This window comes from Hyperolius riggenbachi, chromosome 2 (genome assembly GCF_040937935.1).
Source record: "Hyperolius riggenbachi isolate aHypRig1 chromosome 2, aHypRig1.pri, whole genome shotgun sequence".
Taxonomy (NCBI): domain Eukaryota; kingdom Metazoa; phylum Chordata; class Amphibia; order Anura; family Hyperoliidae; genus Hyperolius; species Hyperolius riggenbachi.
The window spans coordinates 309526576-309670754 of NC_090647.1; the positions used below are offsets into that span (position 1 = coordinate 309526576).

At 44.2% G+C, this 144179-nt stretch overlaps 1 protein-coding gene across 4 annotated transcripts; it reads right to left on the reverse strand.

Moving 5' to 3' along the window:
- Window positions 1-5612: 5612 nt before the first annotated feature.
- On the reverse strand, window positions 5613-92803 carry THRAP3 (thyroid hormone receptor associated protein 3). 4 transcript variants are annotated; one of them, XM_068269064.1, is made up of 12 exons: window positions 92664-92803; window positions 74601-74659; window positions 47815-47973; window positions 31130-31993; window positions 25467-26063; window positions 22721-22893; window positions 21284-21395; window positions 20395-20479; window positions 14915-15093; window positions 11486-11687; window positions 9754-9900; window positions 5613-6689 (listed from the first exon to the last, which is right to left on the reverse strand). In XM_068269064.1, the coding sequence occupies exons 3-12, from the start codon at window positions 47940-47942 to the stop codon at window positions 6477-6479; spliced, it is 2700 nt and encodes an 899-aa protein (XP_068125165.1). In that variant the 5' UTR covers window positions 47943-47973; window positions 74601-74659; window positions 92664-92803; the 3' UTR covers window positions 5613-6476. The 4 variants fall into 4 exon arrangements, with proteins under 4 accessions (XP_068125165.1, XP_068125166.1, XP_068125167.1 ...); XM_068269067.1 differs by having other exon boundaries at window positions 6596-6794; XM_068269065.1 differs by lacking the exons at window positions 74601-74659; window positions 92664-92803 and adding an exon at window positions 64047-64088.
- Between the last annotated feature and the right edge of the window lie 51376 nt (window positions 92804-144179).

Below are 144179 nucleotides of genomic sequence, written 5' to 3' on the forward strand. Positions count from 1 at the left end.
TTGCAAAATGGTGCTGTAGTGGAAGTATTCACGCTTTGTAACATCTGATGTCCTTTTGGAATACATGTGCTACATAAAACTTTAACACATATAGTGTAAATGCAAACCTGTATCACAATTGTGCTTAATAACCTCCTGGTCATTTCTTTTCACCTGGATTTCTCTGTTAAAGGCAGTACATTGTTTTTCTTTGCATCTGTCAATTTTGTTGGAAAAAGTCACACACAATTCTAATAACAACTGCTCCATAGGCTGAATCTGTCTTATAACAATTCCTGCATATGCGGTTGTGTCACAATAACTTGGGCAAAAGTATTGTATATAATCAATTGCAATAATCTTCAATGCAGGTTACTGAATGCCATGCTGCAGTAAGGCTCTTGAAATGGCACAAATGTAATACAGTTTTTGAAACTATAATTTTACTATCAATTCACTGGTAATCAGAAGACAGGATGCCCCTACCTAAATTGGTTCTTCAGGATGAGGTGCCTTGCAGTTTATATTTATTTAAAAAATTTGAAAATGATCTAAGCACACACCCAAAACTTTTCTGCATCTTTGTATGTGCTACAGTCCTGATATGCCAAAAACAAAAATCAGCAGCAGCGCTAAAAAAAGAAAAAATCAGCTCTTTAATGAAGATACAGGCAATGAAAATTACATGTGAGAGGTGGGCTTGTGGTCAGCTACAGCCCGCTGTTTCAAAGTGTCAAACTTCATTCTCAAGCTGCAAGCTCTCTCTTGACACTTCGAAACAGTGAGCTGTAGCTGACCAAAAGCCCACCTCTCGTAATTTTCATTGCCTGTATCTTCATTAAAGAGCTATTATTTTTTCAGCGGTGCTGCTGACATTTGTTTTTGGCTGCTTTTTGGTTTTGAAGGACAACAGAGCCCTTTCCAACTGTAGCACGCTGAGTCTCCATTGGAGTGCTGGGTCCACCTTGTTTATTGACGGATATGCTGCACAATATTTTTGCCTTTAAGAGTTAAGGTGGCCATATATATCACAACGCTGCTGTGGGAACACCCTCATAAGGTTACAGTAGCAAAGCACTTTTCAGAGCAATGGCGATTGGAAAAGCACCCCGAAGCGCTCTTGGTGTGCACCAGCCGATAGATTGCCACTCAATGTGGCAAACAGATCGGAGAGGGGTAGAATCCTTCCACACACTGCACATAGATTTTCAATAGATTTCAGCATTAACTATATTTTGAACCACAGCATTGCACTGCTTTATTCAGTGCAACCCTATGGGCCGTCAATCTACCACCGCTTTCGATCAATCAAGATTTTCTGTCTGGTCCAATTAATTTACATTAACCACTTGAGGACCACAGTCTTTTCGCCCCTTAAGGACCAGAGCCTTTTTTTTCCATTCAGACCACTGCAGCTTTCACGGTTTATTGCTCGGTCATACAACCTACCACCTAAATGAATTTTACCTCCTTTTCTTATCACTAATACAGCTTTCTTTTGGTGCTATTTGATTGCTGCTGCGAGTTTTAGTTTTTATTCTATTCATCAAAAAAAACATGAATTTTGTCAAAAAAATGACTAACTTTCTGTGCTGACATTTTTCAAATAAAGTAAAATTTCCTATACATTTGAGCGCGAAAGCTATTCTGCTACAGGTGTTTGATAAAAAAAAAAAAAATCAGTGTATATTTATTGGATTGGGTAAAAGTTATAGCGTTTACAAACTATGGTGCCAGAAGTGAATTTTCTGATTTTGAAGCATCTCTGCCTTTTCTAACCTCCTGTCATGTTTCATGAGGTGCTAAAATTCCAGGATAGTATAAATACCCCCCAAATGACCCCATTTTGGAAAAAAAGACATCCTAAAGTATTAACTGAGAGGCATGGTGAGTTCATAGAAGATTTTATTTTTTGCCACAAGTTAGCGGAAAATGACACTTAGTGAAAAAAAAAAAAGAAAAAAAAAAAAGTTTCCATTTCTTCTAACTTGCGACAAAAAAAAAAAAAAAAAAAAGAAATCTGCCACGGACTCACTATGCTCCTCTCTGAATACCTTGAAGTATCTACTTTCCAAAATGGGGTCATTTGTGGGGTGTGTTCACTGTCCTGGCATTTTAGAGGGTGCCTAATTGTAAGCACCCCTGTAAAGCCTAAAGGTGCTCATTGGACTTTGGGCCCCTTAGCGCAGTTAGGCTGCAAAAAAGTGCCACACGTGGTATTGCCGTACTCAGGAGAAGTAGTATAATGTGTTTTGGGGTGTATTTTTACACATACCCACGCTGGGTGGGAGAAATATCTCCGTAAATGACAATTTTTTTTTTTTACACACAATTGTCTATTTACAGAGATATTTCTCCCACTCAGCATGGGTATATGTAAAAATACACCCCAAAACACATACTACTTCTCCTGAGTACGGCGATACCACATGTGTGGCACTTTTTTGCACCCTAACTGCGCTAAGGGGCCCAAAGTCCAATGAGTACCTTTAGGATTTCACAGGTCATTTTGCGACATTTAAATGCCAGGGCAGTATAGGAACCCCACAAATGACCCCATTAAAGAGACACCCCAAGGTATTCCGTTAGGAGTATGGTGAGTTCATAGAAGATTTTTTTTTGTTGTCACAAGTTAGCGGAAATTGATGTTTTTTTATGGGTTTTTTTCACAAAGTGTCATTTTCCACTAACTTGTGACAAAATAAAATCTTCTATGAACTCACCATACTCCTAACGGAATACCTTTGGGTGTCTTCTTTCTAAAATGGGGTCATCTGTGGGGTTCCTATACTGCCCTGGCATTTTAGGGGCCCTAAACCGTGGAGTAGTCTTGAAACCAAATGTCGCAAAATGACCAATTGTCCATTTACAGAGTTATTTCTCCCACCCAGCATGGGTATGTGTAAAAATACACCCCAAAACACATTATACTACTTCTCCTGAGTACGGCGATACCACATGTGTGACACTTTTTTGCAACCTAGGTGTGCTAAGGGGCCCAACGTCCTATTCACAGGTCATTTTGAGGCATTTGTTTTCTAGACTACTCCTCACGGTTTAGGGCCCCTAAAATGCCAGGGTAGTATAGGAACCCTACAAGTGACCCCATTTTAGAAAGAAGACACCCCATGGTATTCTGTTAGGAGTATGGTGAGTTCATAGAAGATTTTTTTTGTCACAAGTTAGTGGAAAATGACACTTTGTGAAAAAAACAATACAAATCAATTTCCGCTAACTTGTGACAAAAAATAAAATCTTCTATGAACTCATCATACATCTAACAGAATACCTTGGGGTGTCTTCTTTCTAAAATGGGGTCACTTGTGGGGTTTCTATACTGCCCTGGCATTTTAGGGGCCCTAAACCGTGAGTAGTCTGGAAACCAAATGCCGCAAATGACCCTTGAAATCCTAAAGGTACTCATTGGACTTTGGGCCCCTTAGTGCAGTTAGGGTACAAAAAAGTGTCACACATGCGGTATCGCCGTACTCAGGAGAAGTAGTATAATGTGTTTTGTGGTGTATTTTTACATATAACCATGCTGGGTGGGAGAAATATCTCTGTAAATGACACATTTTTGATTTTTTTTTAAACACAATTGTCCATTTACAGAGAGATTTCTCCCACCCAGCATGGGTATGTGTGAAAATACACCACAAAACACATTATACTACTTCTCCTGAGTACGGCGATACCACGTGTGACACTTTTTTGCAGCCTAGGTGCGCTAAGGGGCCCAACGTCCTATTCACAGGTCATTTTGAGGCATTTGTTTTCTAGACTACTCCTCACGGTTTAGGGCCCCTAAAATGCCAGGGTGGTATAGGAACCCCACAAGTGACCCCATTTTAGAAAGAAGACACCCCAAGGTATTCCGTTAGGTGTATGGTGAGTTCATAGAAGATTTTATTTTTGTCACAAGTTAGTGAAAAATGACACTTTGTGAAAAAAACAATAAAAAAAATCAATTTCCGCTAACTGTTGAAGTTCAGGGGTATAAGCATCTGCAAATTTTGATGACAGGTGGTCTATGAGGGGGCACATTTTGTGGAACCGGTCATAAGCAGGGTGGCCTCTTAGATGACAGGTTGTATTGGGCCTGATCTGATGGATAGGAGTGCTAGGGGGGTGGTTAGAGGGGAAAATAGATGCAATCAATGCACTGGGGAGGTGATCGGAAGGGGGTCTGAGGGTTTGGCCGAGTGATCAAGAGCCCACACGGGGCAAATTAGGGCCTGATCTGATGGGTAGGTGTGCTAGGGGGTGACAGGTGGTGACAGGAGGTGATTGATGGGTGTCTCAAGGTGTGATTAGTGGGGGGAATAGATGCAAGCAATGCACTGGCGAGGGCTGGGGTCTGGGGGCATTCTGAGGGTGTGTGCGGGTGATTGGGTGCCCTAGGGGCAGATAGGGTCTAATCTGATGGGTATCAGTGACAGGGGCTGATTGATGGGTGATCAGTGGGTGATTAGATGGCAGAACAGATGTAAACTATGCACTTTGGAGGTGATCTGAGGGTAGGTATGGGGCAATCTGATGGTGTGGGTGATCAGATTGCCCGCAAGGGGCAGGTTAGGGGCTGATTGATGGGTGGCAGTGACAGGGGGTGATTGATGGGTGATTGACAGGTGATCAGTGGGTTATTACAGGGAAGAACAGATGTAAATAATGCACTGGCGAATTGATAAGGGGGGGGTCTGAGGGCAATCTGAGCGTGGGGGCGGGTGATTGGGTGCCCGCAAGGGGCAGATTAGGGTCTAATCTGATGGGTAACAGTGACAGGTGGTGATAGATGGATGATTGATGGGTAATTAGTGGGTGTTTAGGGTAGAGAACAGATGTAAACACTGCACTTGGGGGGTGATCTGACGTCGGATCTGCGGGCGATCTATTGGTGTGGGTGGGTGATCAGATTGCCCGCAAGGGGCAGGTTAGGGGCTGATTGATGGGTGGCAGTGACAGGGGGTGATTGATGGGTGATCAGTGGGTTATTACAGGGGGGAATAGAGGCATACAGTACACAGGGGGGGTCTGGGGAGTGATCAGGGGGCAGTTTAGGGTTAAAAAAAAAAATAGCGTTGACAGAAAGTGCCAGGGAGTGATTGACGGGTGATTAGGGGGGTGACTGGGTGCTAACAGTGGTCTGGGTGGTGGGCGGGGGGGTCTGAGGGGTGCTGTGGGCGATCAGGGGGCAGGGGGGGGGGGGAGAATCAGTGTGCTTGGGTGCAGACTAGGGTGGCTGCAGCCTGCCCTGGTGGTCCCTCGGACACTGGGACCACCAGGGCAGGAGGCAGCCAGTATAATAGGCTTTGTATACATTACAAAGCCTATTATACTTTTTACATGCGGCGATCCGGGTGCTAGTAACCCGCCGGCGCTTCCGAACGGCCGGCGGGTTACAGCACGAGGGGGGGGGGGGCGGGGTTTATGCGGCATGTTGTACTATAGATTCCTGGCAGATTCGATCAGTGATCAAGTCTGCCAAGAATTACCAGGAAAACCAATGTGTGTATGGCCTGCTTTACCCCTTCAAAAATGTACACAACATGGCTTTTATTATGCAAACCAAAATGAAAAGATAAAGTTCAAATTAATTAAAAATAAAATTTCTTACAATCTGCAATTTGTACCCATTTAACGTTTATTTCAATGAGTGATCATCCACATAAGGAAAAGACTCAAAATATTTTTCTACAAAGGATACCACCTCTGTGGTAACTATTACTAAGCAGGCTTAAAACAGGTACAAGTGATAAAAAAAAAAAAATCTTTACAGGATTTCAATGATAAAAAGATACATAATGAATTATGGATGGTGTATGTTCACATTAAAGAACACTCATGGTATGCCTAAAAAGCCCTCAAAACTGTAAGGCAGCATTTCTGACAACCCTACATAAACTGTGATCCAAACGCTAGAAGCAATCTACCTAGAAGATCTACTAACCGGACTACTGGACAACACCCCATGTAACCATGCCCAGCTAGTACACTGGTGCACTGACATGGTTAGAGGCATGCCAAGACAATCACTACTCAGATTTCAAAGGATCCTCAGGACCTGATGTAGTGCACTAGAAAATAATTTCAGCAATCAGATTGTGCAGTTATGCAAGGCCACATATGAAGACCAAATCATGCAAACGGCTATAAATTACTGCATATGTTGCGGCCTTACAGTTACAAATTTCTTAAGCACACAACAAGCGTACTTAAAACACACAAGTTAAATGTACTTTTATGTATACATATTTTTGGTGGGTGACAGCATCGTGTGAATGTCCAAGTCCACAGTATCCCCTTTAGTCTATGCTATTCGCCAAATGCTAACATATGAATTAAAAGAGAAATTACAAATCAATGAATAGTGGAAAATATAAAATCAAGCATTTGTCAACAGAGAACATTTTGTTGAAGTGGAAAAAATTCAGCAGTCCATGATATCCTTGGCCAAAGGATAGGAGGAAAGAGTCCAAATACCAGGAGTTTAGATTAGGCTAATCTGTTGGCAAGTTGCCTTTGTCATCCTTTTCTGGTCCGCTCTCGTCCTCCTCTATTTCTCCCTCCTCCCCGCTGAACTTGTCGTGGGCCCACTTCGGGCTGGTGCCTGGCTTTCGAAACAAGAACCTGCCCCTTCCACGAGGGAAAGTGGCACGGCCTCTCCCACGGTTCACCCATTTGTCTTCGTTCTCCCCTTCCCGGTCGTCGTGCTGCAGAAAGATGAGAATGGATCAGGACGGTGTCGGGACACTGACAGTCACTGAAATCAAAGGACTCCTCCACACTATGCCCTGGGCTTTTGTTTACCACCGCACCTGAAAATGAACATGCCGATATAAAACGCACATTGGGAACATACATTTCCATGCCTACCTGCTTAAATGGGCATTGCTCTAATAAAAACAATTCCCACAGTCAAATTAGGTAGTGGAACGACATTAAAAGGCAACAACATTCAAACATTTTTAAAGGCCAACTAAATCCGAGCGGTAAGGTTCTCTTCCCCCACAACTATTAATATCAAGCACAGCTCTCCTCCTAGATTATGAATTAAACTGGAAATAAACAAAATAAAGCTTTACTAGTGTGGGCTAAGCTCTACACAGCACAGGAGTCTGCTCCAGTGATGGTGGCTTCCAGCTGACTGCAGAGTAATGCAGCTCCCATAAACGTATACAGGGGTTTCACATGCAACCTGCTACAAGTGAATGGGAGCAGGACCATGAACTAACAAGGCGGAAGCCACCATCTACTACAGGAGGCTGCTCTTCTGTGAGGACACTGCCACCTGGTGCTCACAGTAAAATAAAATCATAAATTAGCAGATGTGGCCTGTTTTAGTGTTCTTAGCTTATGGGGAGAGATCCTGGCAGTAATCTTGCTGGTAGGGTAGATAAGTTTTAAAGCAGTTTGAGAATATCGAACAGGTCCTGTAATTACCAACAACTTTATAGATATGACAATTCATCTGCTCCCCCTAATGGCTGCAAGGAGCAGAATATGTTCATATAAAGAGAACTATTCCCAGAAAAAGGGTTTTTTTGCTACTGTTCTTCTGGGTGTAAGCTACATTCAAAGTCATTACTAAGAGACTTCTCTAATCAATAGTTATCGGAAGACTGTGCAGTTAACAAGGTTAGCGTAGGGCATTAGATCCATGTTTGTGTAGCATTTTCAGTTATAGCTAGGTAAAGGAAACTAGGTGTAAGGTTTAGGTTTTCCTTGTAAACTTTCCTGTTAACGGGCCCTATAGGATCTCTCTTGTAATCAAATGGCGAGCTTCAGAATTCTGATTGCAAAGGTTGATCTGTGTATAAATGTAACTCTACCGTAGTAATAATGTAATTGGGAGTAGACTTTTTATACAAAGGAAAAGACAAGAAACAAAGTCCTTTTTGATGTGATCTATTTCACCTCAACAAACTTTATATTGATAGAAAGGACCATAATGTGAAAATGCACAAAAATACAAAATCTTGCAAGATCTTATGGTACAAGAGTATGAACAACTTTATTGGCATAGATACAAAAAGATTCATTAAAAAAAAGGTCTCTGTAGAAAGCTCCTCATTTATATGAACAATCATCCAAAACAGGGATATCAAGATTGGTAGTAGAGTAGGCCTAATATATTAGCAAAAAAACATTTGGCAACGACACACTCGTTTTGGGTGCATAAAGCCCTTCTTCAGGCCACCGTATAAAGCACTTTCTACAGAGACTTTTTTTTAAGGATTTTTTTTTATATCTGAGCCAATAAAGTTTTGGATACTTTTGTACCATAAGACCTTGCAAGATTTTGTATTTTTGTACTTTTCACATTGTGGTCCTTTCTATCAATATAAAAAGTAAATGTAACTCTAGCCAGGACTCACCGATTTGACAGAATGGGAATGTCAGAATAGATGTTGAGCAGAAGATTCGATCAAATCTATAACTTAGGAATGCCTGATAGAATATTCCAACAGACTTAACAGGAAGTTAGAGGACACCCCCCCCCCCCCCCATTGTAAGAGAACTTAACAAGCACACACACACACCCCTGTCAATTTGTATACTTAGGCCCGGTTCACATTAGCGTTCCCTGTCCGGATTTTCCTGATCTGATCCGGACCGTATACTGTACAAACGGAACGTACGTTCCGCATAGCAATGCAAAGTCTATGCGGACGTTCACACGTGTCCGTTCCGTACAGTACGGAGCCGGACCGGATCCAGGCACTTTTCCAACATGCGCTATTTTTTGGGTCCGGATCTCCGGCCCACGCACCCGGACCTGAGCCTGACAGCACCATCCGGAACACAGAAACCAATGGGAAACGGAAGGCACAGAACACACTGCCTACAAAAACCTGACGTTCTACCACACTTCCTATGCGTATCCAAGCGGCCATTTCGGATGGGGACACATGGGCCAAGCATGTCTGGAGTGGAGCAGCAGTGACAGACATGCTGGAGCTGTTTGGCAGAATGCCGGAGGTGGAGGTGAGGCCTACAGCGGAGGAACCCGATTCTACAGGTGCACTAGGTGCACCTTCTGCTGACCCCAACATTTTTTTATTTAAATTTCTCTATTTTTTGCCCACGGATCCGGATGGCAGCCTGATGCATGCCTGATACAAACGGACCGGATCCGGATCAGAACCGTACGGTTCTGATCAGGATCCGGTCCGTTTACTTGCCAAAATGCAAGTGTGAACGGGGCCTAAGAATCTGTAACAAAGATTATGACTCTGCACACACTAACAAATGCCAGACGTATCACTAAACAAAACATAAAAATTTTTCCCCATAGTTTTGCAAGAGAAGGTGATTGATAAACCACCTCCTCAGCTTCTAAGTCAACTACTTGACATTACTACTTCCATATACAGTGCAGAATAGAATGCAACAAACATTACAGTGGCCTTCTATAGGCCATACTGCCAAGATTACAATGATTACATAAATCAGTTTAAAGTGTTTCTTGGTGCTATCCTAAAGTCATGGCTGCTACTATACAAAGTGCAAACCCCATGTACAGAACTCCTGGGAAGAAAAGGTTTTAAAAAGAAATGAAGGTGTTTAAAAGACAATCTTGCAAGTGCTACTTCCTGAGAGATGTGCGTTTTCATCAGAAAGCAGAACTTTAATATATAAATAGAGAGAAGACACAGCATAAAGCATGCTGCAAGCTGTCATTACATTCCATCATAATTAATAATTGAATTTGTGGTGTGTAGCAAAAAAGTAACAGCAATAAAAGAACAGAGAACAGCTAGAACAGAAACATACCAGGTAATACTTTTTACTCTTGGGTGTGTATTCTGGATCCCATTCTTCATCTCTAGGGGGCCGTTTCTGGAAATCATTGTTGTTGTTATTGTTATTTCCAGGAAATGCACCCCTGCCCCATGGTCTTGTTCCTCTTGCCCTGTATTGCTGTGGAGACAGAAGGGTTATATATTATATACAGAATATAAAGGCTACATTTTATCGAATAGTAGAAGAAACAATCATAATACGGTAAAAAGATACAGCGTACCTGTAAAACTATTAAACTAGATTTTATGAATGACAAAAGACAACTTGCAATAACCATTTGTCTTCCTAGACCCCCAAAAAAATATGTATGCAAGGACTATGACTTTATATGGCCTCTAACCAGAAACATTTTGGAAGAATGTATCAAAAATATACAGTAATGCTTGCATATTAAATGGGATTTCCTTTAAAGAATACCAGAGCCAAAATCAATGAGAAATGAGAAATATGGTGAGCTGTCCTGATGCTAGCCGCCCCCCCACCATTCTGCCCCACCCCTGCCTCTAAATGCCCTCCTCCCGCCACCCTCTTCTGGTCGCCTGGGTCCAGCTTCACTGCGCTGGCCCAGCTGCACACGTCCTACAGCATGCAACCGTGGCCGGTAGCACTATGTGCATGACGCCATGCGAAGAGCACTTCCGGATGCTGTTACGTACTTTAAGACACTGGGCCAACGCAGTGATGCTGGACCCAGGCGACCGGAAGAGGTTGCTGGGAGGGCATTTAGAGGGGCAGAGCAGAGAACAGGGGAGCGTTTAGCATCAGGACAATTCACCATAAATGCCTTCTTCCCCCCTTTCCCATATTGATTTTGGATCTGGTATGCTTCAATGATGTACCTGCCATAGGCTTCCTTTAGATTTGAGTTACTACCGTATATACTCGCATATAAGCCGACCCGCATATAAGCAGAGGTACCCGCTTTTCCCAGTATGCCCCCCCCCTCCACAGTAGCCAGATGTGCCTCCAGTACAAGTCAGCCGTCTTACCCTTAACTAGATATGCCCCAAGGATGATACAGCTGTGTTTCAAGACGCCACTAGATGGCATAACAGATATGATACAGCGATTGCCACACAGGAAGAATTGCCGTTCGCGTTGCCTGCACGCTCAGCTCCAAAGCCAGGGTACGCAGGTAGTCTTGAGCAGCACACTCTGCACACCATTTGCAGGGGACGAGGGGCACAAACACAGCAGGGAGCCAGGTGGCAAGAGAAGGATCACTAGTGCACAATCCTTATGCTCCTCTGCCAGTAACAAAACCTGCTCCACCATCTGTTCTTCTCCACTGACTCACATATAAGTTGAGGGGTTAACTTTTCAGCACATTTTTTGTACTGAAAAGTTAGGCTTATACATGAGTATAAAAGGTATCAGTATACAGTAGAATCCATGTAGTAAACTCCAAGGGACCTGGCCAAGTAGTTTACTATGCTAGAAATTTACTACGCCAGAAGTGTACTATATCAAAATCTGTCACATATTGTATATTCATACAGGCACATAGGTTAGGACCTGAGGACTGAGTTTACTATAGCCAGAGGTTTACTACAGTACATCAGAGATTACTATAACAAGATTCTACTATAATGCAATACTGAAAAAGCAAGGGCTAACTTTCTGATGTGTAGCCAGTACTTCATATGAACAAAACAGTTAAAATTTACAAGCCCTACAACCGAAGAGGTAGGGAGGAGCTTACAAAGGTTCCTCGTGCTCGACCTCTGTCACCACCTCCTTGGAATTCCTTATTTCCTAAACGTTGCTTGTCAAAACTTGCCGAACCCTCTTCCTTTTCCTCACTTTCAGCATGGAATTCTTCTGCTGGTGGTGCCCGCATGGAATGGGAGGAATGTGACGAGGAAGAAGAAGAGCGAGAACGCTCCCGCACTTTTCTGTGCTTCCTGGGGTAAACAAAACAGAAAAAAGAAACCGATCAACATGTTTACCAGATGTTAGAAGTCTTTAGAGAATATTATAATTTCTGCTTTAGTCCCCCAAGTGACCAATGCTTGCTAAAAGTAGTACACAATATAATTACCAGCTAGTTCACATAGTATTATTAAATGCCTGTGCAAAAAGACTAGTATGTGGCTGTTCATCGAAAATACACTTGTCATTAGCAAAATAATAGAGTATAAAATATTTCGGATTTAGGAATTACCAGACCTCCAAAGGCAATCTCTACAGATGCTGAAGTGGTTCACATAAATTTAACCTAAGCTGTCGTACACGTGACGTCTGAATTCAATCACTCCACTAAGATATAGGTATCAACAGTTATGCTCTGTGGATGTAATGTGTATAGCTATAAGTAGGTTCAGCATATAAAAGGTATCAGCAGCACAATGTTAACACAGTACTTCAGAGAATGTTGTCAAAGTCCATCAATTTACCTACTTGCTGCATGTAGTGAAGTATATTTACGCCCCTCAGGACTTCATCTGAAGTCCCAGGGACATACATATTAGTCTACAGCCGCCGCACCCTCTTGCTTGCCCCTACATGTGTTTTTTGCCACCCGATCGTTAGAGAGGAGATAAAATGCAGTTCCACTCAATTTAAGTTCCTGTGTCAATGTTCGCCGGCATCAATGAGATACCTGCGGCCATTGTAATTACGGAAGTAACACATCCACGTATTACTTTCTGTAAAAGACTACACATACATTTGAAATTAACCCCTTACCTCTCACACTCTCCCATAGTTACCCAAATTAAACTCAAATTGTTACCATAGGGAATTAACTTTTTAATATGTACAGTATGTCAAGAAGGTATATTAATGTTTTTTTTACATTATGGGCTTGTAATTGTGATGGACACAAAACTGAAAAAATGCACCTCTATTTCCAAATATTGGTGTCATACATTGTACTAGAGAAATATTCTTAACAATGCAATAACCGGGACAAATGGGCAAATAAAACGTGTGGGTTTTATCCACAGTAGAACGTTTTATTTTAATACTTTAAATGGCCAAAAAACCTCAGAAATAATGATATTTTTTTCCATATTTTTCTTAGTCCCATTAAAGTGCATTTAGAATAAAATAATTTGTAGCATAACCACCCAAAGAAAGCCTAATTGGTGTGGAAAAAAAAACAAAATATAGATCATTTTGTTGTGATTAGTAGTATTTTTGGTGAATGAAGGGGAGAAGCGCTGAAAGGTGAAAATTGATCTGGTCCAGAAGGGGAAAACCCCTCCAGTGGTCAAAGGGAAAAAAGTTCATAAGTTTACCATTTAAAGGAAGTATTACAATTAGTTAATTTACATGTGAGATGTACGTGGGGACGGCTCTGGATGTGAGCTCTGTACTCACATTCATGAACTACATCTCCTGGAATGCAACATGACACACGTGTGACCCTGCTGGAAATTACAAATGTTGGCAGAAGCCGACGGTCAGGTGAAGAAGGTTGGTTGTAGGGGAAGAGTCCAGAGCAGCAGCACCCCAGTAAGTACCTTTGCCCCCCCCCCCCCCATAGCACACACACCATTACATTTTTTTAAAGAAAAAAAAAATCAGCTCAGTTAGCTTTAACCTTCCTGGCGGTAAGCCCGAGCTGAGCTCGGGCCATGCCGCCGGAAGGCACCGCTCAGGCCCCGCTGGGCCGATTTGCATTAATTTTTTTTTTGCTGCACGCAGCTAGCACTTTGCTAGCTGCGTGCAGTGCCCGATCGCCGCCGCTACCCGCCGCGCCGCAGCCGCCCCCCCCCCCCCCCCCCCCAGACCCCGTGCGCTGCCTGGCCAAACAGTGCCAGGCAGCTCTATGGGGTGGATCGGAATCCCCTTTGACGTCACGACGTCGGTGACGTCATCCCGCCCCCGTCGCCATGGCGACGGGGGAAGCCCTCCAGGAGATCCCGTTCTTTGAACGGAATCTCCTGATCGCCGAAGGCGATCGGAGGTGGGCTGGGGGGATGCGCTGAGCAGCGGCTATCATTGTAGCGAGACTGTCTCGCTACATGAAAAAAAAAAATTAAAAAAAAAAAAAGATTTGCTGCCCCCTGGCGATTTTTAGCAAACCGGCCAGGAGGGTTAAAAAAAGGAAACCCTGGATGGGAGATACGGAGGCTGCCACATGTTTACCTTTTAACAATCCAAGTTGCCTGCTGTCCTGCTCATCTTTCTGGTCAGTAGTGCCTGACTCCTGAAACAAGCATGCAGCTAATCAAGGTACAAACTTGAGTCAGAGACATCGACCTGCATGCTTGTTCAGGGTCTATGGCTAAATGTATTACAGGCACTGGATCAGCAGGACAGCTAGTTGTGGATTGTCTAGAAGGAAATAAATATGTTAACCTCCATATGTGTCTCTCACCTCTGGTTCCCTTTAACAAGAGATACCCAAAATGACTTTAATCAGTAAACTAGCAATTAGAATACAGTTCAGAGGTAGGGAAAGTTGCCTATACCCAAGAGCACAAATAACACAGGGCAGAAAAACATAAGTACAATACATTTCACCTAACATCGCTGGCACCACCACCAAAGTCTATAAGTGCTATTTCTATGTAGAAAAGTTCTTCTCAAAGAGAGGCCACTAGCAAAATGTATTGTAAATAAAGTCTTCTACTTATCACTGTCTTAGTCTGTCATGTTTGCTGACTGCAATGCTCCTTCCTCAAAATGTATGCTCTAAATACTAGGATACTGACTACTATTATTTTGGGTTGCTTCTTGTTAAGTTCAAAACATCATACATGGCACAGCTGAAAACAATCTGCATGGGAAGGAATTCTTATAAAAGAAAAGCTTACTTTAGGTTGCTTTTGTTGAAGAAGACAATAAAAGGTCATTTTTTTTCTATAAGGAACATGTGGAATATATTTCTGTACTTTGAGGATAAAATGGCTAGAGAACTGGCTATTCTAAATGAGTTGTAAAAAGCTGAAGTAAATAACCATGCAATTGGGAAAGTTTACCTACCATGATTTCAGTTACAAACTAAATTTGTTTCCCTGTCACTTCTGCAAATCTAATCACCAGAACTAATTCTTAGGTGTTGATACTTTTGGCAGCCTAGTGAAGAGCAGTTGTGAAGGGTTTAGTGGACAAATATAATTTATGACCTTGCTTGCATTGCTTAGGAGGGCTGAAAAAAGGCTACTGCAGTCTCACGTACTTATGCTTTTTGGAGGACTTCCTTGTCTTCTCTGGTTTCTCAGGTGACCTCTCTCTGGAGCGGCTGGAATCTCTGGAGTCTCCAGAGTCACGGGAATGGTCACGCTTGTCCTTATGTTTTTTGCGGCGTTCAATATCCTGCCGCAGATCAGAAGGCTCCTCTCTGTATTTCCCTTCTCCCTGAGATGGCAGAAAATTTGTATTAGGGTACAGCCAAATAGGCCAACTCAGAATACATACTGCAGCAATTAACACTTCCAGTCTGGTGATGAAAGCAGCCTTATGAAAATACATACATATGTAGTGTTTATCACAATCAATGTCAATTATAGAGAAGAAAGAACATTTTTAATACATATATACACAATTTATATACACATTTATGTTTACATAATAGGAACAAGATGTTCTTAGAAATTAAAAAAACAGCATTTAATAAAAATGTGATTTCAGTACTTCCACCAATCCTGTCACTATGCAAAGACCTTTCTCTCACTCAAGCGATTTGCTAAACAAAAAAGCTATAATATAAAACACAAACATAATGTGATATATATTTAAAAAGTAATTGTTAGCCCCAAAACTGAAAATGAAATCTCTCTTGCAATCTTTTATTTGTGAGATGCACGTGCATCTCTCACATGTGACTCGGCTGCGGCTGCTCTGCGGTGGCTGCGCTGGAAGTGGGGGGGGGGTCGGGGGGGGGGGGTCGGGCAGAGCTAGGCATGCTATGCATGCTCAGCAGTATCTGCTATGCGGCTTTGCGTCCGGAGCTGGGGTAAAAGGATACATAGTAAAAAATATATTATATTATATTGTATTATATTATATTGATTTTTAACTTCTACAATGCCTTTTTGGCTCATTTAAATAGTAAATAAAAGATTGCAAGACAGATTTCATTTTCAGTTTTGGGGCTAACAGTTACTCTTTAAAGGAATTATCACTACCTGTAGTGTGCACAACTACCATTGCCAATTTTTGCCTAATGCTGGGAATACACAATGAGATTCTTCAGCATTTTTTCAGATTTTTCAGCAGATTTTCTTATCAATTTCCTTTCACTTCTATAAGAAATCGATCAGAAAAACGATAAATAAGATCTGACATTGCGGAAATTATCTATCGAACCATCTATCTGCCAAAATATCTCATGGTGTACTCCCAGCATAAGAATGACAGTTTCATAGCTGTAATGCTGACCCAGTGGCTTTACTTTGAGTCACTTGTTTTTTTCATCCAATATTGACTTTTCCCTGAACTTCCTGACCTGCATATTTGTTCCAAGTGAAATCAGCAGTGCGGACAAGCAACAAGCTTTTTGGGGCAGAAGTCAGGGAGAACATTTCACTTGATTCTCACAAGACAAATGTTCTTTAACCTTCCTGGTGGTAAGCCGTGCAGGAGGTTTTCTCAGGCCCTGCTGGGACGATTTGCACAATATTTTTTTTTTTGCTGCACGCAGCTAGCACTTCGGTGTGCTCACGCAACTAGCAATCGTCGCCGCCGCCTCGCGCCGATGCGGCTGCGCTGCCTCCAGCCAATTATCTTACTTTTGGACTTTTTATTAGCTTGGAAACCTATTACATCTACAATCTGCGCCCTCATTGGGAAGACCTTTTCTTCAGGTCTTGTCCAGACAGGAAGTGTGAAAAGTCTCAACAAGGACACTTGGAGTATGCCCTGAAAAAAAGCTAGAGCACGTCAGGTTCTATTTTTTCCTGAGCTAGACAATTAGATAAGCTCTTCAACCAACAAATGTCAAAAAGAGAGTTTTAAGACAACTAATACACCAAAATAGAGAAATTAGAAAGTAGAGCGCTGTCCTGCTTTGAGCAAGCTATAGAATCATATAAAACAATTGGGACAAAAGTGCTGCATACTAACTTCATAGACAACAAGTCAGCATCAAAATAAGAGAGCCACATCAGATCGATAGGCTGTGAGGTTGCCAATACCTCAGATGCTGTGACTGGCCCATATAGTCCGCTGCATCCGGTGAGTGGGGACCTGAAGGGGGGTTTGATCCCTAGCAGCCATGGCATCTGGATGAACTGTGCCTACTGATGAACTTCTATTATTTCCTGAAACACTTGGGTTTCATATTATTAGCTAAAAAGAACCCTTCCTGTCGCTGGAACAGAGAGTGAAGGAAGTTCTCCCAGATGTAAAATCTTCACAAAGTTTACAACCCTTAGGCCTCTTGCACACTACATGTGATTTCAATTTTTTATACGATCTCATTTTTGACTCCAATTAAAAAAACATAGCATGCAGTTTTTTTTTTTTTTAATCTGAATCAAAAATTGGAGAGAATATAATATCTATCTATCTATCTATCTATCTATCTATCTATCTATCTATCTATATATATAGATAGAATCGCATGTAGTGTGCATGAGGCCTTGGCCACATTAAAGAGGATCTGTAAATATATTTACGGAGGGGGAAGCCTCTGGATCCTAACGATGCTTCCCCCATCCTCCGTTCACCTGCCCGGGTCCCCCGAAGTGCGGCGAGGTAAATATTTACCTACCGCAATCCTGCACAGGCGCACTAGCGGCTCTTCCTTCGGGTTAAGGTGGAAATAACCGAACCTGATCGATCCACTCTACTGCACAGGCACGAGTCCTTTTGTGCCTGAGCAGTAAAGCTGATATGATTGAGTTCGGCTATTTCCGCCAAGCCCGAACGAAGAGCCGCTAGTGCGCCGGATCCCGGAGAGATAAATACTCTCTTGTCAGGGGAGGATTGTGGGTGGATTCGGGGGAGCCAGCGCTGGATTCCCTGCAGCTGCAGGGGACGGGAATCCTCATTGGCTCAAGTAGCCCTAGATTTTCTCTCTAAAGAAAAAAACAAAAGTATGGGCTGGAACTGGGCTTTAATGTGCATTTGCACTGATGATAAACTTGCTAGATGGAATAAACTTAGGCATCAAAAACTGCTTACAGTCAACTTCATTGGTTATCTAAAGTACCTCTGAACCTAAACACCTACCTTCCTCCTCCAACCACACAGCTGAATATTACAAGGAGAAATATGCTGAGAGTGCCATGTTTAGAGATGGTCAGTAATTACAGATAGCATGCAAATTTTAACCAAATTCTATGCAGCTTTGATTTGAGCAAATCACGTGCATTTCCTATCAATTTTGATTGGCCCAATTCTAAGCTACAGACAATTTACATTGAATATTGATGCAAGCCAGAATTAATAGCATCACGCTCTCTGTAGCCATGTTGGCACTCCAATTGCAGAGACAGCAGTAATCTTTTCAGGTTTACTATTTGTTCCAGATTTGGTTTAAGGACATTTTCAGGCAGAAGTATAAACATACTAGTTTAAGTTCTAACCATTAATTTTGATAACTATTGATGCACACCTTAAGGAGAACCCAAGGCACATATATGAAATCTTAATAGGACACAGAGGCATGTTCTGTGCACAAGGACATGCCTCTGTTCTATTGCCACCACCAGCCCCCCGGGCTTTGCTGTCCCCCCTGATAAATATCGCCAGGCTAGCGACAATCTGCTTGACGCTACCCTGAGGTTTACCTGGCAGCCTGTCAATTTTTTCCAGCATCGTCTCCCCCACCGCCTCCATAGCGTAGCATAGTAACAATATTTGCAAGGAAATTGATGGCTTAATGCACTAGACTGTACTGGAGTGTGCTACTAAACAGGGTGCAAGGCTGCCTACTACCTCAACGGCAATGCCTGCTCATACTAAGGTACTCTGCTCAGCATTTCTCACCTCTGCCCCTGAACATGCCACCTCGTGGAAAGGTAGACTTAGTAAGGTTTTTAGCAACCCACCACAGGATTGCTTTAAACACAAATTTAGTGTTTGATATGAAACTACTAGTAATACTGTATGATGCTTTATCACAGAAACACTGGAAGCCATAGAAGTGCAGCCCATACCCCTTCTAACTTAGCAAAGGTTAACAGGGTTCTGCCCATCTAGCCCATGACAACTTAATTTTTAGAAATCTAGCAAAAAGGTTGGATTTCATGGATGGTTGCACTAACTCACTGGCTCCAGCCTGCTGATCACCTGACACCTAACTTATAAACAGTAACTAGCACAACTGTCATCTTTGTGTTTACTATTTACCTGCATCCGTGTTTTACTTCAGCTAACATCTGGAAATATGCCTGAAGAAGGGGACTATATCCCAGAAAGCCTGCATAATTTATCAGTTAGCCATTAAAAGGTATTTTTTACAAAACGTTTTTTTCTACCTATAGAAATCTAGCTTAACTGCTGGAAAAAAGGTCAATAGAAATCAAGCAAAAACTAGTTTGGCTTTAAAATTTTAAGTGCTTAGTAACTATGCTGTATTTAAAAACCATATCAATAAACAGTAAAAGTAATAGCCAGAAATTTTGCATTAAACTGCTCCACTTTATACAATGTTTATTTATGAAACAGTCATTTTGCAATCCTTGCTACATTGAAAAACCCAGTCTAGTACAAACTGTCATAGCACAATACAAGAGCATAAATGGTTCTCTGGGCCATTCAGGATGTAACATAAGGTGTGTTTTTACTTTAAGAAATATAAACTGGTGTTTTTTTTTTTTTTTGGTATTAACGGGATACAGAATAAAATACAGCACATAAAAGTCATGCAACTAGGTTACAAACAGCTTTCAGGTTGACTGTACTGCTGTGTTAAAATTCCACTCTTTAATCACACATTTGGATGCAGTAAAAAAGAAAAAAAAAATCTTTCACATGTAAGCCAAATGGGATTTTTAACGTACAGAATATAGGAATTCAACTCATCTTGCTTGTAAAATGTTCTCTTGAAATTTTAATCAACTTGGATATTTTTGTCCAGGCAATATATATTTACTGACTCCTTTGGAGAGAAATATTTAGTTGCTCTGGGTAACACCAAACAAGGTTCAACAAATGAATAAAATGTTCTGACCAATAAAAGTTGTCTGCACCTTTGAAGGTTAAAAGCATTTTCCAGGAGAAATGAACTGCTGTAAGCACCTCTTTCCATATTTGTGTTCATCCCAGTAGTAGTTTGTCAAAATATAACAGCCATACACTGAAGATGGAATCGCCACCTTCGGAGACATGCAATTGTTTTTTTATGAACAGTCTTGTATACAATAGAGTAAGATACTTACAAGCAGCACCCACAAATATATTAGGGTCATTTGCTCATCACTGGAGATTTTTGGATCCAAAATTCCTCTTTTTCAAGTTCAATCACAATAGACCTTGGAGTGATTTCATTTTTACCATATCCTAAACCACTTCACAAAGGTTGTTGATATATAGATTTTTGTTTTATTAAAAATTTAACATTTTGCAGTTCATTTTTTAGAAATATTTCACATCCTTAAAAGAAAAACACAAACTTAAGTAGAGAGCAGGGAAGAAGCAGGTCTCAATGACAGATAACACCTACTTAGAGCTCTTATTCTACATTGTAGTCTGCTAAGAGCACTTGCTTACCTTGTGGCTGCCTTCTTTTGTGTGTTTTGCTTCCTCTTGCAAAAATCCATGTTTTCTAAATGCACTGGGAGAAATGTCTATTCTCCTGTGGAAGACATAAGACGTTGTGCCAAAAATGCAAACAAAGTAAAGTCAGAAGTGTGATTTTATATACATAGAACACGTAAAATACTGCTAGAGCCATTCCTGTTGCAGTCATTGTTCCAGCAAGGGCCGATGTACAAGTGTAGCTTGATCAAATGCTAACAGTTCTCCCAAAAAGTATATCCTTTGCCCGTTGCTAATAAGTGAAATTACACTTTTGCTGAGAAAAATTATAGTAATGGCAAAAACTATTTCAGTTTGACAACATCATGTTTTGTGACGACATAACACAATAGTTCCACAATGGTTCTAAGAAACCATCGGATGGGAGCGTCAAAGCTGCCAATCACAATATGTCCAGACGTAGAAAATGAGTTAGACTGTTCCTTGCAGCTACTAAGTCATGCAGGAAGAAAGACATTTGTGGGCAATCCATGTTTACAACGAACGTACATGACTTGTCTTGACAAAAGTGGAATTTCACTTTAAGCAATCAGTTGCCATCTTGATTGGTTTAATGATTCACATCAGAGGCTGGATTTATTCTTTGACTCATTCACATCGATAGTCTATTTTAGGTAAATTAATCAAAGGGCTTCAGTTTTCAGAAGAACAGGCATGTTTCTATTATTCGGCATATTGCGCTTTGTGAAATAATGGCGGCAAGTGTCACAGAGCCTTCACCTCCTTCAGTAAGCAGTCACCTTGCACTCCTCATTTTGTCCATGCACAGCACGCCAGAAATAGAGTAAGCAATCACCATAAACAGGTAGGAATGCTCACAAAAGCATTATTTAGGATGTACCTGTGAATTTCTGGGCTCTTCCGAGATTTTGAAGTCTCCGGCTCTTTTGTTCTCTTTAGATAGCTAGAGAAACGTTCACTCAGTGTCATAGTTGTTGGACCAAAATGATGTTCTAAAAAATAAAAGCACTGCGTTTCATTTAAAAGAAAGGTGCAGAATCTCACATACACAATGTACATATCAAATCCCCCCCCAAAAGAAAACCCCCAAAAAACAAATGTACTTTTCTGTCCTATAGTGAGAGAAGATGGGAAGAAAGTGTCCTGCTTTAGATCAAAGTGGGAGGCACAGTAGCAGTCAGCCAAACCTAATCTATAGCTCAGTGGATATCTTGAAGGGAGGCTATTCAAGGTTTGGAGACCCCTTTCCTTATACTAGATTTCCCCAAAAAAGATCACCATTGAAAATCTAGAAAGCACATAGCTTTGGAATCACTTAGAAGACATGCTAAACATCCTTGCATGAATATAAGATTGTACAAGCAACTACAGGATGTGCTGGAGTAGTCACTTACACCAGGCCTCACACTCCTGCTTTACTTTACAAACTGTGTCGCATGTACTCATAGGGGACCCCATTACGTGCTGAGGTCTGTTAGTAAGACAGCTGCTGGCAGAATTTTCTCCCTCCGTTGACGGAAGAAAGCTGTCACCTCAACAAGTGTGTCTCTGCATTTTTGAAGACTGGTACTACAGATAACAAAAAGGAGCCTCAATGGATTGAGTTTCCAGAGGAGGCTGCAGTGAGGAGACAGACGTGTGTTTTGAAGCCAGGCTCATAGCAGCAATGAGTAAAAATAACAGACATCTGTCTCCTCACTGCAGCCTCCTGTGGAAATGCAAGGCTGCCTGCTACACAACATATACATGCCCCAGCCTAGATCCTTCCACCTTCAGCAACATAGGTTTATTTCTGCGATCATACTTGTTGCTGCTGTCATGTGGCTTTCTGCCAGCAGTGGAGGGGGAATAGAATCTGCTACACAGGCATCTGCACATAAAGGCGCCCTGTTGTCCAGCACTGACTTGAGTTTAATGGGATGCAGTATAAAGCAGGGGAACACTGATAAAAAATGATTTAGTACAATTACCATCTATTACTAAGTGGAACCTCTTTATAAAAAGTGTTCAGGAAAAAAAAAAAAAAAAAAAAACCATTGATAGCGTTCCTTTAATGGTACATTCTCCAGAACAATCGACTGTATAATCGATCAGATCACATTAATGGTGCCGGAAAATAAATCATTCTATGGATCAAAATGATTCTTTTAGTCTGTTCAAATTGCTTATTCTCCCCTCCGTTGGTGGGCATGACCAATTGCAACATTGTGGTTCCTGATTGATTGCAACAATTGGATCATTAATGGGCACTTTAACATAATCATGGGATTGCTGCGTCTCATTTATTACAACAGAAAACCACAATGAAATAATTTACCTCTAACATGATGAACAATGGTCACAATGTGTTGTGCAAAAAGCTCAGATGGGCTGCGCTGAGGCTGCGCAGACTGGATATGTTGAAAAATCGACTTAAACTCCTGATCCTTCTTATTGCTGTGGACAAGATCTCGAGATAACTTCCGTTCATGAGCCATAATTCCACTTGGGCTGTGAAAGATGAAACATATTTATATATAGATTTCCAGGGAAACATGTAAACACACGCATTATGAGCTATCCTCTCTAGACTTAAAAAATGAATTGGAGGATTTAGAAAAAGTCTATATCCCAGCACTGCAGTAAAAGTAAACCAGAGCGTAACAAAAAGCAAAAAAACATACTTACCCACGCCGCCGTCCTGTGGTCTGCCATTCAGTCACGATAATAGCCTCAGTTGCGTCAGTCCGGGTCTACTGCACATAACCGGACACGACTGAGCCTATTACCAGGGCTGATCGCGGCTGAACAGCAGACCGTGGGACGACAGCTTGGGACTCACATGCTTATGCTGCTGGAGGAAGCCGCGGGTAAGTATCAATATTTGCACTTTGTTCAGCTTTGGTACACTTTAAAAACATAACTGCTGAACCAATCAACTTTATTTCATCTCCTTTTCACTTGCATGTTGTCTTGCGATGCTCCGGAAATTCAGCAGCCAAATTGAAGTGCAGCAGAGCATTTCCCTATGACAAATCAGCTTATTTACATTCATGTATAAAAATGCTGATGGTATAAAGTACTTCTGCGCAAAGCTGGAGTGGGGATGCACCAACTTCTCTCTGCACTGTATTCCATGCAATGGAACTCATTTATCAAGACTACTGAACAGAAAATTGGAGCAAAAGTGGAACAGCTGCCATTGACAATTAATCAGGATCATTGTCTTCAGAAGCTGAAACCTGACTAGACCAGCTGCTGCACTTTTTTGTGCAGCGGTCTTGATAAATCACCTCCACTGTTACAACATTATAGATGTCAGATCAAATACCCTGAATTCCTGAAACCCAATTCTGTCATTGATAGGCAAGCTATTGCACCAAACACACATTCTTTAGAGAATAAATACTGTATATTAATGAAAATAGTTCTTTGTCACATGGCAGTTTGTGGGCACACCTTCCATGCTTTTTTTTATTTAAAAAAAAAGCTATAGCAGAGCAAATAACACTAAAGAGAGGGACGGAACAGTGCAAGTGTGAACCATGCTCTCGGCTGGGGATCAGCTGAAGTGATCCACAAGGAATTTGATTGACAATGGAATCCTCTGTACATAAGAAGTGGGCGTTATCAGTTGCATCGGCCAAGTTTTATCTAGAGTGTGTATACAGCTTAAAGTTTTGTAGATTATGGGCCCTTATACACGCCACTCGCGACCCGCAACCAGCGAGTGATCTACCCGCTGTATCAACTCGCCACGGTGATAGTGATAGCCGATTGCACCGTCTGTGCCACTCCCCCACCTACCTGGTGACCAGAGAAAACTCCAAAGTGAATATTGGTGTTTTTAACATGTGATTGTAATGTGATGTGTTTTTTTCATATGGATTGCAGACATATCATACATGTCAGTTTCTATATTATATATAGTTTCTGGGTACTTATAGACACTTTCACTATTATGTGGGTATATTTTGAGCTGTGATACTTCCTGCAATAACCAATGGGATCCCTTGGGGGTACATCCCCTTCCTTTTTGCAACAACCAATAGGGTCGATAGGGGAGTGGTTTGCTTTCTGAGCCCAACCCTTCCCTCTTGTTCATTAGTTTATAAATTTGGCGCCAGCCGCCTGCACGCTTGATCCCCTGATGCCGCAAGACTGCGAAATCGGTCGGGAAAGAGACAGGCGGCTCCTTTTATGCTTTCTTACTAGCTGTGGACCAGCATACAAGCACAATACTGTTTCGGGGTTCCCATTGTTTGGGCCGCGTATGTAAGTTTTATTGAATTTTATTCTTCCCTTTTTATGGCTATGTGCTATGCTTTTTAATAAACTGGTTACATGTTACCGTTTATTTGCATGTTTCATTGGCGTTTATCTTCCAGATGGTGTACCCGAACTAACAAAGATTTTTGGAAGTCCTGGATCCTGGGTGGTTCCAGGTCCTCTTCTTACCACTGAATGCGAGACATACAACCTTATAACGTGGGTTGTCAGCAGTTGGTAAGCTCCCTCTAATCCTTTGGGTGACGGTCTACCACTTGGATATGAGAACTCAATGATCACTTTGGTGAAAGACGATTGATTGTGAAACCGTGAATTCACTTACGATCTGCGCTGACTTTTTAATAGCTTTTATATGTGTGGACTTTTGGACTCTGTCCTTTCTCGGCAGCGATCGAACTATTGTTTTTCCTTGGCGCTGATTTTTTGTTTTGTTGATAACTGGTATGGTTTAAAATGAAATAAATATGGCAGCCCCCTTATACCTCTTGCTTGAGGTTCCCTTTAAGCTGCCAGCTACTGTTTATAAAGCTGCACAGAAGAAGCCTTGCTGTCCTCCCCCCTCTTAATCCCGCGGGTACATCAATGTTTAGGAGCCCTCCACCCCACCAATGCATACCCACATCATGCATGTGTATGATGGCATCACAACACAATTTAAGGCTGCCCAACCATGGGTACGTCACCCTGCTCTCCGCATTTCAGTCATGTTTTTAGGGCATGATATCGTGGAGACCATTTCCTTGTGGGAGGAAATGCACTAGTAATTTTAATATGCATCATAAGTGTAAACTTACCGTGCAAGTTCTTCATCAAAAGAGTCAGCTCGAGCAGCAGAACCAGTTTCCCGACTTACAGAGAAACTTGATTTTGAGAAGGCCAGGTCCTCTTTGGCTAACATTTTCTCTCTGCTCTCCGATTTTCTAGGTGGTGGGGATTCGCTTCTCTCCTTGGACGCCTTAATGCCTGTTATTTTAAAATTTTTCTCTGGGAGAAATCCTTTATGGCCAGACTTTGAAGCTTTCTCCTCTTTTTTGGGCTTTTCCAAGTAAATTTCATCATCTGTGTCCTCTGATTTTTTCCGTTTTTCCTTGACAGTTGGTATGAAAGACAGCTCCTCCCACTTTGCAGGATCATAAGGGTCTTGGTTCTTAGAATCGCTATCAGAGTCTTTCCTTGCTCTTCCTTTTTTCTCCAGTTCTGCTTCCTCCTTTGCATATCTCAATTCAGACAGCTTGTCCTCTCTCATCTTGTATCGCTTTGGGGACATACTCTTTTTATAGGCCCTCTCTAGCTCGCTCATTGCAAAATCAGTAGGGCTACCCCGATCCTTCTTTTCTTTTCCATTTTCTTTTTCTAGCTCAGATGCTTTGTTTTTCTGCTCTTCCATAAACCTTCAGAAGAAATAAAACTCAATACATGTTGGCCACAGAGCAGACACTACATACATGGATACACTGGTAAAAATATATAAAATGAATGTTTCCTCATATATAGATCTCTAGCTTCTAAAAAAAGGTGCACCATAAAATAGGATCAAGTCTTCTATTCAGAATCATATCTGTGATGCAAATGAACAGGGCTTATTTTCCTCTCACTGAAGCTTTCACTTGCACCATCATATTGCTAATAAAGGATGACTTGAGTCTGTTTATAAAAAATACCTGCAAAGCAAAAACAAACTAGCAGAGTGAAAACCCCTTGAAAAACAGCTTTCAATAGAAGGAGGTGTCAGTGGTTAATCATGTACAGTTAAGGCCATAAATATTTGGACAGAGACAACTTTTTTATTCTAATTTTGGTTCTTTACATTACAACAATGAATTGTATATGAAACAACTCAGATGTAGTTGAAGTGCAGACTTTCAGCGTTACTTCAGTGGGGTGAACAAAACAATTGCATAAAAATGTGAGACAACTAAAGCATGGGCAGGAGTGGGCAAGTCCTTCACTATGCCATTATTAATTAAGCAGACAGGAGACCTTGAGTTGATTTGAGGTGTGGTGTGGTGCTTGCATGTGGAAGATTAAAGCTGAAAGTCTGCACGTCAACTGCATCTGAGTGGTTTCATTTAAAATGCACTGTGGTAATGTACAGAACCAAATGAAAAAAATATCCAGTTCACAGAACACCATATAGAATGCTAGAGGCTAAAAATGTAGTGACTATTATGAAACAAGAACAAAAATGTAGGGTAATGAACAGTTATGGTTGGACCTATCCACTGTGTATTGCTGCGTAGGAGCCATGTAGTTTTTCTTACCAACAATCGCCCTATTTACTACTGAGTTCCTGTGCAATTTGAAGGACAGAAAGACAGATGTTTTAGTTTAGTTGGCAGTTCTTTAAAGCAGTGTTCCCCAACCCTGTCCTCAAGGCCCACCAACAGTGCATGTTTTGCAGAAAACCAAACATCCACAGGTGAGGTAATTAGTGTCTCAGCAGAGCTGATTACCTCTGTGGATGTCCACAAAACATGCACTGTTGGTGGGCCTTAAGGACAGGGTTGGGGAACACTGCTTTAAAGCACTATCCACATTAATATGCAAATCTGAAGATCCAACCAAATAATGATTGCCCTTCAGAAAGGCAATAGCTGCACATCTGCATTAGCTGTATATTAATCTTTTTAACTGATTTACCAGGCCTCAGCCTCCCCTTATGCTGGGTACACACTAGGAGATTTTCTGGCCGATTTACTGTCAGTTCGATTATTTCCAACATGTCCGATTTGCTTTCCGATCGATTTCCGAGCATTTTCCGATCAATTTCCTATTAAAGTTAACGTAAATTGATCGGAAAATGCTCGGAAAGCAAATCGGACATGTTGGAAATAATCGATCTGACAGTAACTCGGACAGAAAATCTCATAGTGTGTACCCAGCATTAGGTTGCAACTGTGAATATCTGGGAAAACCAAAGAGATCGATTCCTCCCAACAATGGCGGTTAAGGTACTTTTCACAATATCAAAGAGGAGTGTTTTCATAAAACGCAGGAGCACTTGTGTATGCAACTTTTTGCTGCATTGTGATGCATCTGCCATAAAATAAATAGATGTAGCACCAATTTAAAAAAAAAAAAGATTACGCAGAAGCCACACAAGGCACTCTTACTCTTGTAGTATGAAAGCCTTCAAGAAACTCCATGGGAAAATCATGTGCACCCAGTTTTGCAAAAACATGTCTGCCTAAAAGAAAATCAGCAAAGCTAACGTAGTGTGGGATGCCTACAAAGTGTCCATAGGCATATGGTAGATATCCAGTTAAATGGCAACTGTGTGGATATGGAGGTTTACCATATGTATTTCTTTTTATTTAATATCAGTTCGCTTGGGTATCCCGCTGATCCTCTGCCTCTAACACATTTAGCCCTAGCCCCTGAACAAGCATGCAGCAGCTCAGGGGTTTCTGACATTGTCAGATCTGACAAGATTAGCTACATGTTTGTTTCTGGTGTGATTCCGACAATACTGCAGCGAAATAGATCAGCAGAGCTGCCGTGCAACTGGTATTGTTTCAAAGGAAATAAATATGGCTGCCTTCATATTCTTCTCACTTCAGTTGTCCTTTAAGGTGTTATCTACTGCTTTTAGTTACCTGTAGGCAATCTGTCTTTCAAAGTATCTTGGTAGCAGGTTTGCAATTTAATACAAACCGCAACATTGTCGTGGAATTACCCCTCTAGGGTTTCACTGTGCGATCAGCAAGTGCACCAAAAGCGCTGCTAGTGGGACCTGGCCCTTAGACATGGAAGTAGTATAAAGCACTGCAAAATTACATGATACAACTATCTGAGCACAAGTAAAACCAGTTACTTACCACAGGTGGTCCTAAACTTATTACAGGATCATACAGAGAAAATATGCCTTCATCCAAACTACTCAAAAAACACTTTACCAACCTGTACTTGGCAGGACAGCATTTTTGAATGTGTTTTTTTAATCTTAATAGGTAATTTGGTCCTCATGTAAGACCATGACTTTTTTTCCTCTGTAGTAGGACGATTCTCTTAAAAAAAACACAAACTGGAAAGGAAAGCCTCAATAGGCTAAAAAAAATATTCCAATACTGCTGCAAGTCTCCTAGAGGCTCTAAAAATTGCCTGAACACTGTAAATAGAATGACAAAAATATATAAAGAAAAATTGGAAGATGAAACAAATATTCATTAATCTGGCCAGAGTTTGCCAACAGTTTTTTTTTCTTGTTATTTTTAAACTCTAAACCTGGAGCTAAGAGCATGTGTCATCTTCCACATTTTTAGTAATGAAGATCTTAATACAGCTAGGTGCAGTTCCTGAATTATAAGGTCTTATGGGACAAAGTCACACACTTAAAGAGAACCCGAGGTGGGAATTACTTTTACTATTGGGGCACAGAGGCTGGTTGTGCGCACTAAGACCAGCCTCTGTTGCCCCATCGTGTGTCTCCATGTCCCCCCTGCTCGCCGCTATACCCCCCGCATTGCTGGCGACACGCAGCGTGTCGCCAGCTCAATGTTTACCTTGCGCTGTCAGTCAGCGCTGCTCCCCTGCCTCCTCCGCATCGGCGCACCCGCCCGTGTCCCTTCCCTCCCGCTGATAGGAGGGAAGTGACGCGGCGGGTGGCGCCGATGCGGAGGAGGCGGGGGAGCGGCGCTGACTGACAGCGCAAGGTAAACATTGAGCTGGCGACACGCTGCGTGTCGCCAGCAATGCGGGGGGTATAGCGGCGAGCAGGGGGGACATGGAGACACACGATGGGGCAACAGAGGCTGGTCTTAGTGCGCACAACCAGCCTCTGTGCCCCAATAGTAAAAGTAATTCCCACCTCGGGTTCTCTTTAAGTCTTCAGGGGTAGTTCTTCACCATACTGAAGTTGTTCTCCAAAGACATAGTAGCCTTCTGTATGGACACGAGTCAGTATTGATACTTTCCGTAAACTGAATGCTTCAAGTTCTGTGCTAAGCCAATGTGTTATGAACATTGCCACCTGCAAGCACAACTAACTCTTTTGAATATGGCTGGCACATGATAAATGGAATTGGCAAATTATTGCATCTGGGGGGCTTACTTGTGCAAAAAGTAACTTTGCAATCTTCATATTATGCTGCTAAATATAATCTAAAGGTGGATTCTTTTACACCATTGTTCTATGCACTAGTAACAACCTTCTTAAAGAGAACCTTAACTGAAAGGGGGGAGGGGGGGAAGACGACAACTTTAAACTTACTTGGGGGCTTCTACCAGCCTCCTGCAGCAACCCTGTGCCCTCGCCGTTACAAAGTGATCCTTCTGTCCTCCGAAGCAATCCTCTGTCATTCGGGTGCGGGGTCCTGGTCCGCAAGCCTCCCGATTGCACTCCCACAGACAGGAACGCTCTGAGCATGCACAGTATAAAGAAAGCTCTGCTGCACATGGGCAGAACACTCCCGGAAAAGGGTCGCTGCAGGGGACTGGGGGATCACTTAGTGACAGAGCAAGCACAGGGCAGCTGCGGGGGCTAGTAGAAGCCACAAGTAACTTAAAATAATTTTTTTTACTTCAGTTTAGGTTCCCTTTAATGGCATTTTCCCCACTTTTTTTAAACCTATTAGAGGGACTCCGAGCAGTGCCTGTGGGTATGCCTTTAAGCATATCCACAACTAATTAATTATATCCTCACACCTACCGGCATGAGGTTTGTAATTATATCCCCCTGGGTTCCTTGTATTTCATTGCATTGCACTGAATGGAGCTGCCGACACTGGGGAAAGTGTTGTCCTGCATAATACAATGCTGAACAAGCAATCCAAGATGGCGGCCCGATTTAGATCGCGAAAATAACGAAAACTAAAAGGCGTAGGGTGGCTGCTTATATTTCATTGGAAAGAGGAAAAAGAGAGCTTCAAAATGGTATGCATCTTTCCATAGTTACTGCACTGCTCGGAGTCCCTTTAAACACTACGCTAAAAGTAGAAATTAGGATGTGAAAAACAAATCGTGAAAATGCATAAATCAATCATGAAGTGGCATGAGTATAGGATTATACGGATTATCTATTTTTAGTTATAATTTAAGAATTGCTTACCTTTATAATAATAAGAACAACTGCATACGACAGTTAGAAAAAAAAAATGAGGATTTATGCTGGTTTAAAATTGCACATTATGCAGAAATTAAGAGTAGCTAATCCGCACCAGGGCCTCATATAGCTGTAACTTTAGAAAATATCATAGGGAAGAGACCTCTACTTAGATTCCTAAGTAAACACATTCCTAAAGGAAATAGATATTTCATTTCTAGACATGAGCATTAACCTCTCTGGCTTTGCACGTCACCGGGCAGAGTAGAAGATTATCAAATGCATCACAGTGGAAAGCAGCAGCATTGTGTACAGCTCTGTAAACTAAATCAATGTGAGAGAGCTTCATATAACCAATCCAAAACAAGAGATTGCATACTGTATAGTTAAGTATAAAATTAACACCACAAGATATACCTTTTATATCCAGTTCCAACTGGTGCAGTCAACTCTTCTGATCTGCCCTCTTCTTTTTGAATACTGCCATAAAGCGACCCTACTGTAGGAGAGCTCTTAGTCAGCGGGCTCTTTCTTGGTGGACTCAAGCTATGTTCAAAAGGACTCTGGCGAGAAGAGGATCTGAACGTACCACTGCTTTGTAATACAGAGGGTGATGGAGGGCTGGGTTTTTGCATTGAACTCGGCCTGGGAGAACAGCGTCTCACCACTACAGATTGGACAGAGCTTTTAACTGTTGGTGCTCGTTCTTCAGGGCTATGGTGTGGTATAGGACTGGTATCATAAGCCTCCATATCCTGCCATGCTTTACCAGCTTCTGATTTGCTACCAGTATCTGCTGCACCTGATGCAGATTGCTCCTTTGATTCATCATCTGTTGCCTGGACAGAGCCTCTTTGATCCTTCGAATGGCTCTTCTTTTCCTTTTTTGATTTACGCTTAGTCTCCACTCGGCTATGGTTGGAAGAAGATCTAGAAGATGAAGATCTTCTAGAGCGATCAGAAGAGGATTTATCTGAATTTCTTGAGTGGCTTCTGGACCTAGGAGTTATTGATCTCCTTTTAGGGGAGCGAGAACGAGATCGCCCTCTACGGGGACTATATTGTTGGCGGTTGTTGTAATTCTGCCAGTTAGGGCGATAGTTTATATATCCACCACGATTATGCTGACCCCGTGGATAAAATCCTCTTCCACGCGGACGGAAATAGTAGGGTCTCCGATAACCTCTGTTGTGACCTCTGAAATCACGGTTTTGATAAACTCTTGGATGATTTCTCTCTCTGTTATATCCAGGAGAATAGGACCTTGAACGAGATCGAGAACTGAAAAGAGAATAAAAACTGTATAGGTAAGACGTGGCAACCAACTGCAAGAAAGAATAGCAAACAAAAAAGCAGCACAGTATATTAAAGTATAAAAAAATCCTGCAATGATATCTCAGCTGTGTTATATGGAGAACTATTCCTGTTATTTCCTATTACCAAATGTATTTCATGCTGGCCACACACTGGCAGGTTGGCCTGGCCGATTGTTATTTGATCAACTTAATGTACAACCACATTTTCAAAACACTGAGATAATGTACAAAATGTAAATAAAAGCAGAAAGCAATAATATGCAAATCTTGTAAACCCAATTGTAAATTGAATAAAGACAACATATCAAAATGTTTAAAGCGAGAGATTATTACTTTCTGCAAAAAATACATGCTCATTTTGTACTGAATGGCAACAACACATTTCAAAAATTGTAAAGGAAAGGAAACAAAAGACTGCAAAATGTTTTAGGGGTACACACACAATAACAGATGTTCAAAAATGAACGATCCCAGACTAACGTGAAAAAATATTGACATTGAATGAAAACGACAGATTTGATGTCAACGACAGCATACAGAGAGATTGTTAGCAGAAGTTTAAAACTAAGGATACGTAAGTATGTAGCATGAAGATTTTCAATAGGGGGTGTGGCTGCAAAGAGTCTTACAGGGATCCACGTAGTAAGAGTGAGAATCTGGGGGTACATCTTAAAGAGGAACTCCACTGAAAATAATGTAATAAAAAAAGTGCTTCATTTTTACCATAATTATGTATAAATGATTTAGTCAGTGTTTGCTCATTGTAAAATCTTTCCTCTCCCAGATTCACATTCTGACATGTATTACATGGTGACATTGTTACTGTGGGCAGGTTATGTAGCTGCTCCTAGCTGTTTTGGCTGTTAGAGACAGCTCTAAACAGCCATTTCCTGTCTGTGAACATTGTTACATTGTGGCAGTTTGCCAGGAGTACTGCGGTATTCAGAGCCTCTAGTGGGAGGGGTTTCAGCACAAAATCAGTCATACAGCGCCCCCTGATGGTCTGTTTGTGAAAATCATTCTATTTCTCATGTAAAAGGGGGTATCAGCTACTGATTGGGATAAAGTTCAATTCTTGGTTGGAGTTTCTCTTTAAGCTGGGAACACACAATGCAACTTCCCATCTAATCGGCAGGAATTGGACTATAATTTCCAACATGTCCAATTTCTGATCGATAAAGGGATCGATTTTGCAAAGATATCATGAGAAAATCTATCCCTTTATTGATCGGGAGCAGTATGGACTAGTACATACGATACAACTTTCCATCAGCTCACCTGTCATTTGTTCCCAGAATTACCGATTTCACTACAATTTAGGTGAGAACCACCATCTTATAATGTAATAATTATAAGTAATGATTTAATTTTACTTTAGGTGCTCTTTAAGGACTAATCAGGCAAGCCCTAACTGATGCCCACTTGTCCTCCCCATCCTTCTGCAGAGATCAGAGCCCTCTTCAACCCAGCTGGTGGAAGGATATGGAGTGCTGGTGCTTCCATCCCCAGCCACCTTGCAAGCTTCCTGCAGCAGTGTACACCAAACCCCAGGAGGCTGAGATAAAAGCCCTAGCTAACAACAGCTGCAGACATTGCTGGTACACAGAGAAGAGAATGTATACATGAGTCGTGCAGAAAGTAATACCAATTTGTTGTTCTCTGCCATGCAAAGTATCTTTTCTATGTACTTTGTGGTTATGGTTTTGTCAGGTCAATCTCTTCTCTTGTGCTGCTTTTCAAGTGTTTGCAGAATTATAGTGTCAAACACTAAGTGGCACAATAAATAAGGGCACTAAATAATGGATACTATAAAGGGGACAACTACACAAACGGGTACTACATATGGGCCAATATAGATGGGGTACTTCATACAAAGGTATTAGGAAGCTGTAAAATTGGGGTACTACAAGAGTAGTAAAAATAGGGATATACATGACACAGGCGTCTAAAAATGATAGAAAAGAAGGTTAACAAAAAGCGCCCATATGCAATTCACTTTTTTCTCTCCTGAATTTTCTCCTAGGTGATATTTTTATAATAAAAAAGGTACAAAATGCCTTTTAAGTCACCAGCAAGCAAGAAAATAGTCATAATTTGATAGTACTTTTTCACCTATCTTTGAGTAGTTTCGTTCGTTCAATTGTAAAATGCTGAAAATTTATTTTAGAGATAAGATGAAAATTATCTCCTAGAAGGTGAAAAAATGCATATGGGCCAAGGTCTCTTTACAATGAAATACTGCTCAGTAACCTCTTACATTACACCAATTTTTAAGACCATGCCTTGAAAAATAACCAATTAACCTCATCTTCCCCATTTTACAGTTAACTATTATTGATACAACATAGCAATAAAAAAATTAAACAGAAAAATTAACTTCCATTTAAAATTAAATATAGTCACCATACAGAGCTAAATTAATAGAAACAGTTTTGACCGTTTCCATTAGTGCAATACGTTTGCAGCATGATTTTTCTTCCAAGCGCAATTGTCATCTTGCTGCGTTTTCTGTGCGATTCAGCTCATACTTTGTATGGGAGCGCAGGAAAATTGTGTAGCAATCGCAACACTGTGGCAACTTCCCACTTGGTTTTATTTTTAAAGGTACAAATGCAAAACACACCGCAACTGCGCCATACCCGGACTATGTATCACTGTGGAGGAAACAATTGCACTGCAGCGCATCTCTAAGTGGAAAAGAGCCCTAAATGTTATATACTGTATAGCTGAACCCAATTTAAGGTTTTTATTTACAGTCGCAATGTCTATTTTTTAACTACAGTGGGTGAAAACTGACAACAGATTTAACGTTTCCATTTTTTTCCTCAATGCATAAAAAACAAAATACCAGTAATTGTTAGGGAAAAGAAATACAGCCAAAAATCATATGTGCACACATTATATACATAAATCTTTGGCATGGTAAATTTATTGTTGTATTAACTAAGGACATAGAAATGTAAAAATTGATGTGGTCCATGGGGTGAAAAACAATCCCTAAACACTAAGGCTGGGAACACACTAAGCAGAAACGCTAGCGTTATGTAAAATGCAGCATTAACGCATATAATGTTAAGTGAAAGGGACGCATGAAAATACGCACGTGCATGCATTTTTAATACACATTTTTAAAATGCTGGTTTTGTTGCATGTTTTTAGAAACGCATAAAAAACGCACATAACGAAAGTCAATGGTGATGCAATGTATTGCTATTTGCATGCGGTTTTATATCAGTTCAATCAGAAAACCTAGGGTTTTTTTTTTGTATTTCCAATTCCTGTTGACTTTCTAGTGATTTGCATAAAAGGCATATAAAAACCGCATTAAAACCACATACAAAATGCACGTAAAACGTATGTGTGGGAAGAAACGTAAAACGCAATAAAACCGCACTAACTCACATGACAAAAACCGCAACCTTTCCCGCACTGCTAAGTGTGCACCCAGCCTATAGGTTTAAAATCTCAGATACATAAAACCACTGACATGTAAAGTCTTGTACAAAACATGTAACAGGCCACAATGCATATCCAATTTATCATATAGTTATTGAATATTTAGGTAATTCTTAGAGGTTTTAATTTTATTTATCTATGCAAATATACATTTAGATGATCCACAGATACTGATGTATTTTGAGAAAAACATATTTAAGCCACAGCTGACCACATTCCACGTGTCACTTAGCTATTGTGCCTTACAAATTAAAACTGGTGTGTAGTTTTTGTGTTCTGTTTGCAGTACTGCATTGTAACAGATCGTGCTCTAACTCGCTGCATGCAGGCTTTGTATCAAAGTCTATGTCCAGTCTCCATAGCAGTTCACATTCATTATAATATGTGTATCATGCAATGAACAACTGTGAATCCAGCCAGCCTTATAGAAACATGCCAAGTTTAGAAGCCAGCTATAATGTTTAAGGGGCCTTAGCTACCTGGTTCCTCGAATACGGCCAGCCATGACTTGCGGAAAACCAATGATCAAATTCCTATATCTAAAAGGTATCGTACCAAGCGTACAATTAATCAATTTTGACCCAAACATCAAAAGATTTCCTGCCGATATCTACTGAATATAAATGTGCAGTACATGGTAGGATTCAATCTCTCTCTGATAAGATTCCAATCAGGGACAAATCGATCGTTTTGCCACATTGGGTAGCAGACTATGATTTTATGTGCATCTTAAGCAAACACACACATACACAGATTCTGCTACAAATATAACATCCCGCCTCACATTATTGTAATCGTTATGCTAGAAAAGTGGTACTACTAAGACATAACTTAAACAGGCAAAGTATTTGCATTGATAAAACTTAAGTACCGTACATGTAAATTTCATAGCACTACAAAACCATCACTAAAGGATTTACGTGAAGGCTGTAAAACTCCCCTTCAAATAAAAATATCCCCTCCCCAATAAAATATCTTAAACATACTGGTGCATATTTAAACACGCACAGTATTTCTACTTTATTTAAAACAAGAACATTTTCACCCACAAATGTTCAATTCTAGACTTTGCTTTTAATTTATTTTACCTATAAAAAAGCAAAACAATCCCACGGACCTCCGCAGTTCCTGTATCATTTACAAGTACTTCTAGTAAATGCACTGGCAACACGATTATTTAAGTTCTGACTTCTGAAGCGACCTACCCGTAATTGAAAAAACATCCACAAAATAATCCATGGATGAAAAAGAAAATCTCACTACAAAAAAAATAAAACGCCTTTTACCAAGCCGATGTAGTGATACTTTAAAACCAATCAACATACATCCTGGTAACGCAGCATAGAAACGAACAGAAAGCGAAGCTAATCTCTGAACTTCTTACCTCTTCTTGGATTTCATTAGGTTTCAGTCACAATTACCATCCAAGCAAAACTAAGCAATCCAGAACTGGCCAGTTAAAGTAATTTAAAGTAACGCCATGAGCTTGAGCAAAATAATTGCAAAACATGTATGTTAAAGGACATTGATCATCTAGGGTGTCCAAGAGAATAGATTAAATCGAACATGAAAAAGTGACAGCAGTGCAATTCCTCAGGATCGGTGCAGGATGAACCAGGAGTAAAATGCAGAGAATTTTAGTAGGTCCCGATGCCAAAAAAGAGGTTTCAGTTGCTATTGGCAAATAAAGAATATCAACAGCCACAGAACGACTGACGTGTGTCATGTAATACATAAATAGGAGGAGTTGCTGGCTAGCTTAGAAACTCAAGTACGGAGTTCAGAAACCACATGGGACGCACACTATCAATTCAAACCACTTGTCAGTAATGGCAGAGGGAGCAGTGTCTCCGCCTGCAAGATTCAATTATATTTACATGTGTCTCATGGGGGATTTCTGTCTTAGCCCATAAGAATCACTTGAATGTTAACATCTTCATTGCAAGCTCCATCTAAGAGTTTCTGCAGCAAAACTGTTTATATGAATTATTATTTTTGGTGCAGATAATCTTTGTGTAATTATAGCAAGTGTGGTTTAAAACATTTAAAATCTAGTCTTAAATGAGTAATGCATTACTTGGCTGTGTTTTAAAATACTGGCATGCGATTCACAGTATGCCATAAGAAATGATTTATCAGTTAATACTCAGTATGTACAGATAAGAGCTACGCAGAGATAACAATGGAAGGTGAAACTAGAAACAGAATAATTTATATGAACTATACTACTATAACCTCTTGATGACCAGCTAACGCCGATTGGCGTAAACTGGTCGTCTGCGGGTTTCCATGGAAACGGCCGCTCGTTCAAGCGGCCGTTCCATGTCCGTTCACGGAGGGTGTCTCCGTGAACAGCCGGAGAGCCGCCGATCGCCGGCAAAATTTAAACACGCGGGGAAGAAATCCCCGCTGTTTACATCATACGGCGCTGCTGCGCAGCAGCGCCGTAAGGCAGATCGGCGATCCCCGGCCTCTGATTGGCCGGGGATCGCTGGCATATGATAGGCTGAAGCCTATCCTACAATGCGCAGGACGGATATCCGTCCTGCGCAGCCCAGGGAGGAAGAGGTAGGGAGGGAGTACAGAAAACGCTGCGGAGGGGGGCTTTGAAGAGCCCCCCCTCAAAGCGCAGCAAGCCGGCAGCGATCAGACCCCCCCCCCAGCAGGACATCCCCCTAGTGGGGAAAAAGGGGGTAAGTCTGATCGCCCTGGCATAATCCTGATCTGTGCTGCGGGCTGGAGAGCCCACGCAGCACAGATCAGGCAAACCACACCTGGTCGTCAAGTGGTTTTTGTACAGTATTATAGTCCTATGAGATCCAAAGTACAGGAGTGCTGAAGCCACTGAGAACATGCTCACTACGACCTGTCTCCACTCGTCAGTTTTTCTGCACGAATTGTCTGGCAGTTTTACAATGCTGTCAAATTGTTTTCTGCATGTGAAAAACGCATTGTTGTGGGAACTAGTCCATTGATTAACAATGGTTGCAGTTTTCCTGTGCAGAAAATGCACAGAAAAACTTACAAGTGGAGACGGGCCCGGAGGCCACGTTCACATCATGAGACGCAGATGGTTGTGTGTTTCTATACATTGCGTGGCTGATCCCATTCACTGAAAGTGAATGGGTCAGCCGCGCGTTTTGGTAAAAAGAATGCATGCAGCTTGCGTTCCTGGAGCGCATGCAGTGTGAACATCAAACAGTGCAGTCTATGCACTGTCTGATGCCGTGTGGGTCGGCCTCCTGCACGCGTTGCCGAAATCCAGACGGCAACGCATGCAGTGTGAACAGGGCCCAAGTCAACCTAATAGGCATTTGGAGCATTACGTAGTCTTGCCCAAGAAATCCTTACTGGTAGTGATGGTCATGTCTAAGAGAATGCATGGAGAAACATGTGTTCAGTTTGGTCAGGTGATAGATATGCAAGTCTCTGATTTGCTAGTCACGCTCACACGCTAAAGCAGGATGTGATCACATCAAATCCGAGCTTTGCAAATCTATCAGCTGATTAAACAAATCACATGGTTCTCCATGAGTTCTCCTACACATGACCATCAAATACTGGTTGGGTACATTCCCAGGCAAGATTCAAACTCTGGACTTCTATTTCAAAAGAGATGTCCTTAACCTCCCTGGCGGTAAGCCCGTGCTAAGCATGGGCTAAGCCGCCGCGGAGGGTTGCTTGGGCCCTGTTCGGCCAATTTGTACATTTTTTTTGTTGCACACAGCTAGCACTTGCTAGCTGAGTGCATAGCTCGATCGCCGCCGCGTTAGAGGCCCCCCCCCCCCCAGACTCTGTGCGCAGCCTGGCCAATCAGTGCAAGGCAGCGCTGTGGGGTGGATCGTGACTCCCTCTGACGTCACAACGTCAATGACGTCATCCGGATTGCCGACATGGCGACAGGGGGAAGCCAAACAGGAAATCCCGTTGTGAACGGGATTTCCAGTTTGCGCTGATAGCCGGAGGTGATCGGAGGGGGTGGGGGGATGCCGCTGCACATCGGCTTTCATGTAGTTAGCGCTAGGCTAGCTACATGATTGAAGAAAAAAAAATTTAAACTACTGCGCTGCCCCCTGGCGGTTTTAATAGACCGCCAGGGAGGTTAAAGGAATTGTCAGGCAAAAAAAAATTAGTTTCACTTACCTGATTACCTACTAACCTCACCGTCAGTTTCTCTCAGAGGCTCATCATTTTCTTCTTACAGTGATCCCTTCCAGTTCTAACAATATTTTGTCAGAACTGAAATATACCAGTTGTCAGTTATGTATCAGCAGCTGTCAGTTACAACTGAATGTGCAAGGTAATGTCCATGTTTCCCTATGGCTCAAGTGGGTGAAATTACAGTTTGCCGACCAGGAAGCTGTTATGGGGGTAATGGCCATTTTTAAAATGGAGGAGGCAGAATTCCATTGATCACTGTGGACAAATTCTACATCATCTTACGTACACTCCGGCCCCCCAGCAGTCTGAAGTATGTTGACTCGGCCCTCGGCCCAAAACGTTTGGGGACCCCTGCTCTAGCAGGACGTTTTTATAAGTCAACATATGTCATTAAGTGGTTAAAGATAATTAGCTGTAAGAAAACGTCTGCCCTTTGAAGCTTCTGAATCATCTATAATTATTGTATTATGTTTACCTGGCTAATAAACAATATATTTTTTTGTTAAATATACTGCAAACTTTTAGCATGAAAAAATGATTCTGTTAATTATAAAGGTGTAACTGTTCCATGTAAACACTAATTTGTATAGCTATATTTGGCGTGCAAGCAAATCAAACTTATTTAACTGTACTGCTTTGTTAGTCTGATCAATGTACCTTTTGACCTCTATAACCTGCAGTTTACAAACAGCAGTGAACGTTTACTCACTGTGCTCAGTAACAAACTGCAAAAGCCTAATCCTGTTTCATGTACGGTATATATACACATCAGACTTGAAAGCTGACCTTTCCTTGGTAAGGGCTCCTTTATTGTACTGGGATTAATTTCAAGAACCGAGAAACTGTTTTAACGAAGATGATTGGTGTCAAAAATGCTTAACAGAAGAAGAAAATCAACCTCAACAGACAACAGCTGTTAAAATGATCCGAAGCCTTTATTGGTGCATGAGAACTGGCCGTCCCTGACCTGCTTGCTTGCTTTTTAACTGTTGTTATTTCCAGATTGAACATAGCCAGTGACACTTGTCATAACAAAATATCACACACAGATTAAGTTTAAGGGGTCCTCATAAGTTCACCAAGCACTTGCTGCTCAAAACCTCATTTATGGTCAGTCAGCCATTTGATATGCAGTCTGTATGGAAACAAACTACGTCTCCACAACAAGCATCTAGATCTGGGTTAATTATCACCTATCTAGCTAAGCAATTGCTCACTTTTCATGATACCCTCGGATCTGTAACTTTATATGGAAAGCAAATGCAGTCACAACAAGCGGTTTGCTAAATATATATCTAAAACCGGGATGGTCAAATTATTATAGAATTCAAAGCCAAAAAAAATAAAATAAAAAATAAAATAAAAAATAAAGTTTTAGTAGTCGCCTCCACTGACAACAGTTAGGCCCTGTTTACCTTAATCAGTTGCTCTCAGTTATAACTGGAAGGACAACTGATTTTAAAAGTAATGCCCATGTTTTCCCATGGCACAGTTCACACTTAACGTTTTAACTGAAATCTTTTTCGCAATGCTATGGAGAGGAAAATAAACCGCGTACCAACTGATTAAGTGTAAACGGGGCCTCAGAGAAAACCTCAAAACATTTAAAGCCAGCTGTCATTTTAAGGAGCTATGGCTGCTCGAGGTACATTAAGATTCCCTCATTGGATGCCTTTTACAGTTTGTATACCTTTTAAGGAGTGAGAGCTTTCACTCTAATTGATTGCTTAAATAGGTTTTCATTTTTCAAATTTTTTTATAAGCTGAATTCTTCACCCACAAAATGAACTTCTATTTTTATCAGTTGATTGCTAAAATATTGATGTACAGTACTTTAGTACAAGCTTAGAAAACAGCTCTAAACGTTGCATTCCTTCTGTAGAATCTGCACTACTGATACAATTAGGTAAGGCAAGCAATTACATTGGGGGGGGGGGGGGTGTTAACGGCAGGCAGCTGCAGACTTAAAGTGGATCCGAGATGAACTTTTACTCATTGCATAATTGTGTTCCTTTCCTATAGTTTATAGGGCATTCCTCAAGCCAAATACTTTTTCGTTTTTGTTTTAATACCCTAATTCCATATAAACTAAGCCCCACCCACAGTTTTCAGAGAGCCTTGTCAGTAGCAAGGGCTCATGGGAGCTCAGTCTGGGCAAGAGGAGGGGGAGGTATTACTAGCCAGAGATTTCAGAGGCAGAGGGGAGGCGGAGGGAGGATTAGGTTTTTCCAGTCTGAGTGCTGATGGTGCAGATAAGCCTGCCTCTGTGTAAGGGCCCTTTTCCACCAGCGCGTTTGCGCTGGCTGAATCGCAAAAACGCAAACCGCTAGCGATTTTACAATCGCTACGGTTTGTTTTTTAACATAGGAATCGCGGTAGGTCATTTCCACTACCGCGATTAGTTTTTGTCGGGAACGCGAACGCGCGGCGGAGCGATATTTGCCGCGATTTTGCTATGCAGTGCATAGCATAGCAAAATCGCGGCCGCGAACGTCGGGGAATCACCGCTAATTGCGATTCAGCAATCGCTAGCGTTCAGCGTGAACGCTAGCGATTGCTAGTGGAAAAGGGCCCTAAAGGTGCATACACACATCAGACTATAGTCTTTGGAAAATGAAAGATCACAGACCAATCTTACCACCCTTCATGTAGTATGAGAGCCATACTCACCACAGTCTTTTCTATGGAGCTGAACTCCACATCAGAAAAAAATCTTTGCAAGATGCTGCACACACAGATGCTGTACAGACACAAAAGATCAGTATCTGCAAAAGATCTGTTCCTGCCAAAAATCCGATCCTGCAGATTGCATTCATAGTCTATGAGATCTGCAGATCATCATACACACATGATTTAACTGACATTCATCTGCAGATCAAGCAATCATCCGCAGATCTGAAAATCCATCCTGGTGGATCTGATCTGCAGATGAATGTCAGTTAAATCATGTGTGTATGATGATCTGCAGATCTCATGGACTATTAATGCAATCTGCAGGATCGGATTTTTGGCAGGAACAGATCTTTTGCAGATACTGATCTTTTGTGTCTGTACAGCATCTGTGTGTGCAGCATCTTGCAAAGATTTTTTTCTGATGTGGAGTTCAGCTCCATAGAAAAGACTGTGGTGAGTATGGCTCTCATACTACATGAAGGGTGGTAAGATTGGTCTGTGATCTTTCATTTTCCAAAGACTATAGTCTGATGTGTGTATGCACCTTAATGTTTACAAACCACATGGCTGCTGTCATTGTATAAGAAATAATCATATTCTATTAAAGCAGCATGCAGACAGATTTGCGGTTTAAACCATCTAAACTGTACATAAGATATATAGACAAGTTACTTGTTACAGTTAGTTTTTAATCTCGGATACGCTTTAAAGCGGACCCAAACCAAACTTTTTTTTTTAATTTAAAGGGAACCTTAACTGAACGGGGGGTAAAGAGTTTTACTTACCTGGGGCTATTACCAGCCCCCTGCAGCAGTCCTGTGCCCTCGGCGCCGTTCTGGAATCCTCTGGTCCCCTGCTGTCACTTAGTTTCGTTTTTGACGACTCACCAGTCGCCAGCCGCCATGCGTATTATTGGACGCATTCACCAATGCAATTAGCGCTATTGCGGACCGCAACGCGTACAAAAATACACGTTGCCGCATATCTACGCGTGCGGAATGCGGCAACGCGTATTTTTGTACGCGTTGCGGTCCGCAATAGCGCTAATTGCATTGGTGAATGCGTCCAATAATACGCATGGCGGCCGGCGACTGGTGAGTCGTCAAAAATGAAACTAAGTGACAGCAGGGGACCAGAGGATTCCAGAACGGCGCCGAGGGCACAGGACTGCTGCAGGGGGCTGGTAATAGCCCCAGGTAAGTAAAACTCTTTACCCCCTGTTCAGTTAAGGTTCCCTTTAACCACTTAACCACTGAGGGGTTTTACCCCTTGAACACCAGAGCAATTTTCACCTTTCAGCACTCCTTCCATTCGTCTATAACTTTATTATTACTTATCACAATGAAATGAACTATATCTTGTTTTTTCGCCACCAATTAGGCTTTCTTTAGGTGGGACATTATGCCAAGAATTATTTTATTCTAAATGTGTTTTAAAGGGAAAAAAGGAAAACATTTGGGAAAAAATGATTTTTCAGTTTTCGGCCATTATAGTGTTTAAATAATGCATGCTACTGTAATTAAAACCCATGAAATGTATTTGCCCATTTGTCCCGGTGATAAAACAGTTTAAATTATGTCCCTATCACAATGTTTGGCGCCAATATTTTATTTGGAAATAAAGGTGCATTTTTTTCCAGTTTTGCATCCATCCCTAATTACAAGCCCGTAGTTTATAAAGTAACAGTGTTATACCCTCCTGACAAATATTTAAAAAGTTCAGTCCATAAGGTAACTATTTATGTTTTTTTTATTGTATTTTTTCTTCTTTTAATTACAAAAAAAAAATAATAATTGGGGAGTGTGGGAGGTAATGAGTTAATTTATTGTGTAAAACTAATATATTTGTATATGTAAAATGCTTTAGGGTGTAGTTTTACTATTTGGCCACAAGATGGCCACAGTGAGTGTTTACATGCGACCTGTAAGCGTCCGGAAGGACGCTTACAGGAAGCAAAATGAGGCTGGGGAAATCACAATGATCGCGCTGTTTCTCAAAGAAGCAGCGGATCATTGCAGGGGCTTAGATCAACGAACGGGAATGGATTTTCCAGTTCATTGATCTCGGGGCGGGCGGCGGCGTGCACGAGCGGCGGGAGCGCGGACAGCGGCGGTAGCGCGGAAGGTACGGATTTCTCCGTCCCTTGGTTTTTTAGGGGGGGGAAAAAAGGGAGACGGAGAAATCCACACCGCGGGGGGTAAAGTGGTTAAAATATTTAGTTGCGCTACTCTGGCACATACAAAGATAAATAAATACTTCACGCCTATGAGCATTTCAGTGCATGCTTATCACCCTTCTCTTATCATAACTAGGGTTATACAGGCAGCCATTAGCAATTCCTCCTTTGCCGGACACCACCTACTCCACCAGTTTGCCGGATTCTGTCCCGGCAATAAGGAAGGGAGGGATTCCTCCAATAAATGTAAAATATTTTATATTTGTCATCATGCAGCTGAAAAAAGGCTGCTATTTATTGTTATAATTTAGAAAATAGATTTTATTCCTGAAATCTTGTATTTTTAATTTGAGTCCACTTAAAGTGGTTAAAATAATTGAAAGTTAGCCATAGCACCTAGAATTATGCCTACCAAAAAATGTTAGTAAAAATATTTTCACATTTACGTGTACCCGAGGTGATATGTGAAGATAAACAGGTGTATGTAGAGGCATAATTAGGCTGCTTTACATGTTTTATTTTGCTGCCTGAAAGTTATTTTTTGGGCATGGAAGGGACTGCTTCTGTCTTGTGGGTACCCAATATAGTAAACATCACTGATAAGCAAATTACAGCCATAAGGGCCCATTCACACTGAGCATTTTGCCGAAATCGCGGCAAAACGCTGTAAACACTAGCGCTTTTTAAAAGCGCTAGTGTAATAAATAATAAAACCCTATGGGCCCGTTCTTTCTAATCGACGCAAATCGTCCAAAATCTAGGAACGCAAACGCGTCGCCTGCACCATTTTCAGGCAATTTCCCGGTAATCGCGTTTCAGTGCTTTAGAAGCGCTAAATGCAATCGTGGGAAAATCGCCACAGTGTCCAGTGATTTTTCCACGTGAAATTGCGGGAAAATCACTCCCACAAAACGCCGGCAAAAATTGCGTGCATTTTGTGCTTTTAAGTTTGAATGGACCCTAAAAGTTTTCCTGGAAGAATACATCATTTGAGTTTAGGGAGAGATACATAAAAAGGTCAATAGTTCATGTATCTGCATTCAGAAACACTTACCCACTTCCCACGACCGGTTATTTTCCCTTAACCACTGAGGGGCTTTTCCCCTTTAGGATCAGAGCAATTTTCACCTTTCAGCGTGCCTCCCTTTGTTTCACCAATAATTTAATCACTACTAAATTACAATGAAATGATCTAAAAAAAAATTCTCCACCAAGTAGGTTTTCTTTGGGTGGTACATTATGCTAAGATATTATTCTATTCTAATCATTAGTTCTCAGTTTTCGGCCATTATAGTTTTAAAATAAAACTTTCTACTGTGGGTGAAAGCCACATATTTGCCCATTTGTCCCAGTTATTGCAACGTTTAAAACGTTTCCCTAGTACAATGTATAAGCGCCAATATTTTATTTGGAAATAAAGGGTGCTCAGCAAAACAGTTTTGCATCCATCACTAATTACAAGCCCATCATTTAAAAACTAACAGTAATATACCCTCTTGGCATACATATTAAAAAAAAAAGTTCAGGTTTGAAGTCATACTAATCATTTCATGTTTAAAGAAATATATTGAAAAGAAGGAATACGTGTTAAAATTATGGCTTCTTTTTTGCCTAGATCAATTTTCTTTTAAGTTCCAGGTAAAATGTTGACCGGGCGGTAAACATTAGCAGCTAAGTGCTAAAATTCAAATGAATGGGGAGTGCTGGTATCGTTTTTCACCATTTGGGAAAACTGTGCATTTTAATCCCTACTTCTCTTGTCGGTTGAGGCAACCCTGGAAGCAACAGGCTGCTTCCATGGTCATTTTCTACAAAGACGCATCCTGCAGGGGTGAAAAGAGCAGAAAGCATATTTCAACCGCCTACCCAAGCCCATTTTAACCCCTTTTGACATACTCATTGTGCTGCACAGCAGTGCATTGCAAAATCGTACAGCTACATGTGATGTGTGTATGGCGTGCTTTAAGGTAGGCTTACATTAGTAGATGTGATTGTGTATGGAATGATTTAAGGTAGGCTTACATTAGTAGATGTGATGTGTGTATGGCATGCTTTACGGTAGGCTTAAGCCTTAAACCCACTAGGAGCGCTTTTCTGAGCGCTTTGTGATTTGAAAAGCTCTTGCTAATGTAATGCGATGGGTGTGATTAAACTGGAGCGATGTGCGTTTATAAAAATCCTCCATAGCCTTGCATTAGCAAGAGCTTTTTCAAATCACTGGGGCTTAGAAACGGCTGCTAGTGGGTTTGAGCCCTAACATTAGTAGATGTGATGTGTGTTTGGCAGGCTCTAAGGTAGGCTTACATTAGTAGATGTGATGTGTGTATGGCAGGCTCTAAGGTAGGCTTACATTAGAAGAGGTGAAGTTTTATCTACATTTTATGATCCAATATCCCCACGTCATGTGTCGTCCTTGTAGCACATTAAAGTGTATTTTAGCATACGAAGCACAAAAGCGTGTCCCTCCATCAGCTGCCTCCTTTTACTATTCTCACTCTGACTGTGCGGATAGTCAGGGAAATGTAAATAATTCCAAGTTCATGCAGCATTATGTAATTTTTTTAACGCGCAGTTTCGCCACTTGCAAAAAAGAACCAGTCCAAACCTAGCGAAGGGAGGGGGAAGGGGGGTTTAGGGTATTGAACTTGTCTCTTTTTAAGCTGTATACACATAAAAAATTACTTAATTCTGTATCATTTACACCTCATTGACCATTCCTATTGGTCTATAGAATGTAAAAGCTGGCCCCCCAGTCCCACTGGTTCGTGAGATAGGTTCTTAGCTCGTGAACCAGTGGGTCTGCAATTCGGCACATATGTAGTTCAGGGGTCCCCCTCTCTACCCTCAGGTGCATAGGTAGTATAACTGCAAAGATATCACCTGCAGTAGGTATTGAATGTAAAATGTGGCAGCACAAAGACACAAAATGCTGTTAAAAAAAGATGCCCATAGATGCCCTCATGGGATGATGGAGAGGATGTAGCCAGAAGGCTAAGCGCACAAGCCTAAATCCCTGGAAAAGCGTCATGAGGTGGGCGAGAGTTGTGCCTTAAATGTGATATATCAGGAAATGTTGGATTTTAATGCCAGAAACACTGGGTTTCCTCTGGTAAAGTGGATATAAATTACATGCTGGTTGGCAGTTATTTTATTCCTTACAGGTCCTTTTTAAGCAAAAAAAGATCATGTAGAGACAAAAGGCACATATCTTCAAAATCTAGTCTGTTGCTTAATAGCCATGAACCCCTATGCTATGCAAGTGCAAGAGGATCATAATTTGTGTGTCAGACTAGAAGCAAGAAAGCTTAGGTTATTCTTACCTGTGCCTGCGTTTTCTTGAGTGTGAAGCAGACCTTGAACGAGATCGTGATTTAGAGAATGAACGGGACCTCGAGCGTGATACAGACCGAGATGATCCCGACCTTGATTTTGACTTATTTTTGGACATGTTTCAAAAAACACAATCAGCCTTTAGTTACCTGAAAAAAATAAAAATTGAACAAAAACTTATCAACCAGGAATTTATTTAACATACAAATGAAAACATTAAAGGGGCACTACAGCAAAACACTGTAAAATGTAAAATATGTGCAAACTTTTACCAATAAGTACATTTTTTCCAGATTAAAATGAGCCATCAATTACTTTTCTCCTATAATGCTGTCACTTACAGTAGACAGAAGAAATCTGACAGAAGTGACAGGTTTTGGACTAGGCCATCTCTTCATAGGGGATTCACAGCAAGGATTTTATTCTTTATAACGATATTCCCTAAAAAAGGATTTAAACAATGATGCTGGCCAGCCTCCCTGCTCCCTACACAGTTTTGTGGCAGTTGGACAAAGCAACTGCCATTCACTAAGTGCTTTTGAAAATAATATATCCCTGAGAATCCCCTATAAAGAGATGGGCAAATCAAAAACCTGTCACTTCTGTCTGATTTCTACTACCTACTGTAAGTGACAGCAACATAGGAGAAAATGTATGGCTCATTTTACTCTGGAAAAAAAACGTACTTCTTATTTGCACATATTTTAAATTTTTACAGTTTTTTGCTGTGTTGCCCCTTTAAGTTGTCAACTTTCTCACCGTGCAGGACTACAAGCGTTTGCAAAATCAATCACAAAACTGAGAATTTTTGCATCTTAAAACACAGATTTAGAAGAAAGCGATTTTGGACCATCACATTCCTCTATTGAATTGCTCCAAAAAAGTTGCAGGTTCTGTGTTTGTGATCCTGGTAAATCATAATCTCTCTGTGGGCTGCGTTCCATTGACAAATTGGCCTAGCACTTTTGGAATCACAGACGAGCCAAAAACACAGCTAAAAGTACTGTAGTGGGCCATAGCACTTAAAGCACTACCTCCATGGAATTAGTTTTTGTGTTGGCATGAAATACCTCCCATAACCTAAAAACTTGAAATTACGCAACTTTGCTTCGCACTCAACGAAAAAAACAACAAAAAAACAAACAAACAAGCAAACTGCGACTTTTCAGCAGGAGGAATATTATATTGGGTGGCAAGGTGAAAGGCAGTTAAGTGATATATAGTGTGCAAAGGACTCTGTAGGGTGCAGCAGGAAGTTCTAGCCATATATAAATGCCACACATAATCATTACAAAACGTGGAAAACCAGAAAGGTGTTTTTTTCTTATGTTGACAATTTAATTGGCATGTCTCTTGGTCACCTTACACAAACAGGTATGCGTATTCAATCATTTCTGTTCTGTTCCAGTGGTGTCTCAAGTGACATGTGACATGATGAAAGGTGGATGTACAGTCCTATTTAGAACAGTTTGTGTTACTTTTTTTTTTTTTTTGATGTACCCATATACACATCAATTTCTCCCTGACAGCAGATCTCAGATCAGAACTCGACAGAGGGATTGATTCCTTTCACAAAAAGCACATCAATTTTCAAAATTTCAGCCAGAAATCTATTGAAAAATTAATCAAACACAATCCATTTGATGCAGTGCAACGCTATAGCCCACTGATTGAGCACCAGAATTCAATCGATATGACATGCTGCTGCAATAGAACTGAACTGGGGAAAATGAAAAAAAAATGGTGTGTATGACCTGCTTTACTGTAAGGATTAATAATCCAGTGCTCTATGACGTTTCAGTCATCTCTTAACTCTTACAAATAAATAGGTTTATGCAGGGAACATGTAACAACTTCAGTATTTCAGATATGTCTGTATAGGAGATGAATACCATAAAAAATGCTGTCATGTACCTGAGAATGTGAAAAGTAAAAGAAAGTAGTTTTACAACATAAAAATATGGGATTCCAGAAAGTCCTATTTAAAAGTAGGACTACATATGCATAATTGTTTATCTCTTCCAGGGCTGTGGAGTCGGTACAAAAATTTTCCGACTCCAACTCTGACTATTCAGTTTCTGAAACCATGACTCCAACTCCGGGTACCCAAAATTGCTCAGACTGTACAAAAATCATGCGACTCAGACTCCAGACTCCTCAGTTTCTGAAACCACGACTCCAACTCTGACTCCTCGACTTCGACTCCAACTCAGGCTCCACAGCCCTGATCTCTTCCATTTATTTTCTCCTGAGGTTTTAAATACTATTTAAAGTGAACCTTAAGTGGAAAAAAAAAACGAGTTCTACTCACCTGGGGCTTTCCTCAGCCCCCTGCAGCTGATCGGTGCCCTCGACGTGTCTCTCCGATCCTCCTGGTCCCGCCGGCGACCACTTCCGGTTTCGCCGTCAAGACTCAACAGGCTGGGAACGCGAGTGATTCTTCGCGTTCCCAGCCACAATAGCACCCTCTATGTTGCTATAGCAGCTCTCTATGCTGCTATAGCAACAGAGGGAGCTATTGCTGCTGGGAACGCGAAGAATCACTTGCGTTCCCAGCCTGTCGGGTCCTGACGGCGAAACCGGAAGTGGTCGCCGGCGGGACCAGGAGGATCGGAGAGACACGTCGAGGGCACCGATCAGCTGCAGGGGGCTGAGGAAAGCCCCAGGTGAGTAGAACTCGTTTTTTTTTTCCACTTAAGTGCCTCTTTAAAGAGACACTGAAGCGAAAAAAAATTATGATATTATGTTTTGTATGTGTAGTACAGCTAAGAAATGAAACATTAAGATCAGATACATCAGTCTAATTGTTTCCAGTACAGGAAGAGTTAAGAAACTCCAGTTGTTATCTCTATGCAAACAAGCCATTAACTCTCCGACTAAGTCTTAAGGTGGCCATACACTGGCCCGATTCGCGGCCATTTCGACAGCAGATTCGATCCTGGGATCGAATCTGCTGCCAATCGTTCGCGCTAAACGCACCCGCCGATCCGATTTCCTCCCGAAATCGGATCGGCCCGTCGATCGCGCCGTGCGGGAAATTACCCTCGATCGCCCGCGGGTAGGGAGCGCGTCGCTAGCGGCGGCCGATCCGGTATACATTACCTGACGCTGGCTCCCGGGCGTCTTCTCCGCGCTGCACCCGCTCCATCCCGGCGCTTCCTGTCACTGCAGTGACCAGGAAGTTCAAATAGAGGGCGCTCTGACTTTTATCATCTCAACTGTAAGTGCACTGTTTACTTTTTCTCTGCCAGCGGAGAGGTCATTACTTCACAGACTGCTCTGAAAGACTCATTTTGAATGCTGAGTGTTGTGTAATCTGCACATATTATAGAATGATGCAATGTTAGAAAACACACTATATACCTGAAAATACAAATATGAGAATATTTTCTTTGCTGCTAATCTTCTAGTAATTATTCATAGTACACAACCAATTCACTATATCATATTTTTTTTTCGCTTCAGTGTCTCTTTAAGCTTAATGCTGAGCATAGATGGCTCGTTTTTGCCGCTCGATTCTCCTGTTCGATTGTTTCGCCGATCAATTCTGCAGTCGATACTCTTATCTTCCGCTCGTTCTTCTTATCTTTTTCCATCACTATCAGGAATCAAGCAGCAAAATGATCGAGCAGAAGATCGAACATGTCGGCAATTATCTATCAAGCCATCTAAATGGCTCAAAAACGGTTGATTATATCTTGGAGTTGATAGCATACCTGATCTACCACCACGTACCACAAAATATTAAAGGCCCAATCTACACGATACAATTCTTTGTACGATTCGATTATGATTCTATTTACGATTCGATTAAATCCGACATGTCCGATCGGGATTTGATTCGATGCAATTCGATTTGCCATTGTTTTGCAAATGCAAATCCAACTGAATCGAATCCTGATCGGACATGTCGGATTTAATCGAATCGTAATAAGAATCGTATCGTGTAGATTGGGCATTAAAAGTGCCCATTCATCTAGCGATAATGGGCAGATTCGACCAAGAGACAAATCTCTCTCTTATGCTGGATACACACCATGAGTTTCCGCGTCGAATGCATCCGTCAATACGCGTCGATTCGATTATTTCCGAGCATTTCCGAACGCATTTCGATGATTTTTAGGTCGATTGCCATGTAAAGTATGGCAAATCGACCTAACAATCCATCGAAGCTTGAATCGGACATGTCGGAAATAATCGTATCGATGCGTATTGACTGACGCATCGAACGTGGAAACTCATGGTGTGTATCCAGCATTAGTGGAATTTGATGAGAGAGATCTGTCAGCTGACCATACACCACAGGCCAATTCCCAATCAATTTCACGCTGAAGTCAATTAGATTACGACGCCAAATCCGACCACCTCGCCACCCGACGCTTTCCCCCTAATGTTAATTTCCCCCACAGTTCCCTGTGCATGTTATACATTATCTGTCCGCGACCTCCGCTTGTCCCTGCAGGCTCCGGGCACACACTATTCTGCATACACGTGTCATGTGGTTGCCTAGTAACATTGCCGCGTATATGACGTCTGATGTCATATGCGTAACACTTACTAGGTAACCACACGGGGGGGGGGGGGGGTGCATGTATGTAGAGAAGAACACGCCCGGAGCAGCTGGAGGAAAAGCGGTGGTTGCGTAACGGTAATGTATAACATGCACCGGGCACTTTGGGGGTGACACACTTAACATTAGGTGGGACAGCGCCAAGGGTTTCATTGCATTTGCTGATCGTACTGAAATTGCAAATTGTACACTTACAGCTGCGCACCCCGATCAAGCGAGTTGGCCCAACATTTTGCAGCATGCGCGATCGTCTATGCGACCAATTTCGGGAGGTTATCGCCTGAAACCTTGTCTAATATGGATTGCCTCGCTGCCAGCTTTGCAATGCTGATAATTTTAGTGTGTTGCAATCAGAACTAGGAGAGAGACAGGACCGTACACACACTAGATTAAACTCGGCTGAGTGAGGTGACCAATAACGACCACACAGTTTGTTAATCCAGCGTGTACTGCAGCTTCCGACCAGTGATCTGCCAATAGCTTGGCTCTTGAAGCTTGCTCTGCTCGCTGCGTGATGTCGCATCTGTACCAGTCCCTTGGCCCTCCCCCAAACAGAATGTGTCATCTGGTTTTGGGCTGACTACGTGTCTGTACAGCCTCGGCCCTGCATTGATGCTCAAGGGGTTGTCCTGAACCCAATCGGGCAACATTCATCTAACACATGTATGGGTCTTAAAGGGGTTCTTTCGCGAAAAAAGTAGGCAGTTAAAAAATGTGACAGATGACAGGTTTTGGGCCAGTCCATCTTTTTAAGGGGGATTCTCAGGGATTTCTTTGTTTTCAACAGCATTTCCTGAACAACAGTTTAACCGCCAAAATAGCAAGATACCAGCCGGCCTCCCTAATCACTTGCACACTATTATGTCAGTTAGATTTTGCAACTGTTGTTCAGGAAATGCTGTTGAAAACAAAGAAAGCCCTGAGAATCCCTCTTAAAAAGATGGACTGGCCCAAAACCTGTCATTTGTCACATTTTTTAACTGCCTACTTTTTTCACAAAAGAACCCCTTTAAGGTGTAAAGCCATTGCTGTGACCACCCTGTAAAGTGAGGAAGACTTACAACTGCTATAGCTGTCAATAACTGCCTACTTGTACACACCTCCAATTTTGATTGGCCAATTACTGATCAATTTTACCACCTCGATCTAGTATGAGAGTTTGCCTACATAATCTGCTTAAAATTTTTTAAATCTGTTGACCCTCATAACACAGAGATGGTTAAATTAATCAGTTAATGGCTAATCAAAATTGAAGGTGTGTACCAGACTATTCTTTTATTTCTAAGTTCATGTGTAGAGAGGTACAACTGTTTAGATGGGGAATGCATCAGCAATAAAAAAAAAAATACAAATTCCAATTCTTTTCCATAATAGAAAGAAAAATAAAGGAGTTTTGCTGGTGTTTTACTTTAGCAGCTGAAACTAGTTTTTACATACATTCTCCAACATTACTTAAATGTCTGCCACCTGTGTAAGAACCAAGCTCTATTAGTAGTGCACACATGCTGACAATGATCATGAGAGAACAGATGTGAAACACTAGACCTGATTAGAAGCATCAAAGGATGGTCATGCAAGATTGAAATCCTTACTTCAATAAATGTCTGTTCACATACTGCTGTAACATCTACATTTATTTCAAAGGTGGTAGGCTTATGGATCCAGCCAGGGACCTTCGTGCCAGAGACTCCGCATTAAAGTGCGTACACACGCACTACTACAGTGGACGGGTCCGTCAGACCCTCCCGCTGGGCGGTCGTTCTCCCGACAGTAGTGCGTGTGTACAGTCTGTCTGCAGACTGATGAGGCTGTTTCTGAACGATCCGCTCAGCGTTTCATTCAGAAACAGCCTTTTCAGTCTGCAGACGGACTGTACACACGCACTACTGTCGGGAGAACGACCGCCCAGCAGGAGGGTCTGACGGACCCATCGTTCTCTGTAGTAGTGTGTGTGTAAGAGTCAAAAAGATAGCAATGTTCCAAATCTGTCAAATCAGGTGTACTTAGAAGAACACCATCCACGGCAATATGATGACATGGATGAAGAGGTTTAAGAACATGAGAGATACTGATGGCCTGATCCATACCTTCAGTTTTTAAAGTTTCAGAACTTTATGTCACATACATGCATATTACAGTTCTAGCAAGTTACTTCAAGAATTGTATGTCCATAGTAATCCCACACGTGTCCAACAAACCTCAAAAGGAAAGCACAACTATTTGATTATGTTAAAAAACGAAAAGCACAACATAAAGCTGAAATACATCAAACTTATTTTAAAAAAAACAAAAACAAACATTAAAAAGCTATACCTCCGCGTCACCATTGACCTACATTACGTTTTAGATGCATTTTGGAAAAATAAGCATTTTTAAAGCAGCACAAATGCATTTTTTCATGCGGCCCATTGTCTGACATAAGCTTTAACGCTAGCATTTTACGCAACGCTAGGGTTTCTGCTTCGTGTGTTCCTACCCGGGGGATTTGCATGAGGTTTCTCTGCATGTAGAATCCCACCAGATGCAACAGCCTATGGTAATGAATGGTCTCGGTCACATCTAAGGCCCAGTGCACACCGGGCGGATCCGCCTGAAAATCCGCGTGGCTAATGTATCTCTATGGACTGGTGCACACCGGCGGTTTGAGTTTTTACCAAGCCGCAAACGTGCCTCTTGCTGCACGTTTGCGGTTTGCTTAAAACCTCAAACCGCCGGTGTACACCAGTCCATAGAGATACATTAGCCACGCGGATGCTGATGCGGCTGGTGAACACCCGGCGGATCGCATCAAGATCCGCCCGGTGTGCACTGGGACAAAACTCTCATCAGCACCCAAAACCGCTAGCGTTTTGTGGATCTGCTAGCGGTTTTGGTGTGCACTAGCCCTAAGTGAGGATGCCACGTGCAGGGGAAAAAAAAAAAAAACACAACTTGTGTTTGCAGCATAACATCCCACACAGCATGCGATTCATATTGCTAAAAGTCAGCTGAATGTGAAAGAAATGCACACAAAATGCGCATTTACAAAAACTAAAACCACAGGTGGAAAACAGGAGTGTGAACCCTCCTTTATGTGAGAAAACGGACCTAGACTAGACTAAAGCCTCGTACACACGAGGTACTGTTGTCTGCTGTTGCCAGCAGACAAGAGACCAGGGAGAGCCTCCCTGGCGGCGACCGCTATCCATACGTCTCGCCAGAAAGGCAGAGACGCGGCGGAAGCTGTCTGTGAAGGGAGCATCCCCCAGCAGGATGCTCCATTCACTTGCGTTTGTCTCCCGTCGCTAGTCCGGAGGCCCAGCGACCGTTGCGGAGACAGAAGTTGCCGGCGATTTAACTTTTCAATCGCACAGCAACTTCACTTCCCGGCGACAGTTTGTGGCGCGCGCGTCATACACACGGGGGACAGCCTGCATGTGGGTTTTCTTTTCTAGTATGCAGATGTTTAGGGTCATTTAGGGAATTGTTAAGGCGGCATCTTTAGTTACACAGCTGTCCAAATAGCCTGTCATTACTGTCAACAGTGTAGGACTGGACAGTCCCAGGAGCTAGGCATCAAAGGCTCCTTCAAAATCTTTGATGCCTAGCTCTTGGGCCCAGCTAGCCCTTTTCTTAACCTCCTTGCCGTTCCAATTCTGACAGCAAGGGGGCGGCGCAGCACTTTAATTTATTTTTTTAAAATTCTGTAGCGAGCCCAGGGCTCGCTACATGATAGCCGCTGACAAGCGGCATCCCCCTACCCACTTCAATCTCCGCCGGCGATCTTTGCAAGCAGGAAATCCCATTCAGGCGGGATGACGTCACCGACGTCGGGACGTCAGAGGGAATCCCGATCCACCCCTCAGCGCTGCCTGGCCCTGATTGGCCAGGCTGCGCAAGGGGTCTGGAGGAGGGGGAGGCGCGCGGCGGGTAGCGGCGAATTGGCGGCGATTGGAACATGCACGCAGCTAGCAAAGTGCTAGCTGCGTGCAGTAAAAACAAATTTTGAAAAACGGCCCAAATCCTTCTGCGCAGGTTACCCCGAGCGGGATAACCGGCAAGAAGGTTAAGAGTTTCTATAATTGTGTTCAAATGACCAGCTCTTCAATTGGACAGACTTTCCACAGTAAGTTTTACACCTCAGCAAAATCAACACAAGCAATGGAGTGGTTTGATGCTCTACTGCTAGTGGTTGATATTCATTTACACTTTAGCCAACTACACAGGATCATCGATTCCATCACTATTGATGCCATCAACTGCAGTGGCAGGGCCGTTCCATGTGACTCGTCATCAGCAATTTCTCAGTATCAACAGTCATCTACGCCATGAGTTCAACCTCTCACCTGCTGCTCAAGGTTTTCCTAATGCAAACTAGCCAAGCAGATGATCTCTTTATAGAAGAACTGCACTTATACAGTAATTACCTTTAAAATCTTGGGGGGGGGACACATCATTTTAGGGGGACCAATGGAAAATTGGTCAGATCTCCACATGCAGATCTCCACCAGTTCAAGATGCTGAAACCTTGCCAGGAAATGAATGCCGCTCACTGCCAATCAACGCGGCTACCATCTCATTGTTCAGCAGCTAGTTTTTATTTAGGCCAGCTGATATTTGAACAGTGTAACTGCACACATTGGGCTGGAACATATACTGTACATTTATAATAACTTGCTATATTTCACGACCTTACATCAGAGCTGAACAAATGTCTGAAGCCAGGCAGCAGGGATATATTAATGATAGCCAACAATAATTTCTTTAAATGCCAATGAAGCTGGCTTCTACAAATTCCTGCATGTTTCTGAATTCCATACCAATCTGTCCAGACCCAGCTTAAAGGGAACCAACCTTAACTGTGAATTGTATAATTAAATAAAAGGTTTCCTATTCTACTCCCATATCATTGTATCTATTCCAATCATTTTAGCCGCTCTGCTCATCCCCGTTCTCAGTTGGTAGCATAGTTTCGTTTTAATAACGTCACTAACATGGCGGCGAATGGGAACGATTACTTCCGGGGCAGCGTGGAGCCCTGGATGCCTTCTTCTGACTATGTACTCCCGCCTGTCAGATTCTGCTGCAGTGTATGAGCACGCAGACAGAGTGACTCGAGCAGGGATCATGCGCATAAAGTGTGCAGAGGCCGGCTAATTACATGATAAATAGCGCGAGAAGCTGAGGGGAGTGCTCTCGCACGAGTGTATGGCATGGAAACTAGCGTGACAATCGTGAATCATGCCGATTCATTAGCACGCTAGGATTCACAATGTGCCAGTGCGCAAGTTGTTATACTGCACAGGCGAAATACAGACAGGCGAGGGAGGTGTAGAAGGCAAAAGAACTTCCGGGCAAAGCAGATTGCGACTGGTCAGCCGAAAATAACGGGGCGCACTACAGGGCTCAGAGGCACATTTGAAAACAACAGACAGTGCGGCAAGTGTCTGCTGTAATAGCTACATGGAATAGAAACTTTTTTTTGCAATACGTCAGTTAAGATTCACTTTAAACTAAAAAACAATAAAAAAAAACCTTGAGTTTCACTTACCTGGGGCATCTACCAGCCCCCTGCAGCCATCCTGTGCCCTCGTAGTCACTCATGGCTCCTCCGGTCCCCCGCTGCCAGCTAGTTTCGTTTTTGCCGACTGGGAGTCGGCCGGCCGCCATGCGTACATTTTTACGCATTCCTGCTGATGCCGAAAGCTATCGCGGACATTAACAAGTACATTTTTACGCGTTACGGTTGCAATGCGTAAAAATGTATGCATTGCACCAGTCATGGTTTTTGGGGTTTTTTAAGTTAAGTTTCCATTTAACCTTCCTGGCAGTAAGCCCGAGCTGAGCTCGGGCTATGCCGCCGGAAGGCACTGCCCAGGCCCCGCTGGGTCGATTTGCATATTTTTTTTTTTTTTGCTACACGCAGCTAGCACTTTGCTAGCTGCGTGTGCAATCCGATCACCGCCGCTCGTCGCTGATCTGCCGCTATCCGGCGCGCCGCAGCCCAGACCCCGTGCCAATCAGTGCCAGGCAGCGCTGAGGGGTGGATCGGAGCCCCTTTGACGTCATCCCGCCCGTCACCATGGCGACGGGGGAAGCCCTCCAGGAGATCTCGTTCTTTGAACGGGATCTCCTGATCTCCGATCGGAGGGGCTGGGGGGATGCCGCTGAGCAGCGGCTATCATGTAGCGAGACCTTGTCTCGCTACATGATATACATTTTTTTTTAACCTGCTGAGCGGTCTGGACGAGCTCAGCTCGTCCAACACCGCCAGAGGCTGCCGCTCAGGCCCTGCTGGGCCGATTTCCACCAAATAAAAAGCAGCACACGCAGCCGGCACTTTGCCAGCCGCGTGTGCTGCCTGATCGCCGCTGCAGCGCGGCGATCCGCCGCGTGCAGCGGCGAAAGAGGGTCCCCCCAGCCGACCGAGCCCAGCGTAGCCGGAACAAACAGTTCCGGCCAGCGCTAAGGGCTGGATCGGAGGCGGCTGACGTCAGGACGTCGGCTGACGTCCATGACGTCACTCCGCTCGTCGCCATGGCGACGAGGGAAGCGAAACACGGAGGGCCGCTCATTGCGGCCTTCCGTGTTATTCCTTGCCGCCGGCGCGCCCTCTAGTGGGCTTTCATGCAGCCAACTTTCAGTTGGCTGCATGAAATAGTTTTTTTTTTAATTTAAAAAAAACCCTCCCGCAGCCACCCTGGCGATTTAATCAGAACGCCAGGGTGGTTAAACGGCTGTGCTGCCCCCTGGCAGATTTTAATAAACCGCCAGGAGGGTTCAAAGCGATCCCTAGCCGAAGCTCAGGATCAAAATCAGATACTTGCCCTAAGAGAGGGAAGCCTCAGGATCCTACTGAGGCTTTCCGCTATACTCAGATGTCCCATGTCGATGAGCGCAGCTCCCCTTCAGATCGGGCCATGCTCCTTCTCTTGCAGTGTGGCCACGCAGTAGGCACGAGAACACGGCTGGGCATGCGCAGTAGCACGGAGGCCTCGGCTCCAGCTTACTGCACGCAGGCGGACTCGTGAGGGCACGATAGGAGAAAAGCTAGGATTCTGAGGCTTCCCTCTCTTTAAGTATCTCATTTTGTACCCAAGCTTCGGCTCTGGTACACTTTAAGCAATGCACACACAATACAATCAACTCGGCTGTGACGGACGATAATCATCACCTCGGCTGAGAATTGTGAGCCATTCCCACTGCGTACAGCGACCGGCTGATTGCATTTAGCAATCCAACGCCTGATTACATTGTTTTCCCCACTCCATCATGCTAGCCTGGAGGCTGTACAGCTTCGGCACAGCACTGTCACCCAAGGGATTGTGTTGTGATCCCTGCCTTTACGACAGAAATCCCCCAGTGTGCATGGGGCTTTAAAGTCACCATACATAATAAGATCAATTATACAACTCATATCTGATAATGACTTGCTTTCTAAAGCTACCCATACACTACGTCAATTTCCCGTCGATATACAGCAGATTTGATAACTAATTGAATAGCTGTGAAAGCTATAACGAAAATGTTGACCGGACTGAAAATTTTGCTTGATCGCAGGAGAGTCGGGAGCACGTCATTAGCGGCGATCCATTTGGCAACAATCGACATAGCATAGCGGCAGCAATACATTGCCTGTCCGCCGGCGCAAGTCCATGGTCTGTGCTGACACTTTCTCCGGCTGGCTTGTATCCTCATTACTTCCCGTCTCCTCCTGTGACAAGCCAACATTCAAACAATAGAGCGCCCTCTACTGTTTGTACTTGTACGCTAGTCACAGGATGGGACAGAAAGTGAAGAGGAGACAGGCCAGCTGAACAAAGTGTCAGCATGAACCAGGGACTCACACCGGCAGACAGGTAATGTATTGCTGCAGGCCGGGGGAGCACATGGGGCGGTGAACAGGCGGTAGCTCCACATGTTGTGAATCGATTTCAAGCTGAAATTATTTCAAAATCTGTTTGCAGTAATGGGCAGCCATTAGATTCCTCTGATCAGATTCGATCAGAGAGGGATCTATCTGTTGGTCGATCTGGTGGCAATTGACCAGTGCATGGTTGCCTTAAAGAGAACCTGTACTGAGTAATAATATTTAAAATAAACACATGAGGTAACTTCAAATGAACATTGCATAGTTACCTTGCCATCAGTTCCTCTCACAAGCGCACCATTTTCTTCTGACAATAATCCCTTCCAGTTCTGACAATATTTTGTCAGATCAGAAATATATCAGTTGCTGTCAGTAAAATATCAGTTGCTGTCAGTTATAGCTGAGAGGAAAACTGATATACCAGGTATTGTCCATGTTTCCCTATGGCTCAAGTGGGCGATGTTACAGTTTAACTGTGTGCTGACCAGAAAGCTGTTATGGGTAATGGCCATTTTCAAAATGGAGGACGGAAAATTCCCTTGATCACAGTGAACACATAGGATGCGGGACAGGAGAAAGACACTGAGGAGTAGACTACATGGAAGGTAAGTATGACTTGTGTATGCTTATTTTGACTTTTAATGTTCAGTTCAGGTTTTCTTTAAAGCCCTGTACAAACAGTGGTCAAAGATGACCCCTTGGCCACCAAACCGTCCTGGCAGATGTCTTTGGTCAATAGGCGGACAATAGCTGTGTTCTGCCCACTAACCCCACCCACCGTGCAACGCCACTCCGGCACACACTGCCACCGCAAAGAACAGAACGGGTCGCCCGCTCGAAAGCACACAGCCTAGGCGCTGTGCATTGTCAACGATCCTCATCAGGCAACATTGGCTGAGCATGTGGCTGAGCATGTGTATGAGCCTTAACTTGCTTCAACACGAGATTAATCTCAGCATGTATTATTTAATATCAAGCTCATCATTCCGCCACTACCTTGCAATGATGATGATGTACAGTCATCAAGTTAAACCCCCCTCCCACTATTAGAAACTGCCTTTCCCAATCAATGTTTAGCATATGTGTATGTTGACCTTTACATATGTCTCTCTGACTTAAAGTGGATCCAAGATAAACTTTTATTCATTGCATAATTGTGTTCATTTCATATAGTTTATAGGCATTCCTTAAGCCAAATACTTTTGTTTTGTCTTAATACTCTAATTCCCTATAAACTAAACAAGCCTCGCCCACGGCTTTTCACAGTGCCTTGGCACTGTAGCAAGGGCTTATGGGAGCTCAGTCTGGGCAGGAGGAGGCGGTTACTAGCCATAGATTTCAGAGGCAGAGGGGAGGGAGGAGGAGAGGGGACTGAATTTACACACAGGCAAGCTGATAACATCTCCAGCCCTCAGCCTGTGACAATGTAACAAACAGAACATGGCTGCCCTCATTGCATCACAGGAATAAATCAAAACTGTTGAAGCTGTGTGCAGATAGATATGCTGTGTAAACTATCTAAACACACACACACACACACACACACACACACACGTTATTTCATCTCGGATCCGCTTTAAGGTAATCCAACCAATATGTTCAGTCTTCTAAGCAAAGTCTGTATAGTGAGAAAAATAATGAAGTTTGTTGCTTGGTTCAACAAAAGTACAGTACCTTAACCTATTTTGGTTCATGAACGAAGAAACTACGTCCAGGAACCATGCGCGCTACCGCACGCTCCCGGCCCGCGGTTCATTAGCCAGGGAATCAGTGAATCGGGCTATGGTGCCCGATCACGGATTCCTCTCCCCCGCTGAAAAAGCTCTTTCGGAAGCTGCGCCTTTTCTGACTGTTACCTCCCCCATGCATCGCTCTAAGCGTGTTACGCTTAGAGTGACGTCATGTAAACAAACTCATGGCCAACATCTTGTGGCCAAAAAGTAATACTACAACTATAAGTAAAAAAAAAAATGAAAATCAACACACATTTACATTATAAACCTATTGTTTACCTCCCACCCTCCCAAAACTACCCAAATAAAAGGTTTAATATAAAAAAAACAAAAAACACTACAATAAAAAAAAAATGTAAATATTTACCTAAGGGTCTAAACTTTTTAAATATCAATGTAAAGATGAAATATTTCTATATTTTTTTTATTTTAAACTTGTAAATAGTGATAGATGCAAAACGGAAAAAATGCACCTTTATTTCCAAATAAAATATTGTCGCCATACATTGTGATAGGGACATAATTTTAACGGTGTAATAAACGGGACATATGTGCAAATACAATACGTGAGTTTTAATTATGGAGGCATGTATTATTTTAAAACTATAATGGCTGAAAACTGAGAAATAATGATTTTTTTCCTTTTTTTATTCTTCCTGTTAAAATGCATTTACAGTAAAGTGGCTCTTAGCAAAATGTACCTCCCAAAGAAAGCCTAATTGGTGGCGGAAAAAACAAGATATAGATCAGTTCATTGTGATAAGTAGTGATAAAGTTATAGGCTAATGAATGGGAGGTGAACATTTCCCAAGTGAAAACAACGGAACGCGAATGGGTTAAGTGCTGCTCTATTGAAACTTTAGAAGTGTAACCATCTGCCAAACCTGATTTTATAATGAAACCTAACCTTAACTTCAATTTACAGTCAGCAACAAGTTATATTCTATGCGTTTCCTTTCTATGGCATCCACATGATAAGCCTTTAGAAGAGCAGTTGCTTAGTGCTCTAGGTACAGTGCCAATATGCAAACACTTCCAGCACTCGCTGTTACACAGAAATTGCACATGCAAATGTCAAACATGAACAGAAGAACAATGACCCAGGGAAGAAAAATCTATTTATTTTGAAGGGTCATAAAATGTAAGCATGAAGAAAGACCACAGTAAACTTGTTGTTTGACTGCTCTCTATTATAGACAATTTACATTGTATTTTACAAAAACTTGTAACAGATGTTGCATCAAATTTTGAAAAGTAATCTATAATTTTATATGCCTATCCCTAGAGAATAGCAGACTCACAGAAAGCAGCAGGTGAAAGATTGGAAACTGTTTACTGCTTGGATACTCAGACACCTGGGGACAGGGTGGAACACACACCTCCAGGGGTCAGATGACTCTCAGTACATTTTCAACCAACAGAGATATAAATAATGTTCTTAAAAAGATTTCATAGCAGAGGTACAAAAGCAACAAGGCTGTAATGCCATTCTGAGCAGGGAGCTATTTTCCTATTAAACACAAACAGAGCAACAACCTGAGCACAAAAGACCAGCAAACGCCTCACAGGACTTGAGTACAGAAAGGAAACTAAAAAAGAAATGCATAACAAAAAAAAAGCTCTGCACTTGTCTGGTTTATGAAAAATATACAACATATTCACCATCTAAATCCTCTCACATCTAAACATCTTGGATCACAAATGCAAATACGTGTGTCTAAATACACTTTAACATCCTGATAAAATTACAGCTACTTTACACAAGACTGATTTATCCTGCATTTAAAAAAACAAAAACAAAAAAACAGGTTTATATACTTAAACTAAAATGAGAAAGAAAGTAAGACAAGTCTATTCAGTGACTTACAATCACAATAAACTGGCGAGTATTTTAGAGTGTAGCTGGGAGGGGTTGTGAACTTTGAAACTTTTGTGATGACGTGACAACTGGCAAAAGAGGGAGAGGGAAAGGGGGGATAGAAAATCTGCTTTCTCATATGAGCAACAAATGTTTTCAATAAAGAAAATAGTAGTTATAAAACAACCACAACCAAGCACCATAGAACTTACAGTGAATGTGCAAAAGGGAGAGCAGAGAGATCCTCACCAGAAAGGTCACATTTCCTTCCTGGTTTCATTTACAAACTAGTTTTGTGAATCCTACCAGTGTAGCTCCACCCCATACTCTATTAAAGTGGTAACACAGATTGGTGCATTATTCGTACAAAACAGTTTCACACAGTAAATGTCACTGCATAATAAGGGAAATAAGGCCAACAAAAATACTGTATTTAGTTTTCATCAAAAGCTTAAAGGGAGAAGTAGTAAGGGCAGTTATAGAGGAGTACAGAGAGGCAACGCTGTGCCATCAAGCTGTGTATATTATCATCAATAAGGTTTTTGGAAAATCATCTACTGATTAACAGGTGGAAGAGGAGGAGTATGGAATAGGGTGTTAAGAGAATAAAATTGATGACACATTGAATAAAGTTATGAGGCCTTTTTACTTTAAATACAAATAGTTTGTAAATTGCTTAATTCTTTAGGCACACCAATACATTTATGGATAATTTAAAAAAGTTTGCACTAACAGCTGAGAGCTGCTGTGTTCTAGGGCTACACCCGTTTCAAAACCGGCAGGAGCAGTGGAAGATCAACGGCTTATAGCGTCACACTGAATCGAGCATGGTTTGCAGTTAGATCAGGTCAGATCAATTTTCAATAGGTTTCAAATCAATTTGCTGCGTCTGGCAAAGATAGAGCCCTCTCTGATCAGATCCAGATCAGAGTGTGAGCTATCCTTTTGCCACATTGGCCCACATGCAATTAACTCTACGCCCTCGTTATCTCTTAGGAGATAATTTTCATTTTCTCTTTAAAATAGCTTTTAAGCACACCATACAATTTTCTGATGGAAATAATCGATCTGCCAGAGAATGGTGTGGTGTGTACCTAGCATTACACCCTACTAGTGGCTGGGCTATTGTTTACAATTCAGCACACTGAAGCTTTAACAGTGTGCTGCACGGCCATACAACTTAGCAACCAATTGAGTCTGCCCCCCTTTTCTGCCCACCAACAGAGCTTTCTGTTGGTGGACTCTGATCACTGCTGCAAACTGTTTTTTTTTCATTTGTTTTATTTTGAATAAAAATGTGTATTTTCTTTAATTTTCCCTCCCCCCGGAGAGATTATCAGGGCAATCCTCTCTCATGGGCATCAGCCTATGAGAGGGAATCGCGTAGTGAGCTGCTCCAGGGATCAAGCCAAGTGACAGGGTAGATCGCAGCACTGTACAAGCAAAACAAACGGCTGTTTCTGTTTTTTACAGTCTGCCAGCAACGATCGTCGCTGGCAGACTGGTGGATTGCGCACGCATGATCCCCGCTAAGCTCCTCCCCCAGGACTTGACGCCGATCGGCATTAGGCGGTCCAGGGGGAGCCACCTTCTCAACGCCCATTGATGTTAAGCGGTCATGAAGGGGTTAAAATAGATTTTAAGCATTTCACAATTTAAGTACCTAAAAGTTGGTGAAAAAGTACTATCAAAATAATTTGGAGTATTTTCTTGCTTGCTGATAGTTTAATCTCGCTGGGGGTTCAATTTTCCCAGGATTTGTGCAAAAAGTAATCCAATTACTTTCATAACGGGATGCATTAAAAGGGAAATAAAAAACTTGAGATGCTAGCATAATATTGCTCCTGTTTAACACTCTAGTAAGGCCACATCTGGAATTTAGTTCTGGGCACCACATTACAGGAAAGATGTTGCAGTTTTAGAGCAGGTGCAGAGACGAGCAACAAAATTGATACGTGGGATGGAAGGTCTCACTTACCAAGGTTAGATAAACTGGGTTTATTTAGTCTAGAGAAAAAAGACGCCTTAGAGGGGGATCTAATTAACATGTACAAATACATCAGAGGACAATATAAAAGCTTGGCTTTTGTCCCTAGGCCTTCTCAAAGGACTAGAGGACATGATCTGCGCATGGAGGAAAACCGTTTTAGCCATTTATTTAGGAAAGGGTTCTTTACAGTAAGAGTAATTAAGATGTGGAATGCATTGCCACAGGAAGTAGTTATGGCAAACTCTATACCTGCATTTAAAGGGGGCTTAGATGCTTTCCTTGCGTTGAAAGACATCCATGGCTACAATTACTAGGTAAAGACTTATGATGTTGATCCAGGGGTTTTATCCGATTGCCATCTGGAGTCGGGAAGGCCTTTTTTTCCCTTTTGGGGCTAATTGGACCATGCTTTGTAAGGGTTTTTCGCCTTCCTCTGGATCAACAGGGATATGTGAGGGAGCAGGCTGGAGTTGTACTTTGTTGAACTCGATGGACGTATGAGCGTTCTGACCAATTGCATGACGGCCTGGTACAACAGCTGCACGAAGGCTACTAGAGAAGCCCTGCAGCAAGTTGTTAAAACAGCAGAAGCCATTATTGGCACTGGACTACCATCACTGAAACTTTTGTATAATACTCGCAGCGTGTGAAGGGCCAAAAACATTATCAAGGACAACACTCACCCTGGAAATGCCTTGTTTGAGCTCCTTCCATCAGGTAAACGTTTTAGATCAATCCGCACACACACAAACAGACTGAAAAAACAGCTTTTTGCTATCCGCCATAAACTTGATGAACTCTGAATCCCCTTTGAAATAATTAACACTGTGTACAAATTGTTTAACATCTGTAATACCTGGCATACTTGTATAATTTCATCTCTTCGGGCTGGTGCACACCGAGCGGCTTTTTGGGCGTTTTCAGATCCGCTTGCGGCTGCGGATCTGCTTGGTCAATGTATCTCAATGGGGTGGTGCACACCAGAGCGGCAGGCGTTTTGCAGAAATGAAAAATGCCTGGGTGAGGCATTTTTTGGATTGCGGATGCGTTTCTGCCTCAATGTTAAGTATAGGAAAAACGCAAACCGCTCTGAAAAACGGCACTTCAGAGCGGTTTGCCAGGCGGTTTTTGTTACAGTAGCTGTTCAGTAACAGCTTTACTGTAACAATACAGGAAATCTACTACACCAAAACCGCTAGACAAAACCGCAAAACGCGAGCTGAAACGCTACAGAAAAAGAAGAAAGCGTTTCAAAATCTGCTAGCATTTTGCGGATCTGCTAGCGGGTTTTGGTGTGCACCAGCCCTTCCTTGTTAATATCACTATGTTCTCTATATGCACCGTGGGGTTGTCATAAAAAGTAATTTCGTTGTGTTACACAATGACAATAAAGTGAATTGAATTGAATATGTATGTCTTTTTTTTAACCCAAATAACTATGTAATAACTTTTTATTCCTGTGACTTGCCAAAATGCGTGAAGCAAGGGTCTAGTATACAGTGCAGGAGAGTATCGACTGGTATGCATGTCAATACTGTTCACAGCATGTTTTGTATTGACGGGTATAACCATCAATACCGCTAGGGAGGTTAAAGGAGTTATCAGGCAAAAGTTACTAAATGAGGTTTACTCACCTGGGGCCTTCTCCAGCCCCTTGAAGCAAACTGTCTCACGCCGACCGCACCACTCCGCCGCTGCCCCAGGGACGGCCTTACTGCGCCTGCGCGAAGCGCCGCTGTAAATCATGGCCACGTAATCCGCAGCGCACTGCGCAGGCACAGATCTACTGCGCCTGCGCAGTGTGCCGCGGTCCACGTGGTGATTGACAGCGGCACTTCGCACAGGCGCAGAAAGGCCGACCCCGCGGTCGGCCTCTGCACAGTTTGGGGAGCCCGGGACTGCGGCGGAGAGCAGAGCGGTCGGCGTGGGACAGTTGGTTGCAAGGGGCTGGAGAATGCCCCAGGTGAGTAAACCTCATTTAGTAACTTTTGCCTGATAACTCCTTTAAAAGGCATTTTACGACGGCACTTTAAGGTGTAAAAATATCACATAGAGAAAACTCGGGAGAAAAAGTTTCACTTACCTGGGGCTTCTGCCAGCCCCCTGCAGCCATCCTGCGCCCGTGCAATTACTAAACGATCCTCCAATTGCCCGCCACGGTACACTTTCAGGTTCTTCAGTCGCTGTCCACTGCGCCTGCATGGGTCTGGCCACATTCATCCTAGTTTGCACACCCGATGCCAGGAGTGTTCTGCGCAGGCGCAGTAGAGATTTTATCGTACTGCACCTGCGCAGGACGCTCCCGGCGACAGGAGCACATATGAGGGCACGTGCATATGATGACGCGCACGCCAATGGACGTAGTTTTTATGTAGGCAAAAATGAAAGTGATCCACGGCGGGGGACCGGCTGATTGTTTGGAAACGGCGTGGGCACAGGACAGCTGCAGGGGGTTTGCAGAAGCCACAAACTTTTTTTTTTATGCTTATGGTTCCCTTTAAATACTATGATTGTAAGCTCTTCAACAACATGGTAATGGCAAAAGTGGATTTGAGTAGGCACCCTTAATGGGAAGGTTCAGGGAGTGGGGAAAAAAAAATACATATCCACTTACCTGGGGCTTCCTCCAGCCCGTGGCAGGCAGAAGGTGCCCTCGCCGCCGCTCCACAGGCTCCCGGTGGCTGACCCGGCCGTCAGCCAGGTTGGGCTCTTCTGCGCTCCAACGATGGGCTCTTCTGCGTTCCACGTGGGCGCGCTTGACGTCATCGGACGTCCTCCAGGCTGTACTGCGCAGGTACAGCCTGGAGGACGTCCGATGACGTCAGCGCGCCCCCGTGAGCCGCAGATTGGAGCGCAGAAGAGCCCGACCTGGCAGCCGGGCCTGGCCAGGTCGGTCACCGGAGACGACCAGGAGCCTCCGGAGCGGCGGCGAGGGCACCTCCTGCCTGCCACGGGTTGGAGGAAGCCCCAGGTAAGTGGATATGTTTTTTTTTCTCACTCCCTGAACCTTCCCTCTAAAGGATACCAGAGTCCAAATTAATAGGAAAAACCGGGGGAGCAGGCATGTATGGTGAGCTGTCCCGATGCATTTAGGAGGATCGGAGGGGAAGAATGGAGACGCGGGGGGGGGAGCGGTGAGCATCAGGACAGCTCACCATACATGCCTGCTCCCCCATCTATCATATTAATTTGGGCTTTGGTATCCTTTGAAGGACAGTTGCGTAAAAAAGGGATCTATTTACCTGGGCTTCCTCCAGCCCCTGGCAGCCCATCTGTCCCTTACCGCAGCTCGGTGTCCCCGGATCCCCTACCTTCTGGACCTGCAAAAGCGCGCTGATCACGTGGCCTGAAATGTTCTGCGCAAGAGCATAAGTACACGCAGAATGCACCAGGCCATGTTAGCGCAAGCGCCGCCGCCACGTGCTCACAAGGTCAGTATCTGCAACGGAGGGGATCCGGGGACACCGGAGCTGCGGCAAGGGACAGAACCTACCAGGGGCTGGAGGAAGACCCAGGTGGTTACCTAGCAACGTGGCCACATCTGTGACGGACGTCACACGAGCGCCCTTACTTGGCAACCACGTGGGGCATGCGTGTATGGAGAAAGGAGAAAGCCCAGAGCTTGTGGAGGACAAGCGGAGGCTGCTGACAGGTAATGTATCACTTGCACAGAGCACAGGGGGGTGGGGGAAGCGACATTTAACATTAGGGGGGACAACACTGGGGGTTTCGTTGCATTTATCGTTTGTTCCAATATTGCACGCAGTTACCACCAGGGCTGTGGAGTCGGTACAAAAATCATCCGACTCCAACTCCTCAATTTATGAAACCACCGACTCAGACTACAACTCGAACTCTGACTCCAGGTACCCAAAATGGCTCTGACTCCTCGACTCCGACTCCTTAGTCTAATACTTACCAGGGCAGTGGATTTTGTACAAAAATCATCCGACTCGGACTCCTTAGTTTATGAAACCACGACTCCCGACTCCAGGTACCCAAAATTGCTCCAACTGTCTCCTCGACTCCACAGCCCTAGTTACCACCGCGCACATCATCGAGCAAGTCAGCATGTTCGGTCGACTAATGCGACCAATTTCAGCTCAAAATCGGTTGCATTGTCAGGCATGCACTTGGTAACACAGATTTTCATCCGATTCGATTATAATAATTGAATCGGATTGTCAATCGGCCGCCTAGTCACCTTATGTGTGGCTACCTTAAAGGGAACCTGAACGGAGTAAAATTATGTAAAATAAACACGACGTAGCTGCAAATGATTATTACATAGTTACCTTGCCATCCGTTATCTCAGAGGCTCATTTTCTTCTTACAGTGATCCCTTCCAGTTCTGACAATATTTTGTCAGCACTGAAATATACCAGTTGTTGTCAGTTATGTATCAGCAGCTGTCAGTTACAACTGAATGTGCAAGGTAATGTCCATGTTTCCCTATGGCTCAAGTGGGTGATATTACAGTTTAACAGTGTGCTGACCAGGAAGCTGTTATGGGGTAATGGCCATTTTCAAAATGGAGGATGGAGAATTCCCTTGATCACAGTGGACAAATGGGACGCAGGAGAGGAGAAAGAGATTGAGGCGGAGACTACACAGGAGGTAAGTATGACCTGTGTATGTTCATTTTGACTTTTCATTTTCAGTTCAGGTTCTCCTTAAAGGACTTACGAGGCGAACTGGTCCCAAAAAGTTAAATACCTGTATGACATATCAATGCACGGAGGGCGCCGTCCGCGCCCTCCGTGCCGTTCCACCGGGTCCACGCATCTCAATGTGCCCCCCCCGGTCGGTCCCAACCCCACAGCCCGGGTTGGGCTCTAATTCCTCCAGTAAGATGGCCGCCGGAGCTGGCCGCGGCTGCGCAGTTCGCATATGCGCGAGTGCGGCTGCGCAGCTCTAGGGCCTTCCCCCCGATCCACGCAACAGGAGACGGCCTATAGCGTGGATCGGGGGGGGAGGCCCTAGAGCTGCGCAGCCGCACTCGCGCATATGCGGACTGCGCAGGCGCGGCCAGCTCCAGCGGCCATCTTACTGGAGGAAGGAGAGCCCGACCCGGGCTGTGGGGTTGGGACCGGCCGGGGGGGCACATTGAGATGCGTGGACCCGGCGGAACGGCACGGAGGGCGCCCTCCGTACATTGATATTTCATACAGGTATTTAACTTTTTGGGACCAGTTCGCCTCGTAAGTCCTTTAAAGCTAGCCAAACAATATCCAACTCCCTTGCTGACTGGCCTGTAACTGACATATGCAAAGAACTGCTATTCATGTAATGCCATACGTGGGTGAATTGCAGTGTTGGAAACAATTTTTGTCCAAGTTTTTATACTGCAAAAATACTGTATAATGTATGGCCAGCTTTAAGGTACCCACACACTTATAGATTTGCAGCAGATTCAACCATAGAATAGTTGATTCCTGTCAGATCGATTCTGACAGGATTGTATCTGATCTGTGCCACCTTCTAGGAACAGATTTCCAATTGATTTCAGTATGAAATCTATTGAAAATCCATCAAAATGCATTGCTGCACTATTTGATCCAATGCAAGCCATGGGCCATTGATCTGACCTGGTTTTTTTCGTCCAGACCAATTAAATCGATCAAAATTGGTCAGAAACCAATCGGTCAATCAATCATTCTGCCTGCTGCGTCGATTTCTAGCTGATTCAATCAGAGTGGTTGAATCAGCGGTATACCAATGGCAGAAATCGACCAGAGTATGGGTACCTTTAGTAGTGAAAGCAAGATTAAATCCCAACTCGAAAAACGCAATCAGTATAGTGGCCAGGTGCCACCAGGAGGACAATGCATTTCTACTTGTGTCAACACAATGTAATAGACTGCTCTGTCTATTACTGAGCACTGCAGTATCCGGGTATATAGACTGCAGACAACCAGCAGAAACATCAAAGCAGTTTAGTCTATTCTGTACAACCTGTCTCCTAGCAGTTGTGGGTACGATGTGAAGGTGGCACAACTATTTTATTTTATTACACTAAAAAGTGTTTTTAATACACAAATATATTTACCAGGTTTATTGAAAGAACACAACATACAGAGCTTCTCATCACTGCCAAAGTTCAGCAGGTTTTAATCTATAAGAAGATAGTCTACACTGTCACTGCCAAAACGAATGACAACACTGCTGAGTTTCAGTCTAAAATCCATAGACAAGCCTAATGCTGGATACACACGATGCGTCCGTCGATACGCATCGATTCGATTATTTCCGACATGTCCGATTCACGCTCCGATGGATCGTTAAGTCGATTTGCCATACTTTACATGGAAATCGATCTAAAATTCATCGAAATGCGCTCGGAAATAATCGAATCGACGCGCATCGATGGGCGCATTCGACGCGGAAACGCATGGTGTGTATCCAGCATAAGCCATTGTTAACTCTTTAACATAAAGACAATCATTCATTAAATCTAAAGTTTAAACAAAAGATGAAAATTAAATTATATTTACTGTTTTCATATACAGGATATAAGGAAAAGCCATCAAGCACATACAAGAACAAGAAAGAAACTTTACCAGTAATAGATCATCCCTATTGGTACAGGAGAGACTGCGGGCAGAGGTAAACTCCAGGAAGCCCACTTCTCAGATTGCTTAGTGCTCAGGTGCTGTGCAAAAGTTATACTTATAGAACACTAACCTACTCCATACCATGCATAATGCTTACCTTTCTGCTACCCATAGTTCAGCTACACAAAAGCTATACTCTGCCATATTCACCGGAGCTCCTGCACCAGATTCCCGAGCACTGATTCACCAAAACTACCGCTATCTAGAGTTCGGCTATACTATAGCTGAATTTGTACTAATTCCAGGGCACCAACTGTAGTACAGAATTTATCGCCATTACCACTAGCCGGAATTTGGCTATACTAAAGCCGAACTCCAGCAAATCCAGGCCTAAATTACTGTGTCTGAGTCATAGTCCCTAATTATAATGTGGGCTATGGCTGTGCCAAAATCCCTAGGTGCGCCTTGCTCCCAAATTACCTGTTTCACCCTGAACGCCTATCAGGAGCTAGGAAATAGGTAAACTGTCATTCAAGCAAAACCAAAGGAACCGCAATACTGCAGACATTCAGGTCTTTGCATTCAGTTGTTCATTTAACTGTAATTTTCACCCACGCATATCTGTGTGGAATGGAAACATGAAAAGAGGCAGAAAACTGATGGAAACCAACAGAAACCTTCTAACACTAAAATTTGAATTCCAAAAAACGTACATGAACATCTGGGACTAGGTTGGCTAAACTGAGCCCGGGCTGAGGTAAATTCAGTCAGCGCTACAAAGCAGATTCCTAGGTTTCTGTAAGATATCAAACATTCTATGTAAGAGTCATTTGCATTCCAACTTACAGAACAACTTTAATGCAGGACCGAACTTTACACCAATCAGTAGCATTTACCACCTTCCTCAAAAGAAATGTTTACTGTTTCTCTACTAGTTCATCAGTGATGTCCGAGTCTCATTATGAGTAGAAACGGAGATGTTAGTCTATTGCAATGGAGGTTGAAGGACAGCCAACGGGGCTGAGTGCATGACAGAGTGACACTGAACGAGCAGGGTAAATGAGGGGGGGAGAGAAACACCCTTGGCCAGTGCTCAGCTGAGTCAATCCACCAGGCGGAATGCTCAACAATATACCGAGGGGGAATGAGGGGCCACTGTACACACAATAGATTCGGTGTGTATGAGGCTTAAGACTCTCTCTAGGGCCCATATGCAATTCACTTTTTATCCCGAGTTTTCTCCTGGGAGATAATTTTTCATCTTCGATTTAAAATAACTTTTTAGCACTTTGCAATTGAAAAAGTACCAAAAACGTAGGTGAACATATACCGTCAAAATTATTTGGAGTATTTGTTTGCTTGCTGGTGGTTTAAAAGGCATTTTATTTACAAGTTGTGAAAATATCACCTAGGAGAAAACGCAGGTGAAAAAGTGAATGGCGTATGGCCCTAAGGGCCCTTTTACACTTAATCAGTTGCTCTCAGTTAAAACGGAAAGAAAACTGATTTTCAAAGTAAGTCCCATGTTCCCCTATGGCACCTTTCACACTTAACACGTTTTAACTGAAATCTTTGTCACAATGCACTGCTATGGAAAAAACGCGTACTAACGCGTACTAACGCGTACTAACGCACACCAACTGATTAAGTGTAAAAGGGGCCTTAGTGCCAAATAAATTGCTTCAGACTGACATCCTCTAAAGGCTTCCCCCGTCGTCCTTCTCCGGCCTGTTCCAGTGCTGTCCCGTCTAGGAAATCGCTTGTCGACAGCTTGTACATGTGCAGTAGTACAGACTGTTCGTGCTTCGGCGGAAAAAGCAGAGCCCAATTGAGTCAGTGCTACTGCGCATGCTGTCTTTGTCTGCACAGTAACATGGACAGGATCAAGTGTGGCTTTTTCCATTGAAGCGGAGCAGGTCTGTGCTAATGCACAATGCGGCTGCGCTTTGGGGGACTCAGCACTGGAAAGTGCAGGGAGATGGGGATCTGTATCGGGCGTTTAAATCAAAACTGAGTTTTGCAAACTGTCATGGCATCTCTCCTGCGCAGAATGTCAGGACCGTGGGATGCTGGGAGCAAGTTGCTAATGTACCAAGATTGAGAAAACTAGTGTGTGATATGCAGGAACAGGATATTAATTGGATATTTCCCCAAATGTACAGATGTACAGTAACTAGTTTTATATTACTTAGGTCTAATGGCTTAAGAAATATATTTCATACCTTGAATGACTCAGCAAGAGGCCTCAGAGATTAAAGGTTTAGCATTCAAAGCTGCACATCTGTTGAAAAGGAACAATAAAACAAATTGATTTAATTCATTACTGATATTTCAGGTGTCTCTTTCATACCACTATAACATTTGTGACAGGCTATAGGTAGCTCATAAGTTTTTATAGACACATTTGGTAGTATTGACAGAACTGTTGACTTCCATTTTTTCTTTATCAATAGCATGCTCAAAGTTATAACAAAAAAAAAAAATAAAAAAAAAAAAATTTAAAATGATATATTTACATATACATCACTAATGCTCATTATATTAGCCCACAACAGCACCAACATGTAAATAAATATATTCATCACTTGGGCACAGAACTGCGATGCAGCTAAATTCCAAGCAGTGCTGCGTGCCTGATTTGGTCTCACCTATTCCCCTTCCCCAAGCAGATTGTAGGAGCTTACACTTGTACCTATGCTTTGGCCTGTGTCTTCTCTCTCCTCCCAGGCGCCTGTGTAAACACTAGAGGCCAAACACTATGGGCACCATGGCACAAATCTTACATGACCAGACCACTAGAGGCCTCTAGTGTTTGACCTCTTGCATTTGTTAAAGTCATTGGGAATCACTAGGAGAAAAAAAAATAAAAAAATAAGCCAGATACTTACCACAAGGAGAAGTCTATAGAGCAGTGTTTCTCACCGCTGTGCTCAAGGTCCACGTTTGGGAAAAGGTACAGAGGTAGTAAATCAGCCCTGCTGAGACAATAATTACCTTACCTGTGCACGTTTGTGGTTTTCTGCAAAACATATACTGTTGGTGATACTTGAGGACAGGGTTGGGGGAACACTGCTATAGAGCCTTCCAGCTCCTCTCCCGGTCTCCTCTGGGAAAGAGAACCAGAGACGAAGCACCCTCATGTATTTTATTACATTTATCAGTGGGACCATGACAGTAAACACCTACCCTGCTTTTAGTGTTAATCTTCTCTGCTTAATCTGTCTATAATCAGCTGTGATAAGAATCCCTGACTGAGTCAGTCGAGGTTTGACCTGGAATCATTATAGCTGAGTCACTCTTTTGTGGAGTCTTTTCAAGCCCAAGCCTTCCCCCTCCTGGATCAGATTTGCTTTACATACTGAGAGCTCTGATGACATGGCAGGGGCTGCTGCTGCAGGAAAAATCTCTGAAACAGACAAGCGTGGCTGTGTGATCTGTGTGCTCTGTCTGTGCAGCCAGTCATTATTATCTACTGTATGCAGTTTCATTACTATGAGAGACACTTCCTACAGGCAGCCACACAGCATACCAGAATATGAAGTTGAAAGCACACAGATGAAATGCTGCAGCAGCAGCCCTGCTTGTCTATAGTCTCATAGAGGCTAGACAGCACATCCAGAACACCTCATAACCTGGAAGCCGGAGGGATATGAGCCGGCGGCCATATTGAATATTTCCTGGAGCAATAATGGATAAAAAGCACTCAAAAAGGCACACCAGAGTGTCAAAATTATCGGGTAGAGCATTTATTCTTTACAAGCTATCAACTGATATGTTTATTTTGTGTGAATCGTTCATCTCTGGTTCCCTTTAAGCGTTGGCTCCCACATGTGAATCCCCCGCTGCGGGGGACTTCGGAAGTCTTCGGGACTTCCAAAGCCTCCTTCGGCAGCAGAGACAGCAGTATTTAAAAAGAGAACCCGGGGGGGGGGGTAACTCACCTCGGGAGGGGGAAGCCTCAGGGCCCCAGGCAGTTTAGCTTGGCTCCCCCGAAGTGTCCCGGAATCCTCCCTCTACAAGGCTAACAAGCGCTGATTTATTTACCTTTCCTAGCTCCAGCGGGGGCGCTATTGCGGCTCTCCACACGGAGATAGGCAAAATCAGCCGATCTCTGTCAGGTCCGCTATACTGCGCCTGCACAGTAGCGTGTACCGACAGCGGTCGGCTATTTCCGCCTATCTCCGAGCGGAGAGCCAATACTGCGCTGGAAAGGGAAATATTTATATCCCGCTGTTCAGGGAGCTTTATTGCCGCCGCGGGGCCGAGGAGGAAGGGGGAAGCCTCAATAGGATCCGGAGGCTTCCCCCACCCGAGGTGAGTACCCCCCAGGGGAGGTTTTTTTGTTACAGGTTTTCTTTAAAGAGTAACTGTCAGGCTGCAGAAGCTAATTTGAACCTCTATTCTCCTGTGTTAAACAGTTTAGAAGGAAGCCCAAAAGCCATTAGTGAAGATAAAAATCTCAGTTACCTTTGATGTGTGCTTATCAGTAAGGCTGTTAAAACCCAAGAGGACGCAAGCCGCATACTATACTGCAAAGCATTCTGAGGCCCTCCCCTCGGCTGCTAGTGAGACGTTACAGCAGCTTGTAATCAGTCCAGCGCGTAGCACTGATAAATCTCCGGGCAGAGTACACTGCAGGAGTCAGCTATTGTTCCTAGCCACATGGCTCATTAATATTCACTGCACACTGTGTTGTTCAAGTACAAGCTTATCTGTGATCAGGAAGCAGGCAGGACATGACGACACATTTGACAGAAAAACATGGAGCCTGCCATGAGCATCTATCTCTGCATATACTATATACAAATTCTGTGAAATCCAAACGTGGACAGTGAAATGCATATGTAATGTAAGTACAGCCAATCTTTAGCTACTGATATATGTGTTTATTTTCTCTGAGACCTTATACCTAACAGCTCCTCTTTAAGCAAATTGGTTGAATACTGCTACAAGGGAGCCAGTGCTGGAACGGGGATGAGACAGGAGCGGGCAGGCTCTATATGAAAACCCAGAGCCTTCCCTCTTAGGTATATGGCTGATTTCTTTTTCTTGCAATTTCCAATGACTGAGTGACACAGGAGCAACAGGCAGCGGAGAGTAGGCACGGTTTGGTGGACAGGTGGTGTAAGGTTTGCTGGGTATGAAGCACATTGCGAAATCGCTAGTGACACCTTCCAGAGAGAGCAACATCCTCCGTCTGGCGCGGTCAATCAGGAATCATTTTTGGCATCAATTTCAAATGGGAAAAATTATAATTATAAGCTGACCAACTGATAACGGGCAGTTTGCCCGATCCAACCGACCAACTAGCTTACAGATTGGCTACCTGTGTACAAGTCGTTTAAATGACTTCTCGTTTTTTGAATGCTTGCTTGCGAGCAGCATTTAAATAAGTTGGTTGTTTAGTTGGTCAGCGCATGTACTTGTCTAAACAAGTTGCATGGATCATCATGTTGTACAGTTGGTTGTACATTAAGTTGCACGTTTGTAACAGCCTTTAGATACAACCACATCCAACTAAACTGAGCCGTTTCATAAGCTGTATGAATTTCCAGCTGACTAAATCATCACTTCTCTTAAAATACCAGCCAACAGTGTGCAAGGCTTTCTGTGAAGTTGAAATGGACTAACACTTTCCACTATGAATTGAAGTCCTGCAAGGTTAAAGGAGATTAAATTGCAGCTGTTGCTGGGACTATTTTGCACCTCTTGTTTAAAGTAAAAAGCTATAAGCTACTCAGACTTTGGAAACCAGACCACTATAATGACTTGTCATAAGGTAAAAATGTCACGGTGAAATCAGCAGAGATATGGATTATTGCTGGGGCAATTTAATTACAAATAAAGTATTAGATAAGTAACCATGAGTAACCATGCATTCAAACAGAGATCCTGACAACATCTCAGCTTCAAACTCTCAATTGGCATCAGATGATCCAGTGATTTAGCTGTATGATCGACCAGTCTATTTGATTATACTATCGAATCACGAACAAAGGAAAAGTGATGCTGAGAGAGAGCTGTTGGCTGCCTGTACACTGCAGGTCGATTCCCGACTGACTTCAGCATGACACCTCTTAGGAATAAGCCTTGACGCCGCCTTCGCCAATGTCCGCCCTAAAATGTTAATGTGCTCCCCCGATGCATTCAAACATCACCTGCTCCAGCTGCCGCGACTGTCCAGCTGCTTCTGGCCTCCTCCACTGTCTCTTATGTCGCCATCACAAGTAGCCACCACGCTGTGGAGCGTATAGCACGTGGCGTGTGTGTGTGTGACTGTTGGCACACAGGAGAGTCAGCAGACGAGAACGGAAGTGTCCGCAGCTGGAACAGGTGCGATTGTCAATGCACAGGCAGATTTACATTTTAGAGGACAGCAGCTGGGGGCCTGTCGTGATATCATGCACCATTAACCCCGGAAAGCCGATCGACCATGTCGGCCTGAGATTAACCTGCATATTTGATGGATACCTTGGACCAATTTCATCCCAAAATTGGTCGAATTGTTAATCGGACATGTTTGTTGCGGCACCAATTTTCATCTGATTTGATAAAATTATCGAATGGTCGATCGTGCCGCAAAAGTGCCAGATGTATTGTGATGTTTTATTAAAACTATAATATATAAAAATGTGAGGTGCTGAATTGCTGCAAGAAGATACAAAATGAATGTTAAATCCAGTAAAAAAAAAAATATACTATACAGCTACACACCAAGAATTGCCTGATATGGAAAGCCAATCAATCCCTTCCCTATCGTAAATCCATAAGATAGTGACCGATTCCTACCTAACCTCAATCTCAATTCAATTCCAGTAGAAATATGGGTAAAGCCTTGCACACCCATACAAGGACAGTTGCCCACAAGGGTTGGGGCTCAATTCCCCTGGCAACAGTTCAGGGCAGATGCGTCCTGTTGCTATGGATGGGAGCAGAGCTTTCTCTGGAATTGAGAAGAAGTGAACTATCCAAAAGAGCTACCCCCTTTCTGTGGGTGAGGAGACCTGTGTAGGAATTTAGAAAAAAAAAAAAGATAAAAAAAAAAAAGGCAGAAGTAACAGAGACATACATACATGACATTCTTTGTATGCCTTAAAAAAATTGCGTATGAGGAAGTATGTCAAGCTTTATCCTTTTTACTGCCAAGCAAGCCATTTTTCACTTGTATGAAAATATACAAGTTAGGCCGGTTTCATTGTGCACGTTGCTCGTTCTACTGCTGCAATGGAAAGTGAGTGAATTATACCACATGCTTGAGGGTGCGTTTCCACTAACGCGAATTCGCATGCGTTCCCCGCATGCAAATTCGCATAACCAATAAAAGTGAATGAGCCTGTGTCCACTTGTCAGGAAAACGGAGCGCTTTCTTGTGCAGGAAAAATCTGCTCAGCAGAGCCATCCGAATTCGGACACCGCACACACGCATGCGATTCGCATACAATGTATTTAATAGGGAATTCGCATGGTGTTTTTTCATGCGAATTCGCATACGATTTCGCATGGAATCAATGAAAAAGCACACAGGCACTGACATGATTAAATTCGCACACAGCGTCATCCATGCGAAATCGTATGCGAATTCGCGGTAAAATTTGCATACAACCGCATGCGATTTCGCGCCTGCATGCGAATTCGTCCGCGGAGAATGCGCGAAGATTTCCCACCGCACTAGTGGAAACGCACCCTTAATTCAAAGCCTGCATGCAGTAAATTAGAGTAATATGATCTGTTACACTTACAATGCAGATATGTTGTTAACAGGCCCACAGAATTTTATGGGCAGGCAAAATTATTCTTCAATGCAACTAATGCAGTGTGAACATACCCTAACATACATAAAAAAAAATCAATTAAAAAAAAAAAAAAAACAATACATTTTTCAACAGCAGAGGGCATACAGAATTGAAAAATATTTCCAATTTCGCAAGCCCCACTATTTGTGAATAGGATTAGCAAAATATATATTAGTGTACCTAAATACAGCAAACTTTTCTTCAAAATGTTTTCTCCATTCAATGCATGAGGCTGTTTTATTTATAAATCTGAGCCTAATTTAGTGTGTTTTGTTGTATATTACCTAATATTTATATACATTAATTATTGCCACTATATGCACTGCTCATAACACAGGTCCCCTTAATAGAAACAGATGTTAAAATTGATCTCTGATGCCTTCAGAGTGGTCATCAATGGTCTGAGGATGTCTTTTTCCTCAAAGTGTACCCTAACTGTCAGGCATAAAATAAACAATCAACTATTTGTATCTGGTAAACAAGTAGTAAGGATGCTAACCCGGCAATCCAAAAGTTAAAAATCACTATTACTTTTCTTGTTGATAAATGATCATTCCCCAGTTTACCTGACTCATTTGGTACACAAAATTTGGTACACAAAAAGGAAGTTGCAGGGCATGCTGGGTTGTCTTTTTTTTTGCTTTTCTACTTCCCCTCAGACTTAAGGTGCATACACACATCAGACTATAGTCTTTGGAAAATGAAAGATCACAGACCAATCTTACCACCCTTCATGTAGTATGAGAGCCATACCTACACAGTCTTTTCTATGGAGCTGAACTCCACATCAGAAAAAAATCTTTGCAAGATGCTGCACACACAGATGCTGTACAGACACAAAAGATCAGTATCTGCAAAAGATCTGTTCCTGCCAAAAATCCATTCCTGCAAATTGCAATGATAGTCTATGAGATCTGCAGATCATCATACACACATGATTTAACTGACATTCATCTGCAGATCAGATCCACCAGGATGGATTTTCAGATCTGCGGATGATTGCTTGATCTGCAGATGAATGTCAGTTAAATCATGTGTGTATGATGATCTGCAGATCTCATAGACTATCATTGCAATTTGCAGGAATGGATTTTTGGCAGGAACAGATCTTTTGCAGATACTGATCTGTTGCATGTGTACAGCATCTGTGTGTGCAGCATCTTGCAAAGATTTTTTTCTGATGTGGAGTTCAGCTCCATAGAAAAGACTGTGTAGGTATGGCTCTCATACTACATGAAGGGTGGTAAGATTGGTCTGTGATCTTTCATTTTCCAAAGACTATAGTCTGATGTGTGTATGAGCCTTTAACTAATGCAGCCTGATTGGCTGAAGCCTCTTTTCTTCATGTTTTTCCCCTCCCACACCTCTGTTCCTCTCTGATTGACCAATATTTCTCATGCTGAGACAATGCACTTTCTATAGTGAAGGGTGGGCAAATCAGGCGAGGAGAGGTAGGGCCCATTCACACTTGAAAGTGCAAAACGCTGGCATTTTGCGTGAGGCAGGGAACACACTTGCAGGGCCGTTTTCCCCTGCGTTTCCGGGTTTTGCGGTCGCATCTAACGCGTGCGTTTTTCCGCGTGCGTTTCCGCGTTTATGCGATTGCATGGCATGTACTGCCATGCATCGTGCGGGAATAAGCAGAAAACTGTGCGTTTAGAAAACGCGGAGAAAAACGAACGCAAACACGCACAAACGCATGCGGCACATCGTTTCCTGCGCTAGGCTATTAATTTCAATAGCCTCTAAAATCGTGCGAGTTTTGCGGTTCGTGGCAAAACGCGCAAAAACGCATGTAGTGTGTTCCCTGCCTGAGTGATTTTTCAGCGGAAAAATCACTAAACACTGCGGCTATTTTTCCCCAATAGCGTTTAGCGCTTGTATAGCACTGAAACGCAATCGTCGGGAAATCGCCTGAAAATGGTGCAGACGATGAGTTTGTGTTTTTGGGCGATTTGCGCAAATCGCACAAGTAAGAACGGGCCCATAGGGTTTAATTACACTAGCGCTTTCAAAAGCTCTAGCATTTGAGCATTTTGCCGAAATCTCCAGCAAAACGATCAAGTGTGAATGGGCCCTAAGGGAGGAAATTACATGAAGATTGGCTTTAAAATAGCCACAGTTGAAATGGGAAATGCTAAGAAGGAATTTTCGTTTATTGTAGGAAAATCACTAAAATCAAAACGTGGACAGTGCAATACATATGTTATGTAAGCAGAGCAAGTATTTATCTACGTATACATTTTTTTTTACTAAGATAGTATGGCTGACAGCTCCTCTTTAAGGCCTCTTTTCCACGGACAGTTGAACTGTATGCTTAGCAAGCAGTTGCCAGGCAGCAATGAGCAGTTACCAGGCAACAACAAGCAGTTACCAGGCAGTAGTGAGAGTTTGAGAGGCATTTCACTGCTTATCAACAGTCCATGGAAAAGAGGTCTTAGTAACAGACAAGTAAAACAGTGATATCAGTGGGAAACCAAAGACAGGTGGCCGACCATTGCTTTTGCAATAATGGGGGTCTAGGGAAGGTAGCACCTGTTTTCTGCCTTAGTGGGAGTGTTTAGATAGCTGAACCACTCCTACAGATACGGAGCAATTTGAAAACTCACTCAACCATAAAGATGGTTTCAGCCCTAAAAAAAATTTTTTTTACTGGCAGACTAAAGGCAGTACAACAGGTTCAGAAGACAAATGGCAAAGTAAAAAGTACTTGCCAGTGATTTACAGTACTAAAAGAAGTGGAAACGTACACCGCCAATAAGGCAAGTGAGAAACACACACACACACACACTTAAGCACATTTGACAAACCAAGACCCTGTATAGACATTCTTTGTAAGCAATAAGAATAATGGTCCTTTCATTTGATAAACTGCCTGGCACAGCAAGACAGTCATGCACACTTAGTTCTAAGAATTGTATGTACTGACCTATAAAGGGTTGAGGACACAATGCTTATGTGAATACCATGTTTACTTTTCAGTCGAATTAAGATTTTAACCACTTCCCCTCCCCCGGGACGAATAACTACGTCCCTGCATTTTCCCATTTCTTCTCGCAGGGACGTAGCTACTACATCCCCTGCTCCGCTCCACTCCCGCTCGCCCATCGCTCGTTCCTGCCGCCGATCGTTAGATGGGAGATCCCCGTGTGAATGACAGCCGCCATTAATGAGATGGCGCTGTCATTATCAAAAAACGATACTTACACATCTACGCATTACTTCCTGTTTGCATAGTAATACTACGCACAGGAAAGTTAATATGTATGTCAAAAGGGCATGTCACTGTTACTTTTTAAATTATGGGCTTGTAATTAATGATGGATGCAAAACTGGAAAAATGCACCTTTATTTCCAAATAAAATATTGGTGCCATACATTGTACAAAGGAAAATTTTAAATGTTGCAATAACCGAGACAAATCGGCAAATATGGGTTTTAAATACGGTAGCATGTATTATTTTAAAACTATAATGGCCGAAAACTGAAAAAAAAATCCAATTTTTTTCCGTTAAAACACAGTTAGAATAAAATAATTCTTAGCAAAAAGTATCCTCCAAAGAAAGCCTAATTGGTGGTGAAAAAAACAAGATAAAGGCCTCGATTCATAAAAGTGCTGTCGAGCGGGGAAAGTCGAGCGGGGAAACACCGCTGTCGATATTTCCGCCTTCAGGGTGGTAATTCATAAAAATGTAGCTAGATGTGACAGGCGTGCGGAGATATTCCGCTGTAGGCAGGCGTTAGGCTGTCCTACGCATGCGGAAACAGGAGAAGCAGGCGGAATCCCTCCGTGCGGTGTTCTCTCTGCAGCTGCTTGGGAGGTCTGTCCCATTCACTGCACTGTATTCCGCTTCTCGCCACATCAGAGGTAGCGGTAATACCCGTCCGCATACCGCTACCTCTAATCTTTATGAATTGACTACTTGTTACTTTTGCTATGATAATCACCGCGCAAGGCGGTGATTTATCACTCTGCTCGTGAATGTCAGCTTTTCATGCGGAAAAAGCCTTTATGAATACAGATTTTGCTGTGTGGTCGGTAAAGTGAGCCGTTTTCAGCATTTCCGAATGCGGGAATGCTTTATGAATCGAGGCCATAGATTGTTTTGTTGTGATACGTAGTAATAAAGTTATAGGAGAGTGAATGGAAGGAGTGCTGACAGGTGACAATTGCTCTGGTTTTTTTAAGGGGACAAACCCTTGGAGGTGAAGTGGTTAAAGTGTACCAGAGCTGAATCTATTAAAAAGATTTATACATACCTGGGGCTTCCTCCAGCCCCATTTGCTTTGATCGCTCCCACGCCGCCGTCTGCAGCTTCGGGAACCGGGGCTCGTCACTTATGTCACTCGGCTCCAGTCTACGCAGGGGAAGTGCACTCTTTGCGTATCTCTCCAGCAGCCGCAGTAGGTTTGTTTTTTTTCTCCTCAGAAATTTGATAGTTGAGGTACGCCATGATTATACAACTTTTATAGAAATAAAAGGACAATGGACACCATTCACAAAAACTCATACATGACTTATTTATCACCTGAATTAATAAAAAATACCCTTTCAGAACATTTACAAGCAAAATAATCACTCAGTAAGTTGTTCCCGATTTATTCCATTTCAATATTACTTTTCTTACCTTAATTATATTACCGGTATATTTTTGCTCTTTGGAAGCTTAAAAAAATGTAACATAGATAAGGCGAAAACAGAGGAAGGGCCCGTTCACACTGGGGGTGTTTTCCGCCTTTTTTTCAAGCGCAGGCAATTTTTAAAATCCCCCACAAAATGCTTGTGCAATGAATCTCTATGAGAAGGTTTATATCGGCGCGTTTCGTCCGCTGTGCATTCAGCAAAGCAGTGCCTGTACCATTTTTGGGGCGTTTTTATATATAATGAAAGCTATAGGAACAGCGCTAAATGCTCACAAAAATCACCTTGTGCAGCGATTGCGTTTTTAAGAATAAATACATTGTATTTATTATTTTCCAGGTCAAAGAGTTCACTTCCTGACTTTTGTCAGGGAGTGAATTACAAAACCACTCTGAAAAAAAAAAAAAAAGGGCTTAGCAAAGAGTTTTACAAAAACGCAGCGTGCAGTGGGGCGCTGGGAGGGGGGGAAAAAAACCAGCGCACAAAAACACATAACGCTTGTGTTTTTAGGTGTGAATAGGGGTGGAAAACCGGTGAAAAAGCTTTGTGAATTATGCCCATTGTGCAACATATTTCCTGTAGATATATCACTGAAGCACTCAGGACCAATATGATATCCATAGTTTTATTTTTTAAATTTTTTTTATTAAAAGATAGCTACAGCACTTGCACATGTGAACTAGATCACATAACATATAGGCATGAATGAACGTTTCAACATGTTCACTGTAAGACACAATGATTAACACATACTGTAGAGATATCCTGAACAAATGGATTCTATCAACAGCTGCAAAGCATCAATACATGTGTCTCAGTCACCAACTCGGAGCAGCTGGAGCTTACGGTATCTACCAAACATCAGATCCGATATATAGAATATAAAATGTAATAATTGATACTACGTTATCTATTACTTACAAGACAACAAACAAAAATGGGGATGAACAAGAAGGAAGACATTTCACATAAAATCCAATGGGTGTGTAAGCAGCTTCTTTCTTACCATGCTAGCACCAAAACAAATGTTTTCTTTGGCCTACAATTTCACTGACTAAAGACAGCAAGAATGTTGGACAGCTGAAGCAAGCAGTAAACACCAGTTCCACTGTTCTACATATCATAATCAGCCCACAAGATCATATAAATAAAATGTGTGCAGTCATTTGATTGCCAAGGAACTAAGTTCAACCAATTGGTGGTGTACTGACTACTTTGCAAGAATCAGTACTGTATAAGTACACACAGAATTATTTCATGCATATAAAATACACTGCACAGATCTTGTATTATACTGCCAATGCATAAGTTAGCTTGCCACTGTCTCCTTTGTTTCTTCAATTGAATAATAGCAGCTTGTCAATATTGTTTATACAAGGGTTGGAAAAATCCCACAAGCCAGGAAGTCCATGGGTGTTAAAATTACAGCTGACCCTACAGATGGTCAGTGTGATGCAGAAGATTGTGAATTCTATGCAAATTTAACACAAAAACGGAATGCATGTTGAAACTGGGGAAGCCAAGTTTACTTCCTGCAGATCCAGCATCTGACTGACCCATTTCTGAGTGCTGGTTCACATTGTGGCGATTCTTGAGTGCTTTGCTGATCGCTGGCGATCAGCAAAGCGCTGCTACAATGTATCCCTATAAATACATTCACACTGCAGCGGTTGCAATTTCCATCAATCGCAAACGCACTGCATGCAGCGTTTTGGGGGCGATTGCTTTGTGATTCCCGTTCTATTGAAAAAATTTAAAGGAGTACTGTAGGGGAGTAGGGGAAAAAAAAAGAAAAAAGAAGCTTGTGTGCATTGCTTAAAGAGACTCTGTAACAACAAAAACCTCCCCTGGGGGGTACTCACCTCGGGTGGGGGAAGCCTCCGGATCCTAATGAGGCTTCCCACGCCGTCCTCTGTCCCACGAGGGTCTCGCTGCAGCCCTCCGAACAGCCGACGACAGAGCAGACTGTAGCTTCAATATTTACCTTTGCTGGCTCCATCGGGGGCGCTGTGGCTGCTTTCGGCACGGAAATAGACGGAAATACCCGATCTCCGTCGGGTCCGCTCTACTGCGCAGGCGCCGGAAACTTGCGCCTGCGCAGTAGAGCAGACCCGACGGCGATCGGGTATTTCCGTCTACTTCGGAGCCGACAGCAGTCAGAGCGCCTGCGCAGGAGCCAGGAAGGTAAATATTACGTCACCGCTGCACGGAGGGCTGCAGCGAGACCCCTGACGGATGGAGGACGGCGTGGGAAGCCTCATTAGGATCCGGAGGCTTCCCCCACCCGAGGGGAGTACCCACCAGGGGATGTTTTGTCGTTACAGTTCCTCTTTAAGCTGCATACAATTTGCACTACATCTGCATGCAAGTCTGAATTCCATATTAATTAGTCCACACAGGCTTGTTTAATCAGGGCTGTGAAGTCAGACTTGGAGTCGAGGAGTCGGAGTAATTTTGGGTACCTGGAGTCAGAGATTTCATAAACTGGGGAGTCAGAGTCGGATGGTTTTTGTACAAAATCCACAGCCCTGGTAAGTATTAGACTAAGGAGTTGGAGCCATTTTGAGCACCCGTAGTCGGTGATTTAATAAACTGAGGAGTCAGAAGATTTTTGTTCCGACTCCACAGCCCTGTGTTTAATAACCAGAATGCCAGCGTTTTTACAAACAAGTTTTCACTTAGAACAATGGTTTGCGAAGAAAAAAACTGCACATAAAGCATAGAATGTTCTGTAAGAGGCCTATTCAGCTCCTCATTAGCAAGTACTCAAGTTACTGACACCATTCTCAACCCTAGAAAAACAAGTAAAAGGCAAAGTGTGAAAGCATTGTGCAGCAGTTTCCTTCCTAGTTTCAGAAAGAAAAGAATTCTAAGGCTAGATTCAAGGTGATCAGTTGCATAACGTGTGAAAAGGAGTGTGAACCACAATGGAGACTGGACATAAACTTCAAATACAAAGCCTGCATACAATGCAGGCCCACAGAATTGTATCAGCAGTGAGTTGACTTTCAGAATTATTCTGCAATGTAACTAAGCACTGTGAACTAGCCCTAAATCAGAGTGCAACCCAAAACCCATATACGGACAGACTTTGTACTACCCAGATTAACCTCTACACGACTGCTCCCCACCGATTGGCATGAGCCATTCCACGCCGATTGCCATGAATGGCAGCGGGCGGAAATAGCAGGGGATCGCGAGCGCTGAGGCACGCGCGTCCCGCTTGAATGACTGAGTGGAGCTCCGTCATTAGTCTCCCAGCAGCAATAGCCGCTGGGGACTGTTAGACGGCGAAACCGCAGTCTATTAACAGTGTACAGCTCTGGGATCTAAGGCAGCGCTGTACTGGAAGTTACAGGACCCAGTACTGGAGCTGCAGGCAGCTGAGGACGGCGGTGTGGGAGCGATCCGAGCCATGGGGCTGGAAGAAGCCCCAGGTATGTATAAAAAAGTAATACGTAAATCGTAGTGCTGTCTTTCCACTAGTGTGATTCGTTTTTCCTTAAATCGCAACTGCCAGCCAGCACGATTTGTGGTGCCTTTGTGTCCAAACCCCAACAGATCGTGGTGCAATAACAGTAGTGTAAATATAAGGAAATGTGATTGCATTGCAGTGTGATTTAGCATGCAATCACGTTTCCTAGTGGAACGAGACTATAACTGTACTTATATGCAGATGTTTATCTGTTCGTGGCTACAGAGCTTAGGAACACTTGAATAAACATGACCACAACCATCTTGCCGCTGCAAGGGGGCAGAGTTTCAGGACTCTGCTGATTAACGGGCAGCGGGTGACTTACTGCCACCGACACCTGCTGATCTAAGTAGGTGAGAGTAATGCTGTGTACACACTGAGATTTTCTGATCGATTTACTGTCAGATTGATTGTTTCCAACATGTCCGCTTTGCTTTCCGATCGATTTACAAACATTTTCTGATCGATTTCCGTTAACTTTCATAGAAAATTGATCGGAAAGCAAGTCGGACATGTTGGAAATAATCGATCTGACAGTAAAACCAACCAAAAAAATTTCATAGTGTGTACCCAGCATTAGAGATTTACATTTAAGGTTTTAGAAACTATACTCTAAGGGCTGGTGCACACAAGAGCTTTTTAAACACTAGATTTAAAAGCTCTTGATAACACAATGCTATGGGGGATTTTTACAAAATAACATCGCTGCAGTGTGCACACACACATAGGATAACATTAGCAGGAGCTTTTAATAATTTTAGCCGCCTGGACGTGAGTGTCACGTTCAGATGGCCACTGTTGCACTGCTGCACGCAATCGCGCGCGTCGGCACGCTCCCGTGTTGCCCCCGTTATTTCAGAGATCAATGAATGGGAACATAGTTCCCATTCATTGATCTAAGTCCCCGGTAGAAAGATTAACAGCTTCTTATAAGAAGCTGCCGTCTTTCTGACCCCCCCAAAAAAAACCTTGCCCTCCTTATTACTGTAAGCGAGATTCTCACTTATAAAAGATGGAAACAAAAAGGGCTGGCACCACAGAATAAAAATAAGCTCTTTATTGAAATGCCATTAAAAGGACATAATAGTCAAAAAAATTAGGCTTTGGCAGTGAAAGCCTATTTTTTTTTTTGACTATTATGTCATTTTAACGGCATTTCAATAAAGAGCTTATTTTTATTCTGTGGTGCCAGCCATTTTTGTATGCATGCTGTATGGGCCTCATTGGTACTAAGACCTTTGTCTTGGGCACACAGGAATTTCTCCTTTTACTGAGTGCTCCTCCACTCCACGATTTTTGCAGTTCACTTATAAGATGGGAATTAAAACAAAAAAAAAAAAAAAAAAAAAAAATTATAATTTCACTGTGGCCACTTTGTGGCCAAATAACACACACACACACACAAAATAAATAAATTACAATTTGAAAAATTAAACAAAACAATCCAGTTACGTAAGGGTCTAAACGTTTTTAATATGCATGTCAAGGGATTATATAAACTAATATTTTTAAATGATAAGCTTGTAAATAGTGATGACACAATACCGAAAAAATGCACCTTTATTTCCAAATAAAATATTGGCGCTATACATTGTGATAGGGACATAATTTAAGTGGTTAATAACCGGGAAAAATAAAATGTGTGGGTTTTAATTATGGTAGCATGTATTATTTTACAGCTATAATGGCCGAAAACAGCCATTTTCCTGTAAGGGCCCGTTTCCACCATCGCGAATCCGCATGCGTTGTCCGCATTCGGATTCGCACAGCCAATACAAATGGATGGGCCTGTTTCCACTTGTCAGTTTTGCTGTGCGTTTTTCTGTGCAGGATTTTTCTGCACGGCAGAGCCCTCAGAATTCGCCTGCGTGTGAAATGCAGGCAAATCGCACACAATGTATTTAATAGGGAAATCACATGCGTTTTTTGCCGCGAATTCTCATAGGTACCAATGTAAATTCACACAGGCAGTGACATGGTTAAAATCGCATAGACCCTCACCTATGCGAATTCGCGGCAAAAAACGCATGCGGAATCGCATCCGCATGCGATTTCATCAACGGTGGAATCCAGGCGATTCCGCACCGCAATAGTGGAAACGAGCCCTCAAAATGCATTTAGGAAAAAAAATTCTTAGCAAAATGTACCACCCAAAGAAAGCCTAATTGGTGGCAGAAAAAATAAGATACAAATCAATTCATTGTGATAAGTAGTGTTAAAGTTATTGGCGAATGAATGGGAGGTGAAAATTACTCGGATGCATAAGGTGAAAAACGAGGGCTGAAATGGTTAAAATCACAAAGTGCACAGAAAAGCGCTTCTGGTGTGCACCAGCCCTAAAGTGAATCCGAGGCGAACCTTATGCTGGGTACACACCATGGGTTTTCCCGCTCGATCTGTGGGTCGATTCGACCATTTCCGACGTACTCGATTTGGGCTTTGATCGTTCCTGCCGTCGATTTGCATGTTAAGTATGCAAAATCAACGGCAGGAAAGATCAAAGCCCAAATCGAGCACGTTGGAAATAGTCTAATCGATCCCAGTCGACCCGGGGATCAAGCGGGAAACGCATGGTGTATACCCAGCATTAGGGTCAGAAGAGGGTAGCCTGTGGATCCTCCAGAGGCTTTGCGGGTTCTCCTCATCCTTATCATCGCTAACCCCTGGAGCCTCAGAAGATCCAGGCCGCGCTCCTCTTCATGCACAAGTATGACCGTGCTGCACCTGCTCGAGTATGGCCCCACCTACACAGCATGGTGTCGGTCGTGCACAAGCAGTTTCAGTACAGCCGCTCCCTTGCATGAAGAGGAGCACAGCATGGACCTTTAATCTGACAAGCTCTTTTCTGATTTCTTTCGGGGGTCCACAAGCAGCAATGAGCTGGAGAACAGTGTGAGCAGCCTCTACAGGACCCAGAGGCTTAGTCTTCTTAGGAAAGTATCAATTTTTTATTAGATCAGAGCACAGGCAGATGCATCAGGCTCCAACTGGGTTACAAATGGAAATCCTCAGGGAGGATCCTCATTGGTTCACTGATCAGTGGTGGGCCAATGAGAATTTTCCCTTATGCTGCAGAGGATTCCCATTGGTCTTTTGCTATCCATTAGGAGCCTGATGCTTCTGCCAGCACTCCGACCTATATACTGGCATTTGACCCAGTGGCGGCGTAGGACTTGAAAGTTGGCAGCTATGAGACAGTACAACGCACGCACAGTGATGATTGGTAAGAGTATGTCGACGGACACACGTCAGGGCACCTCGTATCCGCTTAGGCTATACTGTGAATGCACCATTGTGCATGCAGTGAAGTGGGAACCCAGCCTGACACTTTAGTTCAGGGAGACTGCTGGACAACTGCATTTCCATTGTGGTGACAATACTGGTACAGGTGAAAACATAGCTGTGAATGGAGGATGACTGACCATAACTGCTTGCAACCCTAAACTCCCCTCTAGCAACCACACTGACCATCTCTTTCCATGCTCCGCTTCTTGTTCAAAACCGCTGACACCCTTTTCATTTCAAACTAGTGATTATTTCCTCACTGATATTCTTTTGATTTTTACTTCCTGCCCTGCCAAAACATGAGTAGAGAGCTCTGCACAGGGCCAATAAGAACTAATGCTGCGTACACACGCGGTACGATTTTCCGTGCGATAGATAATATCCATCATGTCCGATATTGGTCCCGATCATTTCCGTGCTCGATTTCTCATATCGGTGAATGGAAAAAGATAACAAAAACAAATGAAGATAAGAGAATCGAGTGTGGAATCGTGAGGAAAAATCGATCTGGTCTCAAAATCGCACAAAAAAAATGTAACCTGTGTACCCAGCATAATGAACTCCTTTCTAAAACAGATAAGACCTGTGTTCAAATTCGACCCCCAACAACTATTTCTAGTAATTAAAAAAAAAATAAGTCAAATTTTCAATTATTATCTCTAATCAGAAGGGAGGGTCACATTTCACAAAGAAGGCACGGGCAGCAGTATGGAATGTTATTACAGAACGTGCATATTTATTTTATACAGTGGGACGATCTGCATCTCGTAGAGTTGTCAAGGCTGCGGATATTTCCAAGGACACGAAGGCAAAGCTTGTACACCTGGGGAAAGAGGAGATTCTAGCTGCAAAATAACAGCCATCACCTTCACTGCCCTTCACAAAAACACCGCTTCCTATACGCAAGTCTGAGGCCTGGCCACTACCTCCCCCTTTCCTCATTCACTGTCTCGGGAGCACCCCAGAGCCCCGGATGCGGCGGGAAGAGGGCCGCGGTAAGATGGCGGCTGCCAGGCGCAGAGCAGTGGCTGAAGCACGCACCGAGCAGCACAAAGCAATATACACTAAGATTCCGGGGCTGTCCACTCACCTGCGTACCGCCGTCCGAACTCTTCCTCACGCAGCGTCGCAGACTGCAGGCAAAGTGGCTAAAGTGTTGCTGGGAAACGCAGTGCAGAGCAGAAAGACCACTCTGTGATGTACGGCCACCTGAAGTGTCGCGAGAGACGGCGAGACTTTCCCGGCCAGGCTACGTAGGGCGGAACTGGAAACTACGCAGCATGCAACAAATTAGAATGGCAGTATCAGCAGCATAGCACAGTACTACAAGCAAAGTGGCAAATTATTGACTTCCTCGTCACTTCTGGAATGAAATGCGTAACCTCGGTAGCCGTAGTAGGCAGTATTCAATGATACACTAATAAAGCTGACAGCAAAACGAAATAAACCACACCAGTGCAGAGGAAACATTAATCACATAGCTCCCAACTGTTCCCTTTTCGGAGGGACAGTCCCTTTTTGGAAACCCTGTCCTTCTTTCCTCCTCATTTGTCCCTCTTTCAGGACTGTGTCCCTCTTTCTATGTAAATATATATATATATTTCTATACTAAAAATGTGTTTGATTGACTCCAAACTTTATTCCCATCATGTTAATATATTACTAATTTTAAAATGTTAATATGAAGGAAAATGAACCAGGATGGAAAAGACCAGTGTGGTTTGAATTATAAAACAACATATTTTTTTATGAAATCTTTATGGTATGTTTATGACTAGGGGTGTGGCAGGGGCGTGGCTTAAGTGTCCCTTTTTCTCACCTCAAAAAGTTGGGAGGTATGATTAATCAAGTCACCACTGTTTTTTCTGTAACGTCAATGTAATCCTTCTGTACTGTTAAAATCCGTTTTTACTCAAATGATAGCATATTTGAAGTGGATAAAAAAAAATACCATATACAGCGTCCCTGTGATCTCGTCGGCGGGAGACTTGGGCGCAGGATACAGCCAGTATGGCTTATCCTGTTGCTGCACAAGTTCCTGGCGGTGTTAAAGGGCAACTGAAGCGATAGAGAGGTGGAGGCTGCCATATTTATTTACTTTTAAACAATACCAGTTGCATGGCTATCCTGCTGATCCTCTGCCTCTAATACTTTTAGCCATATCCCCTGAACAAGCATGCAGCAGATCAGGTGTTTCTGACGTTATTGTCAGATTAGCTGCATGCTGGTTTCTGGTATTATTCAGACACTATTGTAGCCAAATAGACCAGCAGGGCTGCCAGGCAACTGGTATTGTTTAAAAGGAAAGGAGAGATCTGTAAAAGCCAGACTGAATGCTCAGTCGGGGATTTTATCAGGGCTGAATAGAAGCAGGCTGAAGAATGAAACAGAGCAGGGTAGGTGTTTTCTCTAATGTTCCCACTGATATATATGTTAAAATACATGAGGGTGCTTCGTCTCTGGTTCACTTTAAGGGCCTGATTCACAAAGCGGTGATAACTCAGTTATCACTCCTAAAAGACTTTAGGGGCCATATGCAATTCACTTTTTCACCTGACTTTTCTCCCAGGAGATAATTTTTCATCTTCGATTAAAATAACTTTTCAGTACTTTTCAACTAAAAAAAGTACCAAAAAATAGGTGAAATAGTACTATCAAAATTATTTTGAGTATTTTCTTGTTTTCTGATGGCTTAAAAGGCATTTTATTGACAAGTTTAAAAATATCACCTAGGAGAAAACTCAGGTGAAAAAGTGAATTGCATATGGCCCTAGGTGTGATAACCTTTGCACCGCTGAGTTAGCACCGCTTTGTGCTGGTTATCGCGCGCAAAGTCCCGCGCACAAAGTTTTGCGCGTGCAATCGCGCAATTACGCGTGCAGCGCCCATAGGCTTTAATGGGCGCATCGGGCGCACTAAACCGTACGCCGCGCGATTGCGCGAGCAAAACTTTGCGCGCGGGAATTTCGTGCGAGTTTCATTTTATCACGCCTAAACTGAGTTTAGGCGTGATAAAGGGCTTTTCACAGGCATGCAAACACTTTGCACCGCTTTGTGAATCAGGCCCTTAGTGGTTAAACTGTTAACTTCTTGATTACTAATACTAGCACCAGTTTTATTTATCTTTTATTAGGAATTTTTCACAAAAACGTAAAACTCTTGCATGTGTTTTATCCATATTGTCTATACTGATCCATGTGTTGGTATATCTTGTTTACAACATGTATATTTGTATAGTACCATGGCCATTCAATCATTTTAATATAACATTGAAATAAAATGCCATCAAGTGTGTTTGTATTTATTGTTTTACCTTTATTAATTCAGATGTGCTGGCATATTACAATGAAAGTTTGTATAATTCTGGTCTGCAAATATTCCTTTTTGTGGATTGTATGTACTGCTCTTGTTTAGCATCCCTCTACATTTATAAATCTGACAGTGGCTGTACTGTATACATAGCAATGCACGTCAAACCCAAAGCCACTGGCTTTTTTGTTGTTATTTTTATAAATACATGACGTAGCTTTTTTTTATTTTGTTGTCAGTTTTCACAGATGTCAATTTTGTCAGATAAGACATAAAATGGTTATAGATGCATTATAGTTAGCCTTTCTGGAATATAGGAACTGATCACCTACAGTTATGTGACACCGCTATGGTACCCTTAATTGTTAAAAGAATACATAAATAAGACAATTTTTTTGCTTGTAAAGTTACTTATTCCCGTAGATCAGTTTGCAGAAGAAGTCAGCTCTATGTAGGTGCAATAGTCAGTTCTATCTGAGGCCTAGTGCACACCGGAGCGTTTCCGCTGCGGTTTGCGATCTGCTTGCGGGTGCGGATCCGCTAAGGTAATGTATTTCATTGGGCTGGTGCACACCAGAGCGGGAGGCGTTTTGCAGAAACGCATACTCCCGGGCTGCTGCAGATTTTGGATTGCGGATGCGTTTCTGCCTCAATGTTAAGTATAGGAAAACCGCAAACCGGTCTGAAAAACGGCACTTCAGAGCCGTTTTGCCGGCGTTTTTTGTTACAGTAGCTGTTCAGTAACAGCTTTACTGTAACAATACATGAAATCTACTACACCAAAAACGCTACACAACACCGCAAAACACTAGCTGAAACGCTGCAGAAAAATAAGAAAAAGCGTTTCAAAATCTGCTAGCATTTTGCGGATCTGCTAGCGGTTTTTGGTGTGCACCAGGCCTGAGAGAGTGACAGCTGAAATAGTTTTGCTATCTCAATGACTGACAGAGATGGGCAGTATCAATGTTTTGTTTAACTAGTGCAAACTCAAACCATCTTTGAAGTGTTGTTTTCTTTACCACTCAATTTACTGTCTGAAATGGACATGTCATTGACATAAGACAGAGGTCATTTCATGGATCTGTGGTGTAGATAGCAGTCAGAGACATCTGCAGGACAGTGAAGCAGTATCAGTTACACTACTGCTTAACATGAATTGAGACAAACATCTCTAAAATTTGGGGACTTCTACATGTAGACCAATTTTCATTTTTATCTTGCCTGGCATTCACCATGGACACATTAGCACCAGAACTTTACATTGGAATAGTGGAAGAAGGTAACCTCATCAGAAGAAGGACAATTTCTTTTAGATCTTGCAGATGGCCAGGTGCATTACCATTGTTTATTCCTGGAATTTGTTGGTTAAACAGGTCCGATTCATGGATTGTCAACTTCACAAATTTATAGTACTTATGGTGAGCTACAACTGTCGCCGCAACCTTGTGGCACACGCACGTTGCGGGTGGCGACAGGTCGAACCGTCACTAGTCAGAGCTGTCGCCAGGTGATTGGCTTAGCCAATCGCCGGCAACAGCTGTCGCCGCAACTTCGCTGCAACTGTCGCTAGTCCGCCACACGTACTGTGTGTGTATGCGGACTAGCGACAGCAACACAATACACTGCTCACTGAACTTCCGGCGGGGGGGAGGAACCTTCGGCGACAGCTTCCGCCGCATCTCTGTCCCTCTGTGCACCGTGTGTACGGCTGCTGCACAGAGAGACCTGGCGACGAGCTGTCGCGCACACGTCCCCGGTGTGCTAGCGACAAGCTACAACGATCCCCCATATGTACGTACCATTAAAGGATGTGCTGCTAACATCTTGGTTTCCAGATTCCACAGGACACCTTCAGAGGACTTCTGAAGTCCAGCCTTGACGGTTCTGTGAAAGAAAGGGAACCTTTCTACAATATTAGGCAGGGGATTTTCATGTTTTGGCTAATCATTGTGTGTAATGCTTTAAAAATGCTACTAATAGTTTAATTGTAAAGGTAAGCACAATGTCCCGTCTCCATCCCCCTGTTAGTGAGATTGAGACGCTTCTCAAGCACAACCACCTGTCTGACAGAGAGGAGGAGGACAACTAGAAACAGCGGATGTGTCATGCAATGCCACATTATGTAGCCATGGAATACAGATACAGGACTGAGGCATGATGTGGGTGTGAGGGAAAGGGGAGTCACAGTGAAATGGTGATTTAAATCTCTTCAAATGAGGCGGAGACAACAGCTAGGAAAATGTTTTTGAATTGTGGAGAGGGCATAGCTTTTTTAATTGTTGTCCTTTTTGATACTCTTACACACCTACTGTATGTGCTGCAAGAACAGTAAGTGAGAGTATTCCTGCTTTTTTGTGGAAAACAATTTTTATTTTTTTGAAAAAACATATACAACATTACAGAGAACAAACATTAATATCCCCCCCCCCCCCCCCAATCCCTCCCTCCCTCGGTTCGGCTCCAGTCCATACAAGCAGGAAGTTAAGGTCCATATGTGTGTGTATAGGATTAAACAGTAGCATTCGAAAGCATGATTTAACATCAGTTATGACAATAGCAAAAGTAAAACAAATCTTAATATTCAAAAAATCCAGTTACATCAGAGGTTAGAGATAACATTCAGAAAAGTAGGGAATATTATATATCGCGCTTAAATTTGGACATCCATCTAATCCATATCTTATATAATTTTTTTGTGATCCACTATTAATATATGCACCTTTATAAATGGGTAAGTCAGCATTGATGGAGTGTATTACTTCTTCTAGGGTAGGAGGAATGGCAGATTTCCATCTCAAGGTGATTTGTCTTTTAACATAAAATAGGATTATTCTAATAAGAAGTAGTTTCCTTTCAGAAAGGGTTTTAATACCAAATATATTCAGTAGTAAGCTTTTAGTTGTAAATGGAAGGGATGGATCTATCAGTTCAAAGAGTAGACCATGAATATTTTCCCAAAACTGTTTAATTTTAGAGCATGACCAGAATATGTGCATGAAGTGAGCATTAGAATCCCCACATCTCCAGCACCTATCCTGGTGTTGAGGATTGATCTTATACAGTTTATGTGGGGTAAGGTACTGTATATTCCTGCGTATAAGACTACTTTTTAACCCTTGAAAATCTTCTGAAAAGTTGGGGGTTGTCTTATACGCCGGGTGTCATTGATGCCGGGTGATACACCCTATCCTATTACCGCCTCTCAGATCTCCCTGCTGAGGGAGCGCAATCTATTCTTCCATACCGCTCGGATAAACAGGTAGGAGAGCTGACCAGTCTACTTAAAGGGAACCTAAACTGAGAAGGATATGGATTTTTCCTTTTAAAATAATACCAGTTGCCTGACTCTCCTGCTGATCCTGTGTCTCTAATACATTTACCTACAGCCCCTGAACAAGCATGCAGATCAGGTGATCTGACTGAAGTCAGACTGGATTAGCTGCATGCTTGTTTCAGGTGTGTGATTCAGCCACTGCTGCAGCAATAGGTCAGCAGCACTGCCAGGCAACTGGTATTGTTTAAAAGGAAACATCCATATCCCTCTCAGTTAAGGTTCCCTTTAAAGAGAACCCGAGGTGGGTTTGAAGAATGTTATCTGCATACAGAGGCTGGATCTGCCTATACAGCCCAGCCTCTGTTGCTATCCCAAACCCCCCTAAGGTCCCCCTGCACTCTGCACTCCCTCATAAATCACAGCCACGCTGCTGACAAACAGCTTGTCAGAGCTGGCTGTGTTTATCTCTATAGTGTCAGTCTGCTGCTCTCCCCGCCTCCTGCAGAACTCCGGTCCCCGCCTGCATCCCTTCCCTCCCTGCTGATTGGAGGGAAGGGATGGGGGCAGGGACCGGAGCTATGCAGGAGGCGGGGGAGCAGCCGAGACTGACACTACAGATGTAAACACAGCCTCACAGCACGGCTGTGATTTATGGGGGATTGCAGAGTGCAGGGGGACCGTAGGGGGATTTGGGATAGCAACAGAGGCTGGGCTGTATAGGCAGATCCAGCCTCTGTATGCAGATAACATTCTTTAAACACACCTCGGGTTCTCTTTAAGGAGAGTTGACCAATGCAACAAGTCAATTGACTATACACTGTTATATACTGGGTAACACATACAGTACAGCACCAGTATCTGTTCATACACAGCACCAGTACATGATTTTTTAATTTTTATTTTAATTTGGTGTGCGTTGGAAGAGGGGTAGTCTTATACGGCGAGTATATCCCAATCTCCATATTTTAACTAGAAAAGTTGGGGGGTCGTCTTATACGCCCAGTCGTCTAAAGCCCCGTCTACACGGGGAGATGTTGGGGAGATGTTGTGGCGATCGGCGGCCTCTTGCGCGTCCCCGAGCGTGCCCGCCGCGTCCCCGCTCGCCGCGCGTGCGCCGCATTCGATTCCCCGCTCGTGCCCGCTCGTCCCCGCCGGCGCCGCTTATCTCCCGCACGATTCCCTGCCATTGTCCCCTCGCGGGGATCGAGCAGGGAATCGGCGGTGCGGAGATCCGTCCTGTCGGATTTTATCAATCGAGCCGCATCAGCGGCTCGATTGATAAGGAGCATCGCGGCCGCATCTACGCGTGTAGATGCGGCTTTATACGCCGGAATATACGGTAGGTTTGGTATAGATATTTAAGTGCTGATAGTTTATGTTGGGCTGCTATCTGGGTAGAGATGAATAGAGACACAGAGTCCGTCTATTCAATCTCTGTAAGATCCGGTATATATTTTATCCATAGGAGGTGTGGTTTATCGTTACTTGGGTTATTGCTATTTATAAGAGCGTTATAGACAAGGGAGATGAGACCTGTTTGACCAGAGTGACTTAAAATATCTTTTATTCAATGCAATTGGAGCGTATAAAAAGCTTCTGAGAAGCAAATTGGGTTTGAAATGCATGTCGAATTTGAAGATATCGAAAAAGCATTGAGTTAGGAAGGGAAAATTGTTGCTTAAGTGTATTAAATTGCTTGATCTCATCTCCCTCGACCGAGAGTACTCCTGCTTAAAGGAGTTCTGTGGGGGATTGTGGAAGAAAAAAACGGACACTTACCTTGGGCTTCTATCAGCCCCGTGCAGCGGTAATGTCCCACGCCGTCCTCCTCCCATCTGCCGTTCTCCGCCGCCGGCCCCGGTCTAAGCGGCATGGGATCCAACTGCGGCTGTGCTAGAGTGGCCGCGCACCCGCTCGCTTCCGCCTGCGTCATCGGAAGCTTACTGCGCAGGCGCAGTACAAAGCTCCGTTGTACTGCGCCTGCGCAGTAAGCCTCAGATGACGCGAGCGGAGGCACGGCAACGCGCATTATTCGTCTGTATGTCAGACGAATAATAGCCCGGTGCCGGCTGCGGGGAACGGCGGATGGGAGCAGGACGTCGTGGGACATTACCGCTGCATGGGGCTCATAGAAGCCCAAGGTAAGTGGCAGTTTTTATCTTCAGAAACCCCCACAGAACCCCTTTAAGCTCACATGCTAGATGAAACTTGACCAAGATGGCCGATAACGACCACTTCTGCCAAGAATCCAGCAGCAGAAAATGCACCCCTCTTGGCCACTTCGGCTGAGTGACAGCCAAAAGCATTGTCCTGCCCACTTAGCCCACCAGCAGCGTGAAAGCACACCTGTGCCGCATAAGAAATCATACTTAGCCTACAGGCTAGCAATGCATCTGTACAGACTTGGCCCTGCTATGTTACATGAGGGACATGCCTCATACATGCATTTAACCTGGCTACAGACTGCAATTACAAACTGGCACAAGATCCCCATTCTATCCTGAACTTAAAAATAAATTGTTTTGGCTTAAGTTAGGATTTAATGACTAGCTAATCCCACAGTTATGAGGATTAAGCCATTTATATTAGATATTTATAACTGTAGTTAATACACTCTCCACACCTATAAGTGGCCATCATTCCTTCCAACTTGCTTGCTTGTATCTGAATGTTTGCTTGCCTTGGTTACCATAATATAGTTAATGGTCATCAAGAGGACTTTGCCAATTTCTATAGGTAAAGCTAAACTGGAACATTATTTCCTTGACCTCTGTCCAGCAATATATTGCAGAGATGGTTTTTCAGAAGCAGAAAATGCACTTAAAATAGAGTTGAAAGATGTCATTAAATATTTGGGCAGAGTGACAGCTGGGCACTGACTCAGTCCTGAAAGATGAGACAGGATCAGTGATGGCCTCAGATGTCCATGAGGAGAAGATGAGAGTGATGGCACATGCCTGAGTAGTTGGCCATGATCCATTATGCACTGTAGCCAACAAGAGCATGGAGACAGATACTAAAATAAGATATATTTAAATGCCGCATGAAAAAAGAGTCAGGCAGAGGACTGTTAAAATGTTCATATAAGAAATGATACCTTGACTGAGACTTCATGGAAATAGCTCTCAGCACCATTCACTATACAGATATCAGATATACTACACCACTGATCCATGACATTAGAAGGCTAGCTGAAAATGTGTCTAGTGGCTTCACTTCTGGCAAAATAACTGTCAAAATAACTTTGGTGTACTTTAAATATTTTCTCCTGTTCTCAACAGCCATGTGACTTTATTGGACCTATTATTATCTTCCTGTCAATTATGAGTAACTAAGAAGTGAAAATAAAATACATCCTGCACTCAAATATTTAAATGCATTGATTAGTTAAACACACCTCAGGCCTGAAACCCACTAGAGCGCCTTTTTTGAGCATTTAGGGAGTGCTTTAAATTGCTAGCGATTTTCCTAAACGCTCTGCCAATGTAAATAAATGTAACAAGTTCCACACTTTCTGCAAAATCGCAATCGCAGGACATGCAGCATTTTGGGAAAGTTTGCACTTCAATATAAAGTATTGAAGCGCTGGCAAATCGCTCATGAATCGCTACACATAGCAATTTGTGTGCGATTTTAAATTACTGCAAACTGTAAAAAATAATAAATAGAAAGGACCAATCAGAATTAAAATCGCTAATCGCAAATTGCTACACAATCGCTGGTTTTTGCTTACACTTTTTAAAATCGCTACCAAAATCGCAGGAAAACGCTCATGAAATCGCTTACAAAACGCTAATTAAAAATGCTAGTGATTGCGCTAGCAATTTCGAATTGTAGTGAGTTCCAGCCCTTAAATTGTTAACACTATGAGACAAATTATAAAGGTTTTTATGAAGATCGATCTACCCTTCTTACAAATGTTTCATACATACACAGTTGTCTCCACGTACAAAATATACAGGACTGTTTTTGTTTTTATGTATTTTTGTTATTACATGTTAGAGCATTGCATAAACTGTTGTACGTATAAAAATGAATCACTATTGAAAATAATCAAAAGTCATTGTTTATACTGTATGGCCAAATCCAAAATTGTCCAAAAATCATTTATCCATGGTTCCTTATGTATAATACATGAGCCATGTTACAAACAAATTCAACTTACAAACAAACTCCTAAAGCATGAACTTGTTATAATTAGGGGACCTCCTGTATTTAGAAATGCATTTTCAGTGTTGGAACCTGTGTTTGTCCTCCTAAGTTGATTGCTATGTGCAGGACTGGCTGTAGGGGCTTGATTCACACACACAGACCCATCTGGTCCTGTGGATTTGAAGGATGTGATCCCTGCACTTTGGCCCAAATAGGCTGCCTGTCAAATGCTTATCAAGCTGCTCAAAAACAGTGCAGCTTAGTGAATAAAGCCTTTTGATCTCTGGCACCCTTAGGACAGCTGCTTTTGTTTCTGGAATTTTAAAATAACATTTTGGTGGTCTTTCTGCTGCACTACACTGTATGTATTTTATAAGCAGCTCAGGGCCTGTGCTCATTTACATGTTGCTGTGTGGATTTCTGCGGATGAGGACATCGGATTGCGTACAGAATGCACTGCAGTATGCATTGTGGCCTGCTGCAATGCAGCACCTTTCCATTCAGTGTAATTGCGTGGACTCAGCACAGCATCTAAGAAAGTGCTGGCACTGTGGTTTTGCAGTTTGCTGCCTTGTGTCTGCATGGCAGTTTTCATTACATAGCACCGTACTATTGTTGTAATGTGATTTTAATATGTATTTGCATCTTAAAATACACACACACTCACAATATATAATCACATATGCACAAACACACTGGATGTGGAAACATAGCTACTGGACACTGTATCAAGTTTGTTACAGGTTCCCTTTAGACTGAGCCAGACTCAGCTCGAGCAGTAGTATATCCATATTGCATGGATGTGATGTACCACACAGGAGCCAATTACAAGATCACTGTCACTCCCTACTGGATGCATGCCATTCATTGAATGTATTGCAATTCAGTCCACTGTCCAAAAATATAGGCTGAACACAGTAAAAACAGATGTGAGCCATTCCATTAAAAATAATTGCCAACTTTACCTGATCTGTCAACCTATCAAATTGTAAAACGGTGGTTGTAAAATTTGCAGATGACACCACCATCCTAGGTCTTATTGGCAGCGACGGTGAACATGCATACCGGAATGAGATTGAACGCATCTGCAGGTGGTGCAAGAATAACCAGCTTGAACTCAACGCAGAAAAGACAGTTGAGCTGATAGTGGATTTCAGAAGACGCCCTCACACACTCGACCCAGTCTCCATTGAAGGCACCGACGTCTCCAGGGTGTCGAGCGTCCGCTTTCTAGGCGCCACTATCACCAATGACTTAAAGTGGGCTGAGAACACCACCAAGGTCCAGAAGAAGGCCCAGCAGAGGCTGTTCTTCCTGAGGCAGCTGAGGAAATTTGGGATGCCACGGGAATTGATGACAACTTTTTACACTGCCACCATTGAGTCTATACTCTGCTCCTCCATTGTCGTCTGGTATGCAGGTGCCACTGCGAGTGACAGACTCAAGCTCCAGAGAGTAATCAATACCGCAGAGAGAATCATTGGGTCATCCCTTCCACCTCTGGACCTTATACACACCTCCAGACTGTGGTCAAGAGCAAATAAAATACGGAACGACCCCTCCCACCCCGGCAGTCGTTACTTTGATCGCCTGCCATTGGGTCGCCGCTACAGATCCATCCCTACTAAAACCGCCAGACATTTAAATACCTTCTTTCCCCAAGCTGTCCGCTTGCTGAACTCGAGCTACCACCCTCGCGAAACACGCTAGCCTCGCACTGCTGTCCAAATCACGTTGCACCCTTTGTAAGTTATGCCTGTTATAATCTCGCTATGGTCTAGACTATATAGCTATTGTTTTATCTTGCATTCTACTGTACCACTGTCTGTCTATTGTCTAAATGCTCTTTTCACATGTAACAACTTTCCATGCCGTGTGTACCACAAAAAATTCCGGGTGCGACGCCTGTCGTACTCGGCGATTAAACCGATTCTGATTCTGATACTATAAATCAAGCCTGAAGGGCTACAGAGGCTGCCATATTTATTTCCTTTTAAACAGTACCAGTTGCCTGGCACCCTGCTGATCCTCTGCCTCTAATACATAGACCCTGAATGAGCATGCAGATCAGATGTTTCTGACTTGAGTCTGACTGGATTAGCTGCATGCTTGTTTCAGGTGTGTGATTCAGACACTACTGACCAGAAAGATCAGCAGGATAGCCAGTCGACTGGTATTGTTTACAAGAAAATAAATATGGCAGCCTCAGTACTGCTCTCGTTTCAGGTTCCTAGGGTACATTTTGGGAGAAGGGCTACCTAATACTGGGGGCACATCTGGCTATCTATACTGGGGTTGGGGAAACCTACCTAATATTGGGGGCACATCTGGCTATCTATACTGGGGTTAGGGAAACCTTCCTAATACTGGGGGCACATCTGGCTATCTATACTGGGGTTGTTGGAACCTACCTAATACTGGTGGCACATCTGGCTCTCTATACTGGGGTTGTGGAAACCTATCTAATACTGGAGGCACATCTGGCTATCTATACTGGGGTTGTGGAAACCTACCTAATACTGGAGGCACATCTGGCTATCTAAACTGGGCAGGGGGTCCTCCTAATACTGGTAGCTCATTTGCCACCTATATTGGCACAAACCAAATTCAAGGTGGGGGGCATGCATTTTGGAATCTCCGCCTCTAGGGCTGGATAACCTTGTCCGTTAAGGTGCGTACACACGTCCAACAAGCGCACGACCAACCTCATAACCTGACCAACCACACAACCTGACCAACCACATGACCTGTATGTCCACACCACTAAACGACCAACTCACTTACATACTGCACACACAAGTGGAATGAGGGACTGCACTATATGGCCGCATTCAAATAAAGTACAAGTCGTTCAAACGACTTGTACACACGCAACCAACTGGATGATATGAGCCCAACAGTCATGTGAGTAGATCCAACAGTTGGATCTGGCAAACCACCTGTTATCACTTGCTCGTCTAATCGTTTGTGCATGTACACATGCCTGATTATTTTCCGACTAAAGTCAGATGATGATCAGGCAGTAGGTTGGTTCGTGTGTACAAGGCTTAATTAATGCTTATTACCATACCAACGTGGGTCTCGCTAATAACGTAGTTCGCTACACACTGCGGGTAGTAATGGCAATATTGCCATGTGCTGTCTGTGCATGGCAAAATTACCACACTTTTGTGCATCAGCCCCTTCTCCCTAACTGGAACAGCAGTAACTAAGTGATTTAGGCTTTAACCATTTACCTTAAAACAAGAAAAGCAATAGTTTGTCATTAGTTCTACCATTTTCTTATTTATAAATGCTTTCCCATCTACATATTTGATCAGGGCTGAGGATTGGTAATTTTCATCTAGTGCCCGAAATGTAAGTTAAGGCAGCAAAGACTAAGGAAATTCCAGTGGTCCGGATCAGGAGATATTATCCTCTATAATAAAACCCGAGTGTCTCTGCGTCTCATGTCCCTGTGTGTGTTTTGTAGCACTGCGCATGTGCAGGGAGGGACACAGAGACACTGAAGGTGGAGGAAGGGCGGCCATGTGTGCGAGTGGGTGCACGCATGCGTGCGGCAGGCATGCGGAGACAGACCTAGCCCGTTTTTAAATGGGCTAAGGTCACTAGCAGGGCCGGCCCTAGACTTTTTGCCGCCTGAGGCAAATTTTTAAAAAAATGTCACCGCCGCCCCTCCCCCCCCCTCGGGGGGGGGGGGCGCTCTGGGGGACCGCCGAGCTGGAGGGGTAGCTGGCAGGACGGGGGTATTGGGCCAGCGGCGGGGAGGGGGGTCGGACCCCCCCCCTCCCTCGCCTGGGTCCCCCGTCCTCCGCTCCCCTCCAGCCTAAATAGAAGCAGCCGTATGTGTAAGAGGCACGGGCGGGGAGGACACTCACCTATTCCCAGCGTGCGCTCCACTGACGTCACTTCCTGCAGCGTCCTGCAGGAAGTGATGTCAGTGGAACGCACGCTGGAGCGAGGAGGAGGTGAGTGTCTCCCCGCCCGTGCCTCTTACACATACGGCTACTTCTATTTAGGCTGGAGGGGAGCGGAGGACGGGGGACCCAGGCGAGGGAGGGGGGGGTCCGACCCCCCTCCCCGCCGCTGGCCCAATACCCCCGTCCTGCCAGCTACCCCTCCAGCTCAGCGGGCCGGCTCCCCGCACCCACGGACGGGCGGGTGCCGCCCCTGGAAATTTGCCGCCTGAGGCAAAAGTTTCACCCCGCCTCATGAGCGGGCCGGCCCTGGTCACTAGTTATATTATATTACTATAATTCATAATTTACAATAATATAAAACAACCAACTGCAGCTTTTAATTGTACAGCTGCAGTAAATATGGAAATAGTTTCAAGTAAAATGAAATACCATTCCCACATCTACACATGTAGCCCTGTGTACAGGAAACAAAACTTTATGAGTAATTTTATCAACAACAACACTGTCAGACTTGGTTTAGGGTAGGCAAATTTAAGTTTTATTTGAAAATTATCAATTCCAACTGTGAAAATGCTATTTTTCATGCAATAATTGATGTGGTAGTGGCACTTAAAGTGAAACTGTGCTTTGCCGAGGCAAAATCCCCTTCAGATTATTTAATAGAAAGAAATTGATACGGGGGGGAGCATGGTGGCCGAGTGGTTAGCACTAGTGTTGGGCGAACAGTGTTCGCCACTGTTCGGGTTCTGCAGAACATCACCCTGTTCGGGTGATGTTCGAGTTCGGCCGAACACCTGACGGTGCTCGGCCAAACCGTTCGGCCACATGGCCGAACTAAGAGCGCATGGCCGAACGTTCCCCGAACGTTCGGCTAGCGCTGTGATTGGCCGAACGGGTCACGTGGTTCGGACCCGAACGCGCTCTGATTGGCCGAACTGTCACGTGGTTCGGGTAAATAAATACCCGAACCACGTCATATCTCCGCCATTTGTCTGTGGGTTTAGCTTTGGGTAGGCAGGCAGGGTAGTTCGCGCTCCAGCCACGCTAGCCAGGGTCCCCCCTGTCATTGTGTCGCTGCTGGGAACAGTAGTACACCGCTCGCTCAGCCACACTATATAGCATTCTGTTTACTGCCACTCTGTGTACCTCGCTCAGCCACATTATATAGCATTCTGTTCACTGTTCTGTGCTGGGAATAGTGGTACACCGCTCGCTCAGCCACACTATATAGCATTCTGTTTACTGTTCTGTGTCTGCTGGGAATAGTGGTACACCGCTCGCATAGCCACACTATATAGCATTCTGTTTACTGTTCTGTGTCTGCTGGGAATAGTGGTACACCGCTCGCTCAGCCACACTATATAGCATTCTGTTTACTGTTCTGTGTCTGCTGGGAATAGTGGTACACCGCTCGCTCAGCCACACTATATAGCATTCTGTTCACTGTTCTGTGTCTGCTGGGAATAGTGGTACACCGCTCGCTCAGCCACACTATATAGCATTCTGTTTACTGTTCTGTGTCTGCTGGGAATAGTGGTACACCGCTCGCTCAGCCACACTATATAGCATTCTGTTTACTGTTCTGTGTCTGCTGGGAATAGTAGTACACCGCTCGCTCAGCCACACTATATAGCATTCTGTTTACTGCCACTCTGTGTACCTCGCTCAGCCACATTATATAGCATTCTGTTCACTGTTCTGTGTCTGCTGGGAATAGTGGTACACCGCTCGCTCAGCCACACTATATAGCATTCTGTTTACTGTTCTGTGTCTGCTGGGAATAGTGGTACACCACTCGCTCAGCCACACTATATAGCATTCTGTTTACTGCCACTCTGTGTACCTCGCTCAGCCACATTATATAGCATTCTGTTCACTGTTCTGTGTCTGCTGGGAATAGTGGTACACCGCTCGCTCAGCCACACTATATAGCATTCTGTTTACTGTTCTGTGTCTGCTGGGAATAGTGGTACACCGCTCGCTCAGCCACACTATATAGCATTCTGTTTACTGTTCTGTGTCTGCTGGGAATAGTGGTACACCGCTCGCTCAGCCACACTATATAGCATTCTGTTTACTGTTCTGTGTCTGCTGGGAATAGTAGTACACCGCTCGCTCAGCCACACTATATAGCATTCTGTTTACTGCCACTCTGTGTACCTCGCTCAGCCACATTATATAGCATTCTGTTCACTGTTCTGTGTCTGCTGGGAATAGTGGTACACCGCTCGCTCAGCCACACTATATAGCATTCTGTTTACTGCCACTCTGTGTACCTCGCTCAGCCACATTATATAGCATTCTGTTCACTGTTCTGTGTCTGCTGGGAATAGTGGTACACCGCTCGCTCAGCCACACTATATAGCATTCTGTTTACTGTTCTGTGTCTGCTGGGAATAGTGGTACACCGCTCGCTCAGCCACACTATATAGCATTCTGTTTACTGTTCTGTGTCTGCTGGGAATAGTAGTACACCGCTCACCCGCCACTGTATAGCATTGTGCTCTGTGTCGCTGCTGGGAATAGTGGTACACCGCTCACCCGTCACTGTATAGCATTGTGCTCTGTGTCGCTGCTGGGAATAGTGGTACTGTATAGCATTTCTGTACTGCCACTGTACTGCTGCCAGTCAGCGTGTACTGTAAGGATAAGTGAAATGAGGAAGAAATCCGGTGAAAGAGGGAGGGGCAAGGGAAGAGGTGTTTCCCCTGACGGTTCACGTACAGGCCACAGGGGAGCACCCAAGAAAACCCACTCAATACCGCCCATGTTGTCCAGGACAACAACCCTCACAAATCCAAAAGAACAGGACCAGATAATTACTTGGATGACCTCTCAAGCGTCCAGCAGTGGGTTAAGCAGCACCAGCACATCACGCACGAGGTCCGAGTCCTCAGCCAGTTACAAGGAGCCAGTGGGCACAAAGCTGACACAACCGGCAGCGACACCACGCACACAACTGCCAGATAACCAGTCCGATGAATTACCTCAGGACACAATGGGGTATTCGCAGGAGCTATTCCCAGCCCAACAAACTTCCACCTTTCAAAGGTCAATGGAGGAACAGCCAGAAATGTTGTGCCTGGATTCACAACCGTTAACTGTGGGAAATGCACCGCGCACTGAAATACAAGGCGAGTCCGAGGAGGACTCGGAAACCCAAATCCCAGAGTAATTTGGGCAGGAGGGGTTGCAATTGCAGGAGGTCGGCCGACAAGATCTGGAAGACGACGTTGGAGTGTGCTGCGCAGAGGTTGTTGTGGGGAGCTCTACTCCACGGCGGCGGCCCACAATGACATATGACGAGTTTGAGGAGATGGAAGAGGAGGGTATGGACAATGTGGACAGAGACCCAGATTTTGTTTGTGAACGAGAACATCGCCGTCGTAGCAGCAGCACAGATGAGTCTGTTGAAGAACCCACTGCTGCACGAGTTCGCCTTGTGCCACAAGGTAGGCGGCGCGCAATTTCAGGCACCACAAGCGTGGAAGTTCAAGTGAGAGGCAAAAGAGGAGCAAACAGAAATCGCCAGCAAGGAGGCAGGTGCTCCAAAGTCTGGGCTTTCTTTGAAGACTGCACTGAGGATGTTACCATGGCGATTTGCAAGGTGTGCAAGACCCGCCTGAGCAGGGGGAAAAGTATTAACAACCTCTCCACCACCAGCATGAGCCGTCACATGCTATCCAAACATCCCACTCTGTGGGCAAACGCGTCAGGACAGGGTACCAGCAACAACACTGCCTCCCTTGGGTTCACCAGACTCACCACCAGACCCGCCTCAGCAGCAGCAGTAGCCCAGCCATTGCGTGGTTCACAACATTCACAAACATCAGACGACGCTGACACTGTCACTTTCCGGAGTAGTGCTCTTGAGGTCTCCCAGTGTTCATCAAACACAACAACCAACAGCCCTTCCGTGTGCAGCGCTACGGTTCAGTTGTCTGTGTCGGAGATGTTTGAGCGCAAGAGGAAATTGCCAGCAAATGACCCCCGGGCCGTGGCAGTAACAGCCAGCATAGCCAAGCTTCTGGCCTGCGAAATGCTGCCATATCGAGTGGTGGAGACAAACAGCTTCAAGGGCATGATGTCAGTGGCCATCCCACGTTACGTGGTTCCCAGCCGCTACCACTTTGCGCGCTCTGCAGTGCCTGAGTTGCATGAGCACGTGGTCAGCAAAATAACCCGAAGCTTGAAGAATGCCGTTGCCTGCAAGGTTCACCTCACCACTGACACCTGGACGAGTGCGTTCGGCCAGGGTCGATACATCTCCCTTACCGCGAACTGGGTGAACCTTGTGGAGCCTGGCAGCGATTCCTCACCTGCTACGGCACGGGTGTTGCCCACGCCACAAACAGCTGCACCGCCGTCCCTCCCACTGGATAACAACAGCAGCACCTACCTCTCTGACTCCTTCTCCTCCAACGCATCTCAAAGCTGTACCTCATCCGGAAACGCTAACCCAGCAGCAGTAGGATCGTGGAAGCAGTGCAGCACAGCTGTTGGCATGCGTCAGCAAGCGTTGCTGAAGCTAATCTGCCTTGGGGATAAGCAGCACACAGGGGAGGAAATTTGGAGGGGAATAAAGGAACAGACGGATTTGTGGCTGGCACCGCTGGACCTGAAACCGGGCATGGTTGTGTGTGATAATGGGAGTAATCTCATTCGCGCTTTAAGGTTGGCTAAGCTGACACACATCCCTTGCCTGGCGCACGTGATGAACCTAGTAGTTCAGCGGTTCCTGAGGACATACCCAGGCATGGACGATCTTCTGTTGAAGGTGCGTCGAGTGGCCAAACATTGTAGAAATTCCAGTACTGCTTCGGGGGCACTCGCCAAGATGCAGGAGCGCTTCAATCTCCCCCACCATCGCTTGCTGTGTGATGTCCCTACGCTCTGGAATTCTACGCTGCACATGCTAGCCCGCTTTTGCGAGCAGAAGAGTGCAGTGGTCCAGTACATGACGGCGCAGTACCGAGGCGCATCCGGCCAGCTGCCAAGCTTCTGTGGATCCGATTGGGCCAACATGTTGGACCTCTGCCAAGTCCTCCAAAATTTTGAGCAATCCACGTTGCTTGTGAGCAGTGACAACTCTTCAGTCAGCATTACCATACCACTGCTGTGTTTACTGAAGAGGTCGATGTTAAAAATCAAGGAAACAGCTGTCATGATGCAACTGGGGGAATCTGAAGGAGAAAACGATCAGCGTGATGGTACCAACATCAGGCCATCCACCTCAGGGAACGCTGGCCCCAGCAGCTATGACGAAGAAGAGGAGGAGGAACAGCTGGAGTTGGAGCAGGAATTTCATGCCACCACTGACGAGGGCCAGAGCGGTGCACGTTGGACTTCCACAATTCAACGCGAATGGTCAGCAGAAGCAGACCAGGAGGAAGGTGACGACTATGATGCATCACAACAACTATCACAACGCTCACAAGAGGATGATGAGGATTCTGGTAGGACTCTGGCACACATGGCTCAATTCATGCTAGACTGCATTGAACGTGACCCACGCATTGTGCGCATTCTGGACAACACCAATTACTGGGTTTATACCCTTCTGGATCCACGGTACAAACACAATGTTCCAAAACTGCTTGAAGAAAGAGTCAGACAGGTCAAAATGGAAGAATACCAGCAGGCCCTTGTGGAGACTTTAGAGAGGAGATTGACATCCTCCCCCTCCTCTAGCCAGTTGTACGCAGACAGACTGACTTCCGCAAACCCAGGACGACCAGGAGGGCAGCAAACAACGCAAGCCGCAGCTAGTACCCAAAAGGGAACGGTATCGGCAGTGTCCTTGGAGTGGGAACATTTTCTGACACCCATGCAGCAGCAGCCCACTGAACAGCAAGCGTGCAGATCCACCTCCAACACCGATCGCCTGGAGAAGATGGTCAAGGACTACATGTCAGATGACGTAGCTGTGTCGAACAATCCATCTGCACCCTTCAACTATTGGGTATCGAAGCTAGACACCTGGCACGAACTGGCAATGTACGCAATAGAGGTGCTGGCTTGCCCGGCAGCCAGCGTTATGTCGGAACGCTGTTTCAGTGCTGCTGGAGGCATCGTCACAGATCGGCGTATCCGCCTCTCTACAGAAAATGCAGACCGTCTGACTCAAATTAAAATGAATCAATCCTGGATTGGAAATGACTACGCAACACTCCAGGACCCCAACCAAGTAACATGACCAATGAACATCTGGGATGGTGTAGCGTTTCCGGTCCCTGTTTATTGAACCTCTCATCTGTATTACATTTATGACTGCATGGCGGCAAAAAGCATTGCTGCTATATCCGCACGCTTTTTGTCCTCATGCAAGGCATGGGTTGTTGTGTCTCAAAAACCGTGGCCTTCTCCTCCTGCGCCTGCTCCTGTTCCATCACGTCTGCTGCTGCTGGGTTAGCGTTGCCGCGTGGTCCCTGTTTATTGAACCACTTATCTTTATTACATTTATGACTGCATGGCGGTACAAAGCATGCTATCCGCACGCTTCTTGCCCTCATGCAAGGCCTGGGTTGTTGTGTCTCACAAAGCGTGGCCTTCTCCTCCTGCGCCTCCTCCTGTTCCATCACGTCTGCTGCTGCTGGGTTAGCGTTGCCGCGTGGTCCCTGTTTATTGAACCACTTATCTTTATTACATTTATGACTGCATGGCGGTACAAAGCATGCTATCCGCACGCTTCTTGCCCTCATGCAAGGCCTGGGTTGTTGTGTCTCACAAAGCGTGGCCTTCTCCTCCTGCGCCTCCTCCTGTTCCATCACGTCTGCTGCTGCTGGGTTAGCGTTGCCGCGTGGTCCCTGTTTATTGAACCACTTATCTTTATTACATTTATGACTGCATGGCGGTAAAAAGCATGCTATCCGCACGCTTTTTGTCCTCATGCAAGGCCTGGGTTGTTGTGTCTCACAAAGCGTGGCCTTCTCCTCCTGCGCCTCCTCCTGTTCCATCACGTGTGCTGCTGCTGCTGCTGCTGGGTTAGCGTTGCCGGTCCCTGTTTATGGAACCTCTTATCTTTATTACATTTATGACTGCATGGCGGTACAAAGCATGCTATCCGCACGCTTCTTGCCCTCATGCAAGGCCGGGGTTGTTGTGTCTCACAAAGCGTGGCCTTCTCCTCCTGCGCCTCCTCCTGTTCCATCACGTGTGCTGCTGCTGGGTTAGCGTTACCGGTCCCTTTTCCTGGAACCTCTTATATGTATTACATTTATGACTGCATGCCGACAAAAAACATGTTACCTGTGCAAAGAAAACAGACATTTCCCGCATTTAAAAGACAGTTTTCCCTTTGAAACTTTAAAATCGATTTTCTCAAAAACTATAAGCTCTTTTTGCTAATTTTTTTTCCTCTTGTACCCACTCCCAAGGTGCACATACCCTGCTAATTTGGGGTATGTAGCATGTAAGGAGGCTTTACAAACCACAAAAGTTCGGGTCCCCATTGACTTCCATTATGTTCGGAGTTCGGGTCGAACACCCGAACATCGCGGCCATGTTCGGCCTGTTCGGCCCGAACCCGAACATCTAGATGTTCGCCCAACACTAGTTAGCACTATCACCTTGCAGCGCTGGGTCCCTGGTTTGAATCCCAGCTGGCCCGGGGCAACATCTGCAAGGAGTTTGTATGTTCTCCCCGTGTCTGAGTGGTTTTCCTCTGGGAACTCTGGTTTCCTCCCACATCCCAAAAACCAGCAGATACATTAGTTGGCTTTCCCCTAAATTGGCCCTAGACTGTGATACATATGCTACATAAGACATACATGGACATAAGACTATGGTAGGGATTAGATTGTGAGCTCCTCCGAGGGACAGTTAGTGACAAGACTATATACTATGTACAACGCTGCGGAAGATGTTGGCGCTTTATAAATACTAAATAATTATAATAATGGGGGGGCGTGGCCAGCAGGCAATGTGAGCGGACGTGTCTCGCAAAGTTCCCGGCTTGATCCTGGCTATTTGATCCTGGTAGGAGGCTTTAATCACCCGCTCACGCTCACAAACACTCCCGGGGAGAAGGAGAAGTGACCGACACAACACGGACCCCGCTCGAAAGCACTACGAGGCGGACATGATGAAGGAAAAAGGCAAGGAAGAGAAAGGCCCTGTTGAGACGCCGCGCAAGCAAGATGGCGCCGTCTCAAAACAAACACGATCGCAGACGGCGAGCTCCTCAACTGAGGAAGTAGCGGCCAGACTGGAAAAGTATGCCCACAAGGATGCAAGGTCAGTAAAAAGCAGTACGCTGGGGGAACGAATACAGCAAGCTGAGGCATGTGGGGAAGCTCGGGGGATACAAGAGGAGGAGGTAGCAGATAATCAAAATGGCGCTGAGGCTGCAGAGCAGGAGTGGGAAACTAATAGTCAGTTAGAAGTACCTGCTGCAGCTAACAGAATTGCAAGCGCTGAGAACTCCGATAGCCTCCCTCCCCCCAAAGAACCATCACTGAGTGTTATACTGGCAGCAATTCATACATGTAATGACGCTATACTATCCCTCACACAGCAAACTGGGGGATAATGTGAGGATCGTGGGCCTACTAGAAAAGGTGGAGAAGTCAGAGCCTACTGCATTTATAGAACAATGGCTCATAGAAACATTCGGAAGGGAATCCTTTTCTAACCTCTATGGTATAGAAAGAGCGCATAGAGTCCCAGCACATCCTCCTAAACCAGGGGCTGCACCAAGACCGATATTAGCAAAACTATTGCACTATCAGGACAGAGAAGCAATTCTGAAGTATGCTTGTTTAACCACTTCCCGACCCCCTAACGCACAGAGGCGGCCGGGAAGTGCACCCCACAAGGACCAGCTCATGCCCAAAGGCGGCAGTCCTTGTAGGGGCATCAGTGACGCGATCCTCCGCCGGGAGTCGGAAGCCCGGCATTTTGTCTCCGCTCGCCGGCCACTTAGCAGCGCCGGCGAGCGGAGGAATCCGTGCATGGGGCCAATCAGAATGTATAAGGCACTTTGTTAGGTAAACAAAGTGCCTTATACGTGCTTCCTCCTCGCCTCGTGGTCTCATTGTTCCAGAGACCACCAGCGAGGAGGAAGCACTTTGTGAGTATGAACAGCACACTGCCTTTTTTTGCCCAGAGTCCCTGATCTCCCACTCCAGCCTTCCTACCCCCCCTGATCACCCCAGCAGACCCCTGCCCAGCACCCTTGCACCCCTATAAAACCCCCACCCCCCCACCTGCCACTAACTAGCAACGCTGTCCCTTAGTTTAGGTCCCTAACTGCCTCCTAGTCACCCCTGATCCCCCTCCCCTACCTTTAGATCACCCCCAGACCCCATCCCAGACTACCCCCCTGTATACTGTATACATCTGTATACAGCTACCTTACCCCCTGATCCCCCTCTGATCACCTGTCCATCACCTGTCCATCACCCCTTAGCACCCCCACCCATCAGAGCAGCCCCTAACTGCCCCGCGGGGGTAACCGATCACCTGCCCAGGCCCTCGATTGCCCTCATACCCCCCTCCTGATTACATCCCCTGCTCTTTGTTTACATCTGTCCTCCCCAGCAATCACTAACTGATCTGCGATCAGTAGCCCCCTGTGTCTGCCTCTCATCAGATCAGGACTCAGTCTGCCCCGTGCAGGCTCCTGATCAACCCCCCACCCCCTCAAATCGCCCTCAGACCCCCCCCCCTAATCACCGTCCAAGTGCATTGTATTTGACTGTGCTTTGATTGTATCGATTGTGCTGCGATTGTATTCGATTGTGCTGCGATTGTATTTGATTGTCCCGTGATCTGCTTGGATTGTCCCGTGATCTGCTTGGATTGCCTCTGAGACCCCACTTCCCGCCACACCCAACCCCACCCTCCCACCCCACCACCTCCAACCACCACCTTCCAAATGCATCAAATTTGCTTGTGCTGCGATTGTATTCGATTGTGCTGTAATTGTATTTGATTGTCCCGTGATCGGCTTCGATTGTCCCGTGATTGTTTGATTGCCTCTGAGACCCCACTTCCTGCCACACCCAACCCCACCCTCCCCCCATCACCTTCCGAGTGCATCAGATTTGATTGTGCTGTGATTGGATTCGATTGTGCTGTAATTGTATTTGATTGTCCCGTGATCGGTTTTGATTGCCCCGTGATTGTTTGATTGCCTCTGAGACCCCACTTCCTGTCACACCCAACCCCACCCTCCCCCCATCACCTTCCGAGTGCATCAGATTTGATTGTGCTGTGATTGGATTCGATTGTGCTGTAATTGTATTTGATTGTCCCGTGATTGTTTGATTGCCTCTGAGACCCCACTTCCCACCAACCCCAATACCTCTCAAATACTCCCTTTTTGCTAGGTAGGTGCTCTTTTTTTCTGGGTAGTCTCGGAGGAAAACCCCATAAATTTAGCAATCCACAATGGCAAGAAGGGGGCTTTCCGATGACGAGGTATACAGGTACATGGACCAGTCGGATGAGTTCTTTTGGGAAGAATCATCAGTCGAATCTTCCGGGCCCGAATTTGAACCTGTAGAAAGCAGTGGTTCCCTGACCGAAAGTGATGACGAGGCTTTGGTCCCGGCTAGAGCCAGGCGTACCAGACCCCAAGTCGTTAGACCGCAGGTGGCGCAGGATCCGCCTCAAGGGCAGCAGGGTGGTGCTAGCGCTGTTGATAGTTTTCTTGGTGAGGCAGGCACCAGCAGCGCAGCATCTCCTGGACTTAGTGCCAGTGCTTCCGTAGACCCTGGCGAAGTGGTGAGCGTCAGCATGGAAGTTGAAACGGGTACGGTGGCAAGTGCAGTAGTACCCCCGTCGCAGCCACCAAGAAGAAGACGGGCCCGTAGTACCCATAGACTCCCAGAGGTGCTGGCACAACCAGATTGGCAATCCCCTGATTCCGCCGCACCCGTAGTGCCCCCTTTCACCGCCCAGTCTGGAGTCCAGGTGGCGACAGCTCATCTAGGAACGGCCCTAGACTTTTTGCAGCTGTTCATCACCCAGGTTCTCTTGGACTTAATTGTGGTTGAGACCAACCGTAAAGCCACACAATTCATCACCGAGCACCCGGAGAGCATGTATGCCCAGCCTTTCTGGTGGAAACCAGTCCAAGTTTCTGACATTAAAATCTTTTTGGCCCTTATCCTTCACTTGGGACTAATGAAACAGAATGTACTGCGGTCGTATTGGTCTACGAACCCAGTACATCATGTTCCCTTGTACCCTGCTGCCATGTCCAGGACACGATTTGAGTCCATCCTGCGCTTCCTGCACTTCAACGACGACGAAACCTGTCATGAAAAGGGCCACCCTGCTTATGACCGGCTCCACAAAATTCGGCCCCTCATAGACCACCTGTCATCAACATTTGCAGATGCTTATATCCCTGAACAGAACATCTGCGTAGACGAGTCCCTCTTACGCTTTACCGGGCACCTTGGCATCAAACAGTACATCCCAAGCAAGCGCGCCCGGTATGGGGTGAAACTGTATAAGCTCTGTGAAAGGGCCACAGGCTATACATGTCGTTTTAGGGTCTATGAGGGAAAAGACTCAAAATTGGAGCCGGTCGGATGCCCTGACTACCTGGGGAGCAGTGGAAAGGTTGTGTGGGACTTGGTGTCACCCTTGTTCCAGAAGGGGTACCATCTTTATGTGGACAACTATTACACAACTGTGGCCCTCTATCTGCACTTAAAGAGAATCTGTATTGTTAAAATCGCACAAAAGTAAACATACCAGTGCGTTAGGGGACATCTCCTATTACCCTCTGTCACAATTTCACCGCTCCCCGCCGCATTTAAAGTAGTCAAAAACTGTTTTAAAAAGTTTGTTTATAAACAAACAAAATGGCCACCAAAACAGGAAGTAGGTTGATGTACAGCATGTCCACACATAGAAAATACATCCATACACAAGCAGGCTGTATACAGCCTTACTTCTGAATCTCAAGAGATCACTTGTGTGTGTTTACCTTCTGTCCCCAGCTTCTCTCATGCACTGAACATTACAGGCTTCCTGCAGACAGCTCTGCCTATGTCGTTAATTCCTTAGTATGTGACAGACCAGCTCCTTTCACAGCCTCCAGAGGAGGATCCAGCTCTCTTCTATCACTGATAAGATAGCAGAGAAGCTGCTGGCTTATGTAAATAAAACACACACTGGAGTGTGCATAGAGGAACAGTTCAACACTGAAGAACTTGGCAGCCTTTCAGACACAGGCCGACAAGTCTGACAGGGGAAAGATACATTGATTTATTACAGAGATGGTTATAGTAGAAAGAGCTGCAGCAAGCCAGATCACATTAGAATAGGTTTAGGAACTTGTAGGATGGTAGAAAAAACGTAATTTTTGTTACAGAGTCGCTTTAAAGTTAGAAGAAATCCGATGCTGTGGCACTGCGCAGCCTAGTCGCCAGGGCTTCCCCCAACGGCTCGTTACCACCAGACTTGAACGGGGGCAGAGGGCCACCTTGCGTACTGAAGACCTGCTCGCGGTGAAATGGAGGGACAAGAGGGACGTTTACTTTCTGTCCACCATTCACACAGACACGACAGTCCAAATTCAACGGGCAACTGCGGTCATTGAAAAGCCCCTTGTCGTCCACGAATATAATGTCAACATGGGAGGGGTGGACTTCAATGACCAGAGGTTAGCGCCCTATTTAGTTACCCGGAAAACAAGACGCTGGTATAAGAAAGTGTCTTTTTATCTGATTCAATTGGCAGTATACAACAGCTTTGTTCTCTACAGTAAGGCTGGGAGAACTGGATCTTTCCTTCAATTTCAGGAACAGATCATTCTGGACATCCTGTATTCAGGAGGTGTCAGGGCCCCCCCCCCCCCAGATGCAACTAGCCGATTGCATGGAAGGCATTATGCCTATCAGATTCCGAGTACCCCAGGTCAACGCATCCGAAGAAAACGTTGTCGTGTCTGCAGCAGTGCTAGAAGAAGGACTGACACCGTTTTTTATTGTAGCAAATGTCCTGACCACCCTGGCCTATGCGTAGGGGAGTGTTTTGAGAGGTACCACGAGCAGGTACACTATTAGAACCTAGGGAACTCCAGACACAGGAGTAGGCACACACTCAGTGGTCTTTCGCACATTGTCGCAGGGAGAGGAGAGGTAAGCTTGAAAACCAAACGGGTAAGCATAAAAGTCGGAAGAAGGATCGGTTTCCATGCTTGATATTGCTGATCTGTCCTGGGTTGGCGATATAAGACGGCATGTTTGAATTTCCCTTGAGTGTGGACACCCCCGGTTTATATGTGATTTGGGCCTATGATGATGCTTTAATGACACACAGAGTAATCTCTATTGGCAGGCATATTGCTGTATCCTACAGGCATAATGCTGTATACTAAAGTTCTGAGGCCCAGTCACATAAGTTGGTGGCTCACCCTGAGTGCAGGGTGGCACGGGGTGTCTCTCTCCTGAGGTTATCACTGCCATTGATGTGGAGGAAGATCTGCCATTGATGTGGAGCAAGGTATGTTTGCCGTTCATTTTTCCTTTCAGCCCAGAGTGCATTACCCGTATACCCAATATAAGGAGTATAGCAGAAACTCCTAATACTGGCCATACATGTAATGATTGCAGAGACCCTAAAATGCCAGGACAGACTTCACAAATGACCCCATTTTGGAAAGAGGACACCCTAAAGTATTATGTGAGGTGCACGGTGAGTTCATAAAAGATTTTAGTTTTTGTCACAAGTTAGCAGAATTTTTTTTTTATTTTTTTTTTTTTAACAAAGTGTCATTTTCCGTTTACTTGTGACAAAAAAACGGAAAATTGTATACTTACCTGACGGTAATTTTCCTTTCCTGTACAAATTCCACGTCAGCATACTATGGGTTAGCCCCGCCCCCTTAACCCCCTCAGGACATGTAGCTATAAATTTTAAGATGGCTGCTGAGCACATTGCTTTTTGTAACTAGGCCTTTTCCCGAACACGATAATTTATAAGAATCTGGGTGGGTAATCCCGTATGCTGACGTGGAATTTGTACAGGAAAGGAAAATTACCGTCAGGTAAGTATACAATTTTCCGTTTTCCTATACAAATCCCCGTCTGCATACTATGGGATTTAACTATTACCTTATAAAGAAAGGGTGGGTACAATAACGTGCTGTAATCATAACTTTATTTTGATATATATATTATTATCTTGTAAGTGAAGAAGACAAAACTTTTTTACCAAATTCGGACGTAGTGCCTGCAGAAGGATCCACTTTGTAGTGGTTGATAAAAGTATTTATGGACGACCAATTGGCCGCTCTGCAGATGGTCTCAGGGGAAACCCTGGCATATGCTGCCCATGATGCGGATATTCCCCTAGTGGAGTGTGCCCTAATTTCTTTCGGTGCCTCCATGTGTTTGGCCTTATAGGCCGCCCTGATAGCTTTTACCATCCAAGTGGCAATTGTTCTTGCTGTAGCAGGGTGACCTTTTCTGTAACCCGCTGTTATCACAAAAAGTCTGTTAGTCTTGCGCAATTCCTTTGTGGCCCCTAAATAGGCGGTTAGTAATGTAGTTATATCTAGCGCCTTAGGATATTGCATTGTATCGTCTATGAAGCTAGGTAAGTTCCACTCTTGACTAAAATGGTATGTGGTTGCCACTTTTGGAATAAACTCTTGCACTGGACGCAGAGTTACCCTATCCTGAAAAAACTGTAGAAATGGTTCTGTGCATGCTAGTGCCTGGATTTCTGAACTCCGTCGAGCTGATGTGATCGCGATCAGGAAGGCCACCTTGATAGTTAGGTTTTCTAGTGAGCAGTCCTGTAGAGGTTCGAAGGGTGGCTGAGATAGTCCTTGCAGGACCAGAGGTAGGTCCCATTGTGGATATAGACTCTTTCTGGATGGCCTCAATTTTGTTACGGCTTTCACAAACTGGATAATTAATGGGTCGACTGCCCATCTTCTATCTGTTAATGCAGAGACAGCTGAGATGTGTACTTTCAATGTATTTACTCCCAAGCCTAGGTTTAAACCTTGTTAAAGAAAGTGCAATATATCTGTGACACTGGGATTGTATGGATCTACATTAGCCTGGGTCATTACCTCTATATACTTAAACCATATACGATGGTATGTCGCATTAGTGGAATTCCTTCTCGCTTGCATTATTGTAGTAATCACTTCCTGGGAGCACCCCAGGGTTAGGAGCTTCTGCCTCTCAGTTTCCACGCCGTCAAAGATAGTAGTGACGGATTGGGATGTACCAGGTCTCCCTGCATCAGTAGATCGTGTTGTACCGGTAGCGGCCGTGGTGCTGCGATTGATAATTTCTGGAGCAGTGGGTACCAGGGTCTGCGCGGCCAGTTGGGAATTATTGCTAGTACTACTATCCGTTCGCGTTGTATTCTCGTTAGTAATCGATAGATCATCGGTACTGGAGGAAAGGCGTAAGCCAGGGTGGCATTCCATTCTGCTGTTAGGGCATCCCAACCTGCCGCCTCTTTGAACTTGTATCGAGAAAGGAATTGATTGCACTTTGTGTTGGAGGGTGTTGCCATTAGATCTATCTGGGGTTGTCCCCAGACTTTGCAGATCGATTTGAACACGTCGTTGTTCAGTGCCCACTCGTTGTTGTCGTAATTGTGCCGGCTCAGGCTGTCCGCTATGACATTCTGAACCCCTGGAATATGTACTGCTTGAAGATGAAGCAAGTGCTGTTGTGCCCAATTCATAATGGGGGAGACCTCTCTTAGCAGGGTGCGACTGTGGGTGCCCCCCTGGTTTTGTATATAGGCCACTGCCGCTGTATTGTCCATCTTCAAAAGGACATTCTTGTTCTGTAAATTCAGTGAAAATTGTTGTAGTGCCTTGAAAGCCGCCCTTAGCTCTAAGATGTTTGCTGACACTTCCTTGGCTGAAAAAGTCCATACCCCCTGGGCGTACTGTTGATTTAAGTGTGCCCCCCAGCCTCTGTGACTCGCATCGGTCGTCAGTATTATTGGTGTTGCCCTCTGTAGCCTGTGGCAGTTTAACAGGTTGCTCGGGTTTTTCCACCAGATTAACTGGGCCCTCGCCAAGGGTTGAATCAGTATCTGCTGTTGCATACTCTTCCCATCCCATACATCTAGAAAGTTCTTCTGGAATATCCTTGCATTCCACATTGCCCATCTTACCATTGGGATTGTTGACGTCATGGTTCCCAGTATCCTCAGATATTCTCTTGCGCCAAGGGATTGTCTGAATTGTACCGTCTCCATTCTGTTGATGATAGTGTTGATTTTTTCTTGTGGGAGTTTCACTAAATTCTGACTCGTATTGATTTCCGCTCCTAGAAATATTAACGTTTGTGACGGTATTAGACTGATTTTCTTCCAGTTGATCAGCCAACTGAAACTTTGAAGTGTGTCCAGGAGAATCGTTTTGTGTTGTAAGGCTATTTGCTGAGAGGAGGCTATTAGCAGTATGTCGTCCAAGTAGGCGTGGACGCGAAGTCCCTTTTCTCTGAGGAGTGCAATTATGGTTACTAGCACCTTGGTAAAGGTTCTGGGGGCCGTAGAGATTCCAAATGGCAAGACTCTGAATTGAAAGTGTTGTGTGCCTATTGTGAATCTGAGATATCGTTGGTATGCCTCTTGTATTGGGATATGGAGATAAGCATCTGCCAAATCTATCGATATTAACCAGTCCCCCACCTGGATTGACGGAAGTATTGTCTGTAGCGACTCCATTTTGAATGATTCTAGAGACATTTGAATGTTCAGTAGTCTTAGGTCTAACACGAGACGTAGGTCCCCGTTCTTTTTGGTCACAAAGAAGAGCGGGGAGTAAAATCCCGCAAACCTCTGCTGCTGTGGAACTTGTATAACCGCTTCCTTGTCTATTAGCTCCTGTAGGTATTGGGAAAGGATCAATTTGTGTTGGTCTGTCTTGGGGATTTTTGTCTCTTGGAAATGACTTGAAGGGAGGCCGTCCTTGAAACTCCATAGATGGCCCCTTCGTATGGTATCGAGAACCCACTGGTCTTTTACTAGATCCGCCCACACTCCGAGATATCTGGTCAGCCTTCCTCCCACTTTCTTCGTGTGGACGGACGTACCTTCAGAATGATTTAGTAGGCTGAGAGGTCGCTGTATTGGGTCTCTGTCTATTGTATTTGGAAACGGTTGGCTGTCCACCTTGCAACTGGCGACGAAAATTACGTCCCCCTCTATTGGCATTAAAGTCCCTTGACCTTGTTTGGAAATTTGTTCTATTTGTAGTTGTGCGTTGTCTTCTAGGGCGACGATCCTGAGGGAGCAATCCAGACCTACCTCCCTTTACTCTACTAATAGCCGAGTCGAGCTTGCTACCGAATAAATTCTTCCCGACGAAAGGAATTTTACACCATGTGGCTTTTGAGTTAGGATCTGACGCCCACGTTTTAAGCCATAAGGCTCTCTTGGAGGTTACAGAATTCAACATGGCCCGAGCGGAAGAACGAAGAATGTCAAAAGACGCCTCGCCAATAAAATCCGACGCGACCCGAAAATCTTCCAAAGCCATAATAAGTGTCTCCTTATTCAGGTCTGTCTGGATTGATCCCTCCAAATTGTCTGCCCATGACTTCATTGCTTTGGCTACAGATGTTAGGGCTATAGCCGGACGGCAGGCACTGCCAATATTAGTGTAAGTCTTTTTAAGGTCTGCATCCATCTTCCTCTCCATAACATCTTTAAAAGGTACCGAATCCTCTGCGGGCAAAGTCATATGTCTGGCTAGACGGGCTACGGATGCATCCACAACTGGTGGAGAATCTAGTTGTTCCAGCAGCTCTCCTTCTAACGGGTATAATTTCGTTAACCTATTATGTAATGGCACCTTTCTTTCTAATTTAGACCATTCCTCCTTAAATAGATCTGTTACCTCCTCCATTATAGGAAATGTTGAGGTAGATTTACTTAGATGAGAGTAGTAACGCCTGGATTTGCTGGGGGGTTCCGACTGGTCCTCCCAGTGAATTGCTTCTTTAACGGACTTAATGAAGGGGTTAATCAAAGCAAAGTCAAAGCCGTAATTAATCCCCTCCTCCCCTAGTTCTTCCGGGTCAGCATAAGGGTCCTCTTCTATATAATTAGGCGTTGTAGCTGTTGATTGTTCCATTAAAGTTTGTTGTACTATCTCCTTTATCAGGGATGGCAAGTCAGGGCTGGGGGTCTCCCTTTCTTTGGGTAATGTATAGAAACAGTCGGCACAAACTAATTTCCCAGGTAACGGATAATCTCCGCATGCCCAGCAATAACTCTTTTGTTTGTCTGCAGATGTATGTCGTTTTTGTGAGTTTCCACTGGAGGAAGATTTCCTGCTAGATTCAGCAGATGATTTACGTTTATCTGTGGCCTTGGGAGTTTCATTAGAAGTCCTGGCTGCCTGTAGTCTGTAAGGTGAATAAGACAAAAAGCAAAAACGTTTTTGTCAGTTTATTTGACCCACTCTTTTCCCTACCTAATACTTACAATGCTAACAACTCTTACCCATCATCATTAGGCTGGTCTGATTGAGATGTGAGCTGATCATCAGCGTCCATAACTGGCAATCTACACAGTAATCTGCACAGATTAATTATATATATATATATATATATATATATATATATATATATATATATATATATATATATATATATATATATATATATATATATCAGTTTCCATATACCATTGATATCCCATGCAAAAGTTGATATAATATTAATAAGCACCTGTGACTCTGTCCTTTGTCAGCTATGGCTGAACTGGTACTGGCATGTGTCCTGAAATAACAAATCCAAGGGTTTCCATAAGACATTGCCCAAGAAGGTGGTAGTGAAATATTGTGGGAGACATGCTTCCTCTCCCCTTACCTCGCTCCACGAGTTGTGCCTGTTCCGCCGTTCAGCGATGTGAGCGTGTTGCCGGGGGCTTTTAAACAGAAGCCGGCGTCTTCCTGGTTGTTACGCGCATGCGCGTGTCACGGACGATTGCGGGGACGCAGGCGCGTCCTGGAATCGCCCGTGAAGAAAAGAACGATCGCACTCGATTCCTGCGTCGATTGCGCTTCAAATCGGTACAATCTGGATTTATTGTGTAGGAGGTCTGCAGTCCTTTTCTTAGCAAAGAGAGCACCATTCCAAATGCTGTTTGGCCCTTTTGATATGCTAATGAGCCTGGGCCCAGAGAGTCCCTGGCTTCAAGCTGTGCTGATGGCCCATCCATCAGGTATAAGGTGACAAGCAGCTGGCAGGAAGACTGGCCCTGTGACTGCTGATCAAGCCAGAGGTGTAAACTCAGAGTTGTCTAAGCAGATTTCACATTCAGATGTTAATTGAAGGAGCCAACAGGGCCTTCATAGACAAGAAGCAGACACAGCTGGACTCCAGTCAGGCTGACTCCAGCCTTAGCAGGAAGAAATGAATGTACAATATAATCTTTTGCCCATTTACAGAATACAATAAATAGGGTGGTTATGAGAGCGGTATCATTGGATCCGTAGGGTCATGCTGGATCTCTTGATACCAGTCGAGAGGGGCCCGGGGCCCCTACCACCCAGGTATGAATCTACTCAGGACCCTGATCTGATGCACTAGCCATGTCAGGTATCATATTAATCTGTATTTTCCTCCAAGTATGAAGCTGTTACCCCCCTAAATGTAACGTGTATGGTTCAGGAGTTACAGCAATTCATAAGTTTAGCTCTAAAATCTCTGAGAGGGAATGAACTGTCATTTGCTGGTAGTTCAGAGGGGGCCGGCATTGCCACACCCCCAAACCAGCTTCATCAAAAGCACAGAGCCAGCGTTTGTCCTCCACACTGAAACATCTTGCACTCATCAGATGCCAGCTTGAGGATATGCTGGCATCCACCTGGTCTGAACTCTGGACTTTGAAACCAAGGACTTTATGATTCTTCCCACAATAAGGACATCTTTCCAGAACTAAGTATTTTTTCTCCCTTCTTTTATTTTTCATACTGGCTATCACTGTTTTCATAATTGTTGATTTTAAATAATTGTCTGTATATATTAATTATTTATATTGCGTGAATAAACGACTTTCCTAAGTCATTCACTGTTCCGCTACTCTGCTTATCAGCACACACAGAATTGATCCCGGGTCTCTGAAGATACGCTACTGTTTGTTTGTTGTTGGCTAGACAGAATATCGTGTGTTTAACCGTTTTATTCGCAGGACCAGTCAGTTAGTGGGCCCCACGGTCCCATAGTAACCGCGGTGGTGGCAGTTTACTCTGAACCAGTGGGTGACGTTGTAATCACCCGTGTCTCACAGGCTCCCTTCTGAGTTGTCTGCGGCTAATTCTTAACGGTTCCTGCGCATTGACTGCGACCAGAGTTCGCACGATCTGTGCGCTGGCACCGTTTAGAAGGCTAAGTGCGGTCAGCCACTGAGGGCTCCTGTGACAGTGTTAGGCAGCGGTTGGGACCTGTGTTGTGCTGAAAGTATCTACAATAGCGCTAGCGCTATCAAGAAACGAACTAATTCGTTGGTGTAGCTGGAAGGCAATATATTTTTTTTATATATACAGAGAGACTGTGTAGCCAGTACCCCTCCCCAAAAGTTTTATTTTATTTGGCGTGGAAATGTCCGGGAACTACAAGAAAATGTGCCTGGCGGACCTGCAGAATCTTTGCCAAGAGAGAGGCATTGATGTCGGCCGCAAGAAACAAGGGGACCTGGTAACGGAATTGTTTCAATGGGATACCCAGCAACTGCAGGAGCTGGATGTGTCTGCTGAGGTAGACGCTGACCCATCTGACTCAAGGCAAGGGGAACCAGAGACTGAGACTCCTGACCGTACAGAGGTTGTGCATCCTGAGGGCCCTGCATCAACAGTTACGCAGGAGAATGTCAGTGTGGACCCCAACCCCAAAGTTTCTGAAAATACTCGCCCGGAACTGGCCAGTACTGGACTGTCCAGGGGTGCTGACCCGGTAATGCAGCAGGCATTACAAAAGCTGATGGAGACTGACCTGGACAAGTACCTGCAGTACATGGCGGAGCAAAAACGAGAGGAACGGGAACGGCAAGCCGCTGCTGCTGCTGCTGCTGCAGAACGCCACGCGGAGAGGGATGCCGCTGAGCGGGAACGCCAACGACAGCATGAGCTAAACATGGCAAAAGTGCAACAGGCCAGCCGGAGTTCACCGCCCAGCCTCCCTGCTGAAGGAGCTGCAGCACCCGTAAGTGCAAAATTTAAGTTTGCTAATATTGAAAAAGACACAGACATTGACTTGTTTTTGCGGTCTTTTGAAAAAGCATGCCGTCAGTATCGTCTGTCCCAAGACCAGTGGGCCAGACATCTGACACCTTTGCTGCGCTACAAAGCGCTTGATGCCTTCGCAGAATTGCCTGCGGAGAAGGATAATGATTATGCTGCTATAAAAGACGCTATCATTACTAAGTACCAGCTGACGCCAGAAGCCTATCGGAAGAAGTTCAGGGCCTGGCAGAAAAAGTCTTCTGATTCGTACCGAGATGTGGCCAGCAGCTTGCTCACCACACTCCGCCAGTGGACACTAGGCCTCACCAAAGGGTCTTATGGCGTCCTGGAGGACTTGATAGTCCTCGAACAATTTCTGAACATTTGCCCTGCTGATGTACGACAGTTTGTGCTAGAACGCAGGCCGGCTTCAGCCACTGTCGCTGCAGACCTTGCTGAGACTTTTGCAACTACCCGGGTGGCTGATACCCGCAGAACTGTCCCATCCAGCTGGAGAGGAGGTCAGCCCAATACCTCGGCAGACCCTCCTGCCCCTGTGAGCCGTCCGCCACAGAGGCCACCCAGCGCAGCTGCTGCACCCAGGCCTGCAGCGCCTGGAGAGGTCACCTGTCACTACTGCCGCCAGCCCGGACACATGAAATTCGACTGTCCGGAGCGGAGACAGACACCACCAGCACCTGGATCATCTGCATCACCTGCACCTCACCCACAGCAGAGGCAACCCGCCAGCGAACCACAGCCTGGATCATCGGATTTTGTCCTGTTTGCACGCGGACAGGAAATCCGCGACCGAACCGACCAGCAGCAACTTGTTAGAGTGAACGGCAAAGTTGTCACCGGATTTCGAGACACCGGAGCAGACATCACGTTAGTTCACTCACATCTTGTGCCAAAGGAGAGCATCAGCTCCAGCCGATCCCTTGCCCTTACTGGAGTAGAGGGCACCCTTTTCCACATAGCCCACGCCAGAGTGAAGCTGGATTGGGGAGTGGGAGGGGTCCACGAAAGGGTTGTTGGGGTTATGAAGGATCTCCCAGTCCCTGTGTTGCTAGGGACTGATTTGGGCAAGCTTGTGTCCTACTATGAACCTGCCACGACCGCCTTGTCGCTCACGGAAGGAGACGGACTCTCCACCCACCACCAGGTACTTTATACACTTGGGGGAGCACCAGGGGGAGGTGGGTTGAATGTGCCCAGTTCAAGGGTACCAGGTTCAATAGTGCCTGCTTCAAAGGCACCTGAGTTTGAGGTACAGACTGTCTGTTGTGATGATGCTGTAACTGTACCTGAGTCTCCTGTACAACCTGTCTGTAATGAAAAATTGTCTATACCTGTCAATGTCATTACTGCATGCAATGATGATCCGAGTAATGTCCGTCTGTGCCATTCTGACAGTGTACCTGTGCTAGCAATACCGCGCAGCTGCACTGCTCAGAACCCGAGCTCAGAACAGGTGGAGGGGGTTCCGGCCTCCTCCCCCTCCTCTGACCGCAGGGATGAGACCTTTCAGCCGCTGGCCTCGTGTGACATGAGCCAGTTGGCTGAAACTGACAGCGCCGTATTCTCAGCCGCACTACAAAGTGACCCAAGCCTGGAGGTGCTCATGCAGCAAGCCGCTGAGCCCCTCGCAGACGGGGCCGCTTTCAAGGTGTACTGGGAAGGTGGGAGACTGTACAGTGAGTCTGCACAGCCCCCTACAGGTAGATCCCACGCGAATACCAAATGGCTTGTGGTCCCGAGTGCGTTCAGGGGACATGTGCTGAAATCCGCACATGGTAATCCTCTGACAGGGCACTCAGGGGTCCGCAAGACACTCGCCGGTATTCGGAACCAGTTTTATTGGCCCCGGATGAACAGGGATGTAGCAAACTACTGCAGGGCATGTGCCGTCTGTCAGGAGCTGGGCAGGTCCAGGGATTCCCGCGGGGTTCCCTTAGGTCCACAGCCACTCAGCAGGGGAACCCTGCGTGGGCTGGCTGTTGACCTAACCAACCCACTGCCCGTTGTCCGCAGTCCCGGCAGACACCACGTCCGACTGCAGTGGCGCAAACGCCCTGTCCAGAACGGTCCATGTTGGGTCAACCCTGAGGGTAGCAGACCGCGACCGGTCCAGGGGAACCGAGCCACAGGCTCCAATAGGTTTTCCCGCCGTACCGGCAACTCGAGGCCCGTCAGCCAGGTTAGCGGCGCCGCCACACATCTTGCGGATGAGTGGCTAAGCCACGGACAAGGGGGGGGGCTGTCACGGACGATTGCGGGGACGCAGGCGCGTCCTGGAATCGCCCGTGAAGAAAAGAACGATCGCACTCGATTCCTGCGTCGATTGCGCTTCAAATCGGTACAATCTGGATTTATTGTGTAGGAGGTCTGCAGTCCTTTTCTTAGCAAAGAGAGCACCATTCCAAATGCTGTTTGGCCCTTTTGATATGCTAATGAGCCTGGGCCCAGAGAGTCCCTGGCTTCAAGCTGTGCTGATGGCCCATCCATCAGGTATAAGGTGACAAGCAGCTGGCAGGAAGACTGGCCCTGTGACTGCTGATCAAGCCAGAGGTGTAAACTCAGAGTTGTCTAAGCAGATTTCACATTCAGATGTTAATTGAAGGAGCCAACAGGGCCTTCATAGACAAGAAGCAGACACAGCTGGACTCCAGTCAGGCTGACTCCAGCCTTAGCAGGAAGAAATGAATGTACAATATAATCTTTTGCCCATTTACAGAATACAATAAATAGGGTGGTTATGAGAGCGGTATCATTGGATCCGTAGGGTCATGCTGGATCTCTTGATACCAGTCGAGAGGGGCCCGGGGCCCCTACCACCCAGGTATGAATCTACTCAGGACCCTGATCTGATGCACTAGCCATGTCAGGTATCATATTAATCTGTATTTTCCTCCAAGTATGAAGCTGTTACCCCCCTAAATGTAACGTGTATGGTTCAGGAGTTACAGCAATTCATAAGTTTAGCTCTAAAATCTCTGAGAGGGAATGAACTGTCATTTGCTGGTAGTTCAGAGGGGGCCGGCATTGCCACACCCCCAAACCAGCTTCATCAAAAGCACAGAGCCAGCAGGCGGGCGTTTGTCCTCCACACTGAAACATCTTGCACTCATCAGATGCCAGCTTGAGGATATGCTGGCATCCACCTGGTCTGAACTCTGGACTTTGAAACCAAGGACTTTATGATTCTTCCCACAATAAGGACATCTTTCCAGAACTAAGTATTTTTTCTCCCTTCTTTTATTTTTCATACTGGCTATCACTGTTTTCATAATTGTTGATTTTAAATAATTGTCTGTATATATTAATTATTTATATTGCGTGAATAAACGACTTTCCTAAGTCATTCACTGTTCCGCTACTCTGCTTATCAGCACACACAGAATTGATCCCGGGTCTCTGAAGATACGCTACTGTTTGTTTGTTGTTGGCTAGACAGAATATCGTGTGTTTAACCGTTTTATTCGCAGGACCAGTCAGTTAGTGGGCCCCACGGTCCCATAGTAACCGCGGTGGTGGCAGTTTACTCTGAACCAGTGGGTGACGTTGTAATCACCCGTGTCTCACAGGCTCCCTTCTGAGTTGTCTGCGGCTAATTCTTAACGGTTCCTGCGCATTGACTGCGACCAGAGTTCGCACGATCTGTGCGCTGGCACCGTTTAGAAGGCTAAGTGCGGTCAGCCACTGAGGGCTCCTGTGACAGCGCGTGACGTAATTACGCTATTGCCGTCCGTGGAGCGCACCCTAGGTGTAGGCAGGAAGCGGAAGTGATCTTCCCTGTAGCTGGAACGCAAAGCCCCGTCCGTCCTGACTTCCAGAAATATGTACAGGGGCGTCTGACGGAAAATGCACCGCTGCAGGCGTTCAACAACAGAAAACAGGTATCTTTTGCCCCACAGACCAGCAGAAGGGGCCTCTTACTAGAACACTCGTTTAGAGGTTAGCTTAAGTAAGAGCTTCACTCAGGAGAGGGGTAGAACCTGAGTGGAGGCCATAGGAACACAGCCGGGTAAGAGTAAAATAAAAATGGTGAGTTTCTTCTATTCTCGTCCTGAGGGAATCTGGACAGGTGAAAAAAAGCAATGTGCTCAGCAGCCATCTTAAAATTTATAGCTACATGTCCTGAGGGGGTTAAGGGGGCGGGGCTAACCCATAGTATGCTGACGGGGATTTGTATAGGAAATAAAATTTTCAATGACCTCACCATTACCCTCATGGAATACCTTGTTGTGTATTCTTTCCAAAATGGGGTCATTTGTGCGGTTTGTTAACTGTCCTGGCAAGTGGGTGGGGTGCTAAATTGTGAGCACCCCTGTAAAGCCTAAAGGTACTCATTGGACTCTGGGCCCCTTAGCGCAGTTAGGGTGCAAAAAAGTGCCACACATGTGGTATCGCCATACTCGGGAGAAGTAGTATAATGTGTTTTGGGGTGTATTTTTACACATACCCATGCTGGGTGGGAGAAATACCTCTGTAAATGACAATCTTTTGATTTTTTTACACACAATTGTCCATTTACAGAGTTATTTCTCCCACCCAGCATGGGTATGTGTAAAAATACACCCCAAAACACATTGTACTACTTCTCCCGAAAACGGCGATACCACATGTGTGGCACTTTTTTGCACCCTAACTGCGCTAAAGGGCCCAAAGTCCAATGAGTACCTTTAGGATTTCACAGGTCATTTTGCGGAATTTGATTTCCAGACTACTCCTCACGGTTTAGGGCCCCTAAAATGCCAGGGCAGTATAGGAACCCCACAAATGACCCCATTTTAGAAAGAAGACACCCCAAGGTATTCCGTTAGGAGTATGGTGAGTTCATAGAAGATTATATTTGTTGCCACAAGTTAGTGGAAAATGACACTTTGTGAAAAAAACAATAAAAATCAATTTTCCGCTAACTTTTGACAAAAAATAAAATCTTCTATGAACTCGCCATACTCCTAACGGAATACCTTGGGGTGTCTTCTTTCTAAAATGGGGTCATTTGTGGGGTTCCTATACTGCCCTGGCATTTTAGGGGCCCTAAACCGTGAGGAGTAGTCTGGAAATCAAATTCCGCAAAATGACCTGTGAAATCCTAAAGGTACTCATTGGACTTTGGGCCCTTTAGCGCAGTTAGGGTGCAAAAAAGTGCCACACATGTGGTATCGCCGTACTCGGGAGAGATATTACAATGTGTTTTGGGGTGTATTTTTACACATACCCATGCTGGGTGGGAGAAATAACTCTGTAAATGGACAATTGTGTGTAAAAAAATCAAAAGATTGTCATTTACAGAGGTATTTCTCCCACCCAGCATGGGTATGTGTAAAAATACACCCCAAAACACATTGTACTACTTCTCCCGAGTACGGCGGTACCACATGTGTGGCACTTTTTTGCACCCTAACTGCGCTAAAGGGCCCAAAGTCCAATGAGTACCTTTAGGATTTCAAAGCTCATTTTGCGGAATTTAATTTCCAGACTACTCCTCACGGTTTAGGGCCCCTAAAATGCCAGGGCAGTATAGGAACCCCACAAATGACCCCATTTTAGAAAGAAGACACCCCAAGGTATTCCGTTAGGAGTATGGCGAGTTCATAGAAGATTTTATTTTTTGTCAAAAGTTAGCGGAAAATTGATTTTTATTGTTTTTTTCACAAAGTGTCATTTTCCACTAACTTGTGGCAAAAAATAAAATCTTCTATGAACTCACCATACTCCTAACGGAATACCTTGGGGTGTCTTCTTTCTAAAATGGGGTCATTTGTGGGGTTCCTATACTGCCCTGGCATTTTAGGGGCCCTAAACCGTGAGGAGTAGTCTGGAAATCAAATTCCGCAAAATGACCTGTGAAATCCTAAAGGTACTCATTGGACTTTGGGCCCTTTAGCGCAGTTAGGATGCAAAAAAATGCCACACATGTGGTACCGCCGTACTCGGGAGAAGTAGTATAATGTGTTTTGGGCTGTATTTTTACACATACCAATGCTGGGTGGGAGAAATAACTCTGTAAATGGACAATTGTGTGTAAAAAAAATTAACAAATTGTCATTTACAGAGATATTTCTCCCACCCAGCATGGGTATGTGTAAAAATACACCCCAAAACACATTATACTACTTCTCCTGAGTACGGCAATACCACATGTGTGGCACTTTTTTGCAGCCTAACTGCGCTAAGGGGTCCAAAGTCCAATGAGCACCTTTAGGCTTTACAGGGGTGCTTACAATTTAGCACCCCCCAAATGTCAGGACAGTAAACACACCCCACAAATGACCCCATTTTGGAAAGTAGACCCTTCAAGGTATTCAGAGAGGGGCATGGTGAGTCTGTGGCAGATTTCATTTTTTTAGTCGCAAGTTAGAAGAAATGGAAACTGTTTTTTTTTTTTTCCCACAAAGTGTCATTTTCCGCTTACTTGTGACAAAAAATAATATCTTCTATGAACTCACTATGCCTCTCAGGGAATACTTTGGGATGTCTTCTTTCCAAAATGGGGTCATTTGGGGGGTATTTATACTATCCTGGAATTCTAGCCCCTCATGAAACATGACAGGGGGTCAGAAAAGTCATAGATGCTTGAAAATGGGAAAATTCACTTTTTGCACCATAGTTTGTAAACGCTATAACTTTTACCCAAACCAATAAATATACGCTGAATGGTTTTTTTTTAATCAAAAACATGTTTGTCCACATTTTTCACACTGCATGTATACAGAAATTTTACTTTATTTGAAAACTGTCAGCACAGAAAGTTAAAAAAATCATTTTTTTGCCAAAATTCATGTCTTTTTTGATGAATATAATAAAAAGTAAAAATCACAGGAGCAATTAAATAGCACCAAAAGAAAGCTTTATTAGTGACAAGAAAAGGAGCCAAAATTCATTTAGGTGGTAGGTTGTATGAGCGAGCAATAAACCGTGAAAGCTGCAGTGGTCTGAATGGAAAAAAAGTGGCCGGTCCTTAAGGGGTAGAAAGCCCTAGGTCTTTAAGTGGTTAAAGGGCAACATCAAATACGGCGACCACAAAATATCCTTTTACCCAGACTTCTCGGCTGAAGTCCAGAAGCAGAGAGCGAAGTTCTATGATGTAAAACAACGTCTACAAAAGCTGCAGCTGCAGTATGCAATGTTGTACCCGGCTAAATTGAAAGTGTTGGCAATGAATGAAACTCATTTCTTTCTTTCCCCAAAAGAGGCCATAAACTGCATCTGGCTAAAAACTCTGCACTTGCAACAGAGGAAGCTTGACGGTCGTAGCGGAATATAAGGTACTGCTTTTGATTTATCTTGTTCCCATATTAGAAGAAGATAGAGAACTTTGTTATTATAAGCCTCCTCACTACTAGTCAGGAACTATGATATCAAGGGATCAAGCATATTACTCACCCTATGGCAACTTGAATAATAAAGGGGGAAGCCACCTAAACAGGATCGCTATCCTGTCTTAACTGATGTGCTAAGCCAATGGGTTGGTAGTAGAGAAGATCACACTTTTTCTTCTGTGAGGAACGTTCCAAACCCCATTGGCAAATAAGGAGAGTACACTTCGGGGGAATATACTTTAGTAGCACCACCATACTAGCAATTTGATCCAGTGGTATATTTAAATAACCGTTGATTTTGCATATATATATATACTGAGTGAGGATCATTATGTCAGTTAAGGTGTGCCTGCTACAATATATGGTGGCAGGAGGAGATAGTTATGTTTATGTTGATACTAGTTTTTTCTTTTTCCAATGCAGCAGCAACTGTTATTATTCGAATTGGGATAACCATGTACATTGGCTGATGATGGTAACATCTAGAAAATATGGCTGAGGTTGTGGTGCTAAGCTGGAACGTGAGAGGTCTGGCGGATCCCATTAAGAGGCAATCCATCTTATCATTTATACAAAAACAAAGCCCCCTAGTAATCTGTCTTCAGGAGACCCACCTAACTTCACAAACGTTAAAATGGCTCTCTAAACGATGGCTATCTCAATCTTTCCACTCTACCCATACCTCATATTCGAGAGGAGTATCTATCCTTATTCACGCCAAACTAGGGTTTCAATTGATAAAAGCGCATATAGACAATGAAGGACGATATGTGATACTCCATGGCAGATTTAACTCTGTGGAATGCATAATAGTAGCTGTATATATACCACCCCCCTTCTCACTTTCCAGCTTGAATAATATAATAGAACTGCTAAAAGACAAAATATCTATACCCATGCTCTGGATTGGGGACTATAACATGATTTTGAATCAAAAATTGGACAGGTTTAGATCGAGACTGCAGGAAAGTCAATCTTCAACTCTGGCGAAACTATTGGGGGAACTTAACCTAGTAGACCTGTGGCGTAAAAGCCATCCCAATGATATGGTATATTCTTGCTATAGCAGGACACATATGTCTCTCTCAAGAATTGATCTAGCTATCGGTAACTTTGAGATTCTACCTTATGTGGATAAAACTGAATATTTGGTACGAGCAATTTCTGATCACTCCCCTATAAGGGTTTGCCTTAAAAACCCACAATATAGCACTAAACTGAAGTTACCTTGGAAACTGAACCCGTACTGGCTCTCATTAATTAATACGCACTCAGAAATTATTCAACAAATGAATATTTTTTTCCAATTTAATAATGACTCCTCCAACCAAACATTAATGTGGGAAACGATGAAAGCTTTTTTGAGAGGTGTGTTTATTGCGGAAATTAATAAGATTAGATCAACTTCTGAAGAGAGACATGAATCCTGCATCAAAAAGGTAATGGAATCAGAGGCAGCCTTTGTGGCGAACCCAACGGAGAATCAAAAGGCAAGTTGGCTTCAGGCGCAGGAGGATCTTAATGAGCACCTTGCGACTAAGGCCAATCATAAACGCTTTTTCTTGAAGCAAGCTTTTTTTGAGCAAGGGGACCAGACTGGCCATTTACTATCGGTCGTCACTAGGGCTCAGGAACCTTCAAATCATATTGGGGCTCTTATGTCTACCTCAGGGGAGGTGGTGTCAGATACCACTAGCATTTTAGGGGAACTGCAGAAGTTCTATAGAGAGCTATATAGTTCTAAGGTAAACTATGAAAAGGAAGAATTAACATGTTACCTGAATGCAATCCCCCTTCTGAAACTTAGCGATGAAGACGGGGTCATGCTAGACGCTCCTATTGTATTGGAAGAATTAGAAATTGCAGTTGCAGCATTCCCAGCCAATAAAGCGCCAGGTTGTGATGGTCTCCCAGTCGAGGTATACAAGAGATATTCAGAAATATTGCTCCCAAAACTTCTGGGGGTCTTTGAGGAAATTTTTGAGAAGGGGAAACTGACTCAATCAATGTCGGAAGCAGCAATTATATTACTTCTGAAACCGGGGAAAGATGCTTTAAAAGCAGACTTATATAGACCCATTTCTTTATTGTCCACAGATGTTAAGATACTGGCAAAGGTCTTGGCGAACAGGCTAGCTAAAATAATCACAAGTGTAATCAAATCAGATCAATTGGGATTTATCCCTTCAAAATCTACAGCCATCAATATCAGACGCAGGGCCGGCCCGCTCATGAGGCGGGGTGAAACATTTGCCTCAGGCGGCAAATATGGGGGGGGGGCAGCTTGCACCCGCCTGCCCATAGACGCTGCCGCTGGGGGCCGCCGGCCGAGCTGGAGAGGTAGCGGGCAGAAAGGGGGCATTGGGCCTAGCGGCGGGGAGGGGGGGGTCGGACCCCCCCCTCCCTCGCCTGGGTCCCCTGATCTGCGCTCCTCCTCCAGCGTTACGTACGAGCCTGCATATGATGAAGAGGCAACGGGCGGGGGAATCACTCACCTCTTCCGCGTTCCATCGTGTGCTCCACTGACGTCACTTTTGGCAACGCCGCCCACTGTATTGTAAGTGGACGGCCTTGCAGGAAGTGACGTCAGTGGAGCGCACGATGGAACGCGGAAGAGGTGAGTGATTCCCCCGCCCGTTGCCTCCTCAAATCTTCATCATATGCAGGCTGGTACGTAACGCTGGAGGAGGAGCGCAGATCGGGGGACCCAGGCGAGGGAGGGGGGGGGGGTCCGACCCCCCTCCCCGCCGCTAGGCCCAATACCCCCTTTCTGCCCGGTACCCCTCCAGCTCAGCCCCCCCCCCCCTCCCCCCCATGGCTAGGGGGGGGGGATTTTTTCTAATTTTGCCTCAGGCGCCAAAAAGTCTAGGGCCGGCCCTGATCAGACGTACCTTTTTAAATCTACAAACCCCAGCTGATAATAAGGGTGAAAGAGCAGTTCTGTCACTTGATATCGCCAAGGCCTTTGACAGTGTCGAATGGATCTACTTATTGGGGGTTCTGCAGGAGATGCAATTTGGTCCAGTGTTTTGTAATTGGGTGAAAATTCTATACAATGCGCGTACTGCGCGCCTCTGAGCTAATGGGTCTATTACACCAAAATTTACTCTGGGGAGGGGGACTAGACAGGGGTGCCCTCTGTCGCCCCTGTTATTTGCAATTGCTATAGAGCCCCTAGCAGAATTGATAAGGACAAATAATACAATACAAGGCTTTAAATTTGGGACAATCAAAGAAAAAGTGGCACACTTCTCTACTTACAAGATACTGGAAAATCACTTTCTGAAGTGATGTCAACTCTACGCATATTTGGGGAATTTTCGGGCCTAAGGGTTAATTGGGAAAAAATCGTCAATTATGCTTATAGATGAACCATATAGTTCTCTCCTGGAGAACTGTGCTCAAATCCCCATAGTCTCATCCTTCAAATACCTAACCATTGTAGTAACCCCAGATCCAGGCACCAACGATGAAAATAATCATCTCTTTATTGATCACATCGATTAAAATCAGCAGTGATATAAAAACGACAGACCGCTGTTTCGAGCCATGGGGCTCTTTATCAAGTTGTCAAAACTGCAAGTTGCAGTTTTTTTTTTTTTAACAAATCATTTTATTGATTTTAATACAACAAAACATTGCCATGAGGCCACAACAGGACAGAATTAAGCTTATATACAATCAGAGGTCAACAATATCATAAATCATAGTACAGGATACTCTAGTACATAGTGGCTCCTTCCTAGATATTCTTTTAAGAATTGTCCATAGCGTCCAGGGAGCCCAAATTGTTTCAGGAGCATTAGATACGTCGTCCTAACTTAATTATAGTACATCAAATTATACCTCTGTATTAATGCAGGGTATATAGCTTAAAAAGAGAGAGAAGAGAAAAAGAAAATAAACAGAGGAAGGGAAGAACAGGTTAGTTAGGTCGCCTCCACCCCCGCCCCCAGCACCACACCATCAGGTACTATACCCAGATCAAAGTTATTAATATTAAAGATTATACCTTTAGCTTAGGAAGGAGTGTCAGAGGTAATATCTGGATTACCAATCCATGGAGACCAAATTTTTTCAAATTTATTTGGACAATTTCTACTTAAATAGGTCAGTTTATATAATGTCAAAGATTGGTTCACTGTTTTTTTCCAATGATTAATCGAGGGGCCCCCAGCGCCCTTCCATACTCTTAGTATTTCTTTGCGGCCATAGAAGGTAAGTAGTTGAATTAGATACTGAGCATGCTTATTGACGGAGGTTTCGCCCAGTATCCCCAGGAGCGCCAACTTAGGATCAAGAACAACTTGAACGGTTAAAATAGCATTAATTATCTGAAAAACTTCGGTCCAAAACGTAGCGATGACATGGCATTGCCAAAATACATGAAAAAAGGTACCGTCTTGTTGGTTGCATTTAGGGCAAGTAGCACTGTTTTCACGGGAAATGCTGTTCAACCGTACTGGGGTCATGTAAGTCCTATGCAGGAACTTAACTTGAATCAGTCTATCTCTAGAACATATCGGGAGCTTGATAAAGTCTTCCAAGATATCCTCCCAGTCTTGGCTATCGATTCCCGCAATATCCTCGTTCCACTTACTTTTACATCTATCCCACCCTTTAGTTTCAGTATGCAGTAGCTCATAATATAATGTGGATAGTGTTTTATCTATGATTCGCGTCATTAGTGTAGTTTCTAAGTGGCATGAACCTAGGTTGAGTATTCTGCCTCCGGGAAATTGTGAGCGAAAGGCATGACTGACCTGGAGATAACGGAAAAACATATTATTTTTAAGGGAGTAGAGCTGTTTAAGTTGATTAAATGACAGGAGTTTCCCATCCTCTACTATATGATGTATTGCTTTAATGCCGTACTGAGCCCAAAGCAAGGGATCAGGTATGTCTTCAAAGTGTGAAAGGTTGGGGTTATCCCAAAGTGGAGAGTGTGGCGACAGTGTTTTATTCCCGCCGCTCAGCTTGATCATGTCCTGCCAGACTTTAGTTGTTGTCTTCATTGGGGTTGTAACTCTTGCATCATTGCTTGATCCTCTAAACACTAACAGGGTGAGTCTCTCATATGATCCTAATCTGGCAGCTTCCACTGTGACCGCCGGGTTATATGTGTCTTGCGCAAACCACCAACGAACGGATACCAATACTGCAGCACAGTAATATAAGTATAAGTTTGGAAGGGCTAGCCCGCCATGATTACTCGGTAATTGGAGTGTAGATAATGCTATCCTAGGGGGTTGGTCATGCCATATAAACATAGTTATAAGGGAATTAAGAGTGCGAAAAAACTTTTTGGGGATTATAACGGGTGGCAAGTTGCAGTTTTGACAACTTGATAAAGAGCCCCATGGCTCGAAACAGCGGTCTGTCGTTGTTATATCACTGCTGATTTTAATCGATGTGATCAATAAAGAGATGATTATTTTCCTCTTAAATGCTATTTAGGCTGGGTTCAGGAATTGGGGGGGGTCTGACCGAGGAAGATTGGAAAGAGATTCTGCAGGTAGTCCCAATGGTCTCGTCTAATGCTTCCCAAAAACTGTCTCAATTAAATATAATTCATAGAAACCTACTAACCCCCAAAAGAATGTATGTAATGGACTGCCGGGAGGATCCAATTTGTCCGAAATGCAAAAGGGACCATGGGGACTTAATACACATGCTTTGGGTTTGCCCTAAACTACAAAGGTATTGGGCAGAGGTTCTAAATATAATTGACAAGGCTTCAAAGCAAAGAGTCACTAGAACATTTCAATCCTGTATACTGGGGCTGCTGACAGGGGTGGGGGCACAAGACCAAACTCAATTAATGCTACAACGGTTATTATTTCAAGCAAGAAAGCTTATTCTGGTTATGTGGAAGGACTCTAATCTGCCAACGGTTAATATGTGGGTAAAACAAGTAAACATATACTTAAAGCTGGAGATATTAATATACACACATAGAGGGGCCTCTAGTAAATTCGAAAAAATCTGGGCTGGCTGGTTGGACACACCTGGTCTTGCTGAACCTTCCATGATAGAAGACAGGTTGTTTGGGAGAGCGGGATAAGCTCTTAAGAGTGGGCATGGGTATTTGATATAGATAGGGTAGCACGGTGGCGTAGTGGTTAGCTCTCTCGCCTTGCAGCGCTGGGTCCCTGGTTCGAATCCCAGCCAGGGCACTATCTGCAAAGAGTTTGTATGTTCTCTCTGTGTCTACATGGGTTTCTTCCGGGCACTCCGGTTTCCTCCCACATTCCAAAAAACATACGGATAAGTTAATTGGCTCCCCCTAAAAAAAAAATTGGCCCTAGACTACAGTACTTACACTACATAATATAGACATATGGCAATGGTAGGGATTAGATTGTGAGCTCCTTTGAGGGACAGTTAGTGACAAGATATATATATATACACTGTACAGCGCTGCGTAATATGTTGGCGCTATATAAATACTAAATAATAATAAAATAATAATAATATTAGATGGGGGGGACCAGTAATGAGCATCTTGTATAACGGAAGCCACTCAGCCAGAGTCTTCATGTATTCAGGCTCAGTGATGGAAATGTATGGTTGTACTCCTGATAAGTATGCTGTTTTTCCCCCTTGAGTGGGGTACAGTTTGGCTGCTGTATTTTGGATTATGTTGCACTTTGTTCAAAATGTGTTAAATTGTTCCTTTCAATGCTTTAATAAAGGCTGATTTAAAAAAAAAATAATTATAATAATACTGTTTGATACTGGAAGACATCATTCTAGAGCACTTGCTGCAAAAGAGTGTGGGCAGGATGTTATACCTTAGGGCAGGGGTCTCAAACTCAATTTACCTGGGGGCCGCAGGAGGCAAAGTCAGGATGAGGCTGGGCCGCATAAGGGATTTCACAATCGCGGCGCATCGCCACCTCTGCCCGCTCCTGTCACTCTTCCTTCACAGAGAGGGGCGGGGAGGGCGCGATCCGTGCTGCGATTGACGTCAGGAGGGGCAGAGCTGAAGCTGAAAGCTCTGCCCCTTCCAGGAAATGCCGGCAGATTGCCCCCCGGGCGATTTGGGGGCTCTGCAGCCCTCGTTTAGCGGCGGGGATGCGGCGGATTACTTGGGAGCACTGAAGCGAACTATAAGGAAGCTTTTGCCAGCGAGGGCCACAAAATATTGTATCGAGGGCCGCAAATGGCCCGCGGGCCGCGAGTTTGAGACCCCTGCCTTAGGGGTATAACAATAGCCAAAGCACTCAATGAGTCATATGATAGAAAAAATACAAAATATTTATTTATACAAACACTCTAAATACATCATAAAAACCAGATAATCAATGCAAGAAATAGGCATGATGGTAAAAAGTAAATGGTCTGCGAGCCTGCTCAGCATGTAGCTAATATCAGCCTGTATAGTGCACTGTTCCTTCAACAGATATGTAGATAATCCCAAATCCTGGATTCAAAGCTTCCATCTATTGACATGCAACAACATCTGACTCTGGTGCAGACCAGATACTATCCGCTGCCAATAGTAACCAGAGATTGATATGAGGGACTACAAATGTCCAATCGCAACATCCAGGTCCCAGTATGGAAAAATGCTAAGATGGAAAGCCATTGTACACATGAAGTAGCGCAATCCAAGAAGGCGGATAAACCAGCAGTATAGCTACCAATCCTGTAGTGATGTGGATCTCCGTTTGTCCGTATGTCCACGGAAAGGGACCATAGTGTGTAAAGAGGGATAAAGTTGATCCAGATATAAGCTATGAAGGAGCTAGGCTGTATAGCAACGGCTGTAGCAGGCTTAAGTCAACCGGTTTCGCCGGTAATCCGGCTCTTCAGGACTCCAGGCCGCGTAGATAATGCCATGTGTAGCCGCAGATGTTGTCACCTTCTCTCCCAGCTTCTTGCTAATGGTTTTGTAGCCCATTCCAGCCTTGTGCTGGAAGGTGAACCTCCGCCCCAGTCTCAAGTCTTTTGCAGACTCCAAGAGGTTTTCTTCCAAGATTGCCCTGTATTTGGCTCCATCCATCCTTCCCATCAGCTCTGACCAGCTTCCCTGTCCCTGCGGAAGAGAAGCACCCTCAGAGCATGATGCTGCCACCACCATATTTGACAGTGGGGATGGTGTGTTCAGAGTGATGTGCAGTGTTAGTTTTCCACCACACATAGCGTTTTGCATTTTGGCCAAAAAGTTCCATTTTGGTCTCATCTGTCCAGAGCACCTTCTTCCACATGTTTGCTGTGTCCTCCACATGGCTTCTGGCAAACTGCAAATGGGATTTCTTATGCTTTTCTGTTAACAATGGCTTTCTTCTTGCCACTCTTCCATAAAGGCCAACTTTGTACAGTGCATGACTAATAGATATCCTATGGACAAATTCCCCCACCTGAGCTGTAGATCTCTACAGCTCATCCAGAGTCACCATGGGCCTCTTGACTGCATTTCTGTCAGCGCTCTCCTTGTTCGGCCTGTGAGTTTAGGTGGAAGGCCTTGTCTTGGTAGGTTTACAGTTGTGCCATACTCCTTCCATTTCTGAATGATCGCTTGAACAGTGCTCCGTGGGATGTTCAAGGCTTTGGAAATCTTTTTGTAGCCTAAGCTTGCTTTAAATTTCTCAATAACTTTATTTCTGACCTGTCTGGTGTGTTCTTTGGACTTCATGGTGTTGTTGCTCCCAATATTCTCTTAGACAACCTCTGAGGCAGTCACAGAGCAGCTGTATTTGTACTGACATTAGATTACACACAGGCGCACTCTATTTAGTCATTAGCACTCATCAGGCAATGTCTATGGGCAACTGACTGTATTCAGACCAAAGGGGGCTGAATAATTACGCACACCCCACTTTGCAGTTTTTGATTTGTAAAAAATTTTTGGAATCATGTATGATTTTCATTCCACTTCTCGCGTGTACAGAACTTTGTATTGGTGTTTCACGTGGAATTCCAATAACATTGATTCATGTTTGTGACAGTAATATGACAAAATGTGGAAAACTTCAAGGGGACCAAATACTTTTGCAAGCCACTGTATATTTCCCTAACGGGGGCTTATATTTTGAACTGGATAAGGTTTGGTGTTAAGTATATAGTGGGCACTATCAATGGGGAACTATAAGTTGGGTCATGTGGAAGTCTGTTACCTTAAAGAGACTCTGAAGCGAGTCTAAATCCCCTTTTTTAACTTGTATTTATGTTAAGTAGTATAATCCCTGCTAAACCGCCACCATCCCACGGAAAAACGAGGGGTTTATACCCCCCAAATCCCCTCTCATGAGTCCGGGGAGCGCTTCCTCATAGAGGCAGAGCTAATGGCTGTAGCTCTGCCTCTTAGCACGTCAATCCCGGCTGATCACCGCCTCTCCCCTCCCCTCTCAATCTTCCTTCACATCGAGGGGTGGGGGAGAGGCGGAGATCCGTGCGACGATTGACGCGCTTGGAGGCAGAGCTGCAGCTCATAGCTCTTCCT

Coding starts and splice junctions, on each gene's coding strand:
- THRAP3 (XM_068269064.1), bottom strand. CDS start 47,942: ATGTCCAAAAATAAGTCAAAATCAAGGTCGGGATCATCTCGGTCTGTA. Junction 21,396..22,720: donor CATTGTTCATCATGTTAGAG/GTAAATTATTTC, acceptor TTTATTTTTTAG/AACATCATTTTGGTCCAACA. Junction 20,480..21,283: donor AAGAGCCCAGAAATTCACAG/GTACATCCTAAA, acceptor TGTCTTCCACAG/GAGAATAGACATTTCTCCCA.